The 140,918-nt window shown below is 38.8% G+C and overlaps 22 protein-coding genes and 4 pseudogenes across 27 annotated transcripts in view; 9 read left to right on the forward strand and 17 right to left on the reverse strand.

Moving 5' to 3' along the window:
• The window catches only part of LOC141830500 (uncharacterized), a 1,927-nt gene extending 1,598 nt beyond the window's left edge, over window positions 1-329 (forward strand). Inside the window, exon 7 of the mRNA XM_074717925.1 lies at window positions 86-329. Coding sequence (XP_074574026.1) covers window positions 86-329 — 244 coding nt within the window. The remainder of the gene's footprint in view (window positions 1-85) is intronic.
• Window positions 330-18,633: 18,304 nt separating this feature from the next.
• Window positions 18,634-19,976, forward strand: LOC141830621 (xyloglucan endotransglucosylase protein 7-like). The gene is made up of 3 exons (XM_074718025.1): window positions 18,634-18,946; window positions 19,020-19,213; window positions 19,306-19,976. Exons 1-3 carry the CDS (start codon window positions 18,656-18,658, stop codon window positions 19,679-19,681), a joined length of 861 nt encoding a protein of 286 aa, XP_074574126.1. The 5' UTR covers window positions 18,634-18,655; the 3' UTR covers window positions 19,682-19,976.
• An 851-nt stretch (window positions 19,977-20,827) lies between these two features.
• LOC141830501 (uncharacterized) lies at window positions 20,828-21,328 on the reverse strand. The gene has a single exon (XM_074717926.1). It carries the CDS (start codon window positions 21,326-21,328, stop codon window positions 20,828-20,830), a length of 501 nt encoding a protein of 166 aa, XP_074574027.1.
• Window positions 21,329-21,565: 237 nt separating this feature from the next.
• LOC141830502 (putative arabinose 5-phosphate isomerase) lies at window positions 21,566-25,930 on the forward strand (annotated as a pseudogene).
• A 2,342-nt stretch (window positions 25,931-28,272) lies between these two features.
• On the reverse strand, window positions 28,273-29,051 carry LOC141830327 (WUSCHEL-related homeobox 4-like). The gene is made up of 3 exons (XM_074717772.1): window positions 28,866-29,051; window positions 28,492-28,719; window positions 28,273-28,425 (listed from the first exon to the last, which is right to left on the reverse strand). Exons 1-3 carry the CDS (start codon window positions 29,049-29,051, stop codon window positions 28,273-28,275), a joined length of 567 nt encoding a protein of 188 aa, XP_074573873.1.
• Window positions 29,052-29,697: 646 nt separating this feature from the next.
• Window positions 29,698-33,983, reverse strand: LOC141830716 (filament-like plant protein 7). The gene is made up of 6 exons (XM_074718131.1): window positions 33,903-33,983; window positions 32,915-32,966; window positions 32,709-32,841; window positions 30,529-32,623; window positions 30,388-30,448; window positions 29,698-30,258 (listed from the first exon to the last, which is right to left on the reverse strand). Exons 2-6 carry the CDS (start codon window positions 32,960-32,962, stop codon window positions 29,857-29,859), a joined length of 2,739 nt encoding a protein of 912 aa, XP_074574232.1. The 5' UTR covers window positions 32,963-32,966; window positions 33,903-33,983; the 3' UTR covers window positions 29,698-29,856.
• Window positions 33,984-37,617: 3,634 nt separating this feature from the next.
• LOC141831269 (uncharacterized) lies at window positions 37,618-39,708 on the reverse strand (annotated as a pseudogene).
• Window positions 39,709-41,456: 1,748 nt separating this feature from the next.
• Window positions 41,457-42,057, reverse strand: LOC141831273 (dirigent protein 22-like). The gene has a single exon (XM_074718677.1). It carries the CDS (start codon window positions 42,040-42,042, stop codon window positions 41,527-41,529), a length of 516 nt encoding a protein of 171 aa, XP_074574778.1. The 5' UTR covers window positions 42,043-42,057; the 3' UTR covers window positions 41,457-41,526.
• A 2,032-nt stretch (window positions 42,058-44,089) lies between these two features.
• On the reverse strand, window positions 44,090-44,737 carry LOC141831232 (pterocarpan synthase 1-like). Its single transcript, XM_074718645.1, has one exon. The coding sequence runs from the start codon at window positions 44,700-44,702 to the stop codon at window positions 44,190-44,192; it is 513 nt and encodes a 170-aa protein (XP_074574746.1). The 5' UTR covers window positions 44,703-44,737; the 3' UTR covers window positions 44,090-44,189.
• An 852-nt stretch (window positions 44,738-45,589) lies between these two features.
• Window positions 45,590-46,228, reverse strand: LOC141831234 (dirigent protein 22-like). The gene has a single exon (XM_074718648.1). The coding sequence runs from the start codon at window positions 46,216-46,218 to the stop codon at window positions 45,706-45,708; it is 513 nt and encodes a 170-aa protein (XP_074574749.1). The 5' UTR covers window positions 46,219-46,228; the 3' UTR covers window positions 45,590-45,705.
• Window positions 46,229-48,190: 1,962 nt separating this feature from the next.
• Window positions 48,191-48,811, reverse strand: LOC141831210 (pterocarpan synthase 1-like). Its single transcript, XM_074718625.1, has one exon. The coding sequence runs from the start codon at window positions 48,792-48,794 to the stop codon at window positions 48,279-48,281; it is 516 nt and encodes a 171-aa protein (XP_074574726.1). The 5' UTR covers window positions 48,795-48,811; the 3' UTR covers window positions 48,191-48,278.
• A 1,356-nt stretch (window positions 48,812-50,167) lies between these two features.
• On the reverse strand, window positions 50,168-50,848 carry LOC141831190 (dirigent protein 4-like). Its single transcript, XM_074718605.1, has one exon. It carries the CDS (start codon window positions 50,827-50,829, stop codon window positions 50,314-50,316), a length of 516 nt encoding a protein of 171 aa, XP_074574706.1. The 5' UTR covers window positions 50,830-50,848; the 3' UTR covers window positions 50,168-50,313.
• A 911-nt stretch (window positions 50,849-51,759) lies between these two features.
• Window positions 51,760-52,357, reverse strand: LOC141831236 (pterocarpan synthase 1-like). The gene has a single exon (XM_074718649.1). It carries the CDS (start codon window positions 52,355-52,357, stop codon window positions 51,845-51,847), a length of 513 nt encoding a protein of 170 aa, XP_074574750.1. The 3' UTR covers window positions 51,760-51,844.
• A 2,670-nt stretch (window positions 52,358-55,027) lies between these two features.
• On the forward strand, window positions 55,028-67,622 carry LOC141830754 (protein CHROMATIN REMODELING 4-like). The gene is given in 12 exon segments (XM_074718179.1): window positions 55,028-55,118; window positions 56,071-56,278; window positions 57,065-57,166; window positions 57,258-57,971; window positions 58,783-58,890; window positions 58,979-61,753; window positions 62,214-62,371; window positions 63,425-63,539; window positions 64,260-64,324; window positions 64,399-65,047; window positions 65,139-66,024; window positions 66,027-67,622. Coding segments are annotated over 11 exon segments (6,834 nt in total). The 5' UTR covers window positions 55,028-55,118; window positions 56,071-56,083; the 3' UTR covers window positions 67,094-67,622.
• A 954-nt stretch (window positions 67,623-68,576) lies between these two features.
• On the reverse strand, window positions 68,577-70,776 carry LOC141830755 (pentatricopeptide repeat-containing protein At3g26540). Its single transcript, XM_074718180.1, has one exon. It carries the CDS (start codon window positions 70,774-70,776, stop codon window positions 68,632-68,634), a length of 2,145 nt encoding a protein of 714 aa, XP_074574281.1. The 3' UTR covers window positions 68,577-68,631.
• A 690-nt stretch (window positions 70,777-71,466) lies between these two features.
• On the reverse strand, window positions 71,467-73,585 carry LOC141830756 (L-type lectin-domain containing receptor kinase IX.1-like; annotated as a pseudogene).
• A 10,733-nt stretch (window positions 73,586-84,318) lies between these two features.
• LOC141830758 (uncharacterized) lies at window positions 84,319-85,444 on the reverse strand. The gene has a single exon (XM_074718182.1). The coding sequence runs from the start codon at window positions 85,395-85,397 to the stop codon at window positions 84,609-84,611; it is 789 nt and encodes a 262-aa protein (XP_074574283.1). The 5' UTR covers window positions 85,398-85,444; the 3' UTR covers window positions 84,319-84,608.
• A 1,410-nt stretch (window positions 85,445-86,854) lies between these two features.
• On the reverse strand, window positions 86,855-87,949 carry LOC141830757 (seed lectin-like). Its single transcript, XM_074718181.1, is given in 2 exon segments — window positions 86,855-87,874; window positions 87,876-87,949. Coding segments are annotated over 2 exon segments (894 nt in total). The 3' UTR covers window positions 86,855-87,054.
• Window positions 87,950-94,099: 6,150 nt separating this feature from the next.
• On the reverse strand, window positions 94,100-95,052 carry LOC141831218 (uncharacterized). Its single transcript, XM_074718631.1, has one exon. It carries the CDS (start codon window positions 95,050-95,052, stop codon window positions 94,390-94,392), a length of 663 nt encoding a protein of 220 aa, XP_074574732.1. The 3' UTR covers window positions 94,100-94,389.
• Window positions 95,053-98,580: 3,528 nt separating this feature from the next.
• Window positions 98,581-99,928, reverse strand: LOC141831167 (uncharacterized). Its single transcript, XM_074718583.1, has one exon. It carries the CDS (start codon window positions 99,851-99,853, stop codon window positions 99,146-99,148), a length of 708 nt encoding a protein of 235 aa, XP_074574684.1. The 5' UTR covers window positions 99,854-99,928; the 3' UTR covers window positions 98,581-99,145.
• A 5,626-nt stretch (window positions 99,929-105,554) lies between these two features.
• LOC141830309 (uncharacterized) lies at window positions 105,555-110,404 on the forward strand. Of its 3 annotated transcripts, XM_074717759.1 has the most exons (9): window positions 105,555-106,058; window positions 106,248-106,293; window positions 106,378-106,459; window positions 106,545-106,590; window positions 106,684-106,782; window positions 107,592-107,660; window positions 107,758-108,088; window positions 108,208-108,359; window positions 108,435-110,404. In XM_074717759.1, the coding sequence occupies exons 1-9, from the start codon at window positions 105,555-105,557 to the stop codon at window positions 109,878-109,880; spliced, it is 2,775 nt and encodes a 924-aa protein (XP_074573860.1). In that variant the 3' UTR covers window positions 109,881-110,404. The 3 variants fall into 3 exon arrangements, with proteins under 3 accessions (XP_074573860.1, XP_074573858.1, XP_074573859.1); XM_074717757.1 differs by having other exon boundaries at window positions 106,545-106,782; XM_074717758.1 differs by having other exon boundaries at window positions 108,208-110,404.
• Window positions 110,405-110,745: 341 nt separating this feature from the next.
• On the reverse strand, window positions 110,746-112,480 carry LOC141831174 (putative F-box protein PP2-B12). The gene is made up of 3 exons (XM_074718590.1): window positions 112,174-112,480; window positions 111,985-112,103; window positions 110,746-111,312 (listed from the first exon to the last, which is right to left on the reverse strand). The coding sequence occupies exons 1-3, from the start codon at window positions 112,471-112,473 to the stop codon at window positions 110,883-110,885; spliced, it is 849 nt and encodes a 282-aa protein (XP_074574691.1). The 5' UTR covers window positions 112,474-112,480; the 3' UTR covers window positions 110,746-110,882.
• Window positions 112,481-115,926: 3,446 nt separating this feature from the next.
• Window positions 115,927-120,149, forward strand: LOC141830503 (putative disease resistance protein RGA1; annotated as a pseudogene).
• Window positions 120,150-120,819: 670 nt separating this feature from the next.
• On the forward strand, window positions 120,820-123,309 carry LOC141830435 (uncharacterized). 4 transcript variants are annotated; one of them, XM_074717863.1, is made up of 5 exons: window positions 120,820-120,973; window positions 121,043-121,260; window positions 121,325-121,403; window positions 121,522-121,550; window positions 122,320-123,309. In XM_074717863.1, exon 5 carries the CDS (start codon window positions 122,423-122,425, stop codon window positions 122,927-122,929), a length of 507 nt encoding a protein of 168 aa, XP_074573964.1. In that variant the 5' UTR covers window positions 120,820-120,973; window positions 121,043-121,260; window positions 121,325-121,403; window positions 121,522-121,550; window positions 122,320-122,422; the 3' UTR covers window positions 122,930-123,309. The 4 variants fall into 4 exon arrangements, with proteins under 4 accessions (XP_074573964.1, XP_074573966.1, XP_074573963.1 ...); XM_074717865.1 differs by having other exon boundaries at window positions 121,043-121,242; XM_074717862.1 differs by having other exon boundaries at window positions 121,205-121,260.
• Window positions 123,310-130,137: 6,828 nt separating this feature from the next.
• On the forward strand, window positions 130,138-134,048 carry LOC141830433 (glutamate receptor 3.4-like). Its single transcript, XM_074717861.1, has 6 exons — window positions 130,138-130,449; window positions 130,828-132,173; window positions 132,299-132,576; window positions 132,657-132,688; window positions 132,789-133,195; window positions 133,293-134,048. Exons 1-6 carry the CDS (start codon window positions 130,170-130,172, stop codon window positions 133,740-133,742), a joined length of 2,793 nt encoding a protein of 930 aa, XP_074573962.1. The 5' UTR covers window positions 130,138-130,169; the 3' UTR covers window positions 133,743-134,048.
• A 4,882-nt stretch (window positions 134,049-138,930) lies between these two features.
• The window catches only part of LOC141830584 (glutamate receptor 3.4-like), a 3,690-nt gene continuing 1,702 nt past the window's right edge, over window positions 138,931-140,918 (forward strand). The window contains exons 1-2 of the mRNA XM_074717986.1: window positions 138,931-139,204; window positions 139,591-140,918. The exon at window positions 139,591-140,918 is cut by the window's right edge and continues 18 nt beyond it. Of these exons, the coding sequence (XP_074574087.1) occupies window positions 138,931-139,204; window positions 139,591-140,918 (1,602 nt within the window). The remainder of the gene's footprint in view (window positions 139,205-139,590) is intronic.

The raw sequence follows: 140,918 nt of genomic DNA on the forward strand, positions 1-140,918 counted from the left end.
CGTAAGTTATTTATAATTTACTAAATTTGTTATTAATCATGTAGAATTAATTTTATATATATTTTAACATATTTGTTATTCTTAGGATGATATGGTCAGACTGCGTGATGAATATGTTCAGACACAAGAAACTTCAGGAAATGACATCGATGCAGTACAAATTGCCGATACAGTTTGTGATCGAGTCCTCGGTACACGCTCGGGCTATATTAGAGGACTTGGAAGTGGGCCAAAGCCAGTTAGGTCCACTTCTTCAGATGCCACCTCCTCATCTAGAACCACTAATACAGCACTGCGTGAAAGGCTCGAAGGCACTGAAGCAGAGTTAGCGACCACCCGACTTCAATTAGCAAGCACTCAGGATCAGTTAGCAAGCACCCAAGATCAGTTGCAAGCAATGAGATCTAGACAAGATATATTTGAACAAATTCTTAATCGGTTGGCACCTGGAGCGGTACAATCTTTAATCCATGATTCTTCTTCAGCTCCACCTCCCCCTGCACCTTAGGTTGTGATGGTATGTTAAATCTTTTCATCTCAATGATTGTTTAATTACTAAACTAAATATTGCAACCACCTTCCTGCTAGGCTTGATTCCAAGTTAGGCTTGTTTGTGTTAAGGCTTGATTCCAAGTTAGACTTGTTTTTAACTTCCTCCTCTGCTAAAGTATGTTAGAATGAATCTAGGATATGAATGCATCATTGTGCATGAATCTAGGATATGAATGCATCATTAAACATTATTTTGGGGGGTAAATTTGGATTGAAAATGTTCAAGGGTAAATTTGTGATTGTCTCATTGGATCTTGATATGCTGTTTCTGAAATTGAAGGTCGTGGTTCAGGTGTGTCTCAACAAGAGGACTTCCTTAGGTATTTGTACATTAAGGTTAGCCTGTGACTTCCTTTGTTTATGGTGCTTAAGATTTAATAACCTAGGTAGTTTAGTGTAATTTAGTTGTCTTTTCTCTAAGTTGATAGGTCCATTTTATTGGATATGAAAGTATCTATTAAATTCCACGCTTCCTGTTTTTTCAATTCCGTTATTTAGCTGATGCTAGTTCTGAAACGTGGAGTAGGTCCAATTCATCTTGTTTGAGCTTAGTTTCAAGTTGATTGGAGCTGGTTTAACAAAGCAACAAATTGAAAAGGATGAATAGGATAGACACATGAAATGATGAAAATAATATTGTATGTTAAACAAAATGCAAGTTGTATATCAGGTTGGCTAAGGCCATCTACTCCTCTTTTAGTTACTTAAATTTCCTTTGATTTTCACTGCAAATTTCCTATTTGGTGCTTTCAATATTTAAATTGGTGTTTGAACTTGTATAGGGCATGGGAGAACCATTGAACAACTGGTGTCTTTCTAATGATGGAACTGTAAGGCAAGCTCACTGATTTCTGGTGTTTAAGTTCAGATTTCTGGTGTTTAATGATCGAACTGTAATGACACTGGTGTTTAAGTTCAGATTTCTGGGAATTGTGAATTTTGTAAACTGCATTTGAACCCAATCTGCCGAAGTTTCTGGGAACTGTAATGACACTGTAATGACACTGGGAATTGTGGATTTTGTAAAACTGCCGAAGTTTAATGGTTGTGTGTGAATTCTGTGTGATTGTTGTGAATTCTGTGTGAATTCTATTGTGATTGTTGTGAATTGTGATTGTTACTGTGAATGTGTGAATTTATTGTTTGATGTATCGATGTAGATTCAGGGAAAAAGGGTAAAACAACGCCAATCTGGGAAAAAAATCGAAGGTTAGCGACGAATTATTACGAAATCGTCGCCAATCGCTGGGGTAGGTTAGCGACGAATTTTATGAATTCGTCGCTAACCTCTGAAAAAAAATAGAAGGTTAGCGACGAATTCATACTAAATCATCGCCAATTGCTATGTAAAAATCGAAGGTTAGCGACGAATTTTATGAATTCGTCGCTAAAGGTAGATACCGGAAATGTTTGCTGAAACCCTAATTAGCGACGAGTTGTATCTAATTCGTCGCTAATATTAATCAATTTTACGGCAAAAATTTTAATAAATCGTCGCTAATATTAGCGACGAATATTAAGTGATTAGCGACGATTACTGTTTCATCGCTATTGTTAGCGACGAACTAATCATAATTCGTCGCTAACCATGATTTGCGACAAGCTTATAGCGACAAAAATAGCGACGAATAAATATCGTCGCTAAAGTGTGTTAGCGACGAAAAAGTTAAGTTAGCGACGAAAAAACTTCGTCGCTAAATCTCAACCTGGTTGAAGCTTTGCTAGAGTGCTAGCACACTTCTAAGTTTCGGTTTTCCCCACCATCTTGTCTGTGTGGATACCAATAGAGGAGCGGCACTTGACATTCTCGAGATCCGGCATCCGTTTGGACGAGCGGGATACGCGAAGGGCACGCATCGAGGGTAATGATCTCTTCATGTAGATGTAGAGTTTATGTAAACATGTACAAGTAAATAGTTTTTGTATTTCGCACGAATCCTTTGGCATGGACTTTTGGGATTTTCGCAACGCAAAAGCAGTTTTTACGGCTCAGAAAGTCCAACAGTAAATCCAGTATATTGATATATGAATAAGTGTAAAGTTAGGTTATTATAAACTAATGATTTTAGGCTGAGTAAGCAGGTTACTTGACAGATGAAAGTCCTGGTTGGGAATTAGACAAAAGACCAAGTCTTAGGGAAGCTAGGCAACTGTGAGGTCTTAGTTGGGAATCATGCAATTGGATGTTTTGGTTGGGAACCAAGTAGAAATGTCCTAGTTGGGAACTAGGCAAAACAATTCAAAGTGGAGGTAGTTGAGAGTTGTGGCGTGCTAAACAAGTACAAGTGGAGGCAGCTAGGAGTTGTGGTTTGACAGACAAGTCTAAGTGGAGGCAGTTAGGAGTCGTGGCTTGACAAATCACACTAGATGGGTCAGTTGAGTGTTGAACATCTAGCCAAGGTATGTGCGAGTAAAATAAAATTCAATATTATACTAATTACGTATATCAAGTGCAGGGAAGCAAAGTTTGACAGTTCCATGCGATCGAGTGGGAGCTCGAGCGACTAGCAGAAGATAATCTTCGATTGTTGGAGTTGAGGTCTTGTAGGCAACTAGAGAGAGGGGGTGGGTGGCCGCAGCATCCAAGCAATTGTAGATGCTTCCATGCGATCGATATAAATGAAATCCTGTGGTACTAGAAAGTCAGGTCAAAGATGAAAGTTGACCCAGCTCCAGGCGATCGGGGGGAGTCTGATCGAGTGGAATCATAGAATTCATTTATTACTAAATAAGCATTGCAGCTATGTTAGCAGACTCCCAGGCGATCGGGGATGGTCCAGTCAACCGGAAGGTTCCATGTCAACATCCAACGAAGACCTATAAAAGGAGCCATGAGGGAGAGCTTTCAACAATCTCATTCTCAATCATTCTCAATGTGCTCATGCTCACATTCAGTGCTCTCCAGATGCTAGTTCGGCCACGTGCTGCAACATCATGTTTCACCTTCCGAATAACTTGAGTGTAATACTACCATTACATTATTGTCGTACATTATTGTATTCCTGTGTGCTTTATTTTTAGATTCTTTTTAAGATTTATCCACCTCTAGAATCTTTCTAAAAAGGAGATAATCATAATAAGAATCAATTTATTTATATCATGCATACTTAAATTTGTGCTATAGAAATCTTGCATGCTTAACTAGGTTAGTCATATACCTATTCAATTGCTTATTCTTTTTCTGCTGCATTATTCTATCCATATTATTTAGAATTATTCATCCTTTAAAGTTTGTAAAATTCGTAATGCTATTTGCCCCCTCTAACATCAAGTTCGATCCTACAAATTACAAGAGCATAACAATCAACTACTTGCTATTAGTTGAATTAACCTATTGCATTAGGAGGACTCTGTTCACTCGATGTGGTTTACCAATCCATTACTATCACCTAGCAATCGACTACAAGTCACCATTTGAACTGACCAGTTGCGTTGGGAGTGTTCTATTTGCTCAATGTGGTCTTGCAAGTCGTGGGTTACTATGTAAAGCCCTAATTTGGATTTAGCTCAGTAATCAATTTCTATACCCTAGCAATTGATCGATGTGCTAAACCCTTTCCCTGTTTAGGGCTTAGTTGAACAATCAAACTGTTGGAACCCAACAGTCGACTGATAAACCCTATATCAGGGTCTTCGCACTTAACCCCACAATCACAAACCCCTTCTCATCTATAATGTATCAGTCGATTCATAAACTCTACCAATTAACTGATACACAGTTTTTAGCCATTCTAATAGTCGAGATACATTTAACTTCACTACCTTCATCTCACAAGTAACTCATGCCAGATGAACCTCCTATTTCTTGGACTTTTGTGCTTAGAGCTTCCTCGTCTTTGAGTCTTCATCCGCCCTTGCATTCGATCTCGCGATCTACTCGGGCTTTCCTTCTATAAAGAATCTGACCATCAACCTCCTTGGATTTTTGTATCTTGCATCTAGTACCTACAAGGACTTCTCCTTGTCAATAATTCAGTCTTCTACCTCCTTGGACTTTTCCTGCACATTTGTCACATAAATGAGATCCACATTTTTACCTAAACTTAAATACTCATCAAATATTGAAACTTGACACTCGGGGCATGATTGTACCAACACAACCTAACTTTAATCATATTGCTCACAATTTAATTGAACCAACATATTGTCCAAACACATTGCACATAACATTTTGTACAAACATAAAAACACATCAATCATCAACCCTCGGTCTAAAAGACACCGGAACAACAAAAATAAGATTCAAAACTTGTTTTCTAAATTTTTGAGTAAATTTAGTCAACTTTTTTTATCTATCTATTTGATTGCTCATAGAACCAACCGATTAAGTCAAAACATTTTGTAGTCGAGTTTTTAAAACTCATTGAAAATCCATGTACATTAAAAAATATTGAAAATTTTTGAATAATTTGTAATATTTTAAAATCTATCAAGGAGAAAAAATAAATTTTGATAGAAATTTTAAATTTAAAAAAAAAAGTAAATAAGAAATGTTTCAAAAAACTTAGTATTACACAAACACTTCAATATCAAGTATATAAATTTTATCATTTTCTAAAATTTTAAATATATATTTCAGGATTATAAACATGCCATAGAACATGTTTAAAATAAACAAATATTTTCAAAGTTATAGTCATTAAAAAAAACTAATATCGTTTATGTATTAAGTATTAGTTACAAAAAGGTTTAAATAAAATAGTTTTTAAAAATGAAATTCTTCTATATGCCAAGTGACTACGATTAAGTTAACCATTCTTTCTAAACTCATTGATGCACCCTAGCTAAACTTGTTAAATATGATTAGGTCATATTATTTGGCATTCAAATTTGTTTGATTCCAAATGGATTCATTGAGTATTCACTAGGGACATATTCTTTAGATATCTTTCAAAGTTTAAAGTTTATACTAATATTTTTAGGCTTAAAGTGTCGATGTGGTTTTGTATTTTATTTGAAGGAACTTTATTATAGGTGTCTATGTTGGCCTAGACCAGTTTATAAACCAAAATGATTTTATTATAAATGACCTATGACTTTCCAAAATAAAATTCAATTTTTTAGTCTCACCATGAATTTTTCTTGGCCTTTATCATGCATGTAGTGTTAGTCATGTCATTTATGTGTTTTTTCTTGCAAAGCGATATTTTTTAATAAAACATGGAACTCAAAATGCTAATTACCTTATTCTCTATGTGCCTATATAATTTTGACAACATGATTATTAGATAATTACATAATCAAGATTATAAGGAATAAAATATAATCTAATGTTGTTTGATTCAATCTTAGATAATACAATAAAAACTTATTTGTTTTTAAGATTTTAGTGTATATGATCCGGTGAGAGTAACGCAGGGTGACGTGGAGGAGGAGTAAAACTCGGGGAAAATACGTGGCAATGACGTGGAACAAGAATAAAGAGATCCTGATCTTTTGAAGCCATGAGGAAGGTAAGAAAAACCGACCTCCCTAAGAGGAGAGCCCACTCCTCAATACAATACCCGAGAATTTCTTGACCTTCATCTGAAACGCCCCGACCCCCTCCCCTATCGATTTCAACACTCTCGCCCCAAATAAATTAACGACCTAGCAAAACACCGACCTCATCATAAGGTCGGCGTGTATACCTTGGATATCCAAGAATGAGCTCCTCATAGCTTAGGCTACAATTTCCCGCAATAATAGAATACACACCCTATCAGCCGACCTCGTTATCAGGTCGGATACCTTACTCATCACCCCTACTAAGCTCGATCTTTCACAATAACTCATCACCGACCTCACTAAGAGGTCGGCATAGGTTTAAAGTTACAAACCGAGCTCTTCTGGACCTCGGTGCACATAACCCAATTCCTCACGATCTCCGTAGCCCCACGCTGACTTCATATAAACCTCCTCAGAAGGTCACCACGGGCCACAACACTTAGAACAATGGTGAATAAACCCCGTCCTCTCACAACAAGCTTAGAAGCACTGGTATCACATACCGACCTCATGACTTGGTCCCGGTATCACATACCGACCTCATGACTTGGTCCTGGTATCACATACCGACCTCATGACTTGGTCCTCAATATCATCACATACCGACCTCATGACTTGGTCCCGGCATCACATGCCGACCTCATGACCTGGTCCCGGCATCACTTCCTTCAGCTATGTCGTACATAAAGAGCTCGGGGCATACCTAGCTCAGCTCATCGAATCACCTAAGCTTATTGTATACCTGCGCATCCAGCCACACATACAAATCAGCTCATTCTCGACCTCAGGTCACTGGACAGATATCAACGGATCGTCATGCTGACCTTTTCATCAAGTTTAGCAACTTATCTGCAAGAGTTGGATATAGACCAAGTCCTCCTACTTGGTCCCGCGCGATCCCAGCCATCCAGAGAAGATAACCTACGTTGCTAAACCATCAGATATGCGGAATCTGTCACAAAATCGATCCGACGATCCCGCCCTCATCACCAATTACAAACGTCGAGATCCGAGGATATCGCTCCCGCCACCTCTATATAAACCTCGCAGGTATGACAATCAACCATCTTGAATTCTCTCTACACACTTCACTTTTCTTTTCTGACTTGAGCGTCGGAGTGGCCACGCCGGGATTCCCCGGCGCCCTGCTAATCCGTGCGTTCAGTGTTCATCTCTTCAGGTCCTTATCATCGACGGGGAACTACAGGTTGACGCGGCATTACACTGTCTGGTGGCGTGGCTATCGTCGGCAAGGAGCCGGAACATTTTGGCGCCGTCTGTGGGAAAACTGAGCTAGACGACACGATGGTTAACACCAGACGCACCGCTAGCAACCGGGAGCCCGTTGAGGAAAGGAATCCTGAAGAAACGGTGACAATGACCAAGGACGAGCTGAACCAGATCGTGCAGCAGGCAATCGATGCAGCCCTACGCAATGCTCCGACCCAACCACCGCCGATACCGGCGGGTCAAGCCACGAAGGGGAAGCAAAGACCTTCGCCTATTGAAGAAGTATCAACACAGGCAGGTTCTACTAATGGAGATCGGAGGTATGGAGATGAAGATTCAAGTGAATCGCAAGCGGAGGAGGTAGTCAGAGATGCCCGTAAAGGGAAAGCTCCGGCAAACCAGGGTGGCCGACCTTCCTGACACCCCGTTTGCGCGGGAAATCCTAGAGCAAGAGCTGCCCCGACATTTCCGACCTCCCCAGGTGGGAGAATACGATGGTTCCGCCGATCCAGAGGATCATCTATGTCGCTTTGAGAATGCCTGCTTGCTGCATCAGTATACAGATGGCATCAAGTGCAGGTTGTTTCTCAACACACTCTCCGGATCAGCTCAACGCTGGTTTAATAAGTTGTCGGGCTCTACCATACGGTCCTTCAAGGACTTCAAAGAGGTCTTCTTGCATCAGTTTGCCAGCAGCCGGAAGCACCAGAAGACCCCCTTGAACCTTTTCACAATGAAGCAGAAGCCCCGAGAAACTCTACGAGAATATCTTCGTCGTTTCAACCAAGAAGCGTGTGAAGTGCCATCCACTCCCTCAGATGTTTTGACAAGCGCTTTCACTCAGGGGTTGCTAGAGGGAGATTTCTTTCGATCCCTCGTGAAAAAACCACCTGTTAGCTATCAGAAGTTATCGGAAAGAGCCACCAAATACATACACTTGGAGGAAACTCAGCTGGCTCGCCGAAGCAACCATACGGCAGCCCCTCCTGCGGAGAAGAGACCAGTACCTCCTCCACCACCAAGAGAAGTGCCGACCCGACCTCTTCAGAATGCCCCGGCACGCCGAAACGAGCGGGTCATGCAGGCCGTGGATGACCTGCCGCAAGTAGCCGGACAGAGAACTGCAGCTCGGCCGGGACCGCCCGCTCGCTACTGCGCATATCATCAATCTAATGGACACAGTACGCAGGAGTGTCGGTACTTGGCGCAAGAAATCAATCGGATCATCAGAGAACGACAGCAACGAGAAGTAACACCACCAGGAGGAGGGCGACGCATGATGGAAGGAAGGGGTATGCGAGGAGATCAGAGGCGTCAAGCTGGGCCAAGACGAGTTGACCCCAGACAGGAGGGAGAACGGCGACCTCCTCTTGAGGTAGAGAGGTTGCCGGCACCTGAGGGTAATAGACAAGAACCCCGGCCTCGGCAGGGACCTCCTCCGGAGGCTCACCGGGATCACCGGGAGAATCAAGATAACATCGCCCACCGAGGAGAAATAAGTATGATAGCTGGTGGTCCCACGGATGGAGATTCTAACAGGGCTCGGAAGGCTCATGGTCGCCGACTTGAAACCTATAGCATTGGCACCAACCGTAGAATCGACCAAGTCCTGCTATTTACTTCGGGCCTCAAGACTTGGAAGGAGTTGATACCCCTCATGATGATGCTCTGGTCATCCGGGCTACCATTGCTAACTACGATGTAGCTCGGGTATTCGTGGATACGGGTAGCTCGGTCAACGTCTTATATAAAGATGCATTCGACCGCATGCAGATTGACGGGGAGGAGCTGCAGCCCATGGCCACCTCTCTCTTCGGATTCTCCGGACATGAGATCCGACCTCTGGGACAGATCCGATTGCCACTATCCTTGGGGAAGGAACCTCTGCGCAGAACCCGAACTACTCTCTTCACGGTGGTAGAAGCTCCGTCAGCTTACAACGTTATCTTGGGAAGGCCAGCGCTGAGCTCTTTTGGTGCAGTAGTATCTACCTACCATCAAAAACTGAAATTTCTAGTACATGATCAGGTCGGGTCTGTCGGAGGAGATCAAAATATAGCCCGCAAATGTTACATAGATATGGTACAGACCGACCTACGGGCAGTAAGACGGAAGCAGAATACCGAGGTAAACTCAGTACAAGATGCCTCACTACCGCGACCCAAACCAGAAAAAATACCGGCACGGATAGTACCGGAGAAGCCTGACCAAGTCACTTACATGGCCGCCGACCTGTCGCCAGAGGTACAACGCAACTGCTAACCTGTCTGACGCAAAACCGAGATATCTTCGCTTGGTCACCATCAGAGATTGTCGGCGTAGCCCCTACGGTGATGGAACATAAGCTCAATATAACTCCTGGAGCCCGACCAGTCAAACAAAAAAGAAGGCATTTCTCAGCCGACCAAGACAAGATCATCAGAGAGGAAATTGACAAGTTGTTGAAAGCAGGGCAAATCAAGGAAATACAATTCCCGACCTGGCTTGCTAATGTAGTGCTGGTACCGAAGCCTGGAGGTAAATGGAGGGTTTGCATTGATTTTCGAGATCTTAATAAGGCCTGCCCAAAAGATTGCTATCCTCTCCCAAGGATAGATCAATTGGTCGATTCCACCTCAGGATACGAGCTCATCTGTATGATGGACGCATATCAAGGGTATCATCAGATCCCCCTCGCCCAGGAAGACCAGGATAAGGTCAGCTTCATTACAGCTGACGGAACCTTTTGTTACACAGTCATGCCTTTTGGCTTGAAGAACGCAGGCGCCACATACCAACGACTGATGGATAAAGTGTTCAAGAAACAGCTCGGGCGCAATGTAGAAGTATATGTGGATGATATCCTTATTAAATCCCTCCGAGCTGATCAGCTCACCACGGATATGGAAGAAACCTTCGGCACGCTCCGACAGTACGGGCTGAAGTTGAATCCCAACAAATGCTTATTCGGCGTTAAAAGTGGATGCTTCCTAGGATATGTTGTGATCGAACGGGGAATAGAAGCCAACCCAGCCAAAGTCCGAGCTGTACAAGACATGGCTTCTCCTCGAAGTATTAAAGATGTGCAGCGACTGGTGGGACGCATCACAGCTCTCTCCCGGTTTATCTCTCATGCCGCTGGAAAAAGTTTACCCTTTTTTAAGATCCTCCGAAAGGCTGCACGGTTTTCCTGGGATGAGAAATGTGAACAAGCTTTCACCGAGCTAAAGCAATACTTGGCCGACCTCCCCATACTGGCCAAACCAGACGCCCATGAACCCCTGTGGGTATACTTGTCAGCATCTGAAGAGGCTATCGGCTCGGTCCTAGTCAAGCAGGAGACTCAGGTGCAGCGTCCAATCTATTTTGCCAGTCATTTATTGAAAGATGCAGAAACCCGCTACACTTCCTTGGAGAAGCTGGCACTGGCTCTCACACTGATGGCTCGGAAACTGCGTCCTTACTTCTTAGCACACCCCATCACGGTCCTAACGAACAGCAGCCTAGGTCGGGTCTTACTCAATCCCGACGCCTCTGGACGTCTCATTAAATGGACCACCGAGCTCAGTGAATATGACATACAATATCTGCCTCGGACCGCCATTAAAGCCCAAGCTCTGACAGATTTCCTAACAGAAGTTGTAGGTGGTGAATCAACTGAAACCTGGAAAATCTATGTGGATGGGTCAGCCACCAAGAACGGCAGCGGAGTAGGTGTTTTGCTCTGTTCCCCCCAAGGAGAAACTTTGCAGTTGGCTGTGAAGTTACAATTCCGAGCCACTAACAATGAAGCTGAATACGAGGCTCTCCTCACAGGCCTGCAAGCAGCTCGGCATGTGGGCGCCACTAAAGTAGTGATCTACTCGGACTCACAATTGGTAGATCAGCAAGTCAAGGGCACATTCGAGATACGCAGTGACCGGCTGAAACGTTATGTCGAGGCCGTGGAAACTTTGAAGGCCCAATTCCAGGAGGTTACCCTTCAGAAAATACCTCGGGCAGACAACCATAAGGCCGACGAACTGGCTAGGCTGGCTAGCGCATTAACCACTTGGGAAAATTCCCGACCCCATGGTACAGGAGCAACTGATAGCTCAGATAGATCAAGCTCCGCGATCCTCCCGACCAGAAGACTGGCAAACACCCATCATTTCCTTCCTGACACAAGGTACTTTACCAGAAGACCCGGAACAAGCTCGGATCCTCAAAAGGAGGGCCACTCGATTTACTATGGTGGGAGATACACTATTTAAGCGAGTTTTTTCTCGCCCCCTACTCAAATGTCTTACTCCAGAAGAAGCTGACTACGTCATGCGAGAGATACACCACGGATGCTGTGGCAATCATGGAGGAGAAAGAGCTCTGATTCGTAAAGTACTCCTTGCCGGTTACTTCTGGCCCACCATGCAGGCAGATGCACAGCGGCTCGTACGCACCTGTATGAGTTGCCAAAAGCATCAAACCCTGACTCACCAACCAGCCGAACTCTTGAAGACCTCCTCTGTATCATGCCCTTTTGATCAGTGGGGAATGGATATAGTGGGACCTTTCCCACTGGGGCCAGGACAGAAGAAGTTCCTGTTGGTTGCTGTCGACTACTTCTCCAAATGGGTAGAAGCCGAGCCCTTAGCACACATCACAGAGAAGAATGTGCTCAAGTTCTTATGGCAAAACATTGTATGCCGCTTCGGCATTCCCAGAAAGTTGGTCTCCGATAACGGAAGGCAGTTCCAGGGACAAAAGATAAAAGAATGGTGTGAAGGCCTACAGATACAGCAAGCCTTCACCTCGGTATATTACCCACAAAGTAACGGGCAGACCGAGGTAGTCAACCGCGAGCTTGTCAAAGGACTGAAGACAAAGCTGGACCACGTAGGGGGCTCATGGGTGGACGAACTCCCCGACATCCTCTGGGCATACAGAACAACACCAAGAGATAGCACAGGGCTGACACCATTTCATCTTGTCTATGGGGGAGAAGCGGTCGTACCAGTGGAAATAGGATGTCAGTCTGTGCGGGTGGAGACCTATGACAACCCCGAAGAAAACGTCGTTCGCAGAGCAGCTGAGCTCGATCTCATCACAGAAACTAGGGAAAAAACCAACGCACGGCTCAGTACTTATCGGCGGCGCATGGGTCAAATGTACAACAGGCGAGTCCGACCCCGCTCATTTCACGTGGGGGATTTCGTTTGGAAAAGAAGGACACCCATGGAAGGATTGGGTAAGCTCGAACCCAAATGGGAAGGACCCTATCGGGTTACAAGCCGGCTTGCAGGAGGATCATATTACCTTGCTGATCCCAAAGAAAAAGGGTTGCCGAGGCCCTGGCACGCCACTCACCTACGACCCTACCGTATCTAAAAAGACAGTACCCGTTCCCTTCTTGCATTTTAATTTATATTTAGCATTTTCTGTCTTACTTGTAATAAACATCTATGATGTCCTTCAGCTTTCTCAATAAATATCAACCTCCAAGCCCACTTGGCTCCAGGGCCGACGATCTCATCCTGTTACGACCCCGCGCTACCAACATCGTTCACTCCTCCTGAGCTCCGTGCTCGATGACTTAGCCTTACGACAGGCTGAACTCCCGAGCTCCGCGCTCGCCAACATGGCCTTACGACAGGTCGAAACTCCGAGCTCCGTGCTCGATGACTTAGCCTTACGACAGGCTGGACTCCCGAGCTCCGCGCTCGCCAACATGGCCTTACGACAGGTCGAAACTCCGAGCTCCGTGCTCGATGACTTAGCCTTACGACAGGCTGGACTCCCGAGCTCTGCGCTCGCCAACATGGCCTTACGACAGGTCGAAACTCCGAGCTCCGTGCTCGATGACTTAGCCTTACGACAGGCTGGACTCCCGAGCTCCGCGCTCGCCAACATGGCCTTACGACAGGTCAGAACTCCGAGCTCCGTGCTCGATGACTTAGCCTTACGACAGGCTGGACTCCCGAGCTCCGCGCTCGCCAACATGGCCTTACGACAGGTCAGAACTCCGAGCTCCGTGCTCGATGACTTAGCCTTACGACAGGCTGGACTCCCGAGCTCCGCGCTCGCCAACATGGCCTTACGACAGGTCGGAACTCCGAGCTCCGTGCTCGATGACTTAGCCTTACGACAGGCTGGACTCCCGAGCTCCGCGCTCGCCAACATGGCCTTACGACAGGTCAGAACTCTGAGCTCCATGCTCGATGACTTAGCCTTACGACAGGCTGGATTCCCGAGCTCCCACGCTCGCCAACATAGCCTTACAACAGGCAAGATCTCCGAACTCCGATGCTCAATAACTCAAGCCTTATCCCCCGAAACTCCGCACCCAAGGACCTAACTTTATGATCCCCCTACGGAATAAACCCTACTGTACAAAATCGCCAATACAACTACAAGCCCAAGGCAAATCAGTTCAAAATACAAAATACCCTTAGTCAAATACAGCTAGGGGAACGGCGCCAACAACCGTTCTACTGGTCGCTGTCCTAACATGGGGATCACGTTTTGAGCCAGATGGCGAAGCATAAGCTGGGCCATCGGATATCATTTCATCCTCCAATGCACCCAGCCTCCTTAAGCCATCATGGTATTCCTTCTCGAGTCGCTCCATCTCTTGGACGGCGCTGGTCAGTTCTTGCTGACACTTCTGAGCTTGCTCAAAAGCCCCAGCAACGTCTTTCTCGAGCTTATGTACCCTTCTGACGGTCTCAGTTATGGCTTTGCTTCAGTCGCTTATTTCGAAGGAGCGTTTCATCCCGCTCCTTCTCAATTCTCTCCACTGCACTACCATACATGGCCGCCCTAGGGCCCAAAGCCCCGACTTTGTGTTTGGCCTCCTCCCCTTCTCCCTGAGCCGCTGCAGGTGCTCCTCAAAGGTGTCATCCATCGGATCTAAGGGGAGCCAAAACCCAAAGTCTAGAATAGAACGCAGATGGCTGAGGAAAACGAATGTCCTCCCTAATATACACTACCGGGACGCACACTGCTCCCTGACCACCGATCGAGGCCAGCAAGGCTAGAGAGATGCGGAAAACTAAAAGTGAGCAACCTCCTTTCCTAAAAAGCTGACCTACGCGGTCTAGCACAGAAAGGACAAACGAGAAAGGTAGTAACGTGGCACCTCCTCGAGTCTTGTCATAGGCGTCAGAGGGTCACGAGAAACGCCAAGAAACAAGGGCGTAGGCCTCGAAGAACACGTCTCAAAGGTAGGTACCCACAAGAAGCAACCACGATGGTCCACCGTGGCTACGCCGAGCTCGCGAAAGGATTTCCCAAGGGACATCGAAAAATGAGAAGGATCCCTTAGTCCGAACCTCGCTAGTAAGGCTCGGAAGCCAAGCTCACACACAAGTGGGACCTCGCCCATCCTAAGGGTAACATAGATCCTTCGGGGGAGCAAAGACATCAACCCTAGAAGAACGACTGACATGCATATCGGACACAATCACACACAAAATGTTTATTTATGTTCAGACCAAGCAAAAGAACTTACTCAGAGACACCAAGCAGGAGCTCTGAGGATTATTTGGATCAGCCCATCAAAAACCAAAAAACACAAAACCTTGCAAACGCATAGAAGCAAGAAAGTAAAGCAAAAAGAGAAGCCGAGGTCCGTTAGACCTCGGCAGTCGACTCCGGACCTTGGGAAGCAAGAAGGTCAATAGACTCTGACACGTGGGAAGCCGGAGGGAGATCGGCCGGTATCATGGACACCTCCACCTGGCTAACAGGAAGCATCCAGAGCTTCGGGTTCGGTAACCCCACCCGAAGTAGGAAAATCTTGTCGGACGACCTCAGGTAGGGCATTCCAAGCTGCCTTTAAATCCAGAAAACTAAGGTCGGCATCCCGAGCAATGAGGCCCGACCTCATGAATTGAAGGATTGCACCGTCAAAACCATACTCCATCATTTTGCCGGCCCTTAAAGCAACCAAATGGTAAAATTCGGGCGAGGAAAGGAAGGCCTGGTGGCGCTTTGCAAACCGAGCTTCCTCCCTCGTTTGCATATCTTCCATCTCTACTTGGGCCGCGTTGAGCTCGGAGACAAGCTGTTCTTCTTTAGTACGAGCTTCTGATAACTGCTGAACCCACTGTTCGCGCTCCTTAGCAAAGTCAACCTCCAACTGCTGAATCTGATCTCTTGCCACAACCAGGTCGGTCTCTCGTTGCGTAGACAAGCGCTCCGCCTGTAGGCAGGACTCTTGAAGTTGTCTTTTAGCGTGATACAATTCTTGGACCTTCGCCTTCCATTTTTCAACCTCTTCCTCCGCTTTTAATTGAGCGCTTTGGGCCGTCATCACCTCGGCCCGAGCTAAGTCCACATCCCGCAAAGCCTCGGACAAACCTTGAGGCATAGGAGGTCGGTCGGCCAGTTCTGCCCGCAAACGAGTTATCTCATTGTCCATCCGGGCGATACGTTTCTCCGACCTGACCACTTGACGGTGCAAAGCTTTTTATTCCATACCGGTCTGCAGAACAAGAAAGTTTATTTAATTCACGATATTATCGGATACCCACAACGCGAAAAGATATACCTTGATATAGGACTCGTATAAATGCTCACTCAGTTCCACCATCCCGAGCTGGGGAAGAAGTCTCTGGTGAGCTTCCAGGCGCTCAGTAGCAGCTTCGCAGACGGTGCGTGAGAATAAACTCCCAGGATCAATTTGCATCCCCGTTACTGGAACGGAGTGGGGCACATAAGGTTCCACAATATTCGGCTCATCGGCCACCACCGCACTAGATAGAAGAGAAGAAGAAGGCACTTCATCTCTCGAGCCTTTGTCACGACAACCCCGATCTCTAGGTCGAGAGGCTGGAGGTCGGGGCAAAGGGGGAAGCTCCGAACTAGTAGGCTCGACGTCAATTGAGCACCGACGCTTGTTTAAGAGATCCTCCTCGGCCATCCCACCAGGAGGTCGGATCTTTTGCTTCTTTTGCCGACCAGCTCCAGACGATTGAGGTCAGGAAGAGCCCTCGGGGATAGCCCCTTTTCTTCAGCTCGGGAGCATGAGCCAACCCATCATCTCTGGTCTTGGAAGGAGGAGTGTCGCCGGCAGCTCGGCTCATCGTAGAAGCACGAGACGGGGGTAGGGCGCCAGGGTCTTCGGTAGGATCTCCGGACGCCCACATGCTCTCTAAGCGGGTTAGGTCCCACTTGAGAACCTTGTTCATAGAAGCATTCAACATAATACGACCTGCAAAGAAAATGAAAGGTTAATGAGCAACAGTAAAGTCAGTTACCAAAGGAAACTCTTACTTAAGCGATCCCCCAGCCGGATTTGGATAGGACTGAGCTCTGCTCGGTGTAACAAAGCCTCGTTCTCCACCAGATCATTGACATTAAAACTTAATCCTTCTAGTCTAGCAGATGCTTCTAAGAAAGTGGGAGATCGGCGTATCCGACCTGAAGCAGGAACCGAAGGCAGGTCGGTCGCCCACCCGGTAGGCCAGGCATAGGGATCAAGGAGGCCTGATGAAGATGAAGCAATTTTTCCAACCCTTATGTTTACACGCCAAAAGTGGACCAACTCGCTAAAGGCTAGCTATTAGAACAAAGTGTGTAAGATAATGATCTTAGACATTGCCTTAGAATAGAATGCGTCTAAGAATATGTGTGAATTTAAATATAGTCTAATTGCTTTCGCTTGTGAACAAGGGGCCAAAGCCATTACTTCTTCACTTTAAAATAGAATAAACAAATAATTAACACGAGGCATGATTAGAACCGTTAATTTGGATTGGGTTTATCGGGTTGGTCTGTCTTAGTTTGTCAAATAATTTAAACGGGTTGAATTAAAATTTTCTCAATTCATTTTAAGACCTAGGTTCGCGACCTGCGTGAGTCAACCCACGACAGACTACTAGTGGATTGATAATTTTTTTCATTTCTAAAATTTAAAATTAAAATAAAAAATTCAATGGGCTGATGAGTTTAACCTGTTTAGATCGTAATCCAAACTTAAAAATTTTAATTTTTTCTATATTTTTTTTATTTTTTGACATGCTCATAGATTGACCCACCTAACTCTCCGTTTATCTTGAATTGAGTTAAGAATTTTCTAATCCATGAGAATGGTGGATCGGTCTGTCCCACCACGGGTTAGCTAGCTTTTGACAGTAAGGCATGATTGTTAACTATGATGATAATGTAACGATCATGACGTCAACGATGAGGATTATTATAATATAATAATCTTATAACATGACAATATTAATTTGGCATTATTGTAGGCATACAAAGGCTCATCTAGAGCGTAAAGAAAAAAAGATAAAAATAATCCACAAAGGTTTTCATAGATTGTTTCTCTTTTATTCTAAAGAATAATCCCCTTTCTAGCTACCTAATCAAACTATCTTTTTCAAATAATCATAAACTAAAGCCTAGAAGTTTCATTCTGACACTCCTAAGCTTGTACTAATAAAAAAACTTTATTAGATTTGAATATATATATATATATATACCTTTTTATTTTGAAAATATCAAAGAAGTTCATTTTACTACTATTATCTCTCACTTAAATTTTAAATCGATCGAATATATTATAATAATTATAAAATCGTAACTATTTTAATATAAATTTCTATTATTTTTGTTCATGTTGTAAGTTACAGTTTCATAACTATTATAATACGTTTGAATTTTGATCGATTCAAAAATAATATTATAGGATAATTAAGTAATTATAGATATTGAACAGTTTAATAGAATATTATTTCAATAAATTTAGAAGGAAAAAAAAAACTAGAGTCTTCTTGATTTTTATTTATTGATTAGATTTGAATAGAAGAAAATCAAATCGGCATATATCATTTCATTAGATAGAAATTGACATATATCATTTCAGTCGATAGAAGACAAGAGAGCCAGCCATGCAGCAGCTGTACGCCAACTAAACACTTAAGATTTTTCATGCACGCAATTAATTCCATCTCCACACTAAAATCGACAACATGATTATCGAGAGCGGTCCACCTAAGTCATCGTCGGCTACCGTCTAATCTCCAGGCGTTGACGTGTTACCTTCCACCTCGGATTACTTCTCATGCAGCCAATCAATCGCTTCCCCATTCTCACCTCCTTCCGACGCCTTCGTGCATGCATGCACGCCCCCCTTCCCCATCCCCATCAAAGTAAACACAGACACATATCGAGAAAACGAAAGATATATTATCGATCGACGAAATGATTGAAATAGTAATCCAACAGTTTGTCGAAGATGATGCTTCAGACTCCCTCCTGTGAATAAAAAAAGACTCCTATCCTTCTGTTTGACGACCAGTTGACTGGCGATATTTTCAGTTTTTAATGGTGAAAATGTCTATCTATCCATGCTTATCTCTTACAGTGGTTGCAGATCAATAGCTAGCTATATAAATCGCCCTCCTCCAATCCCCTTCCTTCACACACTTGGATGCGTGCTTTCCTTCCAAGTAAACATCCCATGGCGAGTGCTCAGTACTCGTCGTTCCTGCTCGTCGCCCTTCTCGCGCTCGTCGCCGGCGTCTCGGCGATCAACTTCCTCTCCGGGGTGGAGATCACGTGGGGCCGCGGGAAAGCCCTCAACGGCGACGTCCTCGAGCTCACCCTCGACCGCGCCTCTGGCTCCGGATTCCGCTCCCGGCAGGAGTTCCTCTTCGGCCGCTTCGACATCCGCATGAAGCTCGTCCCCGGAAACTCCGCCGGCACCGTCACCACCTTCTACGTGATGATTCATTTCGTTAGTTAGTTAGTTAATTAATTAGTGAATAAAATTTAAAAAGTAAAATAAATTGCAGCTGTCGTCGTTGGGGGGCACGCACGACGAGATCGACCTGGAGTTTCTGGGGAACGTGAGCGGGCAGCCGTACGTGCTCCACACCAACGTGTACGCACAGGGGACCGGCGACCGGGAACAGCAGTTCTACCTCTGGTTCGATCCCAGGCTGGATTTTCACACCTACTCTGTTCTGTGGAATCCTCAAGAGATCGTGTAAGTTTGAAACTGCATCGATTGCGTAAAAGTTTGTCGGTTAATTTAAAGGGGAAAAGATCGATTATCTGATAATTGATGGAAAATTGCAGGATTTATGTGGACGGGACGCCGATCAGAGTGTTCCGGAACAACGAACGCATGGGAGTCCCATACCCGAAGAGTCAGCCCATGCGGGTGTACGCCAGCATTTGGGACGGCGACGAGTGGGCCACACGCGGCGGCCTCGATAAGACCGACTGGTCCAAGGCGCCCTTCATCGCCACCTACCGCGGGCTCAACGCCGACGCCTGCGCCGTCGGCTCCGCCTGCTCCAGCCGCGGCAGGCCGTGGTGGAACCAAGTGCTGGACTTCGCCGGAATGCAGAAGGTGAAGTGGATGCGGGAGAGGTACATGGTTTATAACTACTGCCGCGATCCCAAGCGGCAGACGGCGAGGGGCCCGCCGCCGGAGTGCGCGGTCAATTAAAGGGTGTGTTAATATATACGCATGCGTGATTACGTATACGCATGTGTTTTATGTGTTCGTATAATGCTTTAATTGTTTGATTTTGCTGTGTATTTAAATATTACGTACGGTCGAATAAAATATGCAAGTGTGGTGCAGATTTTTATATACGACTTCTTTTAAGAACTCGAGTGAAATTATTAATGCAGTAGGGAATTACGATAATGGCCGTGTGTACTTGGAGAATACAAAAGTTGATCTGTTTGTACTGTTTAGTCCCTTCGTACAGGGAATGTAATTGATTCCTCTTTTTTTTTCACCGGGCAAAATCAGATCTTGATTCGTAATTCCATGTCAAATTTGGATCTTTGTCGGATTCCTCATGGAGCAGAATGGTGAGGGACAGGATAATGGAAGGGATCGTGCTGTTCTTGTTCGCCGACGACAGCAACGTGCAGAGATAGACTGGAGATGCTCTACGGGGCGCAGAAGGTGAATTGGTGGGCGCCATCTACATAAGAATCCTCATCAACGCCAGCCGATCGCCAGCTGAAGAGGATTAACAAAGCAGCTCCCCCGATCCTCGGCGCCGGAAAGCCCGTCGCTCCGGCGAAGATGGAGTGGACACGGTTCTTGCTTAATTAACTCGAGGTCGCTGTGGCCAGAGAGAAGCCCGCTTAGCTTGCGGGATCTCGACGACGTGGGCAAGGACGGGGAGGACGTCAAGAGCCCGTTGGCTCTCCTCGACGCCGCCGCCTCCTTCGTCGATCTGGTGGCTCCACAGCCGAGTATCGCTATGGCAGCAACTTCCCAACAGGATGAAGTTCACAATTCCTCTGTTCTAGCTAGTACAACAACTGATGAAGCATCAGTCTCTACCAGGGTTTCAACCCAAATCTTAAGTTGTATTTTAGCTGTGCTTTATTATCTGTTCAGATTTGGATACCAGATTAGGTTTCTGTTTCTCAGAGATCATTTTTTATGTTTCTGATGTTCTTTTCCTTGTGTTCATCCACTTGGATTCCATTATCTTTGACTATGACAAGAAGAAAAACTTTGGCATTTGAGTTTCGATCAGAATCTTTGATCGAGCGAGTGGACTATATATGTAAGGAAATTTGAGATCGCCATGGAGCTTCTGAAATTAAGGACATTGTTGGATTAAGGTCATTGAAGCAGACTCCTCCCCCGATCGCAGAACCGGCCGAGGTGGCCGACGACGGCGGCGAGGACGTGGCTCACCGTCCGGGCAGCGACGCCAACGCAGCTCTCGAGCGGGTCCCATAGGCACGCACGCCAGCTCAGACAACGCCGCCACATTCTCACCACGCAGTCCCGGTGGTCGCCGGAGGCGACCACCGTCGCCGCCGACTTCAGGTACGCCGACGCCGCGCGCTTCACCAGGTGGTCCCGGATGCGGATGGCCGAGGCGTCGATGAGCACTGGCCGTCTGCCGCTGCCGCTGCCGCCGCCTCGGGAGAAGTGCTGGTGCCGCGACGTCGACGTTGTCGACGTGAACATGGACGCGTAGCGGGCGAGGCCAAGGGAGGTGCGGAAGATGGGGTGGTGGCGACGCTGGAGTTGGAGGACGTCGCGGAGACTGGTGTAGCGGTGGCGGTTGCCGCCGGCGATTTTGGATACCAACTCCTCCATCTCTCGCTCTTCCATTTGGATTAATTATGATTAACGTGTTATTGAAATTCTAGTTTAATATGCGCTTAATGATTGGTGAAATTGTCGAAACGAGAGAGATGGAGACGAGGAATTGGAGGAACGCAAAGGAATTCGGTGGAGCGAGTCAACGGCTGGCTAGGTCTTGCCCTGACGTGTGACTCGGAAAATACCATTTGACTTTTCTGATGGTCAAGATCTTGTCAAATTGACTTTAGAAGAGACCTTCTAAAGATGGGATCTTTACCGCCCCTGCTGCCGGATCCCTCGGGGTCCGATGGGAAGATCGACGCTGCCGATATTGGCCGTATGTTCCAGGCGCAACGCCGCCACATCGATTACTTCTTCGACCTCATCGACCTCTCCCAGGCGGCAGACTTCGCGCAGGCGCTCCTTGACGCACCCACCCGGTGCCGTCTTCTTCTCCGGCGTGGGCAAGTCCGCCATCGTCGCCCAAAAGCTTGCCCAGATGATCGCCTCCCTTGGCTCCGCCCGCTCCGCCTTCCTCTCCCCCGTTGACGCTCTTCATGGCGACCTAGGTGCTGTCTTCCCTAGGGATCTCCTCGTTCTAATTTCAAAATCCGGCGCCTCTGAGGAGCTCCTCGCGCTCGCACCTTGTGCCCGTGCCAAGGGAGCGCTCCTTCTCTCCCTCACCTCCGCCGGTGAGGGCTGCGACATCAATGTCGACATGCCGCTCCAGCGCGAGCTCTGTCCCTTCGGTCTCGCGCCGGTTACCTCAGCATCGATACAGATGCTATTTGGGGACACCGTCGCTGCCCTAATGGCGGCAAGGCGTCTCACCAAAGAGCAATACGATAAGAATCACCCCGCCGGGAAGATTGGGAAAAGCCTCATCTTCAAGGTGTCTGGAGACCAGTTTATGTGGTTCCTCCCATTAAGGTTACAAGGATGAAAACATAGTCCCACATCAAGTACATGGAAAAGATCATGGGGTTAAAAGGATAGAAAGTATCTTCATTAATATGAGGCCTTTTGGGAGAGCCCAAGAACAAAGTCATGAGGGCTTAGGTCCAAAGTGGATAATATCATACCATTGTGGAGATATTTTGATTCCATCGGTACTAACAAGTGGTATCAGAGCGAGACCGGTCTCGTTCTTCACCAGACTATCCGTCGGATGAGCCATGATCCAGATCTAACCATGTGGTTTGAACCTTAAAACAAAGGAAGTGGGTGTTCCTGTGTCTGAATCAAGAGGACCAAACACCAGGTGAAAAGTCCTAGTATGTCGGGTGGACCGAGGGGCAAAAAGTCCTAGTTGCGATATTGCAAAGAGTTTACGATTGAAGACATTGTAGGAGAGTGATGATGAACGAACTTGTGGTGATAAGCTATCTAGGTTCTTGAAAAACAGGACCTGTATGCTACTTCTTGATGATATTTGGGAACATCTAGATCTGAAATTGTTGGGGATGGCACACTTAGCTACAGAGTGAGGCAAGCAACAACAGCCGCACAAAGTCGGGATGGTGCACTCAGCTACAGAGCTAGGCTAGCAACAGCAGCCGCACAAAGTCGTGGTGTTCACAACCCGCTACAAGTCAGTGTGTGTACAAATGAAAGCACAAAAGAAGACAAAAGTCAAATGCCTGGATCAAATTCAAGCATGACAACTCTTTAAGCAGAATAACAACAGTCATGTTTTTAGCTTAGATATGCTGGAATTAAGTTCGTTGCTAAAGAACTTGTTGAAGAATGTGCAGGTCTGCCACTTGCTCTTATCACTGTTGCCCGAGCAATATCAGGGAAAATGTGTTGGAAAGTTTGGAATGATGCTCTTAATCAAATAAGGGATAATCATGAGTGGACAACCATAAGGGATAATTTTGATCGCTAAAATAACGACTGATTTTTCACTTCGATCACTAAATTAGCGGCCGAATTAATATCGATCGCTAAATTAGCGACTGAAAATAATTTGATCGCTATTTTAGCGATCGAAATTTAATCGATCGCTAATTTGTGATCGAATTGGAACATTGATCACTATTTAGCAACAAAAATGAAATATCAATCGCTAAAATAGCGACCGAAATTTAATTGGGGTGCTAATTTTAGAATTGAATGACACAAGTATAAATTTAGCGGCCCTTAGCGATTGAATTTCGATTCGATCGTTAAAAATTAACAACCGAACTCGATTTCGATCATTAAAAATTAACGACTGAACTCGATTTCAGTCGCTAATTTAGCAATCGAACTCGATTTTGGTCGTTAATTTTTGAGTTCGACGGCACGGGAAGAAATTTAGCAGCCCTTAGCAACCGAATTTTGATTTGGTCGTTAAAATTAACGACAGAACTAAATTTTGGTCACTAATTTTGCGATCGAACTCAATTTTGGTCGTTAATTTTTGAATTGGACCTAATTTAGCGATTGAACTCAATTTTAGTCGTTAATTTTTAAATTGGACGGCACGGGTAGAAAAGTAGCGGCCCTTAGAGATCGAATTTTGATTTGATCGTTAAAAATTAGTGATCGATTTTGATCGTTAAAAATTTCGATCGTTAAAAATTAACGATCGAACTCGAAATCCAAATTCGGTTGTTAAAATTAGCGACCGAATTTGAATTCGGTCGTTAAAATTAGCGACCGAATTCAAATTCTGTTGCTAAATCAATTACGATGTATGATTTTTTAAATCAGTCGCTAATCGGTATTATTTTTATAGTGATATTGCAAAGATTTTACAATTGAAAACACTGCAGGAGAGTGATGATGAACGAACTTGTGGTGATAAGCTGTCTAGGTTCTTAAAAAACAGGACCTGTATGTTACTTCTTGATGATATTTGGGAACATCTAGATCTGAAATTGTTGGGGAAGACACACTTAGCTATAGAGTGAGGCAAGCAACAACAGCCGCACAAAGTCGGGATGGTGCACTCAACTACAGAGCTAGGCTAGCAACAGTATCCACACAAAGTCGTGGTGTTCACAACCCGCTACAAGTCAGTGTGTGTACAAATGAAAGCACAAAAGAAGACAAAAGTCAAATGCCTGGATCAAATTCAAGCATGACAACTCTTTAAGCAGAATAACAACAGTCATGTTTTTAGCTTAGATATGCTGGAATTAATTTCGTTGCTAAAGAACTTATTGAAGAATGTGCAGGTCTGCCACTTGCTCTTATCACTGTTGCCCGAGCCATGTCAGGGAAAATGTCTTGGAAAGTTTGGAATGATGCTCTTAATCAAATAAGGGATAATCATGAGTGGACAACCATAAGGGATAATTTCGATCGCTAAAATAACGATTGATTTTTCACTTCGATCACTAAATTAACGGCCGAATTAATATCGATCGCTAAATTAGCGACTGAAAATAATTTGATCGCTATTTTAGCGATCGAAATTTAATCGATCGCTAATTTGTGATCGAATTGAAACATTGATCACTATTTAGCAACGGAAATGAAATATCAATCGCTAAAATAGCGACCAAAATTTAATTGGGGTGCTAATTTTAGAATTGGATGACACAGGCATAAATTTAGCGGCCCTTAGCGATTGAATTTCGATTCGATCGTTAAAAATTAACGATCGAACTCGATTTTGATCATTAAAAATTAACGACTGAACTCGATTTCAGTCGTTAATTTAGCGATCGAACTCGATTTTGGTCGTTAATTTTTGAATTCGATGGCACGGGAAGAAATTTAGCATCCCTTAGCAACCGAATTTTGATTCGGTCGTTAAAAATTAACGACAGAACTAAATTTTGGTCACTAATTTTGCGATCGAACTCAATTTTGGTCGTTAATTTTTGAATTGGACCTAATTTAGCGATTGAACTCAATTTTAGTCGTTAATTTTTAAATTGAGCGGCACGGGTAGAAAAGTAGCGGCCCTTAGAGATCGAATTTTGATTTGATCGTTAAAAATTAGTGACCGAACTCAATTTCGATCGTTAAAAATTAACGATCGAACTCGAAATCCAAATTCGGTTGTTAAAATTAGCGACCGAATTTGAATTCGATCGTTAAAATTAGCGATCGAATTCAAATTCTGTTGCTAAATCAATTACGATGAATTTTTTAATGATTTTTTAAATCAGTCGCTAATCGGTATTATTTTTATAGTGATATTGCAAAGATTTTACAATTGAAGACACTGTAGGAGAGTGATGATGAACGTACTTGTGGTGATAAGCTGTCTAGGTTATTGAAGAATAGAAACTGTATGCTACTTCTTGATGACATTTGGAAACATCTAGATCTGAAACTGTTAAGGATGGCACACTCAGCTACAGAGCGAGGCCAGCAACAACGGTCGCACAAAGTCAGGATGGTGCACTCAGCTACAGAGCGAGGCTAGCAACAGCAGCCGCACAAAGTCGTGGTGTTCACAACCCGCTACAAGTCAGTGTGTGTACAAATGAAAGCACAAAAGAAGACAAAAGTCAAATGCCTGGATCAAATTCAAGCATGACAACTTTTTAAGCAGAATAACAACAGTCATGTTTTTAGCTTAGATATGTTGGAATTAAGTTCGTTGCTAAAGAACTTGTTGAAGAATGTGCTGGTCTGCCACTTGCTCTTATCACTGTTGCCCGAGCTATGTCAGGGAAAATTTCTTGAAAAGTTTGGAATGATGCTCTTAATCAAATAAGGGATAATCATGAGTGGACAACCATAAGGGATAATTTCGATCGCTAAAATAACGACTGATTTTTCACTTCGATCACTAAATTAGCGGCCGAATTAATATCGATCGCTAAACTAGCAACTGAAAATAATTCGGTCGCTATTTTAGCGATCGAAATTTAATCGATCGCTAATTTGTGATCAAATTGAAACATTGATCACTATTTAGCAACGGAAATGAAATATCAGTCGCTAAAATAGCGATCAAAATTTAATTGGGGTGCTAATTTTAGAATTGAATGATATAGGTAGAAATTTAGCGGCCCTTAGCGATTGAATTTCGATTCGATCGTTAAAAATTAACGATCGAACTCGATTTCGATCATTAAAAATTAACGACTGAACTCAATTTCAGTGGCTAATTTAGCGATCGAACTCGATTTTGGTCGTTAATTTTTGAATTCGACGGCACAAAAAGAAATTAACAGCCCTTAGCAACCGAATTTTGATTCGGTCATTAAAAATTAACGACAGAATAATTTTGATCACTAATTTTGCGATCGAACTCAATTTTGGTCATTAATTTTTAATTAGACCTAATTTAGCGATTGAACTCAATTTTGGTCCAATCGCAATCTAACCTGTAGAAGTTTAGGGATCGGAGGCATCGCAGCTCCGGCGACGAAGAGGCTCGCCAAATCGCAATCGAAAAGAACATCCATTCGCTCGACTTCCCCGACTCCAGACTAAAGTTCTTTTCCACTGCGACATTTACTAATATATGTAGTTTTTTTTTAAAAAAAATTCTTTTCATTTGCAATATTTTTCATAATATTGATTATATAGTTTTTAATAAAGACTATTTTATTGGATGCTGAAATTGATAAAATACATATATAATATTTTTAAAAAACTCCAATAATAAAAAATTCTTTGAATGTTCAAAAAATAAATCAGATCCGAGTCAATCAAAAAAATATCGAGTTAAGGTTGTGAGTTTTTAAGTTCGGATTTAGATTGAGGGTTTTGGGGTTAGATTTGTTCGAGTCGAACTTGAGTCGGATTCGAGTTGACTCAAGTTTAGAATTTAAGAGATTTTTAAAAATTAAATTAAATTTTATTTAAAAAATTAAGATGTTTTATGTAATATTAGTATGATAATAATAAATTATTAAAATAAAAATGAAGAATTATTGATAAAGTAGTAAAAAAAAGTTTTCTTGGGTTATTCGAGTTTTTTTGGATTGGTCAAATTATACGAGTTCGGATTTGGATTTGGATTCAAGTCAAGTTAGAATTGAATTTTTTTTAATAATTTTATTATTTCAATCAAATCCGTTCTGAATTGATAATCTTGGATTAGTCCAGTTGGTCCAATCCAATCACTATGAATTTAACAATTACGTAGGAGGATGAAGCTACATAATAGAAGCTACAAATAAAGCAACAACCAACACTTCTAGCAACATCCATTTCGAGCACTTTGCACAAACACACATCAAAAGGTGAAAACAAAAATAGGAAGAAAAAGCGTCTCTAGATAAAAGTCCATCATGACATTTTGAGTGTGGATGTGCATGCTTACACTAGACTCGCCCCTCACCTATCCTCCCTATTGCAACTTGATCAACATACTCGGGCCCAGCTCAATCATCCAAACCGGACCGGGTTCCATTCACATTCTCACCGTTCCCGAAGCGGTCCGACCGACGAACGGGGGTTTGCCACATGGGCAACAACACGAAGGAGGAGATCACTAGAAAGGCTGGGGAACTAAATAACGATGCTTAACATTCCTGCATTTTAGTGTTTTTTTTTTTTTTTTTTGTGCATTAAACCGAGAGTGAAAGCTCAATAGAGAACAGAGCAGAGCAGAGTGTCCGTTGATCTCGCCTCACTCACTCACTTTTCAGAACACACTCACACTTTAACCTTCACTCGCGAGCTCTGCTCTGCTCTGCCCTCCATTTCATAGGACCAAGTACAAGCACTCGTGTCTCCCCTCCGTCTCCCTCCCCATCGCCATTGCCATCATGCTTCCATTCATGCTCTGCTTCTGCGCTGCTGCTGTTGCTGTTGCTGTTGCTGCCCTGTCGAGCAACAGCACCGAGCAGGATACAACGCTCTCTCACAAGCCTCGAGTCTTTTCTCCATTGACAAACAAAAGCAAAAGAGCTCTGCTTCCTCTCGGAGTGCATGGCTTCTTCCAAAGACTGAAACGGCTTAACAGAAGCGGGAAAGAAAACAGTAGTTTTAAAGGGAAAAAGCGCAGAACAAGAAAGCTGAAGCATGGAGTGCGTTTTTATGATTTGCAGACGAAAAAAAGAAGAAAACTATCAAATCTGTTTCCATTCGGGGTGCAATGGGAAAAGCTCCAACGTCCTCCTCTCACACTCCTCCACCACCGCCACATCCGCTCTGCTCCAGCTTCTGCACTTCCGCTTGCGACCCAAATCCACCGTCGCCTCCTTCGTCACCATCTCTTCCTTCTGCAATCGGTCGTCCAACTTCATCCGTCGTTTCGTCTTGCAATGTAGGAAGATTGAGCTACTTACTTTGAGATGGAAGGCAGCGGCGCGCTTCTGCTTCTGCCGCTCCCGGGCCTTGTGGTTCTGGAACCAGTAGAAAACGTTCTTGCCTTGGATGCGGCCGAACCGGCTCAGCTCGGCCGTTATCTGCTCGATTTGGACCGGGTTCGGCGTCCGCAAACCGCCAGCGTACAGCGCCTCCAACAGCTTGACTTGCTCCGGCATCGGGTTCCATCGCGTCCCGCCCGGATGGACCTAAATTTAACTCGAGTCGACCGAAATCAGACCACATGGACCGTAAGTGTCATTAAGTGAACGAAGACTACTAAACTTACTAAATTATAGCTAATTATTCAAGATTAACAAGTGATATAGTCTTATTCAGGATGGTAACGACTTACTAGGAGTGAGTTGTCTATGTTTGTTGCAGTAGTACCAAATTCAGCAACGGGGCCGAGAGAACGAAGGCGCTTGGTGGCAGTCGCATTGATAAAAACCGAGGAGGAGGAGGAAGAAGAAGAAGGAGACGAAGAAGAAGAGGAATGCCGATCCCACAAGGTGAGTGCTGGTGGTTGAATTGTCTTCATGGCTTCCTTCCCGTGCTATGGCAAGGAGAAGAAAGCAGTCGGTTTATATACATCGCATGAGATGGCTTGGTGGACAGTTGGCGGGCGGTGATTGGGTGGGGGAGCAAGTAACTATTGGGAACATTTGAGTCTATTAATCATGTCTCCATTTAGACGCATTACATCAGCTGTGCATCACAGTAATGAAAACAATGAATGGAATATTTAAATTAAACCCAAAAAATTGAATTTAAGTGGCAAATATTTTGTGACTTTGAGAGTTGAGTGATGGAGCACGCGTAGAGGTGGGAAGACCGAATGATGAGGGAGAGTTTGACTTTGCGTGTAAAAGAAAGGAAAGGAAAGGAAAGGAAAAGAGAGATGGGAAAAAAAACCCGGTCGAGTGGTGGTAGGCCGTCCAATCGGTCGGGGTTTCATGATAAGGGCCTTCTTGCTTTTGGGTGGCGTTGCAATCACGAAGATTCCTCTATTCCCCAAAAAGGACTACAAAAGTGGACCAAAAAGAAAAGAGAAAGGAGGGAGATAAATGAGATCCATACGTGCGTATTTTAATGCGTGTAGGTAGATCTAAGCCTAGCGTTAGGTGTCGTTGAATTTAGATAGAAATCTTAGATTACAATCTCATTCAACGTGATATTATCCGACGTTCAAACATAACCAGCTCTCAAATGGAAGGAAGTTTACACCAGATCAAATGTTCTACTAGTAAATTAAGGCATCTTATTGTTAGTTTACATGAGCTGAGCTGCTTGCAACCAAAGAAGGAGAAGGTTCAGATCTCGTTAAGCTGTTTCTCCTTGCTCTTTCATCGTTGTAACAGCAGCTTCCTCAGAAACCCGCCCCAGCTTCCTTTTTGCTTCTTCGGCGCAACCATAAGCATTCCTGCATCAGTCCCACACTTGAGACTAACTGAACCTTCCTTTTGTGACTGATGGTTCTCAGAAGCTGCAGTTGTCGTTGGCTTTGGTGCTTCAGTGCATATGACTTCCTTGGTGTTTGGAGATTCGGGTTTCGTCTGATCCTCTGCTCTCATATGATCGACTAACTGAAGCCGGCGTTTCGATTTCGCAGTGCCAGGACTCGATATGACCTTGTCGAATAGAGGTGCATCTTGTGGCGATGCCAACGCTTTCAGCTGCTTTCCCAAGTTTACGATCGTTTCCTGACAAGCTGCGAGCTTCATCGAAGCTGCAGCTATATCACAATCCTGCAAGATCATACAACAAAATGCAGCTTGAAAACAATTCGACTTATTGTTAAACCATGAATCTGTATGTTTGAAGGAGTGGTGGGATTAAATCCTGTGTAGCAAGAATAAATGATAATATATACTTACTGCCTCAATCAGCTTTTCTTCTTGCTGCAGAACATACTTGGGAGTTTCCTTGGACAATTCACTGCGACAAATATTTCAGAAGACATTTTAACTACGAGACTTTGTTTAGAACAAAGCTCAAAAATGGAGAATAGTCCACACCTTTCTGTTTGTAGCTGCAAGTCCAGACATGTTGCCTCTAATTCCTCGCAGCAATTGTTTTTCTCTTCGAGTTGGACGACTTCGAGGGAGGAGAACTGTTGATGTGCCTCTTTAAGCTGTGTCCCAAGATCATCATCGATCAGTTTTCGGTTTGTAATCTGGTCTTCAATGTGCCCTTTCGACTCTTTGAGCTGCAAATTGGAGAAGTTACCTTCCAACTCTCGAAGTCGAGCCATCAATTTTTCATTCTTGGCATCTGATACTTTCAGAACCTCCTCCAAGTCTTTCCTTTTGGTCTCCATACTCATGACCTCATGTTTTAGTTGCTCATTTTCATCCTTCAGTTTGGTCTCTACATCATCCATTCTCGATGAGAGATACGCACCTTTTTGAAGCAAAAAGGAATGGTTTATAACCCAGTCCAGAGTAGAAGCTACTTGAGCAGTAAATTCCTGAAGATCAACCTTTCTGTATAACAATTCATTGCACATTGAAACAAAGTTCTGTAGAACAGCAGCAAGCTCAGCACATTCCCAGAAGTATGCGCGCGCAAAGTATCGGTTTGCCGAAGGAGATTTCTGATCTGCTTGATTGGTTTCTCCATCTCCAGGTGGCACATTTAGACCATTTCTGATTCCCTCGATCAATTCCACAAGTTTGCGAACTGATTCTTCAAAGTTTGATGGAGATTGTTGGGAACTACTTCTGCTGCCGAGACGAGTTCCCTCAGTATTATAATTCAGCTGGTCACATAGAGCAGCTCTAACATCGTCGAGAATGGCGCTGAAACTTTTTTGCATGATATGATGCTTTTGCAGGATGACCCTCAGAATGTCCTGAAGCCAATTGGGTTGGTTCTCAAACGTTGAGAACCTGATTCGACTCTCCTCCTTACCTGTTGCTTCTGATAAATCAAGTCCTGCACAAGAGTCTCTAGTCGTAACACAGGAATTATTGTCTCCAGAAACTGTTGCAGGTTTCTCCGTTTCAACTGTATCATCCATCAAACTAAACTCTGATACATCGGCACTTCGGCATGATGACAAGGTCGGTTTTCCACTTTTGAAGTGTTCTAGTTCAGAAATCAAAGCCGAAGCCCACGATTCGACACAGCTAACAGCATCATCAGTGGCACCATGCTCGGAAATGGATGAAAGCGGAAGGTCAGACGGCGCAGGGCTGCTTCCCGTTGCTATCTCCGGGCAGACTTGCCTTTTGGATAGTTCTTCGAGCTGTTTCTCAACCTGCGACAGCTTCGATGCGGTACGTGCACACATGATTCGTGATCCCTGAAGCTCATTGTTTTTGTTGGTCAGTGACTCTTTGAGAATCTTGTTTTCGTCTTCAGTGGTGCGTAGTCGATCGACGAGAGCAACAGCACCCTTGCTGGATAGATCATAACAGTCCTCTAGAACCGTATCCTTTAAGCGGAAATCTTCACCCATGGAGCTCGAAGTTCTCTTCCTTGTTTCTATGGATTCAACCTCGCTTCGCATTTTCGCTAAAGCTGTTGGTCCCGGCAGCCTCTTCCTGACCATGATACGCAATCTTTGGCACTCCGTTTCTAGCTTAGCAATCTTCTTAATGCTCTCGAGGTGTTGCCTATGAGCAGCATTTGCTGATCGATGGCTGTATTCCCGCTCCTGGTTTCTGATCTCAATCTCCTTCTGAAGCATGCATAGCTCATACTTTAGCGAAGCAATGAGTTTCTCAGATGAATCAAGTCTACTCATCTCTTCCATGAGCTTTGCTTCCACATTGGATTTAGACTCGCACAATTCTTTGAGCATTTGTTCTTTGACCACTAGAATTCTATTCAAGTTGCTAATTTCAACAACTGACTCGGTGAGCTTCTGATTTGTATCTGCTAACCTCTGTTCTAATGTGCGAATCTTCTCCTGCTCTCTCGATATCTTCAAGGAGGCATTGTTAACAATGAACTGCTGATCTTCCTTGGTCACATGAAGCTGTTGCATGCACTCTTTTAATGCTACATCTCTATCGGCCACTCTTTGTTCAGCAGATCTCTTCTGAAGTAAAGCATCATCCAGTTGTTGCTTTAAAGAAAGGGCTTCGGCTTCAGCTTTTCGCCATCCTGAAAAATTGACCAAGGTGAATTAGTAAGGAAGAAAAAGAAGGAAATAGCACATGTTTGTGCAGATTTAGAGCAAATGTCAAACCTGCAATTGCTTCCTCTGACACTTTTGCTTGTTTTGCCAAGAGATCATCTTTAGCATTGGACTCGATGCGAACTAATGATAGTTGATCCTTTAACTCTTCGAGGGATCTCTCTAACTCTAGAGCCCTCTCTTTCTGAAAAAAAAAAAAAGTTGCAAACAGTTAAAGAACCTTGAGTTCAATCGATAAGTATTAACCAACTTCTTACCTCAATGTTCTTTTCTAAAGATTTCCTCCTCCACAGCCATTTATCCATGATTCTGACAAGTTTATAAAAAAATATAGAATCAGTAAGTCAAGAGTTTGAAGACAGCTTGATGATATATATAGCTTTGTATAGAACTCAACTAAAAGATAAGACAGCTTGTATAGAACTCAACTAAGAGTTTGAAACAGCTTGATGATATAGCTTTGTATAGAAAGAACTCAACTAACATTAGTAGCAGAAAGGGATTAACTGACTTAAACTCTTAACTTATTTTATTTTAATCATTAGTGCAAATGTAACAAGAAATAAAAGAAAAATCACACAATAATATCTCTGCTACACTCTTCTTGAAACTATTTACACCTGCATAAACAAAACTACAAACAGGTAGGAGACTAGTTTTTTTTTTGTGTGTGTGTGATCTTGTGAGATTATTTTCTGTTTGAGTTAAAAGTGACAAAATTAACCTAACAGAATTATTATAAATAACTGATTGAACCCTTACAACTGAGTAGAAATGTCTTTAGATCTAGTTTTCTTGCCACTGGAATACTGGATGAAGCAATCGTTGGTGCTGGGAGATTAATTTAGGGTTAATCCTCATTGCTCTGAGAAACCACCATGCTTCCCAAAATCCATGCATCTCAACCTTTTCAGTACCACAAACAATCTAAAATAAGCTCCGAACAGTTAGGAGACTAATTTAGGCTTTCTCATTGCTCTGAACATCAACCATGCTTCTCAAACTCCATGCAAGTCACCTTTTTCAGTACTAGACACAGCCTAAACTTACCTTAAAACCCAAATAATCACTCTCAAGCTATGAGTAATCCCTAGCACCATCAGTATATCAAGCAGAAGATGGAACAAAAGCGGCAAAAGACTAAAGAAATCTAACCATGGAAGTTTCAGTTTAGGCAAAACTAAGAAAGCAAGTCAATAAGAACCAAAGGAATGAGGAAAAGAAGATGAACAGTGAAATGCATACTTTATCTTGAAAGAGAGGAAAGGAGAATGAGTCTAGGCGAGCTGAGTTCGACGCAGGAGCTCCATTCTCAGGATGAGAGAAGGTAAGCAGAGGATGGCTGTACCAGCACCATAACTACATGCACAGTGGAGGAAGAAGACGACAATGCATAGGGCAATCCACCTCAGCTATATGCTGCTCATCTCTTTCAGGTTCTGCTTTATGTATTTGATTAATCCAGTATTTATATTTAATTAGATCTTTATGTCAATGTTTATTATAATAATCTGTTCGATATGAGTGCGGGATGCAGGGTGGTGGGCGAAGCTTGTGAAAGATTATTAGGGCAATTATACTCGAGTTTTCATAATTTTGATTCTTAACTCGTTATTTTTTACCCCTTTTTTTTTAAAACAAAAGAATAATAAATGGGTGAATGTGAGGAATTTACAGGTTATTTTTCCCTTTAATTTTAGTTTTTTAAATATACGGGGGAGATCGAGCAAAGTGTCGGCGATATCCAGCATGTGATGCTAGATCTGCTGTCTCGTACGTGGCAAGGTACAGAATAGCATCGGACCCATCGGTTTTTATTGAATGCTTATGGTGGGCCCAGCCAAATTCCAACTTTGATGTCGGACCGTTACTTCGGGCGAGAGAGAATCCATGACGACGAGAAAAGGGATTCCGTTGGATGGCTTTTCTCATTGGCTGCCAGAGCCGGGCCCTCCCGAGAGACGCGCATGGGCTTTCCGTTGGCGACAGCGCACGTGACAGCGACCTCGTGGAGATCGTAGCCAAGCGTGACCGACGACAATTCGAGTACGGGGCCCATCTGTCTTCACTAGTCGAAGATCGATATTTAGTTGGGACCCACGGATAGTACCCAATGAGAAGGCCTCATTTACTGATTGGTGACGGGTGGAGACGAGTGAGCTGGGAAAGATGCCAAAACATTAGGAGCAATTACTCAAATGGGCCCTTAAAGTTGGATTATTTCTAAATCGGTACATCAGTTCCAAAAATCTAAAGTTGCTCTTATTGTGGGAAACAGGTCAAATAGCATAAATTAAGGAAATAATTAATGGCATAGTCCTGATTTTCAATTAGAGGATAAATTCAAATAAAATTTCTTTAAAATTTTAAACTTGTATATTTTATTTTATAACTGCATGTAATAATTTTTAAAAATTATATTTCACAATTATAATAGCATCAACACTTTCAAAATTAAATTATCTAATTTTAAAAACTCAAAAATACTTAAAAAAATATGCGTTGAAATTTTCAAAAAGTTTAAACAATAGTGTTGGTCGATTTTCAAAATCTAAAAGCTCAAATTTCAAATTTAAAGAGTTGAAAATAAATTTAAATTCAAAATTTTCACTCTTAATTTTTGGTTCTAAGTGAAACAATGATCTGTCAATTCCTAAATATATTTTCTCCAACAACAGAACTCAATTAATCAATCAAAACTTAAAATTTTTTATCATAAATATTCAAAAATTGAATCAATAATTTAAATTGAATTTCACTTTCACTCCACAGTTTTTGAAATCACACTCTAAGTATTGAAATCAAACCTAAACTTTCTTGAACTACGATTTCTCAAGATAAGAATCCACATTGACAATAAAAAAATATGTCACTTAACTTCTACAAGAAAAGATAGTTGATGGATTTATTTCAAGTCATAATATTTTTCTCAAAAAATGATACTAATGGATGACTTAAATCGAGGATTTTTTAAATGCTTGATCAATTTTAATTTTCCAACTATAAACGAATGTGAGATCAGACTCTCAATCTCCAAATTAATTAATATAAATTAAATATTTAATATAATAATAATAATAATAATAATAATATAATTTGTTATTAGCTCAACTCTCATGTCTACCATGTCGCAAAGTCAGATCATTATCTAATTCGAACTAGCTACCGCAAGGGCCGGGCAGTCGAACGTGAACATATATATATACAAGTTTACATTTACGCCCCGGGAAATATATTTCGCAAAGTCAAAGTAATAATTCCTACACGTGAGGTGATTAATTCTGCACGTGATCTCATGGGTCATAATCAATGCCATGAGTAAATAACAAAACTTTCAAGATGCCCCCGTAATTAGTGCTGCCACACTTATTGCATCGCCAACTTTAATTTGCACGGTCAGTCCAAAACCTATATATCAAACCTAATCACACAAGTTGAATTTTAAAATAATTTCTAATTAATTAATTATAAGATATATGTATTTCATTATCTAATTAGACAATGAAAAAAAAAACATTTATCATATCCTATGTAAATATTGAAATGGATTCAAAGTATATTAGAGTGTCTAAGGATGATCGAGTAAACCCTAATTTGGTTGGAATACTATCACTCTAACCGAGAACAAATGTATATTATTTTCATTTTTTGTTGGATTATCCATTAATGGCCTTGTAGTCATGCTCTTTTGTATGTGTTTTTAATTTGGTTCCACTTGGGGAGCAAGTGGCATAATATGTGTGAATTAATTTATTATAGTGATAAATTCGAAGTGGTCCAAAATTGTCATCGAGTGGAATAAAACCCAAACATACACATTTTCTCAAAGGAAAAGCAACATATGCTAAACCCTAGGCATCATGATCAATAATGTCTTCTAGTTTATTATATATATATATTTATCTTTCTCCTTTTAATGTGTTTAATAATTAGTTAAAAAAAAATCCTGATCTATGGAGTCCAATCATCCACCTTTAAGATTAATCGGATTATAAAAATTGAATATCTATATTAATTCTTCACTCTTTCTCAAAACCATAGCCAATAAAGACCATAAAGAAACATGAATATAAATGAAGATAATAGGTTGGAAAGGATGACAAGACCAAAGTTTTATCCCCTAGTCCCCTTTGTTATAGTAAATGTGTCATGTTTCCAATTCCCTCGAGCCACTATGCCCTGGCCAGTCCCGCATTCACCGTGATTTACTTATACTTGTGGGGCCGGGGTGGGGGGGCCGCTAGGTTGGCGGTTCCAACCTTTTGCAGTTATAGTAAAAGTTCAAGTGAATCAAAAGTTAGGAGGCATTTCAAAAAAGCACTGAGCTTTTATTGTTTAATAACTTAAGTGTTCGAATAAACACCTAACTAATCCTAGGAGTATACCATCTTCCCTTCTGATTCTCCTATCAAATAAATCTGATGCACACCTCTAGAATTCCACATCTGAAAGAACAAGTATAGCATCAAAGGCCCAATCTTCAATATGGGCTCAAATCAATAGTTATAAAGCCACATCGCTATTCCCTAATTATAGATAAACCCACCTTCTTTATATAATAACTAAAAAATTGTTAATCCTAATAATTTTAGTTCAACTATCTCTGTGTGGCAGCATTGATACACTACATTAGTGATATTTTTAAAATCAATTATATTATTTTGATGAAATGGAATAATCAAATTCATGACCATAGTATTAATGTAGACCAAGCAATCAAATACAACCTAGATTTCTTTTTCGAGATTGATGTTGTAGATTTAATTTTTTTTCCCCCACATAAAAGATGAAAAATTCTTCTGCACATGAGAAGTGGGAGCTGTTCATGATCAGTCACTCTTTTTCATCATCTCAGTGCAAAAGAGATGCTCAAAATACAAGTCCTCTAAAATCCCAAAAACAGATGGAATTGCTATTCTGGGCGTTGAGTCTCAATCCCATTGCCTCAAAAGCCCTCAACATTAGTCAAGTCCAAGCTAAAGCATTCAATGTACTCTAGTAACTTTGATGTTCTTCCTTGGCATCGGCATCGGCATCAGCACTCGGAAAAGTACTCCCAGTCCCCAAGCTGGTCGACATCATATGACACACTCAACAACATCAGCAAATGCCAAAATGTTTGTGTTTGTTTTTCTTCTTTTCTTTTCTTTTCTTTTCTCTTATTTTGAGGAAAAGTAAAGATTATTGTAATTCACTTTAGTTCCTTCTTAAAGGGAAGGGAAGGGAAGGAAAGAGGAAGTTTCTGTTACCCTTGCAAGTGATGGATGAAGCTGTCATCATTTGATAGTTCTTCCAGGTGATGGTTGATGCAAATTCCTGGTGTTGTTTGCCCAGTCACTCGTTCAGGATTCACGGCTGATGAGCTTCTCTCAGTTTCTTTAGTTTTAGAATGGAATCAGCTTGATCAGGGAGGCATTCACCAAGCTTAATTCTTCAATAATATGTGAAAGATCGTTACCTGAGAGGTTGTGCCCGTAATGAACTGAAACTAAGTTCATGTGGGTCGAGAGGTCACCCGTGAACATCGGAACTTGGAACGATCCCTGCTGGGATTGCGATGAGTTTATCAGAGGATCAGTCACATTGATGAAACTGGACATCACAGGCGATGGCTGCGGCACACACGAATGATGTTCGAGCAGCTGCTGAATCTTGGTTAACTGGAAGCATGGTGGATTCTACTTTTGTTGCAGGATCATGATCCAAACTGAAACCGATACTCATTTGAGAAGCTTGAAGAGATTGAAGAGCTCCGGACATGTACATGGAATGGAAGTTGAGTCCATTCCGCATCGAGAGAATCTGCAAGGAAAGTAAGACGACGAACAGTCGAAACAGAGGAGGATCAGGCCAAAGAGGCACCTAAAGCAACTAACTAATATAGTTTTCTTCACAAGTTATTCAGAAGCAGAAATGATGAAGGAGGACTATTGTCCACTTGAAACCTTTGGATGAACAAGTCGAAAACTTATCGATAAGTAGAGAACAGACTTTGAAAGCTTAGATAGAAAGAATTGCCATGTTCAACGTTGACAAGCCAAAAACAAAGTGTCCATGGCACTAAAAGAAGAACACAAATTCAAAGTCTGAGGTAAAGTGTTGCATCAGGCTCAAGATTGGTAGCTTAGTTAGAAAGAACATGTTCGATTTTGTATGTGTTTCTGATATTGGCATGAAACTAACTAATTCCTAATTGCGTTTGATATAATAAACAAATGGCTAATCGATACGATATTTGAATCATTCTTGAGGCTTCAGATAACAAAAAATTGCTGACCTGAACTTGGAGCTGTAATTGTTTGAGATATTCAATGGCCTCGTCGAGCATAGAAGCCTTATCTGTCTGCTCAAAAAGCACAACGTATATACCGAAATGAAAGATAGTTTCATCGCTAAAAAGAGGGGAAAACGCACAAGTTGCACCTTGTTCGAGTTGGGAATAAGATTCTGCAATGCTCTCATCTTCTCATTTATTCTGCTTCTTCTCCTCTGCACGCAAACAGTCATTCCTCAATTGAAAAGCTCTCTTTGATAATCGAAAGGAAAGGCTTCGAGTTCACCTTCTCAGACATGTTGTGGACTTCTGCAGCCCTGCTTCGCTTTGAGCCTGAGCTCCTGAGTGGAACAAGCTTCACAGGCTCCTCTAGCACCTCCAATCCCTCCTATAACACACAACAACAACAACAACAACAACAACAACCCAATCAGCGAGAAACAAAGCTAAAACATGCAAAGGAAAGCAGAACCCACCTCACTTTCCCAGTCAACAGAGTCAAAGTCCTGCTCCAGTGATTTGCTTCCACCATCCACACAAGAAGAAGAGTTAGGGAATGAGGAGGAGGATGGCATCTGCTCAGGCTCAGGAGAGAGGAAGCCCACGGCACAAGTAGAGGCATAAGATGACAAGTTCACTGGCAAAGGGTCCAACAAGTAGGAGAGCTTCTTCTCCTCGTCTCCTCGGCAGGAAATGTAGTCACTGCTACTGCTGCTATGTTCATCCATGACCATCACCGAGTTGGAAAGGAAAAAAGAACAAAAAATAAAAAGAAAGTGAGAGATCCTCTTTAGCTCCTCTGAATTCTGATCAGCAGCAACACAAATACCCCACGAACAACTAAGAGACAGTGCTTGCTTCTTTACATGGCATTGTTTAATCGCTGGCCTCCTGCAAAGGAGAGTAAAGTACCAGAGGAAATCATGCTTAAGCTTCTTCCTCTTCCCTGAGAGGTTTATATTAGCATGGCATTAATGCATATTTAATGTGGAGAAGCATAAAAAAATTGGTATTTCGGTTTCAAGTTCCCAACTGCATGTTGTTTGATGCGATGGGACTTTGTTTGTTCCACGGAACTGCTACTGATGTGAGAGGGTGGCATCATCGCCATCACTGTCCATCTTCCACTTTGCTTAGAAGAAGAGAGACGTATCAGGCCACCATTGATGACATCTCTCCTATCCTTTTTACATCGTCCGTTTCACAGCAAAAACTCATGATCAAAGTCAAGGAACACCCTAGAATAAGCTGCATTGTTTACTTGAAGGGAAAGCAAAAAAAAAAAAACAAACTGTGAACACAAGAAAATGTCAAAATATCAATAAATTTTAAACGAATGTAATTCTCAACAAATATTATATTACTGCAAATATTGACATAACAGTTCAACACAAAGAGAATAATAGAACTGTCAATCAATCAAGATCACATTGAATCAACAAACCAGCAATCCATTTGACCAGATTTGAACAGTTAGAGTTGCGTAATCATTGAAAAGTATAACAGGTTCAGTAAACTGTCTCCAATTCGAGCTAATAGCAATTCGGTAAACTAAAGCGGTAAAAAAGGTTGACTGGGACAGATGGTCAATCATGACGTCACATTCGAGCCCACTTTGGCCCGTGATCAGCCCGCTGGGCCCATTGGGCTTGCACGATTCGTGAAACTGGACTAATTTCACAATGTTTTAAAGGAAGTTCGCAGTCTTTGTGATGCATTAAAACAAGTTTTTTGATAAGTAATAAATAAATAAAATGGATTCATGATAAGAAGTGTACACTGTGGATTAATTATATTCCTCTTTATTTTTTCTATTTATTAAAAAAATAAATAGCTTTATAAGGGTATGAGTTCTTATATACCTTTGACTTGAACATAAGAGAATACTCACATTTTATGAGCAATAACTAAAAAAATATAGCATTCAACATGACACATCAATACAGTAGAATACTGGGGCCCACACTTTAATTGAGTAAATATAGTTGTAATTCACATTTAAAATTGTCGAATAAAAGATTTAATGACATTGCTTAATTTTACTTATTTAACTTGAAATTCTTGTTAGCTTCGTTTGGGAATAGCGAAAACTCAATCATTTGCAAAGAAAAAAATTGCTTACAAATTCACATAAACATAAAAATTAGCATAATCTCTTACATCAAACTATCCCTTTTTTAATCCATTTCTTAAGGCATTTGGACGAAGAGGTGTTTGAATATGGGAGCTATGACAAAAATTAAATAATGAACAAATTTCAATTAGACAAGTGATTTTGTACCCACTAAATTTGACTTTAAGCGATGACTTTTATTAGAAGTAAAGGCAAAGTGGTGGAACCACTCCTCGTGCAATTATTAATTTTTCTTCATAGACCAATACATTTTTTGGCCCCCACGAGGTTTTTATAATCGATTTCTTTCACAAATTATTGCAAGAGAAAAATGTTTAATTATTCGATCCTAATTACATGTTTATATATATATAGCCAATCAATCAATATCCATCTTATTACTAATAATTCGATAATGTAAACATGCTCATGAGAAAAGAAATTGAGATCGTAATTCGTAACCACAGCTAGCAACACACTTATTAATGCACGATATAAGCATCGTACTCGGCGATTAAGCGTCCTGTCGGAGCACCACTTAGCAATGTATTGATGGTGTAGCCCCTGGCCATTCGAAATTTTCCGGTGCCGCCGATGATGCTGCGCTCGGTGGCTCCCCCGAACGTCGGCCGGCCTACCACCGTGAGCGAGCTACCGTTATACTCTCCGTCCGTAAAGACGAAGTCGATCAGGACGAGCCAAGCCATCTGGTCGCTGAGCGACACCTCCGGAGCTATGCCTTGGGCCCTCCCGATGAGCTTCGAGTCGGCGCTCGAGCCTTCTCGTAGTTCGTCGTCGAAGATCCCGATGCTACCGAAGCCGCCGGGGTTGCTGGTGGTGGAGTTGACGACGGTGATAGCGGTGGCGTTGGGACTGTTATCGTTCTCGTGGAGAAAGAAATGGAGGTGAGTGGTGATGGAGTCTGATCTCGCCTGAGAGGTTGCGATGAAGAAAAGGAGAAAGAGGAGTGAAGGCTTGAATGAACAATAATAAGCCATATCTTCTACTTGTGAATGAATATACAAAGTAGAGAATTATGATATGATTGATATGATATTTTGAGGTATATATAACGTTATTAATGTGAAAGAGATATTTAAAGGAGCAATAATAAGAGTGCGTGTCAACTAACTATCAATAGTTTGTGAAATATAATTAATGTCTCCGAGGTATTGTGTGTGATTCGATCAAGCTCCCATTCGATTACTGCAGCATATTTGTAAGATTTTTTTTCAAATGGAGAATGCAATCAAAGGATGTTAGGCGTCTAGGTGGCCGCTCGCGTGCATGCATTTCTCGATTTATTCTGGTGGTCAGTGGAAAATTTTTGTAGGACCGATCACCCTCATAAATAGTCAATGAGACTAATTGAGATTTATAATTTTTTTATAACATTATTAATCAATAATTGAAAGAGATATTTAAGGTGAAGCAATAAAAAGAGTGCGTGTCAACTATCAATATATAGTTTGTGAAATATAATTTTAATCAACTTATATACTTATAGTGAAATATAAATATTAATTAGTTTAAAGTTGGTGAGATATAATTTTAATCAACTATTTTAATTTATTTATTAATATTATTTTTTTGCAACATGTTGCATGATGAAACTTTTATTTGTGTCAAGTTGTTAAAATAACTCTATTGATTCTTTTTTTTTTTTTAATTCCGTATCGAACGCTTCGAATTATTTATTCAATTTCATGAAAGTTTTTTATCATCATCGAAGTAAATCATGAAATATAGACGTATCCCTTCGGTCAACAATATTTTAGGATGATCTACAATACATAATAAATCCATGAATATTTAGTTGACTATACAGGAAACACTTTGTTATTGCATTCTATTATTTTTTTTTTTATAATTCAAGTTTTAAATTCTTACAACTCGATTAATTTAAGAGGCGATCAGATCAAGATTGATTAAATATTAAACAATTAAAAATCCTAAGAGATCAAAATTGACAGGATATTATATAACGAGAAGCCGTAGCAGATCACAGATGACTTGATGTTAGGCAAAAGAAGTCTTGAAAAGTTGAGGTCGATCGGATACCAAGCCAATTGCAAATTCAACTTTGAAAAGATTGAAATTTAAGTTAGCAATTCATCAGTCGATTGACAAACTCTAAACCTAGAATTATGAGTTTGCTGATGATTCGATTAGTGCAATCAATTGCTCAACCATGACCAGCGAACAAAAAGTTCAAAATCAATTGATGACGTTAATTAATCAATTGCTCGATCTTAATTAGCAAATATAATCTCTAGACCAACTCAGTTATGTCCCAAGATTATACTCATCTCTTCTATTAATTTATACGCGCGCGCCTTTGTTGACTTTTTAGTACCAAGTTGTCGAGCGCAAGTTGTTAAACTAGCTAGGTCTATTGATATTGACACAACAACGTGCACGCCTTTCTTGACTTTTTAGTGCCAAGTTGTGAGTTCAAGTTGTCCACTAGAACCCACGTAGTTTAATTACTGTTAATTTGACTAATCTTTCCTTTGAACACAAAATTTATCCTTAGAAATAAATAACTATTAACTAATAATTTTATGATAAGTAAGGTCAATTAATGGAAGTTGGTATGCTAGCTAGATTGTCTATAATTGAATGATATCCTCTTTGAACCATGTCTATAATTGAATAATTTTTAAATTGAGAATATTATGATAATAATTAATCTCCTAACAAATTAACTCGAGATTTTAATAATAGTCAACTATAAAATGTTCTTAATAACATCTAATAAATCAACATTCAACACCTTAAGGTCTTTTGCATTGCTCTAGTAAGATGGTAGTAGGTGCGAAGAGAATTTATGATTTTTTTAACCAAAAAAAAACTGATGAACAAATTTTAAGAGTATCTAGTTTATAGCCAATAATCTATTCATCTTATTATTATGAATTCGATTATGTAAGCATGCATGCTAACAAGAAATTGAGATCACAATTTTTTCATAAATGGTCGTGAAATCGTTCATATAGGACCGCTGAATTAGTCGAAAAGTCGATCATATAGGACCATTGAGTGATAGATTTCAATTTTTTGTAAAAAAGAAATTGAGATCACAACTGCAACAACACACTTCATTTTATTGTGGAAAAAAAAAGAAAAGAAAAGAGAGACATAATTAATGCACGATATAAGCATCATACTCGGCGATAAGGCGTCCTGCCGGAGCATCACTTAGAAATGTATTAATGGTGTAACCCCTGGCCATTCGAAATTTTCCGGTGCCGCCGATGATGCTGCGCTCGGTGGCTCCTCCGAGCGTCGCCCGACCCACCACCATGAGCGAGCTACCGTTGTACTCTCCGTCCGTAAAGACGAAGTCGAGCAGCACGAGAAAAGCCGTCTGGCCGCTCTGCGACACCACGGGAGCTATGCCTTGGGCCCGCCCAATGAGCTTCGAGTCGACGCTCGAGCCTTCTCGTAGTTCATCGTCGGCGACCGAAATGCTGCCGAAGCCGCCGGGGTTGCTGGTGGTGGAGTTGACGACGGTGATAACGGTGGCGTTGGGGCCGCTATACTGCTCGTGGAAGAAGAAATGGAGGTGAGTGGTGATGGAGTCTCTCGCCTGAGCGGTTGCCATGAAGAAAAGGAGAAAGAGGAGCGAAGGCTTGAACGAACAATAATAAGCCATATCTATCTACTTGTGAATATGTGGAAGTAGAGAACTAGAAGATGAGATGATTGATATAATTAGAGGATATATTTTGAGGTATATATATAATGTTATTAATCAACAATTGAAAGAAATATAATTTTAATCTGGCGGATTCCACCTTTGCAGAGAAATATAAATTTAATCCTTATATAAAAAAAGTAGTAGGTGGGGAGTAGTATATAAATATAAATATTAACTACATTAAAGTAGGTGAGATTTTTTGGATTTTTTTTTGCAACATGCGGTACTGGTTGAATGATGCGACTTTTATCTTCAGTGTCAGGTTGTTAAAAAAAACTCTATTGATTTTGTTTTTAATTCAGCATTAAACTTTCGATTAATTTTAAAAATGACTTATTTAATTTTATAAAAAAATTTATCTATCATTAAAGTAAATAAAGAAATGCAAATGACACATCACTACACAATCAACATTTTAAAATTATAATTAATCTGCATTGAACATAATTGAACAGTTAAAATAAATATCAACAGTAATGTAGATATAATTAAGCAAATTGAACAAAATTTCAAATTTAGTATTCAATATATTTATTTATTTATTTGTGTGTGTATGTGTATTATATATTAATATTGTTGGACAGATAAATAAGAAATTTTTTTTGAAAAAAAAAAAGCAAAAATCGCCACAAGATCGTCGCAAGTTCTTCATCTCCATCGGCGACCTCGACAGGCACGGGGCCCCACGTGTCTTCCTCCCGTTGGCGCTCGCTAGGCTGGTGGGCTCCCACGTACGCAGTCTTAATTTCATTTGCGAATAGCAAATACTCAATCATTTGCAAAGAAAAAAAGCTTAAATATATATCCACATAATTAAATTTGCTTTAAAAAAAAACGCTCCTAGCTAATTACATGTTTATATATAGGCAATCAATCCATCTTATTATTAATAATTCTCGATAATGTAAACATGCTCATGAGAAAAGAAATTGAGATCTCAACCACAGAAACACACTTATTAATGCACGATATAAGCATCGTACTCGGCGATTAAGCGTCCTGCCGGAGCACCACTTAGCAATGTATTGATGGTGTAGCCCCTCGCCATTCGAAATTTTCCGGTGCCGCCGATGATGCTGCGCTCGGTGGGTCCCCCGAACGTCGCCCGGCCTACCACCGTGAGCGAGCTACCGTTATACTCTCCGTCCGTAAAGACGAAGTCGATCAGGACGAGCCAAGCCGCCTCGCTAAGCGACACCTCCGGAGCTATGCCTTGGGCCCGACCGATGAGCTTCGAGTCGGCGCTCGAGCCTTCACGTAGTTCGTCGTCGAAGATCCCGATGCTACCGAAGCCGCCGGGGTTGCTGGTGGTGGAGTTGACGACGGTGATAGCGGTGGCGTTGGGACTGTTGTCGTTCTCGTGGACGAAGAAATGGAGGTGAGTGGTGTTGGAGTCTGATCTCGCCTGAGAGGTTGCGATGAAGAAAAAGAGAAAGAGGAGTGAAGGCCTGAATGAACAATAATAAGCCATATCTACTTCTGAATATGCACAAGTAGAGAACTAGGGGATGATTGATATATATATATATATTTATAGAGAGAGAATATTTAATAACAATGAATGCATTGGAAAAATATAATTTAAAACAATAATTGCAGAGTGCATGCCAGCTATCAATCGTGTCTATCAAAATCAAATAATATTATACATAAATAATATATTTAAATTTTATATATTTTTTAAATATATAAATTTTTATTAAAAAATAAAATTTATCATTTCAACAGGTACTTGATCATATATAAAAAACTAAATTTAAAAATTATAATTAATCATGATGAAAAATAAATATTATCTTAATTTTATCATAATTTAATTTTTATTCATTTCAATAATTTTATTCTAACAAAGTCAACTTAATTATATTTTAAAAAATCTTTTAAATATAAACCTAACCATATTGGTTGTTGGTAGGGAGTACTATATTAATATAAATTATTTAAAAGTTGATGAGACTTTTTGGTTTTTGCAACGTGGTGTGGTTGCATGACAGAGACTTTATATATACATATACACGATAAATTTTCATAGAGCGCATTTCAAATTTAATTGTATCAAACGACGCATTCAAATTTAACAATTCTCAAAAAGACGTATTTGATTTGAATTTTATCGACGCATCCAAATTTAACAATTCTCAAAAAGACGTATTTGATTTGGATTTTATCTCTCCCTCAACTGTTTATTTTATTCATAATTTTTTACATAAATTTTTTTAATCCTTTCGAATTATATTTTAATTTAAAATTTATTCATTAATTCAGAAAATAATATTGGGCCTCGTGCTTATTTTATATCTTTTTATTTTACACACATAATGTACCATCATAAAACATCGATAAAATTTCAACAAAGTAAAAATATTGATAGAAAAAGTAATCTGTTGGTGTAATCGACCTCAGATAAAGATGTTGGGTTGTAAAGGTGCAAATATAGTCTCATATCTAAAGTACATGGAAAAGATTATCGGGTTAAAAGGATGAAAGTGTCTCCATTGATATGAAGCCTTTTGGGGAGAGCTTAAGAACAAAGTCAGGAGGGTTTAGGCCCAAAGTGGACAATACCATATCATTGTGAAGATATTTTAATTCCATCGATTTTAACAAGTGGTATCAGAGCGAGACCGCTCTTCACCGGACAAACCACCGAATGAGCCATGATCCAGATCTAACCATGTGGTTTGAACCTTAAATAAAGGAAGTGGGTGCTCCCGTGTCTGAATTAAGAGGATCAGACACCATGTGAGAAGTCCTAGTAGGTCGAGTGGACCGAGGGGCAAAAAGTCCTAATTTGAGGGGAGATTATTGGGTTGCAAGGGTGTTTAGGGAGAGCCCAAGAACAAAGCCACGAGGGTTTAGGCCCAAAGTGGACAATATTATACCATTATGAAGATATTTTGATTCCATCGGTTCAAAGTGATAAAAGTTGATTGGGCACTTAGTGATCGGAAGTCCATTTATATGTAGTTAAGGTATTTAGAATTAAACTAAATCCAATCATTCATCCTATTATAAACGGTATACTATTCATTTGTATAGTACAAGTTAAGAGATTTTTAACTATAGTTTCTTGATATACTTCTTCATAGATAATTATGAGATAGATTGTGTGAGGCTAGCTCCTAGGGTGGTGGAATCATAATTGCAGAAGAGTCAAGAGAATTTAAGATTAAAAAAAAGCAAAAAATTAAACGATGAACAAATTTCAATTAGACATATGATTTTTTAGCATCCAAATTTGACTTAGCGTGGACTTTATTATAAGTAGAGTCAAACTGGCGGAACCAGTCTACGTGCTATTATTTTCTTTAATTAATTTATAGACCAATAATTTTTTTTTTTTGGCCTCCACGAGGTTTTTATAATCGATTCATTTCATAAATTATTATAAAAAAATTTTAAATATCCTTCCTAATTACATGTTTATATATATATATAGCCAATCAATGCATCTTATTATTAATAACTCGATAATGTAAACACGCTCATAAGAAATTTAGATCGCAATTAGCACAGCGATTAACATACTTATTAATGCTCGACATAAGCATCGAACTCGACGATAAAGCGTCCTTCCGGAACACCACTCAGGAGTGTATGAATGGCGTATCCCCTCGCCATTCGAAATTTTCCGGTGCCGCCGATGATGCTGCGCTCGGTGACTGCCTCGAGCGTCGCCAGACCCACCACCGTGAGCGAGCTACCGTTATACTCTCCCTCCGTAAAGACGAAGTTGAACAGTCCGAGCCAGGTCATCTGGCCGCTCTGCGACACCACGGGAGCTATGCCTTGGGCCCGGCCGATGAGCTTCGAGTCGAGGCTCGAGCCTTCTCGTAGGTCATTGTCGGCGACCGCGATGCTGCCGAAGCCGCCGGGGTTGCTGGTGGTGGAGTTGACGACGGTGATGACGGTGGCGTTGGGGCCGCTATACTCCTCGTGGAAGAAGAAATGGAGGTGAGTGGTGACGGTGTCTCTCGCCTGAGCGGTTGCAGAAATAAGGAAAAGGAGAAAGAGGAGCGAAGGCTTGCATGAACAATAATAAGCCATATCTACTTTTGAATATGTAGAAGTAGCTAGAGAACTAGGGAATGATTAAATATATTTAGAGGAGATATGTTGTGGTATATATAATGTTATTAATCAATAATTATTCAAGGTGAAATATAATTTTAATCAACTTATATTCTTATAGTGGTAGGTGGGGGTTCTAGATAAATATTAACTACTTTAAAAGTTGGTGAGATTTTTTGAATTTTTTTTAATTCAACATGCGGTGGTTGCATGAATGAAACTCTATTCTACGGCCACAACGGGAATCATCGATTCTCTTTAAGATTTTCTCATGTACATTTCCGGTTTATTTATTTTTATTTATATCCATTACAATTGTAATAGAAAAGTTTATTTTACAAATTTTTTCTCCTCCATTTATATGTAGTCAAGCGCCTTTCTTGATTAGTCAGTGCCTTGACTTTTTTTTTTTGATAAGTCGTCGCGCGCGCGCGCGCTTTTCTTGAACTTTCAGTGCCAAGTTGTTAAAATATCTCTATTGATATTGACACAACAACGTAGCAGATGGTGATCGTTGTAAATAACCAAAAAAAGTGTCACAAGAGATTGCAAATTTAGTATTAATTGTAAAGTTTAACTCGAACCCGCGTGGTTTAATTACTACTCGACCAATCTTAATTTCCCATGAACACAAAAATTATCCTTAGAAAAAAATAAGTAAATAAATAATTAAATAACTATTAACTAATAATTTTATGAAGAAAATGATAAATCTTAGTCTCCTCAATCCCTGGGGTGGCCGGTCCGGTCCCATGAAAGTTTTCTACCGACCACCAGGGTAAAAAATACGGCGGTAAGCATAATTGCGTTCCCCATTTGAAGGAAAATTTCTGCAAATAACTGGGGATCGAACGGCGGATCCCTAGATCACAATCCTGAACAATAATTTTATGATAATTAACGTCAATGGAGGTCGGTATGCAAGATCGCTGACATTGCTCATGACGTATTGTCTAGCAAGTGGATGCAATATTATTTAAAAATAACATTAATTATATATTGTCTTTATGACCACTATGAAAATGGCATGCATGCCCTTCTTTCCATACTTTTTTCTTGAGTTTTGACCATAATCCTTTTCTAGGCCTTGACATGTCGATCCTTCATGAATGATCCTCTTTGAACCATGCCTATAATTGAATAATTTTTAAATTTAGAATATTTGATAATAATTAATTTCCCAACAAATTCAACTCGAGATTTTAATAATATTCACCTATATATAAAATGTTCTTAATGACATCTAATAAATCAACATTCAACACCTAGGATGGTACTAGGAGCGAAGAGAATTTATGATTTTTTTAACAAAAAAAAAACGATGAACACATTTTAATTAAAGTATCTAGTTTATAGCCAATCAATCCATCTTATTATTATGAATTTTATTCGATAATGTAAACATGCATGCTCACAAGAAATTGAGATCACAACCACAACAATACACTTCACTTTATTGTGAAAAAAAAGATGTCGAAAGGAGAGACATATATAATTAATGCACGATATAAGCATCATACTCGGCGATAGCGCGTCCTTCCGGAGCACCACTTAGAAATGTATTAATGGTGTAGCCCCTGGCCATTCGAAATTTTCCGGTGCCGCCGATGATGCTGCGCTCGGTGGCTCCTTCCAACGTCGCCCGGCCTAACACCATAAGCGAGCTACCGTTAAACTTTCCGTCCGTAAAGAAGAAGTCGACCAGTACGAGAAAAGCCGGCGGGCCGCTCAGCGACACCACGGGAACCATGGCTTGGGCCCGCCCGATGAGCTTCGAGTCGATGCTCGAGCCTTCTCGTAGTTCATCGTCGATGACCCAAATGCTGCCGAAGCCGCGAGGGTTGCTGGTGGTGGAGTTGACGACGGCGATAGCGGTGGCGTTGGGGCTGCTATACTTCTCGTGGAAGAAGAAATGGAGGTGAGTGGTGATGGAGTTTCTCGCCTGAGCGGTTGCAGTAAGCAGGAAAAGGAGAAAGAGGAGCGAAGGCTTGAATGAACAATAATAAGCCATATCTTCTACTTGTGAATGAATATGCACAAGTAGAAGATATTTATTATGAAGCAATAATTGAAAGAGGTGTTATATATAATGTTATTAATCAATAATTGAAAGAGATATTTATTATGAAGCAATAATTGCAGAGTGCATGTGGACCATCAATAGTTTTTGAAATATAAGTTTAATCAACTTATATACTTAAAGTAGTTGTTGCGGAGTAGTATATAAATATAAATATTAACTACTTTAAAGTTGGTGAGATTTTTTGGATTTTTTTTTTTGCGACATGCAGTTATTGAATGATGCGACTTTTTATCTTCCGTGTCAAGTTGTTAAAATAACTCTATTGATTTTTTTTAAATTCAGCATCGAACTCTTCAAATCGAGTAATCTTACTTATTCGATTTTATAGAAAATTTCATCGATCACATCACTCTTCAATCAACATTTTAAAATTATAAAAAATTAATGTACATTGAACAAAATTGAATATTTAAAATAAATATCAACAGTAATGTAGATGAACTTAATTAATCAAATTGAATAAAATTTCAGATTTAGTATTCAATATGTATATATATATATATGTAAAAATATATTTTTTGTGTGTATGTGTATTATATATTTATATTGTTGGACAGATAAATAGGATTTTTTTTTTGAAAAAAAAGCAAAAACTCCATCGGCGGCCTCGACGGCGTCGTTGACTGCGGTGGCGGCCCCACGTGTCTTCCTCCCGTTGGCGTTCGCTGGGCTAGTGGGCTCCCACGTACGCAGTCTTAATTTCATTTGCGAATATCAAATACTCAATCATTTGCAAAGAAAAAAAAGCTTAAATATATATCCACATAATTAAATTTGTTTTAAAAAAACGCTCCTAGCTAATTACATGTTTATATATAGCCAGCCAATCAATCCATCTTATTATTAATAATTCGATAATGTAAACATGCTCACAAGAAATTGAGTTTGTAAATTAAACAGTATAGGTACACATTTCACTTCATTGTGAAAATAAGAGACACGATTACTGCTCGATATAAGCATTGTACTCGACGATAAAGTGTCCTGCCGGAGCACCACTCACGAATGTATTAATGGTGTATCCCCTCGCCATTCGAAATTTTCCGGTGCCGGCGATGATGCTGCGCTCGGTGGCTCCCTCGAGCGTCGCCCGACCCACCACCGTGAGCGAGCTACCGTTATACTCTCCGTCCGTAAAGACGAAGTTGAGCAGTCCGAGCCAGGCCATCGGGCCGCTGAGCGACACCTCCGGAGCTATGCCTTGGGCCCGCCCGATGAGCTTCGAGTCGGCGCTCGAGCCTTCTCGTAGTTCGTCGTCGAAGACCGCGATGCTGCCGAAGCCGCCGGGGTTGCTGGTGGTGGAGTTGACGACGGTGATAGCGGTGGCGTTGGGACTGTTGTCGTTCTCGTGGACGAAGAAATGGAGGTGCGTGGTGTTGGAGTCTGTCGCCTGAGAGGTTGCGATGAAGAAAAGGAGAAAGAGGAGCGAAGGCTTGAATGAACAATAAGAAGCCATATCTTCTACTTCTGAATGAATATGCACAAGTAGAGTATATATATATATATATATATATATAACCGAACGAATGCATTGGAAAAATAAAGTTTGAAGCAATAATTGAAGAGTGCAATATCAACTATCAATCATGTTCATCAAAATCAAATAATATTGTACATAAATATCTTTTGACTTTATATTTTTTAAATATAATTCTAATCAACTTTGGTTGGTGGGGAGTAGTATATAAATATTAATTGCTTTGAAGTCGGTGAGATATTTTGAATATTTTAATTACAACATGTGATTGTTACACGAGGAGACTTATTATCATCATTTTTTATAATGTGTAGACGCCTTGACTATTTAGCTTCAACTTGTTAAAATAACTCTATTGATGTCAACACAACGACAAAGCATTTAAGGTTAACATGTTCTTGCATAGGGTGATGGAACAACCCTTCTTTGATCCTTTTCTCTTGAGCTTCGACCATCCTTTTCTAGGCCTTGACACATCCTTCATGGATGATCCTCTTTGAACAATATAATTGAATAAAAATTGACTATTGTGGAGTAGATATTGTTATAATTGATAAAGGTCAAATATCAATGAAGTTAAAAAAATACTCATACTAAGAGTGAAGTATTCTATATTTTAGTATAATAATGAAATAAATTTTAAATAAAAACAATTTATGATAATAATCATCTAACAAAACTCAAAACTCAGGATCTTACCATCTTCAATATTAATTAAATCATCTATTAAATTTGTATAAATGTAGTAAAAAATTTCATACAGTAGTATTTTTTAAAAAACCTCTTACTTTGTATTTCTAGAGTTTTAGTTATTCATTAATTTTAGAAGAAGCGGGCCGAATTACAAATTGAAGTATCGCTCTTACTTTACTGAGCTTCGGCCCATTGGACCCTGATTTCCAATAAACCCAAATTTAATTAATTTAATTTAAATCTTAAGCTTATTTATTTGACTTGATTAAAACACTTTTCTTAAAAAAAATTGTAAACTACTTACACCTTTCAAAAGTTTAGATTCCGTCACTAAATTGGACAATAATTAAGCCATAATAAAATGGAAATTAGACAGCACAAAATCCATTCAAAACGAAATTAATATATAATAAGTTTTTGATATTGTAGCTTTTTAAAATGAAAGTTCTATTGATATAAAGGTATTTAAAATAAATATCAACAGCAATGTAGAATTAATTAATTTATCAAATCGAAACAAAAATTAAAATATAGTATTCAATTTGAATAGACAAAAAAAATTTTGCCCAAAATTTTAAATTATATATATATAGTCAATTAAAAAATGCTCCTAATTACATGTTTATATATATATAGCCAATCAATCCATCTTATTATTAATAATTCGATAATTAATGTAAACACGGTCATAAGAAAAGAAATTGAGATCGCAACCACACTTCGCTTTATTGAAGAAAAGAAATTAAAATCATCTATTAATTTTGTATAAATTTCATTAATTTTAGAAGAAAAGGGGCCGAATTACAAATTGAAGTATCAGTATCACTCTGCTCTATTGGGCTTTGGCCCATTGGACCCTGATTTCCACTGAACCCAAATTTAATCAATTCAATTAAAATCTTAAACTTATTTGTTTGACTCGATTAATGCACTTGTTTTTTTTAAAAGTAAACTACTTACACCTTTCAAAAGTCTAGATTCGGTCAACAATTAACCCAAAATAAATTGGAAATTAGACAGCATAAAGTGCACTCAGTTCGAACGAAATTAAAATATAATATATTTTTGATATTGCAACTTTTTTCAATGAAAAATCTATTGATATTAAGATATTTAAAATAAATATCAACAATAATGTAGATGTAATTAATCGAATTGAAACAAAATCGATTTTGCCCAATATTTTAAATCAAATTCGCGAAAAAGATTCAGTCGCAGAATACTAAATGTACGCCCATATATATATATATATATATATATATATATATATTTTGATGGACATATAAAAAGGAGGAAAAATTTCGAAAAAAGCAAAAATCGCCACGAGATCGCCGCAAGTTCTCCGTCTCCATCGGCGGCCTCGACGGCGTCGTCTATTGCGGTGGTCGGCCATCCTGTCTCCCGGCGGTGATCCATCCGGCACCACCGCCGGCTCGACGTTGCTAATGCCATCGACGCGATCGCCCCACCCATCGGTCCTCTCGCGGCGGGCGCGGGGCCCCACGTGTCCTCCTCCTGTTGGCGCTCGCTGGGCTGGTGGGCTCCCACGCGGTCGCGGGGCACAACAAGCGTAGCCCACAGTGATAGAGAGAGAGAGAGAGAGAGAGAGAGAGGCGGAAGGGGGCGCAAAATGATATTCCCCAATGTCCTCGATAGTAGGTGTGACCCTCTTTTTCCTCTTCCAGATTCCCGTACATATGGCGGAGCCTTGGGGTTTCCTCCCCCCTCCCCGCCCCCTCTTTCGTCCTACCCTCGCTAGCTCACCGTCGCCACCGCCATCTGGGAAGGGCACGGCGCGTTGGAGCGGTTGGGTTGGGTCGCGCGACAGATCTGAATTGTAAAGCTGCCGCCTTCGCCGCCGCAATCGGGATCCCTCGTGGATCATCCTCTCGCTCGGAAGTCGCTGCGCGCGTGCTTCTTTCGCTGACCGCAGGTAGCTGCTGTGATCTCCTAATCCTGATTGTTCTAATCTTCCCAGGTTGGCTCTGGTTCTCAGGTGCCAAATTCGTGCTTTGATTCGAACACTAGTTCTGCCCTATTAGGAAAGGTTTGTTTTTTCCCTTTTTCATTTTTCTTTCCTTGTTCTTTGTTCACCAGATCTCTTTACAGTTATATTCGTTCGTCTGGGTTAATTCGTGGAAGTAATGCAATCTCCTGCATTTCTGTATTGTTTATTTGATATCCTTTCTCTTGATAAGTTGTTGTTATAGGTAGTTGATATTTGTTTCCATGGGCCATTGATTGGAAGGACTAATTAGTCTCGATTTGCTATTCTCCTAATAAGTTGAGGATGGGGGTTTCTTGAACTAGTTACTGTAAGTTCATTAGGGTAAATTTTATGTTTGTCCCAAAATGTCACGTAAATAAGTCCATTAAGCTGCTTCTGCATTAATAACTAGACCATATCATGCTTTTCGTAAGTGTCATTGTTGAACTGCTAAAAGAAACAATTTGTATACTATCAACAGATGTTGTTGGTGTTTTATTTGATTCCTTAGTGTTGCTTTGTTTGTTGTTGAACACTTTGATTGTTTCTATCTTTCCTTCCATAGGCCATTGATTGGAAGGACTAATTAGTCTTGATTTGCTATTCTCCTGATAAGTTGGGGATGGGGGTTTCTTGAACTAGTTACTGTAAGTTCATTAGGGTTAATTTTATGTTTGACCCACAATGTCACGTAAATAAGTCCATTAAGCTGCTTCTGTCTTTTGTAACTAGACCATATCATGCTTTTCGTAAGTGTCATTGTTGAACTGCTAAAAGAAACAATTTGTATACTATCAACAGATGTTGTTGGTGTTTTATTTGATTCTTTAGTGTTGCTTTGTTTGTTGTTGAACACTTTGATTGCTTCTATCTTTCCTTGTGTTGGTACATACGGATACAGACTTGCACATGAAGCTTTCTATAGAGATGCTTTCATTTCTGTATCTTATTTGAATTAATATCCAATTGATTACCTGTCGTCACATTTGTTTTTGTTCTTTGATGTGCACAGGAGATAGGTGGCAATGAAGGAAGAAAATTCTTTGCATGATAACATGATAGATCGGAAGTGGGTATTGAAGAGGAAGAGAAAACAAACCAAATCTGGTTTGGGAGCTTTAAATGGAAAAGAGGGGGCTTCTAATAGTGCAGTTAAGAGGAAGACAAAAAGTGGCATTGATGTTTCTAGATCTGCTAAAAAGACCAAAGGGCATGATGGTGTAAGATAATCCTTATTGCTAAATGTGCCTTTTATCAACTGTTAGTTGTTGTTAGTTGAGCCTTAGTGTTTTTTTTGGTGTGTATGTTTGTTTGTTAATCATCTTGCTTTCTTGTATCATCATCTCAGTACATATAGTGTTGCATAGAATTACATGTATGTCCAACTTATATTATTTAGAAGCAAGCTTTTGTGTCACGATATGAAAGTATAATTGGTGGATAAGTGAAATATACTGCACAAAATGGCCACTAAGAATATTAGGGATCAATTTCTAGAGTTGATTTTAGCTCCTTACTAACTGTTGAAGAATTTTTTTTCTCCATTAGTTAGCTTTAGTTTATTATAGCCATTTGAGCTTATCACAGCAGCTGACAGGCATTTTTTAGCATGTTAGCTAAACAAAATTAGACTTGGATATGTTATCCTCTTGTTTTTTTCATAATGTATCTGATGACGAACCATGTCTTTGTGAACTTCATTTTGCTGATTTTATGATTTGGATACTTATTGTCTGTGAAGGACCTGAGCCATTACACATCATTGATGTCTGCTTGTGAAGACATTTTTTGTTATCATTATGATTGGCAAGGCCTACATCAATTACAATCATCAAGAAATTGTCGAAATTTGTGTCTTGAATTCCATCAAGTCAACCATTATGATTGTGAAACTTCTTTCACCAAAAACTTGGTTGCAAGATTTTACGAGTGTCAAATATTTCATTATATACTTGCCCAAGTTTTCATCATTATCACACTTTTCCTTTTTCTCTGTACTCCTGTAGCATTACTATGAATGTGCTGTGTGCGATCTAGGCGGCAATTTGCTTTGTTGTGATACTTGTCCTCAAACTTATCACCTTGAATGTCTCAGCCCCCCTCTTAAGGTAATTCAAATCTTTTATGCTTTATTTGCTTGATTATGATGCCTTTGCTGGACGCTGATTTTCATTTCTTTGTTTCCCCCAATTCTTCAAGTGTGCTCCTCATGGAAAGTGGAATTGCCCTAACTGTACTGAAAAGAAAGGTAATGCCAAAGTATCAAGTAATATTGAGTCAAATGTAAAACGAGCAAGAACAAAAACCACAACTGGAAAGCCAGCAACTGTGATTAAGGAATCTGTCCGTGAAAAGGCATCAGTGTCTGAGAGACACTCTATTCCAAGAAATAATAAAGGGAAAACAATGTTTTCTTGTAGAGATCCAGATAAGGCAGATTCTGATTTCTTAAAAGATGATAGATTGGACAGGCCTGGATCAAGCCACTCTGGGGCCTTACATGAAATTCCATCAGATGACAGAACTTTGAAAAATTCATTTTCAATCTCTCATTTAAAAACCAGTTCTCGAAGAAGAACACTCTCTCTTGTGAAAACCTCCACATCTGATGATAGTGAATGGCCTACAGGGAAGAATCCCAAATTTCATAACAGTGATGTGCAAAGAAAGAATTCTGTTACTACAATTACTGGTTCTACTCATAAGTCCAAGAAAAAGAAGCAAAAGTTCAGAAGTTGCAGTGAAAAGAAAAGACCTAGTGCTGAAAAGGGAAGTGCAGATGCCGCCATTAATAATGAGCTACCTCTTGGGACAAATAAACCTATACAGAAGCGCAGGTCATCTGATACATGGAACTCTTCATCAAGACATGAAGCCAAAAGAGTGAAGTATGAAAGTGAAGAAAAAGATGAGGTAAATTATTTATGTTCAGTGACATAATAAAAATATAATTCTAGTTTCTCTCCCTTGTAGCACTGTTGTTGGGAAAAGACAACCTTGAAAATCATGTTTAAAATGTCATTATCCATAATATTTAGATTTCCTAAAGTTTTTTTTTGTGAGATTTTTACACAACTATGTTAAAGTTAAAGTGCTACTACTTCTATATGATTTTAGTTTGTATTTAGATTTTCTTCTGGGCGATATGAGACATGTGCCTCTTGTACATCGCCTGATGTGTATTGTGGATTCAACAGCAGGATTCTCTGGGCCAATTTGTTTTTTTTTTGTTTACTTCAAGTTTGTATATTGGCTATGGTTCACTTTGATAGTAGTGCAATATTGAGATTCTGCCTTTGTCGATTTTTTATAACATTAGAGTTGGTTGATTCCCTCCAATGATTTCTGTCATCTGAGTTGACGATATAGTAATCTCCCTACAGCTGTTTCTATGTGGATATTATAGAGATAAAGCAGAGTTATCGTCATAACTGGGATGCTTAAACAATTTATATTACTGATTAACGATCTTGTTGTTTCTAAGCTGATGATGTAGTAATTTGATACTGTTTCCTATTGCTTGCATAGCCCTGTTTTTCTTTATTTTACAATAGTATGATTAAGGGCCTATAGTCCTCTTGGATCATAGAATATTTGCATTTGTAATTTTGCTATAATTGGCATCTAACATAAGGTGGCATCTTATTTTTTATCATTCTATTTTAGTTTTTCCTATCTAAAGCTTTGTTCTATTAGGTTATGAGCTAATCAATTTATTATACAGATGTCATCTGAGCAAGCAAGCCCGTTATCACAAGATTTGGATGAGCAATGCACACAATTACACAACATAGAAAAGCAAAATGTGAATTCTTGGAATGACATTCAGCAGGTTTAATGCTTCTTGATTTCGATGATGAACTGTAAAAAATATTATGTTATGTTCTTAATTCTTAATTTTTTATTTGTCCATTTGAAAGGTTGATCGCATTTTGGGATGCCGTATTCGAGTTAGCACCATCATGTCTAGCAAATCATTGGAATCAGAACATGCTGAATTACATAATTATTCAGGGAACCAGACTATCATACAGCCACTTCATGGCCTAAATAATTCCGGAACAAATGGCTTGCTACTGACTGAGTCACAGAATGAAAGTAAAGTTGAAATACAGGATAAAAAAAGTGCTTGTAAGGGAGGATTTGATCCTGAAGTCAGTTTGGTTTCTGAAGAAAAAGATTTATGTAGGGTCACACTGGAAGATTATGATGAAAAATCATATGAAAATAAGGAATCATTGGATAATGTTATTTCAGCAAAAGAAGGTTCAATGGATGAAATAGTTGCAAAGAATGATGATTTGACACTGGACGAGACTCCATTGGGCAAAGCTGATAATGATCAAATTGGCATAAAAGCTATAGATATTGTTGGCACACAAAAGCAGAATGAGTCAGTTGCGCCTTCTGGACCTTATCAGATGATTATTTCCAGTGATTCAAAAGGCAAACATGGAATGTTGCTTGAGATGCAGTCAGATGCTAAAATTTTAAATAATACCAAGGAGGCAGTGCAGAATCTAGGGCCTATTAATGATGACAGTGATAGCTATGAGTTTCTTGTTAAGTGGGTTGGGAAATCAAACATACATAACAGTTGGGTTCCTGAGTCTCAAATAAAAGTTATTGCTAAAAGAAAACTGGAAAATTATAAAGCTAAATATGGGAATACTGTGATAAATATTTGTGAGGAACAATGGAAGAAACCACAACGTGTTATAGCACTTCGGGCTTGTGAGGATGGTTTGGAAGAAGCTTTGGTTAAATGGTGTGGCCTTCAATATGATGAATGCACTTGGGAAAGATTAGATGAACCTGTTATGAAGGAATCAGCTCATCTGGTAGATGAATTGAAGCAATTAGAAACTCAAACCATTGACAAAGATGTTAATCATGATTTTTATTGTGCCAAAAGTGAATTCCAAGATGTTCTTCCTCTTCTTGAGCAGCCAAATGAGCTAAAAGGTGGATTGCTTTTTCCACATCAGGTAGAAGCTTTAAACTGGCTGCGCAAATGCTGGTACAAGTCCAAAAATGTTATATTGGCTGATGAAATGGGGCTTGGAAAAACCATATCTGCATGTGCTTTCATTTCATCTTTGCACTGTGAATTCAAGGTTAAGCTGCCCTGTTTGGTCCTAGTCCCACTTTCCACCATGCCTAATTGGTCGGCTGAGTTTTCACTGTGGGCTCCACATCTAAATGTTGTTGAGTATCATGGATGTGCAAAGGCAAGAACAGTTATTCGCCAATATGAATGGCATGTTAGCGATCCTAGCAAATCAGATAAATTAACCAAGTCATACAAGTTTGATGTCCTATTGACTACCTATGAAATGGTGCTTGCTGACACTTCTCATCTTCGTGGTGTCCCTTGGGAAGTTCTTATAGTTGATGAGGGTCATCGGCTAAAGAATTCTAGTAGTAAACTTTTTGGTCTGCTTAATACATTTTCTTTTCAACACCGTGTATTATTGACTGGAACTCCATTGCAGAATAACATTGGGGAGATGTATAACTTATTGAATTTTCTCCAACCTGTTTCATTCCCTTCCTTGTCAGCATTTGAGGAAAACTTTAATGATCTTACAACAGCAGAAAAGGTGGAGGAGCTTAAAAAACTCGTTGCACCACATATGCTTCGAAGACTCAAGAAAGATGCTATGCAAAATATTCCACCAAAGACTGAGCGGATGGTGCCTGTTGAGCTGACATCGATTCAGGCTGAATATTACCGTGCAATGCTAACAAAGAATTACCAGATACTAAGAAATGTAGGAAAAGGCGGTGCACAACAATCACTACTAAATATAGTAATGCAGCTCAGGAAGGTCTGCAATCATCCGTATCTTATCCCAGGTACTGAACCTGAATCTGGTTCAATGGAGTTTCTGCATGAAATGCGCATTAAGGCATCTGCAAAGCTGACCTTATTGCATTCTATGCTGCAAATTTTATACAAGGAAGGACACCGAGTTCTTATATTTTCTCAGATGACAAAGTTACTTGATATTCTAGAGGATTACCTAGCTATAGAGTTTGGCCCTAAAACATTTGAAAGGGTGGATGGTACATTATCAGTTGCAAATCGTCAGGCAGCAATTACTCGTTTCAATCAAGATAAATCACGATTTGTTTTCTTGTTGTCCACACGTTCTTGTGGCCTTGGTATCAACTTGGCTACTGCAGATACTGTTATCATATATGATTCTGATTTTAATCCACATGCAGATATACAAGCTATGAATAGAGCACACAGAATAGGACAGTCAAATAGACTTCTAGTTTATAGGCTTGTAGTACGTGGTAGCGTGGAGGAGCGCATTTTGCAACTTGCTAAAAAGAAATTGATGCTAGACCAACTATTTGTGAACAAGTCAGGATCACAGAAGGAAGTGGAGGACATTCTTCGTTGGGGTACTGAAGAGCTTTTCAATAAGTCTGATTGTGTAAATGGACCTGATGCTACAGATGCTACTATCAGCAAACCTGATGCTGTTCCTGATGGTGAGCATAAACATCGAAGGAGGTCTGGTGGTTTAGGAGATGTATACAAAGATAAATGTACTGAAGGTTCTACAAAAATTATTTGGGATGACAATGCAATTCTGAAGCTTCTTGATCGTTCTGACATTCAATTAGTTTCTGAAAGTGCAGATGTGGATGTGGAGAATGATATGCTGGGCTCCGTAAAAGTAAGCTTGAAATTGTCTTCAAAATGAACTTTTCCTTCCATGTTTTTATAAACAATTTTTGGTAGCTTTGTCACTCCATTTCGTGTTGTCACTATAAGTATTATATGTTGGTTGGAGTTAGATATTTCATGTAATAGAACCATCAAGGTTCGAGATACTGTTCCAATGCTGGGTACTTGACTAGTGGCTGTTCGACAAGGCTCTCAAAATGATAAGTTTCACCTGTTTCAGGCAGGATGGAACTAGTGGGCCCAGAAGGTTATTTTGAGCTATTTTATGCCCAAAGTAATTTACTTAAATCAATTGAGGATAAACTTACTGTTCTTAGTTGTTTGCTAATCTAAAAAGCTAGTTCCTTTCACTTTATGGTTCAAGTTATAATTACAATATTTCATAATCTATACCGATTTTATTTACTGTTATTGCATATAATAAAGTTTCTTGCTGTCTGCTTTATCAGTCAGTGGATTGGAATGATGATATAAATGAAGAAGCTGATGGAATGGAAATGCTCCCCGGTGTAACTGGTGAAGATGGCGAACATAAATCTGAAGCAAAGGAAGACAATGCAGTTGGTGGTGCTGAGGAAAATGAATGGGATAAACTTTTACGTGTAAGGTAAGTAATTATAAGTTAGGTTGTATAGATTTGTTAGTTTCTTTTTTTGTTCTTAGTTTTTTTTTTCCTTCCATGCTAGAGGGAGTTTCCTATAATTGATTTTGTATTTAAGTAAAACAGTTAAATTTCTTGTGAATTGAATGGCTAGTCTAATATGATGAGAAATTTGTGGAATTGCTATTTACCAAATTGGCACTATGATAACACTATGCTATAGTGGTACACAGCTATGTTGACATTTGACCTTCCACCTGGATCCAAGTTGCAGCTTTCCTCTCTGTGCAAATAAGGATGTGAAATTGAATTCATATATTAATCTCGCTAGAAAACTCATATTTATATTCTTGTGTTGTTCAACATTTGTGTAGAAACATTCTTTTCCTATGAAATTTATATTTTCTGATTTAATCAGTTTTGCAACATGTTTCTCCAGGAATAATTCTTATAATTCTCAAAATTGGCTGATCATCTGTTTTCATGTTTGCATGAGTAATGGAAACTAGCTAGTCAATATTTGACAAGAAATCTTGCAGATGTCAAAAATCTGTTGAAAAACAGATTACTTTTTCTACATTAAACCTTTATCATTACAGAACCATATAAAAAATTTAATGAACTTGATTTGTTGCTCACCAAACTCATTTTAGACCTTTTGCTTTCATATTATTTTTCAATCGAATCCAATTTTACTGGTTTGGTCTGTTGATCTAACCAATAACTATCATGCATTCACTTACCATTCCTCACTCCAATTATTATTCTCTTAAGCTAAAAATTTCACCTTAACAGAAAGAAGAGATTTTTCAAACAATTTATAGAACAATGGTACTCGAATAAACTAACCTTATACTAAGGTAACAACTGGATTAGCATTACTAGATGTATTTTCTCTAGTGTTAGACTTCAGAAGTAAATATGTAAAATAATAATTGTAGTATTATTGACCTTTTCCAATTTATAATGCTTTTAACTGTCTTTATGTTAAGTTTCCATGTTATTTAACTGAAACATTTTTAAATGTCATAACAAATATACTCAATTGATAATTGGTAGATGGGAAAAATCTCAGCTTGAGGAGGAAGCAGTTCTTGGTCGAGGAAAGCGCCAAAGAAAAGCAGTATCATACAGGGAAACATTTACTTCGATGCCAAGTGAAACTTTTAGTGAGGTTGTTTATTTCTACGAAATAGTAGTGAGTTTGATAACCAAATTGGTTAATGCGTGCATTTTGCTTAGTTAATTGGCCGACTAAGTTACATATGTTGTATTTAGGTATTCAAATTCGTTTTTGTCAAACATAACCGTGGGATTGGAACCTGTGAATTTCTAAGCACACTTTAAGGACTTGTTGTAGATTTTATGCTCACTAAATATGATAACTAGCTGTTTTTCATTTTTTTCTTTTTAATTATTTTAACCAATTGTTGGCCTCAATAAAAAAAAGAACTCTTTTTTCTGTTAGAACAATGCTCAGATTTTGTTTTTATTTTCTAGTCCGTATGTTTCTAATATTAAAGAAATTAATAGGTTTGAATTTTTGGCTATCTTCAGCATTATGCCTCTTAGTTGATTAATTGAAAACTTGTTCCTAGAGAATTATGCGTTACATTTCCTGTTTTTACACTAATCACTTTTCTTTCTGCTTATCAATAAGTACTTTTAAATATGAATTAGATGTTGCATCCAAAAATTTACCATGTATTTTGTAAAGCCCAGCACATTTCTTCTGCATTTATGACTATTTTCTGCTTGTATCTTCCAGTGTCAAACTTGTTTCTTATATGAGCTTTATGTGTACCTTTGTACATTGTTTTTCTAGTTAAGTCTCTAATTTCATTGGTTTGCTCCTCATACAATATCTTATTCTTTACCTGGAAATGGGATGTAGCAGAGTGACACTGAAGAGCCAGAACGTGTATATACACCAGTCGGACGTGCATGGAAGGAGAAGTAGTAAGTTCCAAGTTCTGTATGTATATTTTTCTTGCTAGTTCATTAGGAGCTTACATAACTGTTTCCTCAACCAGTGCTAGGCTTCGTGACCGACAAAAAGAACGAATTGCTCGGAGGCAGGATGGAGAAGTATCATGTTTGATAGAGAGAGTTGAATTGCCTACCCATTCACTGATCCAATCTGATAATGACATGGAAGGTTTTAAAATGGAACAGATGGAGGATAACAAATCATTTCAGCCATTGGATGATAAGAGAAGTGAATCTTCTGCAAAATTCGCAAAGTCAATTAGGCACAAATATAAAAAGTTTCATAGTGATGATCTGGATCTTTCAGTAAGACCTCCGTCTGAAAACCTTTCGTCAGATATCTTTTTGCCTAGCCATCCATTCAACAGCTTGAACGCAGCAAGTCCAGTTCCTTCTAACCACCTTCTACCTGTTTTAGGCCTATGTGCTCCTAATGCTAATCAGATAGGTGTATTATCTCGCAATAACCGTGGTTCACTGAGGCAACCTATATCAAGTAGTGAACAAAAACGACTAAGCATCGGAAATACAGAATTCCCATTTCCACCATCTTCTGGTTCTCGATCTCCAAATGCCCGAAATGATGAAGTGAGGGAAAAATCTGATATCTCCTTGTTACCTGAAGCACCAGGAATGTCCTTGCATCACAAGTTGAAGAGTTTGATACCTGATGGCTACTTTCCTTTTTATCCTGTATGTTCCTATCTTATTTTTTATTTTTTATTTTTTTCAAATTGTTTTTCATATAACTTGCATTATTGTGCGGTCATAATCTTGTCTACAGGTTGTACCTACATCTGAAAGATCCCTCATGGATGGTCCGGGGAGTGCATCATTTGCTTCATTTCAAGAGAAGCTAGGCCTTCCAAATTTAATGATCGATGATAAGCTGGTACCAAAGTTTCCATTACCATCAAAAAGTTGGATGAAGCCACCTGCAGATCTGTTACCTAGCTTGTCACTAGGCATGCAGTCCATAGAAGGCTCTTTTCAGGAATTCCCTAATATGCCACCTCTACCCAATTTCAAGCAACGACCAAGTGATATCCTAAAGAAAAAACAAAAAATGTTTGATCTACCTTCAATGAATGGCCTAGGTCCAGTTCAAGGCATGCATCCATCATTTCTTGAAAACCAACACATACTTCTTGACAATGCAATGGTGCAAACTCAATCTGTGAAAAAGTTGTTCAAGAAGCGAGCAAAAGCAGATGTATGGTCAGAAGATGAGCTCGATGCTCTTTGGATCGGTGTCCGTAGGCATGGAAGGGGTAATTGGGATATCATGCTTGCAGATCCAAAATTGAAGTTCGCAGAGTATAGAACAGCTGAAGATTTATCTTTAAGATGGTCAGAGGAGCAGCAAAAGATAATGGATGCGCCATCTTTCTCAGCGCCAAAATCTTCCAAGCCTCTACCCTTACCTGGAATCTCAGATGACATGATGAATCGGGCTTTGCTTGGTAGCAAATTTTCTAGTATCGGAGGTGAACGTCCAAAGTCGCTCCCTCACCTGACGGATATTCAACTTGGCTGCCGTGATTTAAAGTCAACCTTTCCGGGCATTGATCAACTTGATCACATTAGTAGAATTGATGAGAATTTCTCTAAAATCTCACCATGGCAACTCAGCTATCTTAGATCAAATTACGCTGGCAGCTCTTCTGGGGGTTGGATGGATTGGAAAGGACAGGTTTACCATTTAATCCTCGTTTTCAAGATAACTTCACTGCAAGACTAGGTATGAATGTACCCAGCAGCTCTGCCTTGTACCACAGGGAAGTTGAATACGGATCGAAGAATCCTTTCTTGCCAGGTGCAATGGACAAATCTCTGAATCCATTATATGGTTTCAATAGTGCAGCTAATTACAGCGAATCTAATGTGGGCATGCCGTTGGAAACCCAAAAGCAGATTTTGCATGACTTGTCTTCCAAAAATGACATTGCTGTTGGTAGCTCAAATGCGAATAAACTCCCTCATTGGCTTCGAGAAGCTGTGAACCCCGCTCCTTCCAGGGTGCCAGAACCTGAACTGCCTTCTGCATTGCCTCCTTCTATCATTGCGATTGCTCACTCTGTCCGTCTACTTTATGGAGAAGATAAAACAATCCCACCATTTGCTATTCCTGGCCCTCCACCTATCCAGCCGAAAGATCCAAGGATAATTCTGAAAAGGAGAAGGAAGTTGCTTAAGCTCAGCCGGCTGACCCCCAATATTAAATGCACTACAAAGAATTTCGATCACGGTGGCCCAAGCACAATTCCAACAGCTTCAGAAATACTTGAATCTGAACCTGCTCTAGGAAGGTCTGACCATGATGAGAACCAGAACTTAAATTTGAATTCACCATCATCATCATTAATCGGCGCACAAAGAGAAGGTTCAGGGTCAGTGCTAGAACTATCTCTTGAGGCCCCACACTTGGCAACATCTTCTACCATCGCCAGACATGGCGAATTGCCACTAACAGAAATACCAGGGCCTAGTCGACAAAATGAAGAGTTATCTAAAGCTCCTGTACTTGAAGTAGATTGTGAAGGACCAATGGAGGAAGATTCAAAAGAGAACAATGGTAAAAGAACGGAAAAGGTACCGAGTTCCGAGCAGGCCAATCAAGTGGACCATGGTGGCTCGAGTAAAACTCACTCTTGTGCTAGTGGATCTAACCAGCACAAACTCGTGGAAATGTCATCTGAAGAAACCGAATTGAATGATCATCAAAGTGAGAATGAATAAAACATCCATTTTATTTCTGACACATCTCTTTATCCTCGTGCTTGTGCAGGCAGATCCATGACTATTCTATCATTGCATGTCTCACTTGGAAGCGCCATGAGGCATCTTTTGAGTATTCATAGTGAAAAATATAATCTCGACAATCTCATTGTTTTTTTTTGTTTTGCATATTATTGATTTTGTTACATTTTAAATCAAATATATCTTAGCAAAGGTTAGACTTCTTAAAGACATTTCTTCTAACCACTTTTACATGTTCCTTCTGTCCTGTTGCTTTATATTGATCATATTTAAATTTCCTTTTCATATGCATTAAAAATTTGATCAACATGTTCTACATAGCTCACCAAACTTATGCAGGCAACTTATTTAAGGTGGCGATGGGGAGGATTTTCCAGAATGAGATAGATTTGAGATTGCTTACTGGACATTAATGCAGATTAAGAATAATATTTGAATTTTAAATTTTAAGTTATTTGGGTTCAAGTTTGAGTTTGGTCACTGGTAAAATAATTAATGTAACAGGAATAGGTGGATTTGAATATGAGACTTCATTTGTTGTCACCCTTAAATTGATTTGTGAGACTGAAAAGAAAAATTCATGATAATATGCATCAAAATGCTATGATTATTATAATTTTGATGGATGAGTGATTATAAAATAGAGTTAAATACTGATGCATTTGAAATTGGTGTTTAGTTGTGATTTGTATTATTTTTTTGGATTAAAGTTTATCAAGGAAATATAATCAAGTAAACTTGCTTCCATTAAGTATATCAAACCCAATTTTGCATATGCAGACTATTAATTCAAGAACTATTCAGATACACTAGACATGCACATACATGATCCAACAAGAAACATGTTTTTGAATCATATACAATGCATTTTCATACTATCATCTTCTTTGAGTAGCATCATCACTTGTAAACTGAATTCGGATGCAAGAACCTTGCCTATTGTGGCAAAATGTGATGTATATGAGGACAGGTGAAGATTAAAACATTGTTCTGTGTCCACTCATAATGAGCAGCACGAGCTGTTCTATAGAAGAACCGAGATATGAAACAACATAGATATGCCTTCCTCTCATGTCGTTTATCCAACTTACGACAGCACGGTTGGTTCTTCTCACCTCTTGAGAGTGAGTTGTCGCTGGCTCTTCTTCGTCCTCTATCTTGATCCATTCTCCTACTCACGGTCATCGACACTAGTCTCGGCTATGGTAGTCAGGCACCGAGACTATACCATTATGGCAGACAACTGATCTTCCAACATGTTCCACATTGCTTGTCTTTGACATCTATAAGCAAGCCACTTGTTCCTTCAAGACAAACAAGATGTTCAAACAAATCATATAAAGCAGATTGCTCTCAATCCTTTTCTTGACCATGCTAACATAATTGATCAGTTCCCATCTTTGTTCATTTGTTCAGTTTGAATGATGTTTGCTTAAAATGCCAAAGAAATCCAGCCTCCACAAACATGAATTGCTGCTTACCTGGAGCTAGTTACATGACAGATCTTCATTACCTATTTACCCAGATGAACATGAAATATAATGTCCTGCTTTTGGAATGATCTCAAACTGAACTGGAGTTAATGGGTTAGATTCATTGATGAATTTTGCAGCCCTTTCTCCTAATCTTGTGTTTCCATGTTCTCGGCAGCAGTCGAAGATCCTTGTCCACATCGGGATAGTTGGCTCAAATGGCAACCGCTGAATGAAGTCCTCGAGTTCAACCATACACCCGTGTTTGCCTAGCAGTTCAATCATGCACTCGTAGTGCTCAATTCGCGGTATGACACCATACTCATTACTCATTGAATCAAAATACCGTCTACCAAGATCGACATATCCCTGACTCACGCAGGCAAGCAAAACACCAATGAATGTGACATTGTCGGCTGCAACTTCCTCCTTCATTTCTTCAAAAAGATCAAGACTTTGTTCACCTCTCCCATTATATGCACATCCTAATATAATTGTGTTCCAAAGGATCAGATCCCGAGTGCTCTCTTCTTCAAAAACTTTGATGGCATACTCTATCAACCGGCACTTGGAATACATGTCAACTAATGCACCCCTAACTATAGCATTCAGCTGAAAACCATTTCTGACCATGAAAGCATGAATTTGCTTTCCAACATCGAGCATGAAAATATTTGCACAAGCAGCAAATATTGTTGTGAAAGTAAACTCATCTGGAATCGTCTCCCTCTGCATCTCACTAAAAGCAACCAATGCCTCCTCACTCCTGCCATACCGAATGTAACCGGATATTAAAGAATTCCAAGACACTGTATCCCTCTGATCAGCCATTATGGAAAATGAAATTTCAGCATTCCTAAGGTTACCACATTTTGCATACATATCGACCAATTGATTTCGAAAGAATTTATCTGATTCCCAGGTGTGCCGATAAGCAAACCCGTGAATTTGCTTTCCACGGTCAAGATCGGACATTCCAGCACAAGCATTCAATTGCAATCCTAGTGAAACAAGGTCCAATTCTCCTGTCTCCCTCCACATCCTGCAGAAGAAATCTGATGCCTTGTCCCAACAAAAGAACCGAATGTAACCGGCCAATAGTGCATTCCAAGAAATGACATTCCTTTCAGGCATCTCTTCAAAGAGCTTTTCAGCTTCATCAACTCTCCCACATGCCACATAGCCTGAGATCATTGAAGTCCATGAGACAACATCTTTGGAAGGCAATTGATCAAACAGTTGGCGACCATCATCGACGACCCCACACTTTGCATACATGTCCATCAAAGAGCATCCTACAACATTGTCCCCTTCGAAACCAGCCTTCAATAAATTTGCATGGATTTGACTTCCCTCCTTAAGTGCAAGGACCTTTGAGCAAGCCATGAGAGTGTTTGACACAGTAAAGCTCAAAGGTTTCACCCCTTCTCTAATCATTTGGAAGAACATTAGCATTGCCTCTCCTGCACTGCCTGCCTCGAGGTACCGACGAACAATCACATTCCAGGAAACTTCATTTGGGTGGAGAATTAAGTCAAACATCTTGCGAGCATCGTCCATCTCAAGGCACTTACCGTAGACATCAACAATAGACGTATCCAGAATCACATTAGGAAGATAACCATACTTCAAAATAAGGCAATGTATCTGCCGAGCGAGGAAGGAGGCCAAAAGGTCGCCGCAGCAGCCAAGTACGGACGCCAAGGTGACTTCTTTAGGTCGGATTCCGGCGCTATTCATGCTGGAAAAGAGGGAGACCGCCTCGTTAGGGCAGTCGGAGAGGGCGTATGCAGATATCATAGCATTCCATGTACCTCCGTCCCTGGTGGGCATTTCATCGAAGAGCTCGCGGGCGTCCCCCGGGCTGCCGCACCGCGCGTACGCCTCGATGGTGCGGTTGAGGAGGAAGATGGAGGGGGAAGAGGATGGGGAGAAGGCAACGAGGTGGGATTCCACGCGGCGGACGTCGACGAGGGAGCGCCGGGAGGAACATAGGTGAAGGAGGCGGGCATAGACGGAGTCGGGGAACGGGGCGCCGGAGGAGGAGACGGTTGCGATGGCCTTCCGGAGGTCGCCGGAATCGAGATGGCGGATGATGGTGGAGGCGGAAGAGGCGGCGGGGGAGGCGCGTTTGGGGCGGACGGCGTGCTGGATGAGACGATCGAGGACTGATCGAGCTGTCGCCGCCATTTGGACGCGGATCCGAGGATCCGTTTCCAATCCGATTTTAGATTCTAAAAAATTATTATATCGTGAAAAAATTGCAAAACCAAAAAAACTATTTTTATTTTAAAAAATAAATTAGAGTAAATAATAATCTTATTGAAAAATTTTAAATTTCACGTTTTTACAACGTTAAAAATTGAGCGAAGAGTGGTGACTATTTAATTTAACTTAAATTGATAATGTTGATTTAGTTTCACAAAATTAAATAGAGAAAAAAAAGTTGAATTTCATGTAATTTGATTAGGAACATAATCCATGTTATCAAAATTATTTAGATTTATCTTTTTGAAATACATTTTTCTATTTATAAAGGAATATTTTGATATTTTTTTTCATTGTGTTAAGCATTTAAAACTTAGAAAGTAATTTTTATGAAAGGAAAGTGCATTTTTTTATACATGATATATTTATGATTATTACAAAAAATGAAAATCCCAGTAGCCACATCTCTGGGGTTGTCGGTCCGGTCCTACGGAAATTTCTCACCAACCACCAGGGTAAATCGGGAAGCGCATACGGTGGCCAATCCAGCATCCTTTGATTGCGTTCCCCATTTGGAGGAAAATTCTTGCAAATACGCCATAGTTGGGGATTGAACCGCGGTCCCTGAGTACCCGAATGTCCTACCGTTGCACCATTCCCCGGGGCATATTTATGATTATTACAGCAATTACAATCTTTATACCAATAATCGAATTATTAAAAAGAGAAATTAAGTAAAACTTCCTGTTTACACCCTTAAACTTTCTGTAATAACCCATTCTACGTTTCAGAAATGCGTCTTCTCGAAAGCGAGTCTAGCGACCACTCAGCTCGAACGATTGATTGAAATCGCCATTGAAATCGCCGGACGGCGGCGAATTCGCCACCGAAGAAATCTTCCCTGTGGCGTCGTATGCCTCAAGCTCCGGTGTGAAGTACATCGGTACCGGCTTCTTGGGCGGAAGCACCGGCAATGGCGCCTCGAAGCTCAGCGCGCTGATCACCTGCTTGATGGATGGCCGCAGCGACGAGTCCGGGTGGGCGCACCACAGTCCGACCACCATCAAGCTCTCGATCTGCCTCGATTCGAAGTCTCTATCCAGTCTCGCATCCACCGCCTCCAAGATCTTCCGGTTTCCGTAGAGATCCCAAACCCAATCCACCAATCTCATCTTGCTCTGCGGCTCCATCGGCTCGATCGTCCGCCTCCCGCACGCGATCTCCAGCGCCACAATGCCGAAGCTGTATATGTCCGATTCCTTACTCACCTTGCCGGTGTAGAAGCACTCCGGCGCAATGTATCCCCTGGTACCGGCCAGATCGGTGGTTTGCAGGTCGCCGTCGTGGTCGACGAGCCTCGCGAGCCCGAAATCGCCCAGCTTGGCATTGAACGCCGAGTCGAGCATCACGTTGCTCGGCACCACGCACTGCTCCCATTCCTCGTGCAGGTAGAAGAGAGCCGACGCCGGACCCATCGCGATCCTGTGCCGCGCCGGCCACTGTAAGAACTTCGCTGTGCCGTAGAGGTAATAATCGAGGCTCCCATTGGGCATGAACTCGTACACCAGCAAGAACTCGGTCTTGGTGTGGCACCACCCGATGAGCTGCACCAAGTTCCGGTGTCTCAGCCGGCTGATGATCTTGACCTCTGAGATGTACTCCTTCCTCCCCTGTTTCGAACCCTTGGAAATCCTCTTGATGGCCACGTCGAGATTTAAGACACTCAGCCAACCTTTGTAGACCGACCCGAAGCCGCCCTCTCCGAGCTTCTTCTCTTCTGAGAAACCCTCTGTTGCGAGTGACAATTCCCGGAAAGAGAACCTCTTCGGTCCTCGTTGGCTCTCAAACTCCTGATCTATATCCTCATCCCAGTCCATGTGCTCCTCTAACTCTCTAAGTCATTCTTCTTCGTCCTGTTCTTGATGCAAATCAAGCATGTCGAGCACAATACAACCACCAAGACCACTCCAATGGCAGAACCTATGATGATTACAACCATGTGTTTGTTCTTCTCTGGTTGCAGAGTCGAGTTGAAGGACCATGATATAATGCTATGCATCTCAGTGAAGTTACCAGTGGCCGCGGAGAACCCAACTGCTACAAGCTCCGGGAGGGCTTCTCTCAGATCAACAATGCAGCTTACGCTGTAATTGGCACTTGGCGATTGATTCGTCTCTGGATAGGTCAGGAAGAGGCTCAAGTTGTGGGTGATGGAATCATAATCCACCCGTGCATTACCAACTCTGTGCTCCTTGATGCTGCTGCTCCAATTAACATACTTCGAAGAGTTGATTGAGTTTATGTCAATGCCGAGATGTTCGCCTTCTGGATCCCATTCATAGTTGCTGAAGGTGTCAAACTCCACTGCCACTGCCTTACTGGTTGAATTGACGATTGTGGTGTTGGAATAGAGGCCAAGGTAGCCACCTTGAGAATATAAGGGAAGCTTGGCAGGGTATGGTGCAAGGAAGAAGGCAAAGCCATCAGCATGGTTCGTGGCATTGGAGTTGATGATGAAGGAGAATTGTGTGGTGAAGCTAGTGAGTTCTTTCGTTTTGTTTTTCCAAAGGAGGAGTGGATCGTTATAGGTTGCTCTGCTAGAGTCTGCCAAACTTGCACCATCTTTGGTGAGCATTATGGCGGAGCTAGTAATGTCCGCATTGCCTTCAAATGTGATCTTGGACTGTGAGGCCGGATCGAAGCTAGGGAAGTTGAAAGAGATCGAGGTTGCCGATGGCATAACTATTGCCAAGAAGAGAACAGGTAAAATCCTTGCTTTTTGCAGAATCATAGCTGAAATTTGACAGAAAGTAGTTGCTAACTATTCTACAGTACAAGTTAATATAAAGACAATCAGTAACACGGTAAAAGCAAATTTCTTTTTGCTGATTATCTCAAGGCAGCTTTAGGTCCATAAAACATAGATTTATCAGTCATGATTTAGTGAGGTGCATAGGGAAATGGGTAAATTTCACTAAATGGTTTCAGCTCCCAATCTCTTGGGAAAGAAAGCTAAGGTAAAGAAAAGGTAAATGACACTCAGACAAGAACCAAGAACCACAAATCAAGCTAGAATATGACCACAAAATCGAGAGGCTTATGAGTTATAGTTCATCCATGGTTATCCTTTCCCCAACATGCATGCACAACCATCTTGAAGCAATATGCTAATTGCTTACACCAACACTAGGTTGTTTCTGAGATACCTGATAATAATTGAAGAATGTATATGACCATAAAATAGGGTGATTTTATTAGTCATGTTCCATTAATGCAACATAAGGGAATGAACTTCATCTCTAAATTCCCCACACTTCCCAAATCCCTGAAACAATTCAGCTATCTTATAGCATACAATAAGAGAAGTTACTGAGTTTTTAATTGCAGCATTCAGACAAGAATTTGCTGGTGTAAACTAACACAAAAGGCAAGAGCAACTGTTTGATGACTACTTAAGGCAGTAGCACCAGTTAAGATTACCAACATCATGTACAGTAATTGAGAATTTTATGTTTGTATTATATTTCTTGATCTAGGTATCCAAAAAGCATACGAGGACATACCTTTGGTTCTCCTTAGTAGAGAGAGAGAGAGAGAGAGAGAGAGAGAGAGAGAGAGAGAGAGAGACTTATTTCCAAGAAAGAAAAAGAGTACTTCAATCACTAAGATCCTATGAAGCTTTAAAAGAAAGTCTTAGAATGCCACAGTTGGACTTTTATCAAAAAGGGTGCTTTGTCATTTACCCCTAATTCTATAGCACTCTCACTCACTTGCCCACTAATATTATACAGGCTATACATTTTTTTTCAAAATGTATGATATTATAGGGCAGCCCGGTGCACGAAGCTCCCGCCATACGGGGTCCGGGAAAGGATCCATTGTACGCAACCTTACCTTGCCTTTGGCAAAATGTATGATATTATATTTTTTTAAAAACTAGAGAGCAAAATGATATAAATTATGTCATAGATATTTAAAAACCACTACAAGTACATGAGTTATAGATTTTAAAAAATAATAAAAATATACCTTTTTAAATTATAAATTTAAAAATATTATAAAATGTATTTTAAAAAAATAATAATAAAGACCAAAGTGATACAAATTTTGTAAAAAGAAATGATACACTACATGAAAACGCAGCACGAAAACGCAGCACGAAAACGCAGCATGATACACTACACTACATGGATGTGGGACCCAGGTCTATAGTGTATCATGCTGTATTTTCATGCTGCGTTTTCATGTAGTGTATCATTTCTCTTTTGTAAAAGACTTGCATTGTTTCCATAGGATTTTTATTATGGGCCAAAGTATTGATTGAATCACTCAAACTTGATTTCTTTACTGTGGTTATATTATATACAACAGTTCATGGATTTGCTTTTGCTATTCTGAGCAGCAAATTCCATTTGCACACTGCAACGAAGCTGGTCTTCTGTGGCACAAAAGTTAAAGGACTTCCATTGTTTCCACAGGCAAGTAACTGAAAGAATATTCCTCGAGAAAAAGATAAGTCTTGTGTCTTCTTTTAGGAGTATGTTTCATGAGCACAATTTTTCTGCATCTAATGCATATTTTCAAAATATTACAGGTCTAGGTCTTGTGTAGACTTCTACTGTTTCTTGAGCACAGTTTGTCTGCATCTAATGCATATTTTCAAAATATCTTTAATTATGCTAAGGATTCTTTGTCAAATAGGAACCTTTGTTCCTTGATTGGGAAATGCTTGATGCAATACACATGGAAACAAAAGAAGGAAAGTTCATGGCAGTGTCTTACATACGTTCTCAACAAGTGGATCAGAAACATCTCTACTCTCAGCCATAGGCATATCCGAGGGTATTAAATGTAAGTTGTTATCAATCGATTACAACAAGGTTAAGTCGATCTACATATAGATTTTTTTCTTGAGTCAATAACGTCAAGTCAATCTATCTATAGATTTTTTTTCTTGAGTCAATAACTATGCACTGATTCAATCCAACAATAAGAATTGGTTTGTGGGAGAGCTTCATAAAAGACTTGTAAATCAGACAACATAGTCGAAGTCTTCATACAAGGCAATGTTATCTTGTAGATTTTTCTCTGAAGGTTTCTTTCAGGGGATTCTCTCTTTGGAAGTTAATGAGCATAATTATACCAACTCTAGGACCAGTATAGGAAGGGTTAAGCTCCAGACAGAGACACCAACTGCATCAATCATAGGTCAAAACAATACCAACTCTAGGACCACGAGCTAACTGTTGGAAAGTTTCTATGGTTTAGAATAAAGATTGGAATATTTATGTATAAAGATATGGACGAGAATATAAGATAAATTTGTATGTTAGTATGATACAAATATGCATAAATGTTAATTTAAGTACACGTAAATGATATTCTTTTCATGTGATCAATTTGAGATATAATTAGGCCGAACACTATTATCAATTCCTCCTGCATCTGCATACCATGTAAACAAAGATTTATTGCAATCAAATAACAATAGAAGTGTTAGTTTCATAATTGAAAATAAAAAAGTTATTCATAGTGTTTCTGAGAAAATATTTCTAGTTGTTCAGCAACGTCACTTGTTTATGGAATGTGACCACAAGTTTTTTTAAGACTTTCACTCGTTTAATGGTGTTTTTTTTAAAGTTCTGTATGATGTATTTATATTCAGTTGAATGTTCAGTTAATCATATATTATCAACTTGTATCGTTTGTTTAATTTGACGAGGTTTGTCAATTGTCATAAGCTAGCTACAAGGGCTGGAGATATTAATTAATTAAGATGTCAACGTAACTGCAGTACTAGAGAAGATGCATGGAATATAATATATAGGAAAATGAGATTCATAGAATCATTCACGCCCCATAAAAAGAACAATTTGCTCTAAGATTAAGCCCCACAATCACACAAATAATACCGTACGTTGTATAATTAGGGAAATTTTTGACACAGTCTCCTCACAAACACACGGTTTTTTTGACATTTTAGAGGGTAACTGGATGATTAAAAATTAATTTCAATTTTTAAAAATAATAAATAAAATAAAATTTAAAGGAAACCAAGTGGATGAACAAGTCGACCCATTTGATTTTGTTTTTTCTGTGATTGGAATGGTTAAACACATTAAAAGATTAATTCAATACGATTAAATTAAACCGGCCGGTTGGTATGGTATACGCGGTTTTGAAAACATTTTCGAGTAAATTAATTGAGTTGACGAGGGAGCAATAAATGCTTTAATTTTGCCAATGCCGTGGCACGTTGATGTCAAAGGTAAGAAATAATTCGGGGTTTTTTTTATATCGGTTCGAACCGTAGATTGCTTCTGCTCCGGCTCAACTCCTTGGATCGAGAAGTATTTTAGAAATTACTCAAAAATAATTGATAATGACTGAGAATCAATTTAAGATATATGTTCACTTTGAGTTTCTATATTTATCCTGTTAAAATTAAAATTTCTTCTTGATTTTTATTTCTTATTTTTTTAAATAAAATTGCGATATGGTTTACGTCTATGCTCGATCTCTTAAGCAAAAGTTGTAGGGTCTAAAGAATGTCCATATCTCCACAATGACATGATATTGTCCACTTTGGGCCTAAGCCCTCATGGTTTTGCTCTTGGGCTCTCCCCAAAAGGCCTCATACCAATGGAGATACTTTCCATCCTTTTAACCCCATGATCTTTTCCATGTACTTTAGATGTGGGACTATGTTTGCACCCTTGCAACCCAACAATCCCCCCCTCAAACAAAGGACCACAGGCCCCCCTGAATCCTCGACCCACCAGGACTTTTTCACCTAGCCGCAACTAGGACTTTTTGCCCCTCGGTCCACCCGACCTACTAGGACTTTCACCTAGCCGCAACTAGGACTTTTTGCCCCTCGGTCCACCCGACCTACTAGGACTTTCACCTGGTGTCTGGTCCTCTTGATTCAGACACGGGAGCACCCACTTCCTTTGTTTTTAAGGTTCAAAGCACATGGTTAGATCTGGATCATGGCTCATCCGGCGGTTAGTCCGGTGAAGAGCGGTCTCGCTCTGATACCAATTGTAGGGTCTAAAGAATGTCCATATCTCCACAATGACATGATATTGTCCACTTTGGGCCTAAGCCCTCATGGTTTTGCTCTTGGGCTCTCCCCAAAAGGCCTCATACCAATGGAGATACTTTCCATCCTTTTAACCCCATGATCTTTTCCATGTACTTTAGATGTGGGACTATGTTTGCACCCTTGCAACCCAACAAAAGTATTATTCCCTGATCTACTATCTAATTATTTCTTAATCTTTCTTTGATAATTTACTATTCTAATTTAACATTTGAGGTGTCAATTGATTTCAGCAATAATTTAAACCTTTTCTTTTATCAATATTTTTTATATTCTAGCAAATTAAATGGTCTTAAATTATTTAACATATAAATATAATATTTAATTATAATCTAATATTTTAAAATTGGAGCACTCAAACAAGCTTTTTTTTTTAATTAATTGGCTTGTCCGAGTTAATTGTGTAGCCTGATCAATTGACTAGTAGTTTGTTAAATGAACCTATTTTTTCAATATTTTTATCTTTGATAATTGCTGAATAAAATTTTGGTGGTTGAACGTTGATTTTTAAAACCTTGTTTGTATATAATTTGCTTTAGAAGTTCGTATAAATCATTATTTTGTCTACATTATCGTTAAATTATTGATTGCTAATTTCTTTAAAAATGATAAATTAATTTTTAGAGATCTTTTTCCTCTGAAATTAATTTATGCTGTTTATTTAAAATTTATCTAACATCGATCAAGACATGCTTACACATCTGAATCAATAACACTATAAAACTCATTACTTGATTAATTTTTGAAAAAAAAAAATAATTATATTACATGTTTTCCAAATTTTATAATCTTAAATTGGTAAATGATGGAATGTCGATATATAGCACTTAAAATCACTTGTTAAAATTTGAGCTTATTATATAGAAACTAATACTTTTTTGTGCTAATAATTAATAATGTTGTTAATGTTATAAACGAACAAGACAAAGACTAATAGAGAGCAAAGGAGAGAAATTCTTATTGCTTGTCTCAATGGTACATCTCTACAAGGCTTCATACATGTCCTATTTATAGGACTAATACAAGAACAAAAATTAATGAGTATTAATATGAAATTAAATTTCTCATATTAATGCTAGAATATAATGCACCAAGAGTTACACAAAATGGCATAATTGCATCCATTTACTATTACATTTATAATACTCCCCCTTGGATGCCATTTATATACTGTCTCATTAAAAACCTTACCAGGAAAACCCAGTGGGAAAAAACCATGGTGAAGGAAAAAAGAGTGCAGTATGTAAACTCCCCCTCTTTGTAACATCACTTTAAACTTTCGAGTCTCCGCATGCCAATTTTATACACTAACCTTTTAAAGGTCGTAGTAGGCAATGCTTTTGTAAATAGATCTGCTAGATTATCTGATGAACGAATTTGATGAACATCAATATCACCCTTTTTCTGGAGATCATGAGTGAAAAAGAATTTTGGTGATATGTGTTTCGTTCTATCGCCTTTAATATATCCTCCCTTTAATTGTGCAATGCAAGCAGCATTATCCTCATATAAAATTGTTGGAGAATTCTTATTCACGGATAAACCACATGACTCTCGAATGTGATGTATAATTGATCTCAACCATACACATTCTCGACTTGCTTCATGAATTGCTATGATCTCGGAATGATTTGAAGATGTGGCGGTAATTGTTTGTTTCATAGATCTCCAAGATATAGCTGTACCACCATATGTGAATACATAACCCGTTTGAGATCTACCATTATGAGGATCAGATAAATATCCTGCATCTGCGTATCCAATCAATTTAGCTTCACGTACATATGGATAATATAATCCCATGTCCATAGTACCTTGAAGGTACCGAAAAATATGCTTAACTCCATTCCAATGTCTCTTTGTTGGTGAAGAACTATATCTCGCTAATAAATTTACTGCAAATGATATATCAGGTCTAGTATGACTAGCCAGATACATTAGCGCTCCAATAGCACTAAGATATGGTACTTCAGGACCAAGTAGTTCTTCATCATTCATACGAGGTCGAAATGGATCTTTATTTACATCAAGCGATCTCACGATCATTGGACAACTCAAGGGATGTGCTTTATCCATAAAAAATCTCTTTAACACTCTGGATGTATAAGCAGATTGGTGGACAAAAATTCCATTCTCTAAATGCTCAATTTGCAAGCCAAGACATAATTTTGTTTTCCCGAGATCTTTCATCTCAAATTCTTTCTTGAGATAATCAACTGTTTCAGATAGTTCATCTGTTGATCCAATAATATTCAGATCGTCTACATAAATTGCAATTATTACAAATTGTGATCCAGATCTCTTAATAAACACACATGAACATATTGGATCATTTTGAAATCCATTCTTTAACAAATATTCACTGAGACGTTTATACCACATACGTCCAGATTGTTTCAATCCGTATAGAGATCTACATAATTTAACCGAGTAAAGGTCTCGACGATCTGAATTACATGCTTCTGGCATTTTAAATCCTTCAGGGAGTTTTATGTATATGTTGTTCTCAAGAGAGCCATATAAATATGCCGTAACAACATCCATCAATCTCATCTGTAATTTCTCGTGGATTGATAAACTTATCAGAAATCGAAATGTTGTTGCATCCACCACAGGAGAATATGTCTCCTCATAATCAATACCAGGTCTCTGCGAGAATCCCTGGGCAACAAGTCGTGCCTTATATCTGACAATTTCATTTTTCTCATTTCTTTTTCTTATAAATACCCATTTATAACCGATCGGTTTAACACCTTCAGGGGTACGGACGACAGGTCCAAAAACTTTATGTTTTGCGAGCGATTTTAATTCAGCTTCAATCGCATCTTTCCATTTTGGCCAATCATTTCTCCGTCTGCATTCTTCTACAGACTTTGGTTCAAGATCCTCGTCTTCATTAACAATATCGCATGCTATAGCATATGCAAAATTTTCATCGACGTCGATTTCATCTCGATTCCATCTTTTTCCAGTCAAAACATAGTTTATAGAGATCTCTTTATTTTCAGGTACCTGTGATTCTTCTGTAATCATTTTCTCAATGACTGGATGCTCTTCTGGAGTAATTGTTTCCTCAGTTTGAGCCTTTACTTCCTTTCTTTTTCGAGGATTTTTATCTTTGGAACCGACTGGTCTACCACGCTTCACTTGCACATTAGGCTCATTAGCAATAATGGGTTGCCCTTCAGGAACATCAATTCTAATTGGAGCATTTGCAGCTGGAATATAAGACTTCGTAACTTTCTTAGGGTCAGTAAAAACATCTGGCAATTGATTTGCTAAATTTTGCAAGTGAATAATTTTCTGAACTTTGAGTTCAGATTGCTTTGTACGAGGATCATAATGAACTAATGATAACTCACGCCAGTTTATTTCTTTTTCCAACTGCTTATTTTCCCCTTTCAATGTTGGAAATATCATTTCATCAAAATGACAATCGGCAAACCGTGCCGTGAATAAATCACCCGTCAATGGCTCAAGATATTTAATTATAGACGGTGATTCATATCCAAGATATATCCCCAATCTCCTTTGGGGTCCCATCTTTGTGCGTTGTGGTGGAGCAATTGGCACATATACCGCACAACCAAAAATTCTAAGATGGGAAATATTTGGTTCCTGACCATAAACCATTTCCAAAGGGGAGACCTCATTATAATGTGTAGGTCTGATACGAATTAATGCTGCCGCGTGTAAAATAGCATGTCCCCAAGCTTGTATCGGAAGTTTCGTTTTCATAAGCAACGGTCTTGCAATTAGTTGAAGGCGTTTTATCAATGACTCTGCAAGACCATTTTGTGTGTGAACATGTGCTACTGGATGTTCAACACTTATCCCAATTGACATACAATAATTATTAAAAGCTTGGGAAGTAAATTCTCCAGCATTATCAAGACGAATAGATTTAATTGAATAATCCGGGAAGTGAGCTCGTAATTTGATAATTTGCGCAAGCAATCTTGCAAATGCTTGATTACGAGTTGATAATAAACACACATGTGACCATCTTGTTGATGCGTCAATTAAGACCATAAAATATCTGAATGGTCCACATGGTGGATGAATAGGCCCACATATATCACCTTGTATTCTTTCAAGAAATTCCAAGGGTTCAGCCCTGATTTTAGATGGTGATGGCCTTATTATTAACTTCCCTTGTGAACAAGCAGCACAAGAAAATTCATTGGGTAGAAAAATCTTCTGGTTTTTCAGTGAATGCCCACATGAATGATTAATTATTCTTCGCATCATAATAGCTCCAGGATGTCCCAATCTATCATGCCATGTAATAAAACTATGTTGATCGACAAACTTCTGGTTTGTAACGACATGTACTTCGCCAACACTTATGTTTGTGAAATATAATCCAGAGGAAATTGCGGGTAATTTTTCTAAGAAACATTTTTTACCCAAGATGATACTTGTGATAGATAAATATTCTTTATTGCCTTCATTTGAAGTCTCAATGTGATATCCATTTCTGCGGATATCTTTAAAACTCAATAAATTTCTTTGAGATTTGGACGAATACAATGCATTATCAATATAAATATTTGTTCCTCTGGGTAATATAATATTTGCTCTTCCGGAGCCTTCAATAATTTTGGAACTACCTGATATTGTATTCACGCATGTCTCATTCATCACCAAGAAGATAAAAAATTTCTTGCTTTTCAAAATGGTATGTGTTGAGGCACTGTCTACGAGACAACTACATTTTTCATTCGTCGAGTATTCGCTTCCGGGAACCTCCATTTTCTTCATGAGATAAAATAAGATATTAAGATAAAAATAAACATGAACAATACAAACACAACATCAAACTAAATATCAAGTTGGTGGATAAGGTACATCTTTCTTATCAAGAGGGAGTTCATGATATTATTAAAATTATTTTAAGTATTTGAATGAACTTGATTAATAAAATTAATTACTCAAAATATGCGAAAATATAAATAAGAACTATGTAATCATGGAATTTCATTAAACATTATAAAGAAAACATAAATATCAAATGACATCATTGTTATTTTCATGCTCGACAAGAAAATCGGCTTTATCAAATTGGGAGAAATCATCAATACCAAAAGTTATTTTATCATCACCGGAAGCCGAAGTCGAGTTGGTCTCCATTATCAATTTTCTGTTATTGGAAACAAAGTTGGTCTCAATGTTCCCTTTTCCTTTTAGCGAAGCTTGATAAAGATCGATAAAATGCTTCGGCGTACGACAGGTACGTGACCAATGACCCTTCATGCCGCAATGATAGCGTTTGTTCTCTACGGTCTTATTGATTTGATTCTTTTTATCATCATGCATCTCTTTGTTGTTCTTCCCTTTCTCCATATAATGGGGAGAATTATTGCGAAAATAGTGTCGACCACCACCACCACGTCCACGACCATATCCACGTCCACGTCCATTTCTACGGGCACGACGGCCACGACCACGATGTTGTCCTTCATAATTAGATGATGTCACATTCACTTCAGGGAATGGAGTCGATCCGGTTGGACGAGCTTCATGATTCTTCAACAAAAGTTCATTATTTTGTTCAGCCAATAATAGACATAAAATCAATTCGGAATACTTCTTAAATCCTTTTGCACGATATTGCTGCTGCAGGAGCACATTCGATGCATGAAAAGTGGAGAATGTTTTCTCTAACATGTCTCCATCAGTAATAGTTTCTCCACATAATTTGAGTTGAGAAGTAATTCGAAACTCCAATTTCGTGAGGTTCGACATGATGACTATAATAGAAACTAAATGATGAGATAAAAATAAACAAGATTGAAAGTTTTCAAGAATACCGTTGTCAACCTCGATGGACTTGACTTTCACAAATGAGGCACGAAACTTGGCTACCACGGACGAGGAGGGAGCCTTGACCTTTGTTTCGGAAACGAGAGCTTCGTGCTGATAACGTGTTATAAACGAACAAGACAAAGACTAATAGAGAGCAAAGGAGAGAAATTCTTATTGCTTGTCTCAATGGTACATCTCTACAAGGCTTCATACATGTCCTATTTATAGGACTAATACAAGAACAAAAATTAATGAGTATTAATATGAAATTAAATTTCTCATATTAATGCTAGAATATAATGCACCAAGAGTTACACAAAATGGCATAATGGCATCCATTTACTATTACATTTATAATAGTTAATTATATTTTTACAATTGTTGTAATGTTTCGCAACCAGTACAAGCAGAAAATCACTAGAAATTCTGTTGTAATATAATGCATGCACTTTTGATAATGATAATTCAGAATCCTGCAGGAAAAGGAGATTCACACTGCAGAAATCACACACCCTGAAAAGAAAATTTCGGTTTAAAGATTACAAAAAATATATCAGAAAACTCAACACCTTGTTTACTCGTACCAAATTAATATTTACTGCGACAATTCATAGACTTGTATAATTAATAAGATCACAAATTAAAGTACTGCAGATATATAGGAATGGAGTTCCTGCATGCCCATGTCTCTCTTTAATTCCTCATTCCTCTCAGATATCAAACCTTTCACTATAGCACAAACACTTTTCTTAATTCTCTCTTTACTTTTCCTTCTTTCCCACAGTAATATAATTGTCACACGCACAGTTATTACATGTAATCTCCAACACACTTTCCACACACATATCTATAGATACATATAATCTTCAACACGTACGGCATAGATCCTTAATTTGTATAATTAAGTGTTGCCAAAAGGAAGCCAAATTGGCAGAGCGATCCCAAAAAGAGCTTGCAAGAAAGCCGCTAACGCAGTTGAACCAAGCATAGCAGCTGCCGTTGTACCCCACTTTGATGGTTTCCACACTTGATTATTATTACCAGCTGCAGCTTGTTGGTTTATGGAACCAGAACCATAAGCAGGTGGTGGATAGCCATAGGATTGATAATCAGAAGGATTTGGGGGCTGCCCATGGCCGTAGTTATATGGATGATGAAAGGAGGAATAAGGAGGTGGTTGTGCATGATAAACGTTGCCATACACGTTGGGCTGTGGTTGCCAAGGATTTGGGGGCTTCTCATAGTAAGCAGGTGGTGGATAGCTATAGGATTGATAAACAGAAGGATTTGAGGGCTGCCCATGGCCATAGTTATATGGATGATGAAAGGAATAAGGAGGCGGTTGTGCATGATAAACGTTGCCATACATGTGCTGTGGTTGCCATGGATATTGGAAACCGGCAAATTGTTTGTCATCATGTTTGCAGTGATGATTAGCTGGAGCAGGAGAAGATGATTTCTCCTGGTCATGGCTATGGCCATGGCCATGGATGAAATTGCGGTAATAATCGACGCATCTCAAATGGACATCAAAGATATGTGGCTCAGTGGCGTAGAAGGGCAAACCATGCAGTGGATCTCGACACATGCAGCATAAGGCCCCCTCGTCAGGAGCTTCCTCCACCAGCACCGCCTTCATGTACATGCTGCCATTGAAGAACTCGACCACCTTGGAGCTGTTTCCTGCCATAACTAATGAAGCCTGCAAACGTTAATATGATTGTCTTCAATATCTTGTTGGAGAATGGAGATATATGATGAAACCACAAGATTAATTGTTTATAAATATCTTAATTAATTTCAAGTTACTTGAAGAATAAGTTTTGGTGCATTTAATTTATAAATATCTAATGCATATTTTCAAAATATTATCTTTAATTATGCTAACGATTCTTTGTCAAATTGGAAACTTTGTTCCTTGATTGGGAAATGCTTGATGCAGTACACATGGAAACAAAAGAAGGAAAGTTCATGGCAGTGTCTTACATTTGTTCTCAACAAGTGGATAAGTGACACCTCTGCTCTCAGCCATAGGCATATCTGAGGCATTAAATGTAAGTTATAGATTTTTTTTCTTGAGTCAATAACGTCAAGTCAATCTATCTATAGATTTTTTTTCTTGAGTCAATAACTATGCACTGATTCAATCCAACAATAAGAATTGGTTTGTGGGAGAGCTTCATAAAAGACTTGTAAATCAAACAACGTAATCGAAGTCTTCATACAAGGCAATGTTATCTTGTAGATTTTTCTCTGAAGGTTTCTTTCAGGGGATTCTCTCTTTGGAAGTTAATGAGCATAATTATACCAACTCTAGGACCAGTATAGGAAGGGTTAAGCTCCAGACAGAGACACCAACTGCATCAATCATAGGTCAAAGCAATACCAACTCTAGGACCACGAGCTAACTGTTGGAAAGTTTCTATGGTTTAGAATAAAGATTGGAATATTTATGTATAAAGATATGGACGAGAATATAAGATAAATTTGTATGTTAGTATGATACAAATATGCATAAATGTTAATTTAAGTACACGTAAATGATATTCTTTTCATGTGATCAATTTGAGATATAATTAGGCCGAACACTATTATCAATTTCTCCTGGATACCATGTAAACAAAGATTTATTGCAATCAAATAACAATAGAAGTGTTCGTTTCATAATTGAAAATAAAAAAGTTATTCATAGTGTTTCTGAGAAAATATTTCTAGTTGTTCAGCAACGTCACTTGTTTATGGAATGTGACCACAAGTTTTTTTAAGACGTTCACTAGTTTAATGGTGTTTATGGATCTAAACTATATTAATTGTTTCTCTTGTTGTTCTTTTAAGTTCTGCTTTAATTATCAAGGCAATGACCATAAGTCTCTTGTATTTTATTTCTCCTGTTTTTTTTTCTCGGACTTTGTACTTAAAATGGCCTTTGTTTTCATAAGTTGTCAATTGAATCAATCTGCTAGTCTAAATTAATTTATTGTTGTTGGTTTAAGTCTCTGAATTCAAGTGTTCAATAGCAGTTGCTCAATGAAAAGACATCAATTTGGGTGGCTGTTTGCTCCTTAATCTAAATTTTGTTCTCTTTGTTTTTGGAGTCTTAACATGCAAAATTGATCCATTTCGATAGAGATCCAACTCTCTTGTCCCTGCGTGAAATTTATTAATCATTTCAGCAGCAGAAATACATGGCGGTACTTTTTGTTCAGGACACATTATTAAAAGGAATGAAGCCGCCCTCTCCAAGCTTCTTCTCTTCTGTGGAATCCTTGTTGCGAGTGACAATTCCCGGAAAGTGAACCTCTTCGGTCCTCGTTGCTCTCAAACCTTCCTCCAGTTCTTACTGCAAATCAAATCTTCCTCCAGTTCTTGCTGCAAATCAAGCATGTCGACCATAATAGAACCGCCGAGACCACTCCAACAACAGAACCTATGAAGATGATAACCAAGTCCATTTGTTCGTTCTTCACTGGTTGCAGGGTCGAGTTGAAGGACCATGATATAATGCTATGCATTTCAGTGAAGTTACCAGTGGCCGCGGAGAACCCAACTGCTACATGCTCCGGGAGGGCTTCTCTCAGATCAACAACGTAGTTTAAGCTGTAATTGGCACTTGGCGATTGATTCGTCTCTGGATAGGTCAGGAAGAGGCTCAAGTTGTGGGTGATGGAGTCATAATCCACCCGTGCATTACCAACTCTGTGTTGCTTGATACTGCTGCTCCAATTAACATACTTCGAAGAAATGATTGAGTTTATGTCAATGCCGAGATGTTCGCCTTCTGGATCCCATTCATAGTTGCTGAAGGTGTCAAACTCCACTGCCACTGCCATACTGATTGAATTGACGATTGTGGTGTTGGAATAGAGGCCAAGGTAGCCACCTTGAGAATATAAGGGAAGCTTGGCAGGGTATGGTGCAAGGAAGAAGGCAAAGCCATCAGCATAGTTCTTCTCATTGGAGTTGATGATGAAGGAGAATTGTGTGGTGAAGCTAGTGAGTTCTTTCGTTTTGTGGTTCCAAAGGAGGAGTGGATCGTTATAGGTTGCTCTGCTAGAGTCTGCCAAATTTGCACCATCTTTGGTGAGCATCATGGTGGAGCTAGTAATGTCCGCATTGCCTTCAAATGTGATCTTGGACTGTGAGGCTGGATTGAAGCTAGGGAAGTTGAGAGAGCGAGGTTGCTAATGGCATAACTATTGCCAAGAAGAGAACAGGTAAAATCCTTGCTTTTTGCAGAATCATAGCTGAAATTTGACAGAAAGTAGTTGCTAATTATTCTGCAATACAAGTTAATGTAAAGACAATCAGCAACACAGCAAAACTGAATTTCTTTTTTGTGATTAGCTTAAGGCAGCTTTATGTCCATAAAACATAGATTTATCAGTCATAGAACCAAGAACCACAAATCAAGCTAGAATATGATCATAGATTAGAGAGGCTTATGAGTATAGTTCAACCATGGCAAAGCAATCATAATTGCTCGCGTACCATGGTTCTCCTTTCCCCACATATACAACCATCTTGAAGCAATATACTAATTACTTACACAAACATTAGGTTGTTTCTGAGAGACTTGATAAGAATTGAAGAATCTATATGATCATACAATAGGGTGATTCTATCAGTCATCTTCCATTACTGCAACATAAGGGAACGAGCTTCACCTCTAAATTCCCCCCAGTTCCCAAATCCTGAAAACAATTCAGCCATCTTATAGCATACAAGAAGAGAAGTTATTGAGTTTTTTAATGGCAACATTCAGACAAGAATTTGCTGGTGTAAAATAACACAAAAGGCAAGAATAACTGTTGGGTGACTACTCAAGGCAGTAACACCAGTTTAGGTTACCAATGTTCTTCATGGGTTTATCTCAACAAAGTAGAGGCAACAGCATGTAGAGTAATTGAGAATTTTAAGTTCATATTCAATTTCTTGATATAGTTATCCCAAAAGCATGAGGACATACCTTTGGTTCTCCTTCCTGGAGAGAGAGCCTACTTCCAAGAGAGAAAGGGGGTACTCCAGTCACTAAAATGCCTATAAAGCTTTAAAAGATAGTTACAGAATGTCATAGTTGCATTTTTTGCCAAATAGGAACCTCTACTCCTTGATTGGGAAATGCTTGATGCAATATACACACGGAAACAAAAAGGAGGAATGTTCATGGCAATGCCTTACATATGTTCTCAACAATTGAATGTGATATCCCTGAATCAGGCATACTAGGACATGTAGACTGGACATGTTCAAAGTCTTCTGTTCAGGACTTGAAAGGCAATATTATATTTTAGTTTTCTTTATCTGAATATTACTACCGACATTATCTCTGAAGCTTTTTTTCCTTCAGGTCATTATCTCTTTGGAAGTCAAAGAGGGTAATTCTACCAATACATTTAATGGGAAAAGGAGAAGTGGCAGTATAGGAAGGGCTAAGCTCCAGACAAAGACCAACTGCAATCAATCAGAGGTCAAGTAATGCCAACACTATCACCGGGTGCTAACATGTTGTAAGTTAGTGTCTGTATTATCGAATAGAGAAAATATAGACAAGGATATAAGTTCATATACCAGCATATTCCACAAATACATATGCATATATATCAACTGCAGCAAGCATGTATTATTTGGTCATTGCATTTGTTGTAATGAACAATAATAAAAGTAGTAGTTTCATAATTGAAATTAAAAATGATATTCATAGCGTTTTTGAGTTAATATTTCTGGATCATTGCTTGATTACAGAATCAATGGTGTAGTTTATGGATTTAAACTATACTAATTGTTTGTCTTATTTTTTTTAGTTTCTCTTTTAATTATCAAGTTTCAATAACCATTATTATTAATTAAATTACGTCTCTAATTTTATTATAATTATATCCATTAGAGTTTTTTTAATTATTTGGAATAGAGTTTATTCTTGAATTATATAATTGTCTCCTAATTATTACCTTGCCATATTGATCACAAATTCAATCATGTTGATGATAAACTATGGAGTTAAATGTTCTACGTCCATTAATTAGTTGTGCCCTATTTATGTTTATATGTTAGAAGAATATTCCTTTTCGAGCAACTGCTGCATTATCCATTTACAAAATGCTGATACATCTCAAGTAAGAAACAGAAACAATACGCGGCCAAAACATATTTAAAAATTGTTTTCAACATTCAACAAAACACCAGGGTAAAATGAAAAATTTTCCCTTCAAATATTTTTAAAATGTCTAGATGACTGGTTGAAACTAGGAAAAGGCCCAGAAGGCCAGAAGCATGAATCTAATTGGAACCAATTGTCAGATATACGTACCAGTCAAATCAATAGTGAATTAGAAGAACATTCAACAGGTCAGCGTCAGTAAAATAGTATGGTAGTTCAAGCAAGTCTTGAACAACTGCATCAAACAACAGAATCATCTCATACGAAATATCTGCCACCTCTCTACTCTTTGGTTCACCCTCAAATCTACACACGTAGAGCAAATCTAGTTAGGAGTAGAAAATAACACCAATTTTGTAAATTCGCATGGGTGGCTTCTGAAAGAAACATGTAACTTGGAAGTGGTCTGGCATGTGGCACCATTGTTTTCCTGTTCCATCTGGTCTTATTTGATACATCGAACACGTACAAATCATAAGTGTCATGAACAGCCCAAATCCTTAAAAAAAAAAAAAAAAACTGTTCCTGTGACTTAACCTACCATCTTGGCGAATTCCTGCTCCTCTCTCAGTCGCTTATAGGTCAATTCTTTCTCCTTGATCTGGGCAAGATATGAACAAATACTATTATTACATTTTGAGATACAACATCATGCTGTATTTTATTGATATTTTGGACTAACAAACAACAAAGAACCATTGTCATGAGTTACACTATTTGGGGTAAGCCTTTGTTTAAATGAGACGATGGGAACTGTAGTAGGAATCCAGGATCGTATCAAGGGAACAGTAAACTGCAGTAGCTATTGAAATTTTAGATAGATTTTAAAAATCTTAACAGAAAATGACAATTCGTTTTGGGCAAAACTTTGCTCACCATGTTATGAAACTCTGTTCTCTGAATAGATCTGTAATCCACATTCAAGGCAAGCTCTTGGACTTCAGTGAGAGGCCTTCTCACCCTTTCCGGAAGTGGCAAAGGATCACTGTGCCAAATAAACACTTTTTTTAGGGGCCATTAAGAAAAAAAAGGCTAACTTAGATGGAAGAAGAGTCTGGTGTATTTACTCTCTCAAAATAGGTAGCGCTCTAAAAATTCTTTGCTGTGCCTCCTCTCTTTCTGCCCTTTCTTTCTCGTCCATCCTCCTGTACAAGTCCTCCCTCTTCATGCCTAATGAGGCTTTCCAACACTAGCAAAGCAAAACCTTAAACCTCGGTATCAAAATTGTAACTTCCGTATCAAATTCAAGATATAAGTGGTCTAAAATTAATAACCAGTTGGAATCTATTAATCTGAAACGAAAGCCAATCTCCGCCATTAGTTTATATCCAACATCAGAAAAACGAAACCCTAAACCTCCACCATCGACATCAAGACATTAGCAGGCGCAAACGGAACCCAAACGACGTACGTAGGAGACGTACGGTTCGAACTCTAAACCTCCATTATAGACATCAAGGCATTAACAAAGGCAAATGAAGCCCAACGAGTGCATTCAAGACCAATCAAAGGGTTCGCAACGGATAATAACGAGGGCACAAAGAAACGTACGCGAGACGGCTCGTAGCTGAGAGAAGTCTCGAACCAGAGCTCCGTCCTTCGGACGTCCCTCTCGCCCTCTTCGTTGATGAAAATCCAAAGAACCTGGGGGCCCTGAGCTCTTAAGCCTCGTCGATTTGAAGGACCTCGACGCCTCCGCTCGCCATCATCGGACCTCCCAAAGGTCGCCGATCTTTTCTTGCCGATCGAGACCAATTAATAGAGAGGGGATTGGATCGGATCAACGACGAGCAATGGATCGAAGAGATATTAGCGATCGTTGCGGGTGTAATCCAATTGATTGGTAGATTGAGGTGAGATCATTAGGGTTACTCCTTTTCTTTTTTTGCAGAAGAAAAGGAGTTGATTTTGTGTAGAGGACGAAGGCATCAAATGAACGGAAGGAACTCAACGGTCGTGAAAATTTAAAACTGCAAGCTGTGTGGGCCCTACGACAACGGCTGATTATGTGGCTTTCTCATCGTCTATGTAGCGTTGTCCTCCTTCACGTGCCATGCACGTCTCTTCTGAAGGCTCGGTCGTCGGCATTCGTATCCATGTTCATTGCCCTTCCTCACGTTCATATATATCGTCACAAAGTTGGAAAATAAAATTATATTTTCATGTGATTGATTGAGCAAATACTTTTGTTAATTGAATTTATTAAATAGAATTAAAATATAATTGAATTAGACTTCACCTTTCAGCGAAAGGAAAGGAACATAAAACTGTGTTCAAAGTCCTCCATCATTTCTCAGAGAAATTTAGAGTCAAATAATGTCTGTCTAAAATCAGTCAAACAAGGAGCTCTCTTACTTCAAAAAGTGATAGGATTGTAACTGAAACTCACAGACGGAGGTGAACATGACTAGCTATGAGACTACTTATTTCCGTAACTGCCAGTAAACAGAAGGATATATATATATATCTCTTCATATATATAGGCACGGTTTTTGACATTTTAGAGGGTAATTGGATGATTAAGAATTAAGTTAGTTTTTAAAAAATAATAAGTAAAATAAATTTTAAAGGAAACCAAGTGGATGAACAAGTCGACCCATTTGATTTTGTTTTTTCTGTGATTGGAATGGTTAAACACATTAAAAGATTAATTCAATACGATTAAATTAAACCGGCCGGTTGGTATGGTATACGCGGTTTTGAAAACATTTTCGAGTAAATTAATTGAGTTGACGAGGGAGCAATAAATGCTTTAATTTTGCCAATGCCGTGGCACGTTGATGTCAAAGGTAAGAAATAATTCGGGGTTTTTTTTATATCGGTTCGAACCGTAGTTGATTGCTTCTGCTCCGGCTCAACTCCTTGGATCGAGAAGTATTTTAGAAATTACTCAAAAATAATTGATAATGACTGAGAATCAATTTAAGATATATGTTCACTTTGAGTTTCTATATTTATCCTGTTAAAATTAAAATTTCTTCTTGATTTTTATTTCTTATTTTTTTAAATAAAATTGCGATATGGTTTACGTCTATGCTCGATCTCTTAAGCAAAAAGTATTATTCCATATCTCCACAATGACATGATATTGTACTTTGGGCCTTCATGGTTTTGCTCTTTCTCCCCAAAAGGCCTTATACCAATGGAGATACTTTCCATCCTTTTAACCCCATGATCTTTTCCATGTACTTTAGGTGGGATCAATTGATTTGCAACCCAACAAAAGTATTATTCCCTGATCTACTATCTAATTATTTCTTAATCTTTCTTTGATAATTTACTATTCTAATTTAACATTTAGGTGTCAAATTTCAGCAATAATTTAAACCTTTTCTTTTATCAATATTTTTTATATTCTAGCAAATTAAATGGTCTTAAATTATTTAACATATAAATATAATATTTAATTATAATCTAATATTTTAAAATTGGAGCACTCAAACAAGTTTTTTTTTTTTAATTAATTGGCTTGTCCGAGTTAATTGTGTAGCCTGATCAATTGACTAGTAGTTTGTTAAATGAACCTATTTTTTCAATATTTTTATCTTTGATAATTGCTGAATAAAATTTTGGTGGTTGAACGTTGATTTTTAAAACCTTGTTTGTATATAATTTGCTTTAGAAGTTCGTATAAATCATTATTTTGTCTACATTATCGTTAAATTATTGATTGCTAATTTCTTTAAAAATGATAAATTAATTTTTAGAGATCTTTTTCCTCTGAAATTAATTTATGCTGTTTATTTAAAATTTATCTAACATCGATCAAGACATGCTTACACATCTGAATCAATAACACTATAAAACTCATTACTTGATTAATTTTTGAAAAAAAAAATAATTATATTACATGTTTTCCAAATTTTATAATCTTAAATTGGTAAATGATGGAATGTCGATATATAGCACTTAAAATCACTTGTTAAAATTTGAGCTTATTATATAGAAACTAATACTTTTTTGTGCTAATAATTAATAATGTTGTTAATTATATTTTTACAATTGTTGTAATGTTTCGCAACCAGTACAAGCAGAAAATCACTAGAAATTCTGTTGTAATATAATGCATGCACTTTTGATAATGATAATTCAGAATCCTGCAGGAAAAGGAGATTCACACTGCAGAAATCACACACCCTGAAAAGAAAATTTCGGTTTAAAGATTACAAAAAATATATCAGAAAACTCAACACCTTGTTTACTCGTACCAAATTAATATTTACTGCGACAATTCATAGACTTGTATAATTAATAAGATCACAAATTAAAGTACTGCAGATATATAGGAATGGAGTTCCTGCATGCCCATGTCTCTCTTTAATTCCTCATTCCTCTCAGATATCAAACCTTTCACTATAGCACAAACACTTTTCTTAATTCTCTCTTTACTTTTCCTTCTTTCCCACAGTAATATAATTGTCACACGCACAGTTATTACATGTAATCTCCAACACACTTTCCACACACATATCTATAGATACATATAATCTTCAACACGTACGGCATAGATCCTTAATTTGTATAATTAAGTGTTGCCAAAAGGAAGCCAAATTGGCAGAGCGATCCCAAAAAGAGCTTGCAAGAAAGCCGCTAACGCAGTTGAACCAAGCATAGCAGCTGCCGTTGTACCCCACTTTGATGGTTTCCACACTTGATTATTATTACCAGCTGCAGCTTGTTGGTTTATGGAACCAGAACCATAAGCAGGTGGTGGATAGCCATAGGATTGATAATCAGAAGGATTTGGGGGCTGCCCATGGCCGCAGTTATATGGATGATGAAAGGCATAAGGAGGTGGCTGTGCATGGTAAACGTTGCCATACACGTTGGGCTGTGGTTGCCAAGGATTTGGGGGCTGCTCATAATAAGGATATGGACGATATAAAGGAGGCGGTTGTGCATGGTAAACGTTGCTCTGTGGTTGCCAAGGATATTGGAAACCGGCAAGTTGTTTGTCATCATGTTTGTAGTGATGATTAGCTGGAGCAGCTGGAGAAGATGATTTCTCCTGGTCATGGTCATGGCCATGGACATGGAGGAAATAGGCGTAATAATAATCGACGCATCTCAAATGGACATCGAACATCTGTGGCTCAGTGGTGTAGAAGGGCAAACCATGCAGTGGATCTAGACACAAGCAGCATAAGGCCCCCTCGTCAGGAGCTTCCTCCACCAGCACCGCCTTCATGTACATGCTGCCGTTGAAGAACTCGACCACCTTGGAGCTGTTTCCTGCCATAACTAATGAAGCCTGCAAACGTTAATATGATTGTCTTCAATATCTTGTTGGAGAATGGAGATATATGATGAAACCACAAGATTAATTGTTTATAAATATCTTAATTAATTTCAAGTTACTTGAAGAATAAGTTTTGGTGCATTTAATTTATTTAGGTCGAGCAATCAGATAGTGCATTTGATCACTGAAAGCTATATATTTCTTATAATATTTTTACAAATTAAACATAATTATAATTATTTTAAGGACTAAATTAAAAAATTGTTCTCGATCTTCCATTCAAATTCATTGCAAGCTTTGATTTGGTTAATTAAATACATAATAATTTTCTATAACGACTTACTAACTTATTATTAAATATCATTCATATCATTATCCTCGGTATTAAGAAATGTTAGGACTTAACAACTTGTTGTGTTGAATACATACTTCTGACTATCTAATAGCTATGGCAATACATTTATATATATCCTTCTAAAATAAAATTAATATATAATATATATACACAGATAACTATAACTAATCGCTATATATATATAGCGGGTCAATTAGTTAGTCTTTAAATAAGACATAAATATCAGAGTATAAAACAAATATAATTTTATTAGTTTATTTTATTAATAAAAATTTATTTTATTTGACGAGGCAAATGGAAATGCAAATCATGCATTAAGTCAAATTCATTGGTTTATTTCCCACTTCAACTCTATTCGTTAGTTTCCTTTTCTTAAAAAAAAATAGAAGAACTTGTCAAATATACACTCAACTATTTGAATATTCTTATGTAATTTTATGAGACAATAAGATATTCAAACAAAATATAATATTATATAAGTTCTCAATTTAAAATGAATGGTTAATTTGGATTGAATCCGTCTAGTTGACCCACCACATCAATTAATTTAAAAGAATTAGATTGAAATTTCATACAGTAGACTTAAACAAGCCAGTCTATCCTCACCTGTTCTTGCCCTTTTTTAATGATGAATTTTTGATGGGTCAATTGAGTTCACTGTGGATAGGCCCGTCTGATCGTTTGAGTTTTAAATCATGTTTGATTTGTGAACTAATAAAAGCATGGGTAATTTTTAAAGCAACCTTGAATATTTACCAATTTTTTAAAATATCCTTTAAGATTAAGTATACAATAATTTAAAAGGATAGTTGATAATAATCAAATATTAAAAGGTATTTTAGACAAGCTGATAAAAATGTTTGTGGTATTTTAAAAATTACTCGATAAGTAATTGAGAGTGACTGAGAATCAATTTATTAACAAGGATATAATCACGCTTTATATTTTTAAACTTTTCATATTAAATCATTAATGAAAAGGAATTTAAAAAATCCATAAATATCAAGGGACTAGCTCTATTATTTAGTACGAGAAGCATATTCATTTCCTTGCAAAGCTCCCAAAACTTAAAATTTCTTCTTAATTTTGTCTTATTAAAAATCTAAAATTGCAATATAGTTGTTTTTTAATACATGCTCGACCTCTTAAGCAAACGTATTATTCCCTAATTTACTATCTATTATTTCTTAATCTTTTTTGTATAATTGTGATCGATATCCTATCATAATTTCCTATTCTAAATGTCGTCACCTTTTATAAATTATTATATGGTCATTACCAAAAAGAATCAGTGTGTTTCGTCATTCTATCAAAATTTCTTATTTAATCATTTATTGGTAAAATTATTTTTTTACCATTTTAACATAATAATATATAATTAAACATAAAAAGAATAATAATTAAAAGAATCCAAGAGAAGTGTCCGTCGATTTGCAAGTAACTAATACTTTAAAAATCACACATTTTAAGCTTTTTTATCAATATTTTTTATATTCTAGCAAAGTTTTAAATTGATTAACTTATAAATATCATGGCTTCAAATTTTGATGGTGGAACATTAATTTTTCAAACATTGTTTTTATATACTTTGTTTTAGAATTTAGTGTTGATTAAAACAATTGTTTTTATTACATTATCGTAAAATTATTGATTTTTAATTTCTTTAAAATTAATTTATGTTGTTTATTTAAAATTTCTTAACATATTTATTTTTATTTTTATAATAATATTTAAATTACACATCTGAATATATAAGATTGTAAAATTCATGCCTTGGATTAATTTTTGAAAAGTTAATATTTTGAAAATTATTATTATATTACACATTTTCATAATTTTATAATCTTAAATTGGTAAATGATATAACTAATTTTGTGTTTATTATATGGAGGTTCTCATTTTCACGCAAAAGAATTAACTGGAGTGGTTCTGTATATATATATTTATCTATTACTCATTAAAAATAACTAATCAAGCGTCGAAATCGATCACTTTGCAAGATTCACAATATAAAAATAAAACAAGAACAAATAAATAAGGAAATTTAAACAAGTAGCATATATTAAAACAAGTTTAGTGAAATATGTCCAAATAGAAAATTATCTCCATTAATAAGCTTAAAATCCAATGCCAAGTAGCATATAAATATTCATTAAGAAACTCATTTCTTTGATGTTTTATTAATTAGTAACTCAGTCAACATTGATTTTGTTTATGTGCATCGTCAAAATCAACCAATCAAAATCTTCATGAATAAATTGAACTTTTTAATTCTAGACTTGATCATAGAAAATAAAATAAGAAAAAAAATAGAATGTTTAACCTGCACATTTCTTTCTAATCCCCCTCCCCCCTTTTTCAATTTCTCTCCATTAATTAATCAGATCATAATAATCATAATAAAGTGTTAATTAAGTTTCATCCTTTTTTTCCTTTCTATTTTTCATGAACAACATTTTCTTGATGGCATTCCCTATCAAAACAAGGACAGGATCTCAAGTAACACCTTAAGTTTAATCTAGTTTGTTAACATTTATATATTTCAGCTTGATAACTGTCTTCTACTTGACATTTAGTTTGATAGTGCAATCTGAACCTATAATTAAGAATGCAACTAAATATATTAATTACAAAGGACATAATACATCTACCTATTGGACTTTTAGGATTCAGCTTGGCATCCAAATGTTCCCTATGTTTGCTAGTTAAAGGAAAGAGGAATTAAAGAAGGAAAGGAATATAATGGTCAAAAAGCAAGAAATAGGTAGCAGCTAGCAATACAGTATATAGCTGCAGAAAGTAAACTCCAAGTGCTAACTTATATACAGAAAAAGGTAGAGCTTTGCTGCTTTTTCTATTTTTTAGCTGCTAAAGAGTTAAGCATCCATGAAACAATATAATTCAAATAGACAAAAACATGAGAAAAAGTTGATACACATTCTGTCCACCCGTGCATTCTCAATGCATGCATATGTATGTTCGATTCAAATATATACTGACACAGTTATAATCATGAAGCCAAGCCACTCCTCTAGCTTTGGCAGTAGCATGCAGGAGTACTATTGCACACTCATCAATTAATGCACTGCAATTCTGAACATTATCATCGGAAGAAACAAAAACAAATGTAAGTATAGACACCGACCATTAATTTTCAATATATATATTTATAATGTAGGAAAGAGACAATGAGTAGAGATCAGCTCACAGCTACAATCTCTTACAAACCAAAAAAAGTAAATCCACACTAATATATTCCTGTCTTCCAAAACAGAAATCAAAGAAAAGCAACTTGTTTGATAATATAGATATGATGATGATCTCTCAACTAATTCTAACCACAATCCAAGGTAGAAATTGAGAAATTTATACATGAACACCAATATAATAATCCACTCCTCCAAACTATACTATTATATAAGTTTATTATTTCCCAAATTTATATATTATATATATGCAGTGGATTCTGAGCTTCCTCTAAGAGCAAAGAGTCTTCTTGATGAAGCCACAATGAGTAAAAAAACATGGGGCTCATTTAGAAGCTTGCGACAGAGAAGATATCTCAGATCCATCAAACACACGATTAACATCTTAATTAACTAAAGCATATGTAGTTTAGTTAAGCTTACCACTATATATATTATGAACAATTAGGAGACAATAAAGGATGGGTAAAGTTAAGGAGTACTATAGTCCAGAACAGCAACTCTCCGGCCAACCGCCGGCAAAGGCATCCGTGTCGCAGAAAATTGTAGCTAAATTCTCTTGTGGAGAGATCATCTGCCAATCATTGTTAACGTCGTTGTTGCTCTGAGCTTCTGCTGTCAATCCCTTCGTGAAGACAATGTTCATGTCTCTCGTTGGCATTTCGTCGAACGGAAACACGGCGTGATGGTAGTCCTCCTTCATACCGCAGAATAGTAGCGATGAAGGAGGCAAACATGATCCGTCGGCCAAGTTCGCCGCCGACGGAGGCAAAAGCGGTAGATTAAAACCGCCGGCGGCGTCGATGAATGGCAAAGAAGGGGCATCTAGGGTATGGAGTCCGGCGAAGACGGAGGAGTTATTAGGGTCCTGATGACGCAGGGGAGGAAGGCGGGAGCTGGGGGAGGAAGGCAGAGGCGGAAAAGGGGATTTTTTGGTGGTAGCAGCGGTAGTGTGCTTGTTGTTGCGGCGGTGGCATCGGCCTCCGACGGGGACGTTGCGGAGAGCGCCGCCGCGGGTCCAGTAGCGCTTGCAGGCCCTGCAGAAGTGGCGCGGCTGCGAGAGGCTGTAGTTGTTGTAGTAGCAGAACTTGGTGTTGCCGGAGTCGCACCGCGGGCACCGCACGGCACCGGCGGCGGCGGCCTTCACATTGGAGTTCATCGGAAGCTTTTCGCCGGCCACCATCATCATCTGCAGGTCGCACAAGCGTAGAACAGATTGCGAAGATGAGAGAGAAGAGGTGAGGAAAGTTAGGGCACGGAGAGGAGACGGTGGAGTGGAGGATGGAAGGCAGAGAAAAGAAGGTTCCCTGACAAGAACTAGACAACAAAGGCCGACAATTATTGACTGCTATAGATGGCGACAGCAACCAACAGTGAATCTACCACACTAATCACACCGATGCAGGAATTTTATTTAAAAAATTAATAGAAAAATTAAAGTTCATAATGCAGTAAAAATAAATCTCGTCCGCCCATTGGAGCAATTAAAAAATATTATTGTCTAAACAAATATTTTAGATTTTTTCTTAAAAATAGGACGGTGCAGTGGGGGCCACAGTGTCAGCGAATATGGGTCGCGGGTCCAGTCACCACCCACTATGTCCTGATTAGATTCTCACTGGATTTGGATCTGTGGCGTTCATAAAATGATTAAGTAAATTACATAAATAAACGAATTAATTAGCAATTAACAAATCCCGTTTGCATCTTGAAGCATAAGTTTATTTCTTTAATTAAATGAACTATATATATAGATATGCATAGCCAGTCGGTATATTTTGGTCAAGAAAATTAAGACCTAGTCCGATGGGAGACAACATGTCAAACCTAAGATTTAACTCCATGGTTGAGTAGTTTGGTCTCATATCCTCATTCCAAGTTTAAATTTCATGCTCAAACTCCCTACTATAGTAAGACGGTTGAGCTCCAACCCAACTCCTTTGTGTTATAGGTCGGTGTATCTTGGCTAAAAAAGTCAAGACCTAGTCCGATGGAAGATGACATATTAGACATAAAGCTTAATTCCAGGGTTGAGTAGCTTGATCTCACATTCTCGCTCCAAGTCTGAATTCCACGCTCAAGCTCCCTACTCTAGCCAGATGGTCAAAATCCAACTCGGCTCCTTGCCCGAGTAGCTCCGTGGTCGATCCAACATCCGATTTTGCAACCAGGTCGGCTCAGAACACAACACCCGACTCCTCTCAAGGCTTAACTCGATTTAGTATCCGACTCCAAACTACAACTTGACCCCCTGGTCAATCGGCTTCGTGCCCCACTCGGTGTTCTGCTCAGTATTCAGTCAGCTCGGTCTCTCCGGAGCCCACTGTGAGGTCTTCTTCTCATTCAGCTCGGTCTCTTCAAGTCATATTTCCTTCACTTCATTACTCGGCTTGTCAGACCACCAGAAGGACACGTGGAACTTTAAAATATGTGAGGGTAGCTCACCTACTTCATTAGTACAACAAAAATCATTATGACAAGGTCTGATGTTGTACTAAGCATGGATGAGAGGACCCTTCACTGCTTCAGCGGTGATAAAACGTCTCCTTACCGAAGATGGGACATCTCCACTGATAAGACTGCTCCTTTGATAACCCTATATAATTGACCCCCGTTGCTCGTTGGCGGAGACACTAGAACTTTCTTCTCTTGTGTTTCTTCTCCATCTCCGGATTTCGACCTGACTTGAGTATCGGAGCGGTTGAGTCAGAACACCCTCTAACCTCCGTTCTTATCCTTTTTCTTTTCCTAGTAACTTGATTATACATTACAGATTGGTGTCCTCCTCTCAGCTGATCAGGGATACCACGTGAGCCTTTCAATATACTAGTCAAGTGTCCGGTGACTTATCCAAAGATATCTCAAATAGAAACATCCTACTGCACTAAGTTCGATCTCTAATTACATTCGCTTCAGTAAATTATATGAATAAATCTGTAACATTGTGTTATCTCCCATGCAATGGCGGAGCCATGGGTAATCTATCCGGGCTTATTCGAACTCTTTAGACTACGTTGACGAGATACCGGTGCTAACTCTTAAATTTTTTTTCTTTCCTCTCTAAATCTAAGCTTTTTTTCTTCTCATCGCCGTCGGACACCCGGGCTACAGCCCGGGTAGAACAAAGGGTGGCTCCGCCCTTGCTCCCATGTACTGATATAATCCTTCATCAAGATTGATGGATCGATCCTTCAAATACTCTGCAAAATCTTAATTGGTACCGCTAATAATTAGATCTGACTAATAATATAATACAATTTGCTTCATAAACTGTGCATAAGTTGTGCTCCGATGAAGAATTGATTGTTGCATCTTCTTCACAATCAAGAGGGCATTCTTTTTTGACAGCAAACAGCTTTTTCAGTGGAGACTGACAACAGTGTTTTTGATTGGAGCTTCAATTTGATGACTGTTCTCTTATGTATTTGCAACTGCTGCATTCAAGGAACTAAAAAAATTTGATATGAAGTACTATTCTTCAGATCCTCTCTCACTTGATCGCATAAGTAAACAGGTTGGTTTTAGTTTGACCACATCTTCATTGTTGGATCATTGGCTTGCTTATGAAAATATCATGGCGGTTTGAGTTAGGGTTCTCCTTGATATTGTAGTTGATGTTTGTTAAGCAGACAGCACAAAACTCTGACTCTCTCTTCGCTCGTTGTTCTTTTGTCAAGAAGATGGAAACGGAAGGAGGAATTGAAGCCCCTTAATGCAAGGAAGAAAGCCTGGATGACATGCACGTGCCATCTTCCTTCAATTCCGAGTACAACACATTGACGAAGAAGAAGCTGAGCCTGAGTGCGATGAGATCGAGGAAGGTTTTGTGGTGGAATAAGTGAGGAGGATATACGAGTCTAGTGGGGAATGAAGAATCTTGTTCCACTGCGTTAGTGCTCATGATGGAGGATGTGGCAGTTGTGGTTCTCCTCTCTGTCATTTAACCCTAGCTCTGTGCTACTTGTGGCCAAGTTGTACGGACACTATTTCCTACCATGCCTTTTTCTACTTGGTTTTTAGTTCTTTCTTATTTAAAGTGTCATAATATTTGGTTCCTTCTGTATAATTTCCTCCTGCTCTTGCCCACTCACTGCTCATACGCAAACTGGCACTAATTGCTATAGTGCGACTGAAGTTGACTTCATTGGCTTCTAAATTGATCGTTGTCGGGTCTGACAAATCCTAATGGTGCAAACATATGAGAGTTTGCGTATGCAAATCAATGATCTATGGTTTGTGACGACGGTAAAATAGTCGTGTGATTTGGTAATAGCCATCCAGAAAGGGCTTGCTTTGGTGAGTTTCCCAAGTCCTTTCTCTTCCTGCAAGTAAAACAAGTTGTTTCGCTTCGCCTTCCTCAATTTCTTTTTTTTTTCTTTTGCTGGCAAATACTTACGCTAGCTTTCGGCAACAGTTCCTCAGCTAAAGGTTAAAGCTACCATGCAGTATCGATCTGATGAGAGGTGTGGATGCAGTCTGCACTTTCTCTGTGATTGATGAAAACTGACACCTTTTGTTCATGAAAACCTTGAACTTTATCTTGCTAAATTTGTTATTGATATATGAAATGACAGGATTCGCTGATAGATAGAAAAAGAGATTGTAATGTCTAGAAATTTGTTTGTTTGTTTTGTTGTTTTTTCTTTTTCAGGTTGTGGGTGAAACTATTGTGTTCAGTTGCCTTTAGTTCAAAATATGATTGAACAGTGAAGTTCTTTGTTGTTTATAGTTGAACATTATAGAACATATTAAATTGTGTTGTGAAATGGACAATGGTAATCTAAGCAATGCCATGAGTTCCAAGTATTGTAGTCTGCTACATGTAGAATAAATTAAGAACTATCTAGTTCTCAAGCCTTTTCACTATAAGCCTGAAAGTTATTTGAGTAAACTAAACTATGTCGAATAGATTGTTTCCAAAGTGGTTAGTGAATACAAGGATTCACAAATACTGAGATTATTACAAGATTATTTATGTTCTTTCATTTAGCATTGAGTTTCATTTGTAGTTGTAATTGATTTAATGAACCAAAGGGCTGCTAACTTTTTTCCAGATAAGCTGATGCTGGAACTTTGATGAACAATTTTGCTCATACATTTTGTCTTCTTACACATGACAGATCTATGAAGTGCACAGACAGGAAGGGGATTTAGGACAAGTATAGTAATACCAGGAATCTACAAATGTTCCCCAACTTTTAACACTCATTCACTAGAGAGTTCTCTAGAAAATGATATACCCTTAAAAGTCTGTCTTCAATCAGCTTTACTTCTCACTAGATGATCTATATGGCATGATTTCCACACTCTTTTTAGCATAATTTCCTTTATGAAGACCATAATCTTGTTTACTTTCATATATATAGTTGTTTTCTTGTGGTAGAGACAATGCTTTATTGTGGCATGGCTGTATATTCTTGGTCTCATCTCTTGAGAAAAACTAGACCTAAAATGGAAAACTGCTGGATATTTGAATCTTTGTTAAGCCTAATCTTGATCTCAATAATCCTCAGCTAGGCCAAAACCTAGTAGTGATGTTAAGTATCATCTGAGTATCCATTTCTTGTTCTTTCTTTCTTTTGGCAACCATGAACAGAATGCTTTTATCTACATTCTACATTGTGAATTAGGAAAACTCGAAACAAACTAAGGAAAATAGAAAGTTGGAGAAGAGAGGAAGAAGTTTAGAGAAATTCTTGGGCATTAGCAGTGAATTCTCCCCAAATATGAGAGGAGAGGCAGTGGCCCAGCAAACATTAGACACAGTGTCCTCCTCAGCCACAATAACTTTTCTTCAGTTTCCCTTTTGGCAAGTTTTCAATATCACACTCAAAAAGACATATTTACTCTTACATTCTCATTTTCAAGTTTTAATGTGTTAAATTCCTTTGAAGGTCTAAAATAGTTTCAGATCATAAATTAAAACTAGATATCAAGGTAGGTGGAGGAAAATATCAGAAAAGCTTAACCTTTTGAAGAAATTTAAGTGTGTAGTGTAAGAAATGCAAAGCCTTAGCTTCCTTTTTCCTTCCAACAGACAACAGTAGATGTTTTCTAATGTCAGCTTACTTCTAACCATGTTTTCCAAGCATTTAGTGCTCCCTTACCCTGAATCATCATCAACAGTGTGGCACTTTAGAAAGTGTAATAAATGTAGCATCAAAATGTTGGAAGGTTGATGGGTTTGCATTCCGACTTGTCTTGATTCTTGCTTGGATGACTTTTAGGAAGATTATTGTTTATGTTTTTACAAGAGAAACTTATATTGTATTATTTCTTAGAGATATAAATAAATTACAGATATTATAAATTTATTATATAAATACATGTATCTTGTATTACTTGCTTTAAATTTTCTCTTTTTTGCAGTTTAGAGTTGGATTTGAAGGATATGGCATACTCTTCTTTTTCTTACTGATTTTCGAATCTCTTAATAAAACTTAGAAGAGCTCTGACTTAAAATCAATTTTATAAGTATTTAGTATATAATCAAATTAATTATCATAATTTATCTAATTTTAATAATAAAATGATTTGTTTTTCTCGCGTCTGAAATTCTCGAATTTGATATATATATTTCCCTTTATTTCGATAAAATCGGGTAAACTTCTGGTGCATTTACTTTTATATTAATAAAGTTATTATTATTACTCACCACTACAATAATGAAACCAATACTTACTAAATTACTTCCGCACCCATAGGCTTTTAACCCATGATAATACCTTTCTTTCCGTTGGAGAATAAGGTGGTCTTCACGATAATTCAAGGACAGGAATGGATCGGGTATGATTTCGAGTAAAAGTAGGATATTGCTGTGCGATGACACCAGTAGTAGACGACTAGAACAGAGAAAAGTAAAAGAAGCAAAAGAAAAGAGCGACCTTGCGATGACGACGGTGGCGGCGGTGAGGAAGAGAGGCCGGCCGAGGAAGATGCGGGATGGCGTACACCGGCATCGCTCGCCTACTTCCCCTTCGAGTGCCCCTGAGGCTCCTCGCCGGACGCTACGCCAGCGACGGCGACGCCCCCTTCGCGATGGATTCGCTGATTTCGATGACTACTTGGATGAGGAGGAGGAAGTGGAAGTGGAGGAGGAGGAGGAGCTGGAGCGGAAAAGAAAGAGGCGGCAGCTGAAGCTCATCCTCAAGCTGCCTCCTTCTGCTCCGACCACTGACAGACGGGTGGAGCGCGAGGAGGAGGAGAGGAAGCCCCAAAGGGTTGCTACCTCAGCGCGCGAGTCGCCGTCTTCGTCTTCGGCTACTTCGTCTTCTTACGTGGATGACGACGCTGAGGATGAGGGCGAAGAGGAGGAGCCAGTCAAGCCGCTGAAAAAGCGCCGCTTTGAGCGAATTGATGCGGGTGTTCGTTCCATTGGATCTGCTCCCCGAGAGGTATAATGCACTTTTCTAGCTGCTTCTCGCAAGCATCTGCATTTTCATTCTAATTCATTGTCTTTCCAAATTAGTGATAGTAGGATCTTGCATTGGTATCCTCTCGTGAGAATTGAGGATGCGAAGTACTTTTTTAGGGGAAATTCAATATTTTGAGATTAAAATTTCTTATTCCATTTATTCTTGCAGGCGAGAGAGAAAAATCTCATTCGGAGTTCCACGGGGCCTGTTTCTGGTTAGATTCTGCGCGTCTCTTCATTGTTTTTTCATTTCAGGAAGTTATTATCTTTTCAGTTAATGGTGTGAATTTATTATTCAGGGGTGTCGACTAGTTCACAGCCTACAGGAACACCTTTGCCCAACAGGAAGTTATTGGAGGCCATTCTTGATAAGATTCAGAAGTATTTTCCTTTATGACATTGAAGTTCTCTCTAACATAGCTGAGCTATGTGTTTGTTTTGACTTAAAATGTTTTTGGTGTGGCAGAAAGGATACTTATGGGGTGTTTGCAGAACCAGTGGATATCGAAGAGGTTCATTACTGTTCTATATTATGTGACATAATGATACAAGAAAGAAACTGGTTGGTTTCCTTACAATTTACTGTCATGCTTATTCTGCTTCAGCTTCCTGATTACTTTGATGTGATTGAGCACCCGATGGACTTTGGGACTGTTCAGAAGAAATTGGCAAGGAATTCATATCGATCTCTTGAACAATTTGAGGTAATCCTTATGTAATGATACTAGGTTTTCCACATATCTGGAATCTGGATATATGTCTGAATAGAAAATAGTTTGTGAATTGCTCAAGTAGTAACGTAAGTTCCATAGTATATGTGTGGATTTGCAATGTCCCATTTAAAGCCCGAGTAAATTTACACATGCACTTTGAGGTTCTTTACACTGACATAAAGCCCTCTAAAGTTTAAATCTGTAGCTGTCATATAGAAGATTAAATACTCCTAAGGTCGGGAGAGAACCTAAGTAATATACACTTGGACACTTCTGAGTTTGGAATTATTGCTTATATTTGCCCATCCACTAGTGTATGCACTCTTGAATATGCGTAAAGCTGCAACATGTATAGCTGTTTTCTATTTGCACCTGGGAAAAAAGCTCTTGGAGGATTTTCGTGATCACTATGAGCCCCTTTGAGTTGAAGGAATAATTTCATAAGACTGCTACTAACTAATGAATCATGCTTTATGGTAAGAACACATACAAGGTAAAAGATCACAATGATGAGATGGACATGCAAGGTTCGCAAGCAACCGAGCATGACTAAAGATGAGATGCACATCCCTAATTGATAATAAATGACATTGATATTATATTATGTTCAAAGATGAATCAAATTGGCAAGTGACGATAACGATTAAGGAGTAGAGAATGACTAAAGAAAACTCTTTTTGACATTGATATATGAAATGGTTATTAATAACTTTATAGAAATTGTATCACTTTGGACTGTTGGAAAGTGATTCTTGTGCAATTTACTTTTTTTTATCCTTATGAAATCAGCTTGATTGCAGGGTGATGTCTTCTTAATTTGCAGTAATGCTATGAAGTATAATGCACCAGACACAGTATACTTTAGACAGGTATTAGGAGACCCTTTATAATTTCTCAAGCAATTCAATTTAAGTAATTTTTTTCTTTCTGTTTGTTGTTAAAAATCCTTAAATCTGCTTGGCAAAGGCACGGACCATGCAAGAAATAGGGAGAAAAGAATTACAAAAGCTACGAACTGAGGTCAAATTTATTGAACCTGATTCAAAATCTGAAGAGAAGATCAGAATAAATCCGATTGAGAAAAAACCACTGCAAAAGTGCCTGCCAAGAGTTGTGCAAGAATCATTTGTTTCTGATATTTCGTCTGCCACAACTCTTGCTTCTGGAGGGGACATTGGTACTGTTTTAAGCACAGTAGAAGCTAGTGGTGCAGATCCTGCTACCACTTCCAATGGTCTTGCTGATGGCAGTTCTTCCCTGGGTGACAGTAAATCAGAAAAGGCGGATGACCTTAGAGGTAGGAGCATCAAGCTACTATGTCCAGTTCTTTCACAGTTTGACCAACAATTTTCTCAAAAAAATAAAGTATTTTATGGGGTTTTCAGATACATATTTATTTTGTTTTTGCTCTTCCAGTTAATGGCTCTCCATCTAAGCTTGGGAAGCGATCACTTGATGTAGATGAAAATAGGCGTGCCACTTACAATATTAGTTGTGACCAAGAATGCATAGCAGAATCTGGCACAGTGTTTGATATTTTTGAGGGAGACCAAAGGCAGCTGATTGCTGTATGTGGAAACTTAAATACTTGTTTTACGTTCGACATCTCATGTGCATCTTATAATTTTGATTTGCTGAATCAGGTTGGAATTGATGCTGAATACGTGTATGCAAGGAGCCTGTCCCGTTTTGCAGGCAATCTTGGTCCTTCTGCCTGGAAAATTGCATCAGAGAGGATTGCAAATGCTTTGCCTTCTGGTGTAAAATATGGCTATGGATGGGTTGATGAATACGAACCACCTCTAAGTCCTATTGTGTGCAGTCCCAAGTTGAAACAAAAGCAGATTAATCAGAATACAACCGTTCAGTTTAAAATGCCTCTGAAGAAGGATAAAGTAACGGCAGTTGTGAGAAAAGCCAGTGGAAATGGAGATTTAAAGGAAGTAGATTATAGCACACAGAGTCAGCTTCAAACCAGTTTTCGCCACACAGATTCTGATCCTGTCAAGGAAGGAAATGATCTTCCTAGACTTAATGGAACAAAGAAACAATCACCCAACAAGATCTCTGTACCCCGCCAAAGGACAGATGCTGCTGTATTGCAGAAGAACAAGCAAGTTGCATTTAATTTTGCTAGCACTAGCGCTGCTTCTTTAGAGCAAGTTCGAGAATGTCAGCCAAGTTCCTCAAATACTAGATTGATGAATCAAGCTATACAGAGCTCTCACATTTATGATAGTGTAGTCCCTTCTAGACCACCTGCCACTGGTCAATCAGAGAGAAAAACTGTGCAGCCAGAAACTCTAAAACAAATGCAATCATCAGTGGCACCAAGCAGGAAATCTAATGAAAAAGTCACTGTTGGTCAATTCACTAGTGGAAAAGTCTTGACTGGTTCTTGCAATAGTCTTGATAATACCATGAGATTTCTTTCCCCAATTCAATCAAGAGTCATAGCCGATGACCCTCAGTCATTGGGCGGTTATGATCATGGCCTCAGTGATCCTTCAAGATTAATGGGCTTGCCAATCAAGATGTTTAGCCAGCCAAACATTTCAAGCAATTCAAATTCTCCCAAAACATTCCCGTCAGTCGTTCCATCAAGTGGCAGAGAAAAACCAAATGTTCCAGATTATGTTGCAGCACAAATGTGGATGACTGCTGGAGCTTCCTCACACTCTCAACCACCACAGCATACAGTAGATGCTCGCAACACTTCAAATGGATCTGTTTCTAAATTTTCTTATGGTTCATGGAGAGCGCCAAATTCATCCCCCAGGATCTCCAATGATTCCATTACAATCTCCATGTCTCAAGCTTTTAGGCAACCTATCCAGGTGGTAGGTTTGGAACCTCAGGTTCGTGACAAGGGACTGGTCATCTTCCCTCAGCTAGTCACAAATGATATGTCTGGATTTCAAAATCAGAGTCCACGACAAGGTCTGGTTCCACAAACAGAAAACAAGCATAGCACGAATATGTGCCCTCCAGATCTAAATATTAGTTTCCAGCCTCCTGGATCTCCGGGTCTGCAATCTCCTTGCATTCTCAAGGACTCTCAGCAGCCAGACTTAGCTTTGCAGCTCTGATACTCCATTTTCAAGATTGGTTTTTGTCACGCAAACAATATTATGGATGAGGAAGGAATGTTAATATGAAGTTGCTTTTCATCAGATGAAGCTTGTTTGTGCTTGCAAGATGAGTAGATAATGGACGAAGGAAATCATCCTCATGGAAACTACTCAAATCAACCGATCTTTTGCTTGAATGGTGAATCAGTCATTTTGGTTGGACATCTACTATGTGAACTATAGTCATGTTGAATGGTGAATAGAGCCGATTTTGTAGATGGACATTGCTGATGAATCATGACTGCACGCACATATCTGATCATAGATTTAGCCATTCTCACTGACCAACCAAGGCTGATGCTTCTTGGTCATGCTTTCAGCTTTTGGTAGAATCATCAAAGAAATCTATGCGAAATGCAAATTTTCTTCTACTATTTGCTGTAATGTTATAGTACGTTTTGCTGGAATCCTTTTGTAGATTGGAAGATGTCAAAGTCTGGTTTTTGGGGAATGAGCAACTTGTTTGAAAATAGTCTGAATAATGATTGAAAAGATCACTATATCTTTGACCTCATAATTTTGGGATAATTATGCCTTCAAAAGTCTCTCTGAGTAATCAATTGCAAATTTCTTTTATGCCTAATTGTCATATGCCAACTAATTACTTTATTATCACATTTTATATAATTTAATAATGATAAAAATTAAACAAATACAGTATTTATTTAAAAAAATAAATGATAAGCGAGTAAGGAACTCTCTTATAACAAAAATGAAGAGATACTAGACCAATAAAATTATCATATTAAGGGAGGGAGCTAAATGTTTGATTAAATGCAGCTAATTAAGCAAACAAAACCTTAATTATCATGAAATCTCTGAATGTTTTAGAACAAATTAGGTCTAGAATTTTGTTACTGAACAAGTTTAGAACTAAACCACTGTAGCAATATATAAAAGTGCACTTATAATGAAGTAAAACTACACTGATAATGAACTATAACTGCATGCATATATATTTTATTGTCCCTCCTTTGGTCGGATATCAAGGCCATGGATGATAAGGCCTTGTTTCCATTGTAGTTCTTGGGTCTCCCACAATTTAGCCTCCATTTCCCCTTCATCCCCTTCATTGTTATAGAATTCGCCTAACTCCACTTCTAGCCATCCATCCTCTCTCAACCTTATGTTTTTTGTGTTATCTGCCTCTTCCACGTCTTCGTCATCGTCGTCGTCTTCATCTAGCATTAAAGAGACATGTATTTCTGATCCATAGAGCCCTAGTTTCACAGAGGCAAGTTGGGAAGCTGAATCAAGGCCAAATGCATCCGGAGTTAATTTAAAGACGAGGTAGACAATGTATGTGGTGTTGTTAGACAAGAGTCGACTGTCGATGCATCCACGAATATCTAGCCAACAAACAGCCAAAAGCTCTACCACTTTAGCAAATCTGCATGCAATCCAATATATAAATCAAAACTTATGCATGAGTTTTAAACTTTGACGATGCATTATTCAATTCATGAAAAAGAATGCATATATATAAAGCATAGATAAGGATTTTTTTAAAAAAAAAATTGGTTTATTGATTAAAATAAATAAAGAATAATTATTTTTATATTTGCCAATAGAAATGTACGTATTATAAAGGAGATAAGAATAATTTATTAGACTTGATAAATTCATTTAGCCAATTTGACTAGATCAACTAACATGTGTTAATTAACTCAATGAATTAATTCGATTGACTCATTCAAACTAATTAGCTCGACTGAACAATCATATCATCTAGATAGTCTAACCAAATTGCTTACAATATTAATTAATTTATCTTGACTAATTCAACTAGATTAATTGTCTAAGCACACTGGATCATTTAATGTGTTCAGTGTACTTCACCCAAACGAATCATTCCCATTCGATTTAATTAGATGATAGGTTTATGTAACCTAGCTATCTATATATAGTTTGTTTGAACCAATTGAACATGTTATTTAAATGATAAAAAAAATAAAATAAATTTCTTTTTTTTAATAAATCATAAAAAATAATTACTCTATAAACTAAACATTTTATTCAAATAAAATTCCTAGCTCAGTGATATATGATGTCTGTTAATAACCTCGATTCTTCTAGAGAAATCCATCTCCAATACTGCGGGGTGTTCCCCCAAGTCACCTGCAGCTTCTCCGCAGATATCATGTACCACTTCTTCCCCGTTGACTTTTCCAGCTGGAAGCTCTGCTCAAAATTGCATCATCACAAGCAGCTAGCAAAGAATAGAAAAAAGAATTTTAGATAATCAATCTACCATTTTGGCTTGGTCGACGAGGATCGGGTTGCAGAGGCGGAAGTAGAGCTCCTTGTTGGAGGCGTACTCGACGACGGGATCAACGGCTCGCGACAGGATCTCCACGCGATCGGACGGCAGGAAGCGCTCCCACAGCGCGTCGGTTTCGGCGGCGGCGAGGAAGGTCTTGTCCACCAAGGACGCCCGGCAGACATCACGTGGCGTTGTGAAGGAGAGCACGTGGGCGATGCATTCCGGCGGGAGAACGGCTACGGCTCCGTCGTCTCTCTCGGAGCGCGCATTCTTCTTCTCCGTCGGCATGCTTCTGCTTGCAGCTTCAAATTGCTGTAATTGCTTGTCTTGATTAATTTATTCATCCGCATCGACGCGTTCTCATCGTTTCGTCGAAATTGGGCTGTACAAATCCTTACTATTTTTCAAATATCTAAAATAATATAATTTATGAATTGACTGAAAAATAATTATTCAAGTCTTTAATTAAGATTGCCTAAATATCCAAAATAATTTAATTTATGAGTTGATTGAAAAATATTTTTCCAAGTCTTTAATATTGTCAAATATCCAAAATAGTTTAATTTATGAGTTGACTGAAAAATAATTATCCAAGTCTTTAATATTGTTTAAATATTCAAAATAGTTTAATTTATGAGTTGACTGAAAAATAATTACTCAAGTTTTTAATATTGTTAAATATCTAAAATAGTTTAATTTATGAATTGACTGAAAAATAATTATCCAAGTCTTTAATAGAGGAAGTAACCTAGAAATTACAGTTGTTGCTTACTATTGCAGATTAAATGGTTTACGTACGTAGGATGCTCTTATTGTGGTCATATTTTTTGTTCGATTCGTTTTGAGTTTTATTTGATTCACCTTGGATTATTAGTTTTATATATATTTCTCTTTAATTCTTTTAAAATTTATCGGAATACATTTTAATATAGCATCTTAATTACTAAACATCTGAAACCATGTGAAATTCCAAGGTATTTACTGGAATGAAAATTTATTAAAAATTAATTTATAAATCACTTCCCACCATTATTTATGGCAAAATTGACCTATTTGAGGATCATGGGTATTAGAAAATTTTAAATTTGATATTCACATAATTAATGGTACAATAGGAAAAGTCTCAATTTTCAAGTATGACAGCATCAGTTCATTTATGATGTGTGGGACATTATACGTCACATGGACTTTCGCATGAATGACTTTGAATTGTCAAAGTTGTTGAGGTGGAGCTTTGAAGGTGGGCCATAGAATGACTTTTATGCCCAGTTTACTTGGAGGTGCGGAAAGAGAAACTGTGGAAAAGTTTCCCTTGCATGCATGCATCCTTTGTTTATCTCTCAAAATTTTTCGGAAGAGAAGGAAATTTGATCCATCAGCGGATCATTTTCTCCTCAAAACTTGTCACCCCGAAATCGGACGGAACGCGACGGACGGACAAAAAAAATAAAAATAAAAATTCACTCCGCTTTCGCACCGCACCCGATTCTTCTCTTCTTCTCCTCTGGCGCAACCGATTTTCTCCTCCTCTGCGCCGGCGCACCTGATTCTTCTCCTCCTCTGCCGTCGGCACACTCGATTCTTCTTCTTCTTCTCCTCTGCCGCCGGCACACTCGATTCTTCTTCTTCTTCTCCTCTGCCGCCGTCCCCTGCTCGCCTCCGGGGCCGTCCCCTTCCTATGGGAGTCCCAGCCCGGAACAACCAAGCACACCAGCTCCGCCGCCACCCTCCCTCCCCTCACTCCTCCCCCTTCCTACTTCTACCGCACCGGGAGCAAGCCCGTCGACGAGAAGCCCTCCAAGTCCCGATTCATCCACGCCGTGCTCCCCAAGCTCAGCCTCCGCAAGGCCCACATTTCTCCCTCCTCCTCCCTATCCCCCTCGCATTCGTCCGCGGGACGCTCTAGCAATGCTAGGACGCCGCCCTATTTCTCGCACCAGGACTCCGACGACGAGAACGGTGTGCCACCCTTCTCGAACCTGTGCTTCTCTATCCGCCCCGTCGCCTCGACATCCCTTCTCGAACCTGTGCTTCTCTATCCTCCGTTTACTCTGCGCGGGTGCAGATTTCTTTTTTCTCCCTTAGGGATTTATTTTCCCTAGGGATTCTTTTCTTTTCTTCATCCGTTGGATGAAGTAAACATAGCATTAATCTAATCTATTCATCCAGACACATCCACCCCACCTCATCATCCCAGCGATTTCATATGATCAATTCGACAATAATTTATGAGTAAATAAATTAAAAAATTATTGTTATAATTATAAAAAAAATATTTCTTCAATTTTATTAAGATTTAACTCTTATCCACTATAATAAATCTGTCCTACAATAATTAATTCAATCGTATTCGGAGGATACCTCACCTACTCAACTGTCTTATCAAATTCATATGCTTCATAACCCAATTAAATTTAGTGACTTTTATGTGTATGTACTTTTACTAAAGAATAAAATAAAATTAAGAAATAAATAGTTTTTTAAAAATTTAAAATAAAGGAAAACTCATTTCACCCTTCGTAATATTCCTTTTAAAAGTCTAAGATCGTTAAAATACTTTTAAAAATTTTAAAATAATATATTTTCATTTTTTTAGGACATCCACATTTATGTTAATATATAAATATTATAATATTTAAATGGTGTTATAATCCATATGGATGCAATCAATATGGATGAACATTATAACATCCGCACATGTTAATGTTTAATTTTTGAACACAGTTAACATGGATGAGTATATTTATCTATTTAATATAAAATAAGAATAAAAATAGAATGAGTGACTCATAAATAATAAATATTAATGTTAAAATGAATATAAATGTGTGATTATAAAAGAGAGGTGTTTTAACATAATATGTATGTAATATGTGAATTTTATATTTTTTTATAGAGATGTTATATATTAATGTTCAAATCAATACGGGAAGTTATATGATGTGTATGCGGAAAACCCTTACCTCCTGAATTAATAATGTTATTAGAGCATCCATATTGATTTAAATGTTAATATAGGCAACATCTAAAAAAAAATATAGAATCCACATACCACATATATATTATATTAATACTTTCCTTTTATTAACACACGTATATTTTATTTTAATATTAATATTTATTATTTATGAATCTCATTGTCCACTCATTCTAATTTTATTTTTATTTTATATTAAATAAATAAATATATTCATCCACATTACATGTGTTTAAATAATTGAATGTTTAGGGTCGTAGTAAAGACGCTCCAAATCCGTTGATGGCTGAGACTTTATCCAAAAGCCTAAGAGAGTGCATGAGTCCACTGATTTGGCTCATCTAGTCCACAGCAAACGGCTCGTGGTAAAGACGCTCCAAATCCGTTGATGGCTGAGACTTTGCCCAAAAGCCTAAGAGAGTGCATGAGTCCACTGATTTGGCTCATCTAGTCCACAGCAAACGGCTCGTGGTAAAGACGATGCAAATCCGTTGATGGCTGAGGTTTTGCCAAAAAGCCTATGAAGATGAATGAGTCCACCAGATTTGGCTCATCTAGTCCGTAGTGACGGCTACGGTAAAGACACACCAAATCCGTTGATAGCTGGCCACTTGCTAAAAGTGTGCAAGATTTGTAGGAGGTGCTTGCGAGGCGGATGATCCTACTTGAGTGACTACCGATGGAGAAGCATGAGAGGTGGCACGATACGTACGAGAGGGACGGATCATGACACACGATGGGCCTACCCTCGCAGAGAGAGGTGCATGGAGTATGATGATGACATAGCAGGGAGTGGAGAGGTGGATCATGACACGCGATGTGGATCTACGCTCGCTGACAGAGGATACATGGAGTACGACGATGATGACATAGCAGGGTGGCCTGCACATGAGACAGAGAGTGAGGGATATTGATAGTGTTGGTATGCATGTAGCACTTATGATGCACCAGTAACTCTTACTCAGATCTGACACTTCGTCAGACATGACTTAAGATAGAGTCATTGGTCATTTTGTATTTCAGTGCATTTCTCTTTGATGATATATACATTTACCTTTCATCAAAAAAAAAAGAATTGAATGTTAGTACGTGTAAGTTTTATAACACTCATCCACATGTATATTAACACCAATGTAGATGCTTGAAGGTGAAATGATTTGTGGGACCGGGTCAATCATCCCAGGGATTGAGTACATGAAATTGACTTGGATTTATCATTTTTTTAAAGGTGAAATGACATTAGTTTAAAATTTTTAAAGGGCATTTTAGTAATTTTAAAACTTTAGAAGTTTTTTTTAAAAAGAATATAAATTTAGAGATGTAAGTGAAAATTTTCCATAATAATTGTATTAAAAATAATATTTGACTTAATTTTAGAAATTGCGAACATCCCTTCTCCATCCCGAGCAAGAAATCCAGAGCCATCAGCCTCAGGGACCGGCGTAGGCATGTCGGTGGGCGAATGGTTTGCGACTTACGTGCTGGACAAGCTGGTCGATTTTGCCTCCTTCCGTCTCTCTGACGCCCACCGTGATGTCTTCTCAGTCGTCGATGAGAAGCTGAAGGAGATGGAGGGCAGACTTCCCCGGATCCACGCTGCGATCCACGCCGCTGAGGGGCGGCCGATCAGGGACCCTGCACTGGACGGTTGGATGAGGCAACTCAAAGACGCTGCTTTCGAAGCGGATGACCTACTGGACGAGTTGGATTACAGGCAACTGGAAGCTCAGGTGCAGGACAGGAGCAAGGTGAGTGCTTTCGCCTCCTCATCTCTCAGATTTCTCAAGAATCTGTTTGTTTCGGATGATGAACTGAGGAGGTTGAAGAATCTCTTGGGGATCTCGATAAGATTTCTTTAGAGATCAACCAGAGAAAGGCTGAACTGGAAGAGTACAACCACGCAAGGCAGCAGAACAGGGAGACCAGCTCATTCAGCACGCAGGAGGTGGTGTTTGGGAGAGACAAAGAGAGGGACTTGATCTTAGAGATCCTTCTGAGGGCAGTAGATGATCCTGATTATGACGACACAAAGAGAGCGGGGAGCAGCCGCCACCTCGCGAATCTTGATGTGCTACCAATTTTAGGCATTGGAGGCGTCGGAAAGACTGCTCTAGCGCAGCTTGTTTACAGTGACCAAAGGGTCGCTCAGCATTTTGAGCTCAGGAAGTGGGTGTATGTCTCGGATAATTTTGATGTCAAAAGGATCGCCATGGAGCTGGAAACCAACGTGACTGCTGATTCCCGCCCTTTCGGCCACGCTAGTTTGGATGCACAGCTGAGCAAGCTCAGGGACGCCACTGAATATAAAAGGTTTTTGTTTGTGCTTGATGATGTGTGGGATGAGACAGGAAGCAGTTGGACAAAACTCCAGAGTGCCTTGACGTTCGGGGGCAAAGGAAGCACCATTCTGATCACAACACAAAGTCCATTAGTCGCAGAGGTCATGGGGACAATGAAGCCAATCAAACTAGAACTTCTCGAGGAAGATGATTATTGGAGACTCTTTGAGCATTGTTCATTAGGTGACAAGGAGATCGAGCCAGATTTAAGAAGGAAGTTGCAGTTACTTGGTCCACAGATAGCTAAGAAAATGCATGGCTTACCTTTAGCAGCCAAGGCAGTGGGAAGTATGTTGCGTTGCAGATTAGAAGAGCAATATTGGAAAGCCATCCAAGAAAGTGAATGGTGGGAACATGATTTTGTTGTGGATAACATACTTCCATCACTGGGGCTGAGTTATCAACATCTGAGCTCAAATTATAAACAATGCTTTGCCTACACTTCCATATTCCCAAAGGGCCACATGTTCGACAAAGATCGGTTAGTCCAGATGTGGATAGCTCAAGGTTTTATCCAGGAAAAAACTCTGCGAGGGAGAATGACATTGGAGGATATTGGGAGCCAGATTTTTGATGAATTGACCAGCAGATACTTCTTTATGCATACAGTGAATAATAGGTATGTCATGCACGATCTGATCAGGGAATTAGCATTGTATGTTTCCATGGATGAATGTTTAGTGCTCCATGATGAACATGTCAAAATTCCACCAAGTGTTTGCCACTTGACACTGAGGGTTGTTAAAATGAATGCGCTACAAGAATTGAGAAAGTTGCAGAAAGTGCGAACACTTATATTCTATCCTGATTATGATAGTGAATTTCTACTCTTACCAGGGGATGGTTCTAAAGAGTTTTTCAAATTTCTGGAAGGACTATTGGAAGATATGAAGAGTCTCCGAGTGATAGATTTATCACAAGATCGCAGTGGGATAAACAGACTACCAGATGCTATCTGTGATCTGCCACATCTGCGATACTTGGATGTTTCTTGGACTAAGATCAAGCAGTTGCCTAAAGGTTTTCCAAAACTTTATCATCTGCAAGTGCTGAATTTGAAGAGGCGTGGCACCTTCGGTGTTCTACCACAAGGAATGAACAGGTTAATCAAATTGCGACATTTATATGCTGATGCTAAGACAATATCTCTAATAGATGGGATTGGGAAGTTGACCGAGCTGCAGGAGTTAGAGGAATTCCATGTTTCAAATAAGAGAGGGCGTCAAATAGAAGAGTTAAAGGACCTAAGATATCTCCGAAGACGACTAACTATCCAAGATATTCAGAATGTTGAATCAAAGGAAGAGGCAATGGGGGCACACTTAGATGACAAGGAGAACCTTCATGAATTGACATTGAACCGAAAGCCTGATATTAGAAGCCAAGGAGACAAGGAAAAGGAGATATTTGATGGCCTTCAACCGCATCACAATCTCAAATCACTTTTTATTCATCATTATGGGGGTATGAAGTCCCCAAGTTGGTTGGAGAACAATCAGATCACCAATCTTCAATTTGTCTATCTAAATAATTGTGCTAGGTGGGACACTCTCCCTCCTCTTGGGAAACTTCCATTTCTCAAGAACTTGGAATTCAAGATGCTGCCTTCGATACGACGAATTGGAAGGGAATTCTATGGCGACGCTGATATAGTCTTTCCTTCATTGGAGAAACTGAGATTTGACCAGTTGAATGAATGGGAGGAGTGGTCTGGCACAGATAAAAAGTCGGTTTTTCCTCGCCTTGTTGAAATCAGCATCATAAATTGTGTCAAGCTAAGACAAATACCCCTTCTCCCTTTGAGATCAATGAGTGTTCTTACAATTTGGAATTGCGGTGACATTAGCACCACACTGCCTCAGCATCTGCTCAACTTAACCTCTCTAGTCCGGTTATCATTGGAACATTACCCTCACAGAGTTTCTGTTTGCCTGTCCAACCTCGCGGCCCTCCAAAATTTGTTGATGCACAGTTGCCCGGAGTTGATTTTACTCGGAGGATTTCAATCCCTCGGTAACCTGAAATCTTTGTTCGTATACAAATGCCCCAAGCTAAATGAATCCTCACAGCCTTTAGAGGAACCATATGTTGAAGAGGGTTTAAGATCTCTTTCTCGTCTTGAGACTGATGAGAGCATTATCAACCATGTCTGGGTCACAGTGGGAAGGACACAAGCTGTGAAGTCGATAATTTTCTCGGACTGCGAGCATCTCAAACACTTCGAGCCGGAGCAGGAGGAATGGTTTCAGCAATTAACTTCCCTACAAGAGCTGCAGTTTGTGAGTTGTCCAAATCTGCAAAGGCTTCCGGCTAATCTGGAAACTGTTTTCTCCATCAGGAAGTTAACCATCGCCCATTGCCCCAGTATTGACTCACTGCCAGAGAATGGCTTGCCGATCTCACTCGAAGAATTGAAGATCTATGGATGTAGAAAATTGAAAGATCGGTGCCAAAAGGATAACGGAGCCGACTGGGCAAATATTGCGCGGATTCCCTACATAGTCATTGAAGGTGAAATCATACAAATGCTATAACAGTAACATCAAGAGTTCACGTAGCTGCTTAGTTTCGGTATGCTTTCTCCTCCTTTCATTGGTTATCTATACATCACTTTTTACTCACATGCTTCGCTATGGGCATGTGATCTTCAATCTACTGTTTTCATGGAAGAAACATATGTTTGTTGCTGTTGTAGATAATGAGATTGGAAGACATGATGAAGATATAATAAAGAGTTTTCAATGAGATATTCTGAAAATGTTAGGGGAGTAGTCGGGAAAAGGAGTAAAATTTAGGTGGGAAATGGAAACTGTGCAATAAATTTTGTTGTTGAGATTTAATAGGGGATGGGGACCGTATCTAGTTTAGATACTATGCGGTCAGCATGTAGTTTTGCGGGGACCGTATCTACTAGTTTCCGGCCCAATCTTGACCCGGTTGAAGAACAGCTGGGCCTGGATCTGGTCGGGTCCGTACGTTATTATTGAGCAGGTAGCAACCATTCTCATTGACCAAGACTAAAATAAAAGGTAAATAAAAAAAGTGCGAGGCAGTCGTTCCTTCGGTTCGGCATTAATACATTAAAATTCAAACAAGTATATATTTCTATTAATGAGGAACACCCAAAAAAATTCAGAAAAAATAATTTCCAACATAAATATAACCTATAATTAAAATAATTTCCACAACGAGAACAATATAACTAAATACCTACTCAAGAACACTGGAAGGCAGTCGACAATGAGACATGCTAGCATTTTTTTTTTCATAATAAAACATCCGCTGATGCTGAACTTTCACAGCTTTAATCCACTGATTCCGCCGGTACTCCTCAGAAAGAAGAGATTTTTTTTTCATCATCTCTTTATCTTCTCGTTCCCTGGTGGATTCCTTCCGATGTTCTTGATTTCTGGGATACTAGGCCTGGTGGTGGCGTAGAGACGAAGTCCAAGCGATTGTGCTCAATTTCTTTGTAAAGATCTCTACTTTCCCTAGTTTTATCGTTACTTTCCTTATTTAATTTCTTTGGCTGCTGTTATAGCTGGATAGCTAGGGCTAGCGCCCAGCGGTGGCGTAGAAATGAAGACCAAAGCGATCTGCCATTGATAAGCAGATTGTGCTCAATCTCTTTATGACGATCTCTAATTTCCCAAAATTTATTATTATTTTCCTTATTTTGGATTTCTTCGTCTGCTTTTGGTAGCTCGAGAGCTAGGGCTGGTGGTGACGTAGAGAGGAAGAGTAAGCAATCTGTCCCTGGTAAGTAGATTGCGCTTAATCCCTTTATAAAGATCTTTACTTTTCGTCATTTTACTTGTTTTAGATTTCTTCTGCTGCTTTTATAGCTGGAGAGCTAGGGCTGGTGGTGGCGTAGAGAGGAAGTTCGTAGCAATCTGTCATCGGTAAGCAAATTGGTTTCGATCTGTTTATAAAGATCTTTACGTTCCCTAATTTTATTATTAATTTCCTTGTTTTGCCTTCTTATTGTTGGATTTGTCCGTTATCTGGGCGTGAATCCAGAGCATTGGGGGGATCTGGATGAATGAGAGGTATTCTGCCTTTTCCTTTGTTGAAATCTGAATGCTACCGCAATCTATTTGTGATGATGAAGTTTTCAACTCATAATCTGCGTGTGTTCCTTCATGCCTTATGTGTGATTAGAATGGATTAGGGATTATATGATCTGAATGCTACCACAATCTATTTGTTGGTCTGATGTTATGGTCGTAAGTGTGCTAGAATTTAGTCTCCTAGAGCTTTTTCTTATGGTGCTTATGATGTGGTACGACCTATAAGTTTCTCATCTACTTAGAGCAAAGCCTATAAATTCCAATTATTTGGTGTTGACTTTGTCAATTTTCCTATTAGTCTTCTTATCTACCTCACAAATCCTAAACATGTAGAAGAATGAGCATGTGCTATTTTTAAGACTTAATTTTGTCTTTCCATGGGAAATTACTTGGTTACAACGAGTGTGATAACAAGAACAAGCCTTATATATTCCGATTATTCAGTGTTCCATAAGTCAACTTTTTGCAAGATGATACTTTTTCAGGTCAAACATGTAATGTTTAAAATTATTTATTTAGGAAATGTGTTCAGCTCATCTTATTAGTGCATCATCTAATTATTTTAATCATCAGTTCCAGTTGGTGTATTAATTGGTAAACTCAAATCTCTTAGCTTTCTGCTTCTATGGAAACATGGCTTCTTGTTTATGTTTGTTTAAACAAAGTTAAACTAGGAATTTAATATTCTTTTCTGATTCAATCAATTGATGAGCTCTATGTGAACTAATTTTTTATGGGATCATATCAGAAATATCATCGACAACTAACTGGAACTAGCATTTGGCACAAAGCCTTACAAATTCATTACAATAACATTTGAAGAATAATAGCGACTTCCCAATCTCTACATCATGGCTCAAAGAACAAATGCCCTCAATCACAAAGGAGACACTGTCAAAGTTGGCACAACTGGCACAATCAGTTCCTTGATGACTCGAGAGTTAGAATCCATCAAACACTCAGACCAAACATGCACTCCCACACAGCGAAAACAACAAACAGCGCCTGTGTCCATACCCTGTGGTGCTAATCCGAGGAAAGCATTACAGAAAAGAAACCAAATTAATGAACAAGGAAGCAGCAACAACTACAATGGCGGTGGTAGCAGTACAGGGCACACTAATTGTGCAAGAAACATTGAAGGTCAAAAGCTTCGGCATGCACCACGAAAAACTGGACACAAGATTCCAATGCTAGTATCTGATGGTAGTCCGATGGACCAAACTCTGAACGCTTGCAAGGCAGAAAAGAAAGCACACTCTTACATCGTGGAGGTTGTAGACCTAAAGTGCAGCAATCCAATGAGCACCCGATTGAAGAAACTTGGCTTCTCCAAGCTCTCTGAATCAATATCCTAGTTCTCGGAATCAATCTCGTATTGCTGTAATCCTTATGACATCACTAGAACAATCATCCACCTACTTGAGCCTGGCTTCAAATTAAATTTTGTGCTTCTACATCAGAATCCAGATCCAAGTGATTTTTTTCATGCCACCTACCTTATTTTCGGTTGAGCACCAATCTCTGAGGGGCTACAATGCATCTGATTTTGCTGTGATGCAAAATGGTGTTCTGTATTGCTAATTTTGTTCAGTAGCTTAGATTGGTGTCTTACTTGATAGGAGTTTCTTCATTTCACAAAAATCTTTCTTTTTTTTTTTTCTGGAAGAACAGATGAACATGATGGTGTCATATTTTGCTGCTTTGTTAAGTGTAGTTTTTCAACATGGTTTATTTATGCTTGCTCTTGTAATCTTCTTAAAGATTTAGGGAACAAATTAGCTGCTGAAACTGAAATTTCTTTCACACTGGCCTTGTACCTTTTTCCCCTGGGTTTTATCCGAGTCATTGGTTGAGTAAATGATTTTGTTGTTGATTAACAATGCATTTAGTTCATGGAAGTGAAAAATAAGGAATGAAACAATTAGTGGCGATGAGTGGCCATAACTCAGGACAATATGATATGCTGGTCCATCCAATCCGACCCGATCCAAATTTTTGGATCTTCAAAGATAGGACCCGAATGGACTCTTGTATAAAATCCTAAAGAACATCCTAATCACAAGAAATCTGAGACAAGGTGAAGCACAAATACAGAGAACGCAGATCTGGATTATCAGGATGTATTCCATTAATGCGGATCTGAATTATCAGGATCTGCTAACATCACAAAAGACAGATCAATTGGAACAAATGGAAATCTTTATGGAAAAATTTAAATGGTAATCTAAACAATATTATTACAACAAAAGGTTTACCTCAGGTATAAACATGCACATGCGATTTAGGGATCAAATCTAAATAAAAGAAAACCAAACCTCAATAACTGCACAATTTCGACTTTGCTTAATTCCTTATATTTCATGTATCCATCCACTCTGTTGCGCTATGTAACAATTTCGCCCAAGATCATACAGATATGAATATGATTGAATCAAACTTTTGATATTTAGCAAACACATTTCGTTTCGAAAATAAACAGTCATTCTCATCTTTGCAAAACTGTTTATATATTCTAACAATTCAGTTTTAATTTTTACAAGGTAAATTTGGGAGGTGGCAAGAGCACCTCAACTTTGGAAAGGATCTAAGAGCTTTCTGTAGAGCAACATCAACTCTTGATCCTTTGTGAAACAATGATCCATATAAATGGCATACAGTACACTCTGAAAGATCCTCTTCGATATCATTCAAGATGAATGAGTGTTCACCACCTTTCTCTGCATCACTATCTTCCGAGTCACTCATGGGACTAACTGGTTCAGGCACAATCTACTCCTCAGACTCTTCTTTGTCTCTGATCGACCTCAAATTTCCCATTCTCAAAACTATTGTAATCACTTGTCCTGAATTGTATAGAGTGCCTGTCAGATGATGAGACAACAGCTTTGGCACCTGAATCTAAGAATGTTTTCACAAGGCATGGAGCAAAGTCATATTTACTCATGCAGATTACATTTCCGTCTAACCATGCAAGCTCCAACCTGGTTGAATGCATGTAGATAGTTGAATAAGTTTGTTTAGACCTATTAACAATCGAATTAAAAATGAACAGAAAGAGTGATCGATGGATAATCACTAGAGTAACTAGATTTCATATATGGAAATAACTAGATTCAAGAGTGAAAGCACTGTCAGATATATAACGACTAGATATGACTAGATTAAGAGCGAAGCATTGTTATGGACCTTAGATTCAATGTGCTAAATTTATCATAAAATTGAAAGTATGTACATATATTCATTAACACTTAAAAATTTGTTTTAGATTCATTAGAATATTCATGCTAAATTTACAAATTAATTATCCTAATTAAAATGCATACCTGCGTTTGACAAGACGAGAAAATCGATACTTGCGTTTGACAGCCCATATAACTACTCGAAAGGATCGCCATTTTGTTAATGGATCCGCTACAGATGAAAAATTAGCCAAGACGTACGTAAGCTTCCTTTCTGTTTCTTCCACGTACAAGTGAAGACAGGCACATTTGAACAGTCTTGAAGAAATCCATCTGCAAGCTTGCCAGGCTCATTTTAACACTCTGAAGCAATCCATCTGCAAGCTTTCCAGGCTCATTAATGTTAACACTCTGAAGCAATCCATCCGCAAGCTTTCCATTCTCATTTTAACACTGAAGAAATCCATCTGCAAGCTTCCTTTGCTCGGCAACCACAACACATCATTCTGCCATGCCAACCAATGAGATTAATCAGGACATATTTTATTAAAAAGTTCACAAATGTACCTTAAATGATACATCAAAGAGAAGGACTATGACTACGACCTTAATATATATTGAGCCCTGTTGAATCATTTTCGAGAGCCAAATATATATATGATGCCTACTTTAGGCGATTTCTGCAATTTTTCATTCAATGTCGATCCAACATGCATACACATGGATGCCCTTCAATTCCGATTGGATGACCATATCCAAGCCAATCCGATTGATAAGCTGAGCTAGGTCCAAATTCTGGACTGTATAGTCTTGATGGGAAGAGGATAGTCTCAATTTGAAATCAATAACATGCAATGCAAGGACAAGTTTGGTTAGCAACATTAATGTTGACAATCACTTAGTTATATACAGTGGTGTTGACCCGTGGAACTTATTTTGGCCACGTGATATGAACATTTCCACTTGGAAAACTAACCGATCGATATATGGTCACTGCTCTGCTCGATCGAGAAATTAAAAACGTGATATGACAACTCCACTCCCCAGTTGAATAACCAACCCGACCTTCACCTACCTGTGGCCGGTGGCCCAACTACTCTCTGTGTCTTTCCCACCCACCTTTCTTTCGATCGACCATGCATGCTACAATTGCACGGAGCCGACAGACATTGTTTAATTTCTTGGATCGGAGTAATTGGTGCCTGAGGACTGAGGTGTAGTAATTAATTGATGTTCCCACTGTTATGGTGGTAGTTGGCAGATGATCTGTTAATTTCAAATGTGATATATATATAACATATAAATAATAGAATTGCCACATATATGTACAAATATTAAATATATATCGACCTCAGCCAGCGAGTATCTCGATCGTCCATCCAACAGCGATTTAAATTTGAAAAATCGAATCAAAATATGAATTTTATATTTATACAAATTAAATTTATTACTGACGAATTAAGGTAATTAATTAGGTAATGTTATATAGAAATAAATATCTTATGGTGATAAAAATTAGATTCACTAATAATAAATTAAGCCATATATATACCTATTAGAAATTAAGTTAGCGGATGGACATTAACTTCTAAAGTCCCATCAAATAATAGAATAGACACATAAGGAACAGCATGGAAGGTTATTAATTATGACCTAAATGGCGAATTAATAATTCTATTGGTATCGTGTTATCTATATATTAGATGTTATACATGTAACATGCATTAATCATAAAATATGTTCACATGACTTTACTAAAAGTTTAACACATGTAATAATAATAATAATTAAATATCTAAATAATTATATAGAAATGGAATTTACTTTTAAAAAACTTAATTAGTAACAATAAAAAAATACAGTTGAAACAAAAAAAACAAAAAAGAAATTAAAATTAACTCCATGATTTCAAACTCTATTATTTTGATTTGACACCACAATTACTCATTTACGAAAATTCAAAAGGTAAGACAAATAGAGTACCAATTAAGAAAATAGTTGATAGAGATATGAAATAATAGACACCTTGCGGACGTGCTGAATTGAAATTATATAAAACAACTCACATTTATTTGTTTAGATGGGTTAAGTTGATAATTTTAAGTTGTGAAATATTAGATTATCTTATATGGCGGAGTTGAGCTTTTTTGTATCATCAAGTTATCGAGTCGGTCAAATGTCAAGCTATCGAATCATCAAGTCAGTCAAAAAGAAATGTCGAAACCTACATTTGACATAGTTTCTTTAAAATAGATTTGTCCTTTCTCTGACGGTGTTTAGAAGTCACGATGAACATATATTTCCCATAGACCTGCCCATAGGTCGGACCTGACACAAGCCATAACTGAGTCAATGGAGTGATAATTTTCCGTTGACTTGGGTTGCTGGGCCTAAATCATAACTGACTCGGGAGGGGCCAGGCTAATTAAGGTTCAACGGCTCATTTAACTGCCGAACCGATGATTTTTTTTTATAGATGTCAAATTTATTAAATTGTTAAAAAGAATTTCATTTCCAAACTAGTCTCCCAAATAAGAGTTAAATATCCTAATCAACAACTAACAACTAGACTACAATTATTAACATCTTTATATGTTAATTATTTATTTAATAACTAATCAAAAATTTGCTTTTGCTATGTTATTCTTAATAATTGGAAAAAAATAAGAGAGAAAATAATATTTTTAACTTTGTATTGTGTAACAGTTGATTTATAATAATGTGATTTAAAAGCTAGAGGAAGAAAAGTAATTTCGATCATTGGAGAGTATCTATTATTCTCTAAATTTTATAAATTATTTTATTATTTTCACGTATCTTCTCTACTTTCAATTCTGAAAATTTGATTGTTTTCTACTTTAATTCTTCAATTATAATGAAAGAAGGAGGTTCATCATCTCGATCTCATAGGGGCAAGAAAATACTCAATTCGAATGAAGATTACGATATTTAATTTACTAATGATAAACCTAAGTAAATTCTGACATCCGAAATATAAAAAAATATACTTCTAAAATTTGAAATACTCTTTTAAAATCATAAAAGATACATAATGAAGTGCAAACATTTCTTTATATATATATTTTATAAATCTATAATTTTTAAATATTTTTAAATAATAATAATCTTAAATCGTGACGAATCATGAAGCGTAATCAAGTTAAGGTCAACCTGCTAGGAAAATAATTTTGAACCGTGGTCAGATCTAATTTCCCAAGATACAATGATAAATTACTATTACCACCTAGCATTTTGGTCAATCCTGGCGAATCGAGTTTGTACCTGAACACTATCATGATGATTTTACTAAGCAAAAATGCACAACAAAGAAAGAGAAGAGCAAGGGAACGATGTGGATGGAATTTCTTTGTTTGAGCGTCTGCTCTTATTCTCTGCTTATAGTCAAGGCTTTATCATGCTCGCACATGCAATGGCGGAGCCAGCCCGGGTAATTTACCCGGGCTGATCTCCGACTGTGGACTGTTCTGACGAGATAACCCGGGCTGTCTCTTTCATTTTCTTAAAAAAAAAATTCCTTCCATAAATTTAAGCTATCACTTTCATTTTCTTTAAAAAAAATTCCTTCCATAAATTTAAAGCTTTTCACATCGAGCTACCCGGGCTATAGCCCGGGTAGCCTACAACGTGGCTCCGCCCGTGCGCACATGAATCATCTTTGGATTAGTACAATCTGCACTCTGAATTTGCACCTCTGCATAGACACACGTGAGAGAAAATTTCTTTCCATAAATATATTTATAACATCAATGTTTGTAATACATTATAAACTAATCATAATACTTTGAATCTTTCAATGTAAAATTAAAGTCTCATTTATAATGAAATTTATTTTATTATGTACTTCCATTCAAATTTTTAACGTATAGTAAAGTAACAACGAAGCATAAATACATGAATAAGCATGGTATTTTATTATTTCATAATTTTGTATTATCTTTACATAATTTTAGTTTGATGGACTTATGGATTTTAGTCTAGCATTATCACGAAGGAATAAAATGGTATACCATGATGCTCAGGTTAAGTATAATAGTTTACTTATTCATTAGTTACTCTGACTATTATAATATAATTGTAAGTTTAAAGAAAAATAACTAAATATAACAATTCGATTTACTAGCTAAGTACATATGTAGGTGTTTGTTGTGCTAGATAAATCAAGTCATTAATGAATTATATTTTTCATATATTTATTCGACTTCTTTAAATTCTTTCAATTTTTACCACTTTAAATTGGCATGGTTCATTCATACATTATTTCAGTATATTTTTCAAAAATTCATGTTGATCTTCTAAAATATTTTCTGAAAAAAATCATATTAAATAATTCACTTTCTAAAAATATTTTATGAAGAAATCATATTAAATTATTCACTTTTTTTTTTATAAAAAAAGAATACTCTGCTCTGCTTAATTTCTTGTGATTCGTATCAGATCAGAGAAAGTAGATTCCAAATCTTTCCACTACCTTCTAAAATTATTATTTTATATTCATCCAGTTGCTATTTATTTAATCCTTTTCCCACCGACGACTACATTGTCATTGGCTGTGCTGCTGAAGGCCAGCTCAGCGTCGTCAGTCACTCATTACTATCTACATTGTTGTCCAAAATATTGATTTTTTAATTAGCTTATTATTCAAAACGAACCCATAATATTGAAAATATTCTTCCGTTTATTAATTCATAAGACTTATATTAATTTAGTAAATAGATTGACTGACCAAAAAAGTACTTTTATTAAAAAGTCATACCATTGGTATCAGACGAAAATATTGATTCTTTTTCGTAATGATAACTATAATTTTTTGATTTACTTTCTCATATATAATTATGAAATTGATCGTATGAAATCACTAGAGTGATTATTGAAGAAGATACGGACTCTCATATATATGTATCTTCTTTTACGGGTTAAGATATCCATGTTAAATAGATTTTATGGCAACTTGCATTTGGACCTTTTTCATAGCCAGTGACACAAAGAAACTAGATCATGGAACACTCACCCCTCCATTATTATCTATTTCCATAGTAGAAATGAAAATTTTGAGGGAAAGTTGACTCAAAAAATTTAGGGGAATTTCGAAAAGAAATTAAAAATTTGGATGATAAGACAAAATTCTCTACTCTTCAGTAACAAATTGAATTGGTCACCCCAACATAAAATCAGTCTCACGACGAAGTCAATTAAGAATAAATCTATCTTTTAATAACCCAGCAACTCGTCCCCCATTCAATCAATGACACAGCCGAGATGTTGATGGCTATTGGCTAGGCACTTCTCCACTTGAGTCTCCATCATTCTCAATCATCTCCTTCTCACGAACCTTTGTTTAGCTTCTACAATAGTTTAGAGAAAAAACCTCGTTTTTGTTCTTTATTTTTTGTTCAATATGGGTTCGAGTTCTCTCCTTGTCCTTGCTTTGTGGTTTTGCGTTACTGTGACGAGCGCCATGGCTGCAAACGACAACAGCACGAATTCCACCACCAGGCCGAGCGAGATCAGCATAGGTGCCCTCTTCACCTTTAATTCCTACATCGGACGGGCTGCGAGGCTGGCGATTGAGCTCGCTGTGGACGATGTGAACAGGAACTCGAGCGTTCTCCCCTGGACGACGCTCAAGTTGCAGGCGCAAGACACAAATTGCAGTGGGTTTCTGGGAACTATTGAGGGTGAGTGGAACTGCCTTTCTTTTTGATAAAACAACTATCTTTTGTTTCAATTGATGATCTAGGGTTCTAGGGATTTTAGGAAGCATTATTCTGTGAAGTTCGACTGTTTTTTGGTTGTCTCAGTTTGTTAAACATTATTTTTAATGATTTCTGATTTACCAACATTTTCAATTTTTTTTTCTTTTGAGAAAGATTACGCATCTGTTGTATCAAAATAAATTTTAATATACAACCATGCCAAAAATATTTTACAAATGTTTTTTTTTGCTTTTAAAATGTTCAAAAATGGAAAAAAACTATATATTTTAGTTAAGAATCATTTCATCTGCAGGATGATAATCACGAATGTTTTGACAAGCAAAGCTCATGCTATTGCAGCATTGCAGCTAATGGAGAAGAAAGTGGTTTCTATAATAGGACCACAATCCTCTGGGATTGCTCATGTTATATCTCACGCTGTCAATGAACTCCATGTACCTTTGCTCACGTTTGCCGCCACAGACCCAACTCTTTCTTCGCTGCAGTACCCTTACTTGATTCGTACAACACAGAGCGACTACTTCCAAATGAATGCAATAGCTGATCTAATTAGCCACTATGGTTGGAGAGAAGTCATTGCCATTTTTGTGGATGATGATTATGGTAGAGGTGGAATAACCGCATTAGATGATGCTCTAGCAACTAAACGCTCTAAGATCTCCTACAAAGCAGCCTTTCCTCCACATGCTGATGCAACCATGATCAATGACGTTTTGGTGCAAATAAATCTCATGGAATCCAGGGTTTATGTTGTACATGTAAACCCGGATTCTGGTCTCACAGTCTTTTCGTTAGCAAAATCTCTTCTAATGATGGGTAGTGGTTATGTGTGGATTGCTTCAGATTGGCTTGCTTCAGTTTTAGATTCAACTTATCTGCCAAATTTTGACACCATGAACCTTATACAAGGGGTCATTGTTTTTCGTCAGCATACTGCAGATTCTGATCTGAAGAGAGCATTTGAGACCAGATGGAGTCAGAAGGTTAGGAGTGGGAATGCAAGTTCAAGCTTGAATACTTATGCGTTGTATGCTTATGATTCTGTTTGGTTACTTGCTCATGCTATAGACCAGTTCCTCCGAGAAGGAGAGACATTTTCTTTCTCTGATGATCCGAGATTGCATGATGCAAATGGAAGCTCACTACATTTAACTTCACTCAAGTACTTTGATGGTGGTGAACAACTTCGCAAGAAACTGCTGCTAACCAACTTCACGGGTGTGACTGGTCAATTTCAATTTGATTCCGAGGGCAATCTAATCCATCCAGCCTATGAAATACTCAATATTGGCGGGACAGGTCTACGAACACTTGGGTTCTGGTCTAATTACTCTGGTTTTTCAGTTGTTGTTCCCGAAGTTCTGTATGGCAAATCGCTGAATGCATCCACCAGTAACCAACTACTCTACAATGCCATTTGGCCAGGTGAAACCACAACAAAGCCTCGAGGTTGGGTGTTCCCAAACAACGGAAAGCCGATACGGATTGGAGTTCCTTATCGTACAAGTTATAAGGAATTCATATCAAAAGATAGTAACTCTAATGGTGTACAAGGATACTGTATTGATGTGTTTAAAGCTGCGATCGACTTGTTGCCCTATCCTGTTCCATATTCATTTATTCTGTTTGGAGACGGCATTAAAAATCCTAGTTACAATGATCTAGTTGAAAAGGTTTATGAGAATGTAAGTCTCTTAACATATTGTTTATGTTTTCTTTCTGTGAATTACAAGTTTAGTTTGAAGATGATCTCATTTGCAGCTTCTGTTGCACTTTCTCTAATCATGCAACTTATCAATATGCTCTTTAGTACTTTGACGCAGCTGTTGGGGATATATCAATCGTGACGAATAGGACAAGAATTGTAGACTTTACCCAGCCATATATAGAATCTGGCCTCGTCATTGTTGCACCAGTCAAAGAGAGATCTTCAAGTCCTTGGGCTTTCCTAAAACCATTTTCTGTACTGATGTGGTGTGTGACAGGGGCTTTCTTCCTTTTTGTGGGAGCCGTGGTGTGGATTCTCGAGCATCGTTCAAATACCGAATTCCGTGGATCACCAAGACAACAACTTGCGACAATATTTTGGTCAGTGAATGCCATAATATATATCATCAGTATGACTTGTTTCCTATGATGCTCAAGTAAAACTATGTTTTGTTTTGCAGGTTTAGTTTCTCCACAATGTTCTTTTCTCACAGTAAGTAAAATATTATGTCTGATTCACTTAACGAAAATTTGCAGATACACTCTGGTGACATTTTGAACATGCATTTCTAATGTCGCCTGTGTATTTCCAGGAGAGAACACTGTGAGCACCCTAGGGCGGTTTGTGCTGATCATTTGGCTTTTCGTGGTGTTGATAATAAATTCTAGCTACACTGCAAGCTTAACATCCATCCTTACAGTTCAGCAACTCTCTTCAGGTATCCATGGACTTGATAGTTTGATCTCTAGTTCAGATCCTATCGGATACCAGGCAGGGTCATTTGTGAAAAATTATATGATGCAAGAGCTTAATATTGCTGAATCACGGCTAGTGTCCTTGAATGACCCAAAAGCCTATGAAAGGGCGCTTGAGCTTGGCCCGAAAAATGGAGGTGTTGCTGCGATAGTCGATGAGTTTGCCTACGTTGAACTCTTCATGTCCACCAATTGCAAATATAGGCCAGTAGGCCAGGAGTTCACAAAAAATGGATGGGGTTTTGTAAGTGTTGAGATGTTCCATTTCTGCACTTTTATCATGATTCCCTAACAGCATGAAGTCTATTGTGTTAATGAGAATCATCATTTTTGTTCAACAGGCCTTTCCAAGAGATTCACCGCTTGCAATTGATTTATCCACAGCGATCTTGACACTCTCAGAAAATGGTGATCTCCAGAGGATCCATGACAAATGGTTACAACACGCAGGGTGTAGCTCACAAGAAAGTGAGATCGATGCCAATCGGCTCAGCCTCCGGAGCTTCTGGGGTCTTTTTCTCATTTGTGGCCTTGCATGTTTGGTGGCTCTCATTGTGTTCTTCATGAGAATATTTTGCCAATATAGCAGGTATAATAGCCAAGATGAGGATGCAAAGCTCGAACCCGAACGCAGCTTGAAGCGTCCAATGCGTTTAACTAGCATCAAGGATTTGATTTCCTTTGTAGATAAGAAGGAAGAAGAAGTAAAGAATTCTATCAAGCAAAAATTGAGTGATAAACAGAGACAAAGTGGTCACATTTTCAGTGGACAGTCCGTGTCACCTGCATAGGGAGAATGCTACAAATGGCCACAAGAAATTTTTGGGTGATCAAGTTTGTGCTCCGCGGATCGGAGCGTCACCCAAACAAGTGCACACCATAAGAGGGATGCCGAGGAATCTCCTTAGACAATGGCTCGACTAGTAAAGATACATAATATAGAAGGGTTAGACCCCCAAGTGATTTTTGTGCCATGGTAGTGAAAAATATAGAAGATAAGTGTTTAGTCATTTGGAGAAAGTAATGAAGATGTAGTAGTTGGGGAAGCTTTCTTGATTGCCTTGCCTTAAGATAATGTTGTTTCCTTAAGATAATGTTACAGAATTTTGATATACAGAATTCTGAGATGGAAGAAACATTCTTTATTTTGTAACAAAATGCCTTTGAAAAATTTGGGAAGTGCCACTGAAGTATTTTCGAAATCAAATTCTAACAATTTTTATTTATTTGTTTAAATCAAAATATTTCTTTCGCCTTGCTTGTCAGTCTTATTCCTTATTCTATTTCTCTAGAAATTAGAAAAAGTATGTTGTCATTTGTTTAAATCAAAATATTTCTTTCGCTCAGTCTTTTTCCTTATCCTATTTCTCTGGATTGTGAAAACACGTTGTGTAATTAGAAATTAGAAAACGTATGTTGACTGTGATAGCTAAGAGTATATTTAGAAATTCGATAGCCAATCAGTAGAAATACCGTCTATTTTCAAAATTAATAGGATGAAAATTAAATATTTAAATTATAATATATATATATATATATATATATATATATATATATATATATACAACAGGGCTATGCTGGGCGTCAATCTATACGCGCCCGCGTGAGCGCCAGCCAACCTTTCCTCATTGCCGCCGTCGCCGCGCCGCCGTCCGGTCACCGCCGACCGTCGGACCGGGTGCGTTGGACGCGCAGCTCGCCGGCGCTCCGGCCGGCGTCGGATTCCGGCCGGATGGTGTCCGGAATCCGGCCGAAAATCGCCTGGAAACGCGCTGTTCGTGAGGCGCCCACTGTTGGCCGGAAATCGGCGGGTCCCCGGCCAAAATCGGGGCCGGAGACCGGCCGGGGTCGACGCGCCAGGCGACGGCGCGTCGACCCCGGCCGGTCTCCAGCCCCGATTTGGCCGGAAACCCGCCGATTTCCGGCCAACAGTGGGCACCAGCGGCTGACGGGCGATTTCGGCCGGAATCGAACGGATTCCGGCCGAATCGAGGCCGAAGACCGGCCGGGGTCGACGCGCCGTCGCCTGGCGCGTTGACCCCGGTCGGTCTCCGGCCCCGATTCGGCTGGAATCCGTTCGATTCCGGCCGAAATCGCCTGTCAGCCGCTTTCCCCTGTTTCTGGCGATTTTCGGCCGGATTCCGGCCACCATCCGACCGGAATCCGACGCCGGTCGGAGCGCCGGCGAGCTGCGCGTCCAACGCACCCGGTCCGACGGTCGGCGGTGACCGGACGGCAGCGCGGCGACGGCGACAATGAGGAGAGGTTGGCTGGCGCTCACGGTGGCGCGTATGGGTTGTCGCCCAGCATAGCCGTTATCGTTTAATCTAAATACTAACATTAAATCCTAAACCAAATTCACTTCCTTTAATATAAACATTCGACTCTAAATCCTAAAATTTAAACCCTAAATCTAAAATAATTTAAAAAAAAATATTTTATATACTCTAAAATTTAAACTTTAAATTTATATATATATATATATATATATAGAAATTTGAGAAATGTTACCCTATGGTCCGCCTCGTACGTTCCTGTGCGCTTCCATCCAACCTAGCCCTGCTCCAGCCGCTGCCGCATCACCGTCCAGCCACCGCATCACGTCCGATGGACGCGCACCTCGCCGGCGCACAGCCCGGCGTCGGATTCCGACCGAAAAGTGGCCGGAATCCAGCGAATTCAGCCGAAATCGGCCGCTCGGCACTGGCGGCCGATTCCGACCGAATCGCGGTCAATTTTCGGCCAAATTCTGATCACCGGCCGAGGAAGGACCGCTGGCAGTCGGCGGTCCTTCCTCGGCCGATGGATTCCGACCGCGATTTAGCTGGAATCCGCCGCTCGACACTGGCAGTCGATTTTTGGCCGAATTCGTCGGATTCCGGCCACTATCCGATCGGAATCCGGTGTCAGGCGGTGCGCCCGTGAGTTGCGCTTCCATCTTGCCCGGGGTGGCTGCCGACGGTGGTCGGACGACGAAGCAGCAGCGGCGACAGTGACGAGGGGTCGGAGGAGTACGCACGGATTGCGCACGGACCGCAACCTAGCAAATTGGTGTGTGTGTATATATATATATAATATATATATATGAATGAGAATTTAATAACATGAAAGGACTGGTTAGCAGCATTAACGATTTAACGTTGACACATAGTTTCAGTAGTGGCGTTGACCCGTGGAACATATTTGGCCACGTGATACGAACATTTCCACTTGAATAACTAACCGATGGTCACTCGCTTTCTAACGTCTAACGTCGAATAACCCACGTGATACGAACATTTCCACTTGAATAACTAACCGATGGTCACTCGATTTCTAACGTGCGGAGGAAAACGTGAATTGACGGTAACTCCCAACTCGAATAACCCACGTGATACGAACATTTCCACTTGAATAACTAACCGATGGTCACTCGCTTTCTAACGTGTGGAGGAAAACGTGAAATGACGGTAACTCCCCACTCGAATAACCAATTCCGGTAGCCACTAATCTTTGTCTCCTTCCCACCTTTTGACCCTAGTACAGCTGAGCGGAGCCCACGCTCTTTCATGCAGAAATTGGTGCATGAGCAAATCTAATATAATACCCGTATAGGCATACTATTTAATTGATGTTCCTACTGTTAATGGTGCTAGTTGGCCGATCTGTTTCAGATATATTTGTTTAGAGGACATACAGTAATGGCCAAGTATGCAGTAAGATAAGCAACAAAGCATAACGTACGTGATATCACCTATAAAAAAAATAATAAAAAATATGACATTTAATAAATTGTATTTTAAATTTATTCACAGAAAAAGATAATCGAAATCCGAACACTTGAATTATTTAAAAAGAAAACATGATATTTTATTATTTCATAATTTTTTGTTATCTTTACATATTTTTTGTTTGATGGGCTTATAAATTTTAGTTTGCATTCCATTACGAAGGAACAAGTGGTACACCATGAAGCTCAGCGTAAGTATAATATATAGTTTACTTATTCATTAGCTACTCTGACTATTATAATATAATTATAATTTTAAAGAAAACAAATAACTTAAGCATAGCATAGGATGATATTAAAATTTAACTATAACAATATAATTCAATCGATTTACAAGTATACATGTTAGGTGTGTGTTGTGTTAGACAAATTAATCAAGTCATAAATGAATTATATTTTTCATATAGTTATTCGACTTCTTTAAATTCATTCAATTTTACCATTTTTAAGACCAACTATTTAGGTTCCTTTAATTGGAGCGACATTGATCGTTCATACATTATCTCAGTATATTTTTCAACTGTTCATGTTGGTCTTCTAAAATATTTTCTGAAGAAATCATATTAAATAATTCACTTTCTATCTAAGAGGTCACATGCATCAACCTGTTCACTTTCTTAGAATTTAGATTTTTGTCCTTTTGCTTACAAAGATTATCCTTGATTTGTCATCAATAAAGCTGCAAAATACGACAGGCTTAATCGTGTTAGGCCCAGCTCGTCCTAATCCACAACGTGAAACAAGCAAAGGTAGTTGACCAACGGGTTGGGTCAAGCATAGGTTCGGTACAAATCACAAGAATACTCTGCTTTGCTTTCCACCACTTTCTAAAATTTTTCTTTTTATATTCATCCATTTGCTCTTTATTTTATATATCCTTATTCCACCAACGACTACATTCTCATTGCCGGTACAAATCCTTTTTTTTATATAATATTTTTGATAATTCAGGTATTGACTCTTGGATCATCACTCATTACTATCTACATTGTTCTCCAAAATATTAATTTTTCAATTGGTTCGATATTCTTTGAACATTATTCAAAACGAACCCATAATATTGAAAATATTCTTCCGTTTATTAATTCATAAGAATTAAATTGTTTTAGTAAATAGTTTGACTGATCCAACAAAAAATATTTTCGATAATTGACCAACGTAATGTATGCATTTATAACTGCAGAATTCTAAAAAAAACATGCTTATTTTTTTGAATTATTACTTATTTTCTCAAAGAACGGATTGAATTTCAAATAATATCACTATAAAATTTTAAAAAATAACATTATTGTGATATTGTATTTCAAAAAATAGCATAAATACTAATTTTTTAAAAATCAATACTACTTTACTATTGTATAAATAGTAAAATCAATGTCACTGTAGTGCTATAATACCAGAATGATATTGTTCTTTAAAAAATTCTCCCACCTCTTAACCATTTGACGGTCGATTATAAGTTGATTCTATGATATACCTCTCTTCACATAATTTGAGAACGGACTGTGATAGATATTTAAGATGAACATAATCATTTTTTATTATAATTAAAATTTAACACTGTAGTAATGATGTTTTTTGAAATTCAACTAGCACCGTAATGGCTAACAAGATGAGGAAATGAAAATAAGTGTGCTTTTTGAAAAATCTATATCTTTTTGAATTTAGGTCAGTTGCTAAGTGTGAGATATCGACGGTGTCAACGACGATGTATCTTCTTCTACGAGTTAAAGTTATCCATGTTAGATAAATTTTATGACAATTTGCATTTGGACCTTTCTCATCTTCTGCAAGTGACATGAGAAACTAGATCATGGAACACTCACCCTTGGGATCTACTACTTATCTAATTTATTTGTTTGTACTGAACCGCTTAAGACGAGGGAAATCAATTTTTTTTTGTTTTTGCTTCCATGAACACCCACCCCTTCATTTTATCTATTTCAATAGTAGAAATGGAAAACTTTGAGGGTAAAAAGATGACCCGAAAATTTAGGGGAATTTCGAAAAGAAACAAAAATTTTGATGTAAAGACAAATTTCCCAAGTCGTCACCTGCTCAATGTCACAGGTGAGCCCACTTCCCCAGTTGAGTCTCCATCATTCTCAACCATCTCCTTCCCATGGACGTTTATTTATAGCTTCTACCGTATTTTAGAGCTACAACCGCTCGAAAAAAAACTCGTTTTTCTTTATTTTTTTTGGTTCAGTATGGGTTCGCGCTCTCTCCTTGCTTTGTGGTTTTGCGTTACTGTGACGAGCGCCACTGCTGCAAGCGACAACAGCACAAATTCCACCACCAGGCCGAGCGAGATCAGCATAGGTGCCCTCTTCACCTTTAATTCCTACATCGGAAAGGCCGCGAGGCTTGCGATTGAGCTCGCTGTGGACGATGTGAACAGGAACTCGAGCGTTCTCCCGTGGACGACGCTCAAGTTGCAGGCGCAAGACACAAATTGCAGTGGGTTTCTGGGAACTATTGAGGGTGAGTGGTACTGCCTTTCTTTTTGATAAAATAACTATCTTTTGTTTCAATTGATGGTCTAGGGTTCTAGGGATTTTAGGAAGCATTATTTCTCTGGAGTTTGAGTGTTTTTTGGTTGTCTCAGTTTGTTAAACAATTTTTTAATGATTTCTGATTTGCCAACAGTTTGATTTAAATTTTTTTTTCTTTTGAGAAAGATTACGCATCTGTTGTATCCAAAACAAATTTTAATATACAACCATGCCAAAAATATTTTACAAATGTTTTTTTTTGCTTTTAAAAATTTCAAAAATGGGGGAAAAAATATATATTTTAGTTAAGAATCCTTTCAGCTGCAGGATGATAATCACGAATGTATTTTACAAGCAAAGCTCTTGCTATTGCAGCATTGCAGCTAATGGAGAAGAAAGTGGTTTCTATAATAGGACCACAATCCTCTGGGATTGCTCATGTTATATCTCACGCTGTCAATGAACTCCATGTACCTTTGCTCACGTTTGCCGCCACAGACCCAACTCTTTCTTCGCTGCAGGACCCTTACTTGATTCGTACAACTCAGAGCGACTACTTCCAAATGAATGGAATAGCTGATCTAATTAGTCACTATGGTTGGAGAGAAGTCATTGCCATTTTTGTGGATGATGATTATGGTAGAGGTGGAATAACCGCATTAGATGATGCTCTAGCAACTAAACGCTCTAAGATCTCCTACAAAGCAGCCTTTCCTCCACATGCTGATGCAACCATGATCCATGATGTTTTGGTGCAAATAAATCTCATGGAATCCAGGGTTTATGTTGTACATGTAAACCCAGATTCCGGTCTCACAGTCTTTTCGTTAGCAAAATCTCTTCGAATGATGGTTAGTGGTTATGTGTGGATTGCTTCAGATTGGCTTGCTTCAGTTTTAGATTCAACTTATCCGCCAAATTTCGACACCATGAACCTTATACAAGGGGTCATTGTTTTTCGTCAGCATACTGCAGATTCTGATCTGAAGAGAAAATTTGAGACCAGATGGAGTCAGATGGTTAGGAGTGGGAATGCAAGTTCAAGCTTGAATACTTATGCGTTGTATGCTTATGATTCTGTTTGGTTACTTGCTCATGCTATTGACCAGTTTCTCCGAGAAGGAGAGACATTTTCTTTCTCTGATGATCCGAAGTTGCATGATGCAAATGGAAGCTCACTACATTTAACTTCACTCAAGTACTTTGATGGTGGTGAACAACTTCGCAAGAAACTGCTGCTAACCAACTTCACAGGTGTGACTGGTCAAGTTCAATTTGATTCCGAGGGCAATCTAATCCATCCGGCTTATGAAATACTCAATATTGGTGGGACAGGTCTACGAACACTTGGGTTCTGGTCTAATTACTCTGGTTTTTCAGTTGTTGTTCCCGAAGTTCTGTATGGCAAATCGCTGAATGCATCCACCAGTAACCCACTACTCTACAATGCCATTTGGCCAGGTGAAACCACAACAAAGCCTCGAGGTTGGGTGTTTCCAAACAACGGAAAGCCGATACGGATTGGAGTTCCTTATCGTGCAGGTTATAAGGAATTTATATCAAAAGGTAGTAACCCTGATGGCGTACAAGGATATTGTATTGATGTTTTTAAAACTGCGATCAACTTGTTGCCCTATCCTGTTCCATATTCATTTATTCTGTTTGGAGATGGCATTAAAAATCCTAACTACAATGATCTAATG

The sequence above is a fragment of the Curcuma longa genome, chromosome 6, assembly GCF_044706935.1.
Source record: "Curcuma longa cultivar G26 ecotype Majalengka, Jawa Barat chromosome 6, ITB_CL_G26_1.1, whole genome shotgun sequence".
Classification (NCBI taxonomy): domain Eukaryota; kingdom Viridiplantae; phylum Streptophyta; class Magnoliopsida; order Zingiberales; family Zingiberaceae; genus Curcuma; species Curcuma longa.

Excerpts from the sequence above, each read along its gene's own strand:
- LOC141830621 (XM_074718025.1), top strand. The coding sequence starts at position 18,656 with ATGCGTGCTTTCCTTCCAAGTAAACATCCCATGGCGAGTGCTCAGTAC. Across the intron at positions 18,947-19,019 it reads GCACCGTCACCACCTTCTAC|CTGTCGTCGTTGGGGGGCAC; the intron begins GTGATGATTCAT and ends AATAAATTGCAG. Across the intron at positions 19,214-19,305 it reads TGGAATCCTCAAGAGATCGT|GATTTATGTGGACGGGACGC; the intron begins GTAAGTTTGAAA and ends GGAAAATTGCAG.
- LOC141830501 (XM_074717926.1), bottom strand. The coding sequence starts at position 21,328 with ATGGAAGAGCGAGAGATGGAGGAGTTGGTATCCAAAATCGCCGGCGGC.
- LOC141830327 (XM_074717772.1), bottom strand. The coding sequence starts at position 29,051 with ATGAAGACAATTCAACCACCAGCACTCACCTTGTGGGATCGGCATTCC. Across the intron at positions 28,720-28,865 it reads ACATAGACAACTCACTCCTA|GTCCATCCGGGCGGGACGCG; the intron begins GTAAGTCGTTAC and ends AGTTAAATTTAG. Across the intron at positions 28,426-28,491 it reads CCGCTGCCTTCCATCTCAAA|AAGGAAGAGATGGTGACGAA; the intron begins GTAAGTAGCTCA and ends GACCGATTGCAG.
- LOC141830716 (XM_074718131.1), bottom strand. The coding sequence starts at position 32,962 with ATGGATAAATGGCTGTGGAGGAGGAAATCTTTAGAAAAGAACATTGAG. Across the intron at positions 32,842-32,914 it reads CTTTAGAAAAGAACATTGAG|AAAGAGAGGGCTCTAGAGTT; the intron begins GTAAGAAGTTGG and ends TTTTTTTTTCAG. Across the intron at positions 30,449-30,528 it reads TTGCAGCTACAAACAGAAAG|TGAATTGTCCAAGGAAACTC; the intron begins GTGTGGACTATT and ends TATTTGTCGCAG.
- LOC141831273 (XM_074718677.1), bottom strand. The coding sequence starts at position 42,042 with ATGGCTTATTATTGTTCATTCAAGCCTTCACTCCTCTTTCTCCTTTTC.
- LOC141831232 (XM_074718645.1), bottom strand. The coding sequence starts at position 44,702 with ATGGCTTATTATTGTTCGTTCAAGCCTTCGCTCCTCTTTCTCCTTTTC.
- LOC141831234 (XM_074718648.1), bottom strand. The coding sequence starts at position 46,218 with ATGGCTTATTATTGTTCATTCAGGCCTTCACTCCTCTTTCTCTTTTTC.
- LOC141831210 (XM_074718625.1), bottom strand. The coding sequence starts at position 48,794 with ATGGCTTATTATTGTTCATGCAAGCCTTCGCTCCTCTTTCTCCTTTTC.
- LOC141831190 (XM_074718605.1), bottom strand. The coding sequence starts at position 50,829 with ATGGCTTATTATTGTTCATTCAAGCCTTCGCTCCTCTTTCTCCTTTTC.
- LOC141831236 (XM_074718649.1), bottom strand. The coding sequence starts at position 52,357 with ATGGCTTCTTATTGTTCATTCAAGCCTTCGCTCCTCTTTCTCCTTTTC.
- LOC141830755 (XM_074718180.1), bottom strand. The coding sequence starts at position 70,776 with ATGGCGGCGACAGCTCGATCAGTCCTCGATCGTCTCATCCAGCACGCC.
- LOC141830758 (XM_074718182.1), bottom strand. The coding sequence starts at position 85,397 with ATGGCAGGAAACAGCTCCAAGGTGGTCGAGTTCTTCAATGGCAGCATG.
- LOC141831218 (XM_074718631.1), bottom strand. The coding sequence starts at position 95,052 with ATGAAGGCGGTGCTGGTGGAGGAAGCTCCTGACGAGGGGGCCTTATGC.
- LOC141831167 (XM_074718583.1), bottom strand. The coding sequence starts at position 99,853 with ATGATGATGGTGGCCGGCGAAAAGCTTCCGATGAACTCCAATGTGAAG.
- LOC141830309 (XM_074717757.1), top strand. The coding sequence starts at position 105,555 with ATGACGACGGTGGCGGCGGTGAGGAAGAGAGGCCGGCCGAGGAAGATG. Across the intron at positions 106,059-106,247 it reads TTGGATCTGCTCCCCGAGAG|GCGAGAGAGAAAAATCTCAT; the intron begins GTATAATGCACT and ends TTATTCTTGCAG. Across the intron at positions 108,360-108,434 it reads ACCAAAGGCAGCTGATTGCT|GTTGGAATTGATGCTGAATA; the intron begins GTATGTGGAAAC and ends TTGCTGAATCAG.
- LOC141831174 (XM_074718590.1), bottom strand. The coding sequence starts at position 112,473 with ATGCCGACGGAGAAGAAGAATGCGCGCTCCGAGAGAGACGACGGAGCC. Across the intron at positions 112,104-112,173 it reads TCGTCGACCAAGCCAAAATG|AGCTTCCAGCTGGAAAAGTC; the intron begins GTAGATTGATTA and ends AATTTTGAGCAG. Across the intron at positions 111,313-111,984 it reads ATTTCTCTAGAAGAATCGAG|ATTTGCTAAAGTGGTAGAGC; the intron begins GTTATTAACAGA and ends GATTGCATGCAG.
- LOC141830435 (XM_074717863.1), top strand. The coding sequence starts at position 122,423 with ATGGCTCAAAGAACAAATGCCCTCAATCACAAAGGAGACACTGTCAAA.
- LOC141830433 (XM_074717861.1), top strand. The coding sequence starts at position 130,170 with ATGGGTTCGAGTTCTCTCCTTGTCCTTGCTTTGTGGTTTTGCGTTACT. Across the intron at positions 130,450-130,827 it reads GTTTCTGGGAACTATTGAGG|CATTGCAGCTAATGGAGAAG; the intron begins GTGAGTGGAACT and ends ATGCTATTGCAG. Across the intron at positions 133,196-133,292 it reads CAAAAAATGGATGGGGTTTT|GCCTTTCCAAGAGATTCACC; the intron begins GTAAGTGTTGAG and ends TTTGTTCAACAG.